The sequence below is a fragment of the Ursus americanus genome, chromosome 6 (assembly GCF_024610735.1).
Source record: "Ursus americanus isolate L20-20 chromosome 6, mUrsAme1.1.p, whole genome shotgun sequence".
In the NCBI taxonomy this organism is placed as follows: Eukaryota; Metazoa; Chordata; class Mammalia; order Carnivora; family Ursidae; genus Ursus; species Ursus americanus.
Genome location: NC_142132.1, coordinates 58,018 through 199,943, shown reverse-complemented (window position 1 = coordinate 199,943; position 141,926 = coordinate 58,018). Strand labels below are relative to the sequence as shown.

At 45.2% G+C, this 141,926-nt stretch overlaps 4 protein-coding genes and 1 long non-coding RNA gene across 18 annotated transcripts; 4 read left to right on the top strand and 1 right to left on the bottom strand.

Annotated features, from left to right (window-relative positions):
* The first annotated feature begins 30,828 nt into the window (after positions 1–30,828).
* Positions 30,829–40,944, top strand: CYP2E1 (cytochrome P450 family 2 subfamily E member 1). Its single transcript, XM_045809549.2, has 9 exons — positions 30,829–31,040; positions 31,950–32,109; positions 35,026–35,175; positions 35,479–35,639; positions 36,049–36,225; positions 37,308–37,449; positions 39,116–39,303; positions 39,733–39,874; positions 40,610–40,944. Exons 1-9 carry the CDS (start codon positions 30,864–30,866, stop codon positions 40,795–40,797), a joined length of 1,485 nt encoding a protein of 494 aa, XP_045665505.1. The 5' UTR covers positions 30,829–30,863; the 3' UTR covers positions 40,798–40,944.
* Positions 40,945–46,091: 5,147 nt separating this feature from the next.
* On the top strand, positions 46,092–73,530 carry LOC123800006 (cytochrome P450 2C23-like). Of its 4 annotated transcripts, none has more exons than XM_087862511.1 (10): positions 46,092–46,304; positions 46,883–47,123; positions 49,250–49,412; positions 57,117–57,266; positions 57,436–57,596; positions 57,990–58,166; positions 58,909–59,050; positions 61,457–61,644; positions 65,303–65,444; positions 71,590–73,530. In XM_087862511.1, the coding sequence occupies exons 2-10, from the start codon at positions 46,944–46,946 to the stop codon at positions 71,775–71,777; spliced, it is 1,491 nt and encodes a 496-aa protein (XP_087718637.1). In that variant the 5' UTR covers positions 46,092–46,304; positions 46,883–46,943; the 3' UTR covers positions 71,778–73,530. The 4 variants fall into 4 exon arrangements, with proteins under 4 accessions (XP_087718637.1, XP_045665319.1, XP_045665320.1 ...); XM_045809363.2 differs by having other exon boundaries at positions 46,092–46,309; XM_045809364.2 differs by having other exon boundaries at positions 46,092–46,321; positions 46,886–47,123.
* An 11,334-nt stretch (positions 73,531–84,864) lies between these two features.
* LOC123800004 (uncharacterized) lies at positions 84,865–97,787 on the top strand. Of its 7 annotated transcripts, none has more exons than XM_045809358.2 (5): positions 84,865–84,939; positions 87,587–87,754; positions 93,092–93,218; positions 93,465–93,557; positions 95,448–97,787. In XM_045809358.2, exons 2-5 carry the CDS (start codon positions 87,665–87,667, stop codon positions 97,253–97,255), a joined length of 2,118 nt encoding a protein of 705 aa, XP_045665314.2. In that variant the 5' UTR covers positions 84,865–84,939; positions 87,587–87,664; the 3' UTR covers positions 97,256–97,787. The 7 variants fall into 7 exon arrangements, with proteins under 7 accessions (XP_045665314.2, XP_087718635.1, XP_045665313.2 ...); XM_087862509.1 differs by lacking the exon at positions 84,865–84,939 and adding an exon at positions 84,946–85,797 and having other exon boundaries at positions 87,696–87,754; XM_045809357.2 differs by lacking the exon at positions 84,865–84,939 and adding an exon at positions 84,946–85,797.
* A 2,685-nt stretch (positions 97,788–100,472) lies between these two features.
* Positions 100,473–107,500, bottom strand: SYCE1 (synaptonemal complex central element protein 1). 3 transcript variants are annotated; one of them, XM_045809359.2, is made up of 13 exons: positions 107,379–107,500; positions 105,511–105,573; positions 104,833–104,892; positions 104,443–104,517; positions 103,757–103,804; positions 103,459–103,513; positions 102,667–102,756; positions 102,348–102,411; positions 101,493–101,559; positions 101,297–101,420; positions 101,113–101,223; positions 100,869–100,956; positions 100,474–100,624 (listed from the first exon to the last, which is right to left on the bottom strand). In XM_045809359.2, the coding sequence occupies exons 1-13, from the start codon at positions 107,446–107,448 to the stop codon at positions 100,547–100,549; spliced, it is 993 nt and encodes a 330-aa protein (XP_045665315.1). In that variant the 5' UTR covers positions 107,449–107,500; the 3' UTR covers positions 100,474–100,546. The 3 variants fall into 3 exon arrangements, with proteins under 3 accessions (XP_045665316.1, XP_045665315.1, XP_087718636.1); XM_087862510.1 differs by having other exon boundaries at positions 100,475–100,624; positions 101,297–101,317; XM_045809360.2 differs by lacking the exon at positions 104,833–104,892 and having other exon boundaries at positions 100,473–100,624.
* Positions 107,501–107,617: 117 nt separating this feature from the next.
* LOC123800067 (uncharacterized) lies at positions 107,618–133,337 on the top strand. Of its 3 annotated transcripts, none has more exons than XR_006781809.2 (3): positions 107,618–107,751; positions 129,292–129,388; positions 129,482–133,337. It is a non-coding gene; the product is annotated as an uncharacterized LOC123800067 (long non-coding RNA). The 3 variants fall into 3 exon arrangements; XR_006781810.2 differs by lacking the exon at positions 107,618–107,751 and adding an exon at positions 108,764–109,144; XR_006781811.2 differs by lacking the exon at positions 107,618–107,751 and adding an exon at positions 108,765–108,919.
* The last annotated feature ends 8,589 nt before the right edge of the window (positions 133,338–141,926 follow it).

The following is a 141,926-nucleotide window of genomic DNA, read 5'->3' as shown; positions in this document are numbered from 1 at the left end:
ACAGCCAAGAGGTGGAAACACAAATGCCCATCAACTAGCGAGTCGATAGATGAAATGTGGTGTATCAGCAAGGAGACAGAACTTGTGCACTCAAAAACCTGTACAGAACCGTGTTGAGAAAATGAAAGACTTAGAAGAATATCAAGACATCTCATGAAATATTCCTGGGTCGTAAACAGGAAGGAAGTCTTGACACAGGCACTGCAAGGATAGACCTTGATGATTTATGCTAAGTGGAAAAACCCAGGCACGACACACCAAGTATTACATGATTCCACTTCTATGAAATGTCCAGAAAAGTCCACGCACAGTGCCCTGGGTGAAGCTCCAAAGGTTTCCTCCCCTCTCTGAAGGTGCAAGGTCTAGAGTAACCTTTATGAACCTCACTCAGGATCCTCTTCAAGTAATAAAAACAATAATAATAATAATATGTGATTGCCCCTGGGGATGCTGGAAACCCTAAATATACTGCTTCTCCAGGCCAGGTGGCCAGGGGTTGTGCTCCATCCCGAGTCCACTCCCTCACTCCTCTCTTCGTTGGTGCCTCCTTCACCATCTTCTCCCTGGACAGCAGTTGGCCTACATTAGTTCAGCCCAACCTCCCAGGGAGCCCTGAGCCTTGGGCCTTTCTCACTGGTCCCCTCCGCCCTGGGACAACAGGGACCTGGAGCCCCGACATCTGCTAGCCACAAAGGAGAGTGCTTGAGGCTTGAGCTCCCTGCCTTAACACGATTTTAACCCCAGAGCCCCACAGGCTCACAAGAATGGTTCCCAAGCTTGGCTGCACCCTGGAGCCACATAGGAAGGCCCAGGCCAGGTCCCAAACTCTGACATCAGAATGGCTGAGGTGGACCTGGGCACCCATATTGATTAAAGTTCCCCAGACGCATGTGAATATAGCACCAAGGCTCAGAACAACCACTCAAGCTTCTGCCTGATCAGTGCACTTCTGTCCGTGGAGAACCATCAACACCTCCTATGGCGTGAAATAGGTCCTTGCCGTTCGGAAGGTTTGCAGCCTTTTATGTAAGTGAATAACCAGAAAATGAGGAAATTCAGAGAAAGTAACTCCAGAGACAGCAGGACTCAAAGAGCCACTCCTCCCCCAACCCAAGAGGGGTCAGCAGGCCCAGCCCAGGATACAAGTGTGTTGGTCGGAGGCCTTTAAAAAGGGGACTGGCAGGTCCCAAGGTGTGACAGGCCCTTCCTCGGGTAAGCTGCTCAGGTAGAGACTTGCCCTCAAGCCAGACACCAGGGTAAACTCCCATGGAGGAACCAGGAAAATGCTCTCAACAGTATCCTGCACACCGTAGGAACTGAGGGCCACCAACCCTGGTGCTGTCGGTTTCCATGGGGTCCAAATGTCATCATTGCTTCCTCTTTGAGATCGATCATTTGAATGAAATGCTTTTAAATCTCCAAGTAGTTAATTATAAAAGTTATCCCTTTATTATTATTTTTGCAAAACACTCAGCTGGCAAGAGGTTAATATCCAAAGTATATAAAGAACTCCTACAATTCAATAGCAAAAGAAAATCATTTTAAAAATGGGCAGAGAATCTGAATAAACATTTTTCCCAAGAAGACATGCAGATGGCCAACAGACACATGAAAGGTGCTCAGCATCCCTCGTCATCAGCGAAACGCGAACCACAAAACCACAATGTGATATCACCTCACACCTGTCAGAATGGCTGGTGTCAAAAAGACAGTGAGCAACAAGTGTCGGCAAGGACGTGCTAAAAAAAGAACGCTCGTGCACTGTTGGTGGGAATGCACACTGGTGCAGTCACTGTGGAAAACAGTACGGAGGTTCCTCAAAAAACTAAAAATAGAGCTACCCTATGATTCAGCAATTGCACTTCTGGGCATCTGTCCGAAGGAAACGAGAACACTGATTGAGTAAGATGCGTGCACTGCGCTAATTGCGGCATTATTTGTAACAGCCAGGATATGGAAACAAGCTATGTGTCCATTAATGGGTGAATGAATAAAGAAAGTGTGGGATATAAACATATATATAATACAATTTAGCCATAAAAAAGAAGGAATATTGTCATGTAACAACATGGATGGAACTTGAAGGACGTTATGCCAAGTGAAATAAGTCAGACAGAGAAAGACAAATAACTTAGGATATCACTTATACGTGGAATCTAAAAAAAATTCCTAAAAACACAACAGATTGGTGGTTCCCAGGGTTTGGGGGTGAGGAGTGAGTGACATGGGTGAAGGGGATCAAAAAGGTACAAATTTCAATTCATAAAATAAGTCATGGGATGTAATGTACAGCATGGTGACTGTAATTAATAATACTGAATTGCATATTTATTTATTTATATTATGTTCAATTAGCCAACATATAATACCTCAGTAGACTTTGATGTGTGTTCAGTAACACCCAGTGCTCATCACCACACGTGACCTCCTTAATGCCCATCACCCTGTTACCCCAGCCCCACAGCCCCCTCCCTTCTGCAACCCTCAGTTTGTTTCCCAGAGTCCAGAGTCTCTCATGATTTGTCTCCATCTCTGATTTCTTCCCATTCGGTTTTCCCTCCCTTCCCCCATGATCCTCTGCACTGTTTCTTATGTTCCACATATGAGTGAAACCATATAATTGTCTTTCTCTGATTGGCTTATTTCACTCAGCATAATCCCCTCCAGTTCCATCCATTCAATGAAAATGGTAGGCATTCATTCTTTCTGCTCATACTTCCTTGCATATTGAAAGTTGTTAAAAGAGTAGATCTTAGAAGTTCTTATCATGAAAAAAATGCTTTTCGTAGCTATATAAGGTGATGGATATTAACTAGATTTATTGTGGGGATCATTTTGCAATGTACACATATACCAAATCATTATTGTGTACACCTGAAACTAATATAATGCTATTTGTCGATTATATCTCAATTTAAAAATTAATAATTAAATTAAAAATGTAAAAAAAATTGCAAACATTAAATGGATCATAGACCAAAGCAGTAAAGCTAAACTGAAGACTATTAGGAAAAAGGGGGGAAAAATCTTTGCAATTTGGGGGGGAGGGGATTTCTTAGGGTGCACAAACCATTAAAGAAAAAATTTATAAAGCAGGCTTTATCAAACTTTAAAACTACTTAAAAAAACATAGTTAAGTAAATGAAAAGGCAAACTATGAACTGGGAGAAAATATTTATAACATATGTGCCTGACAAAAGCTATGTGTCCATCTCATAGGAATAACTCCGTGCGCCCCGGGGCCCGGCGCGGTGCTCACCTCCGAGGCTCACTGCTGGGTGCAGCCGGCTGCCCCGCATGCGGTGGAAGGACTTGGACTGTGGGGCATGCCGGCTGCACGGGGGAGGCTGGGAGAGGAACCCCGGGCTAGTGAGGCTAGGGGCAGACAAGACCGAGTGTCAGCAGGGTAGCCAAGGAGGACCTTTTGACCTTGAACTCTGACGCACATCCAGAAGAGTTTTTTACAAAACTGGAAGAAATTGGAAAGGGCTCTTTCGGTGAGGTGTTCAAAGGCATTGGCCTTCACACTCAGAAAGCGTTGCTGTGAGGACGTTCAACAGGAAACCACAGTGCTGAGTCCGTGTGCCAGTCTGCGCGTACCCAAGGATGCTGGTTCCTCTCTGAAGGACACTACACTGTGGACAGTGATGCAACAACTTGGTGGGGGTCCGCACAAGAGCTACGACGTGAAGCTGAGAAATACTGACTTGATTATTTGCATTCGGAGCGGAAAATTCCCAGGGTTACTAAAGCTGCCAACGTTCTTTTTTTTTTTTTAATGATTTTTTTATAATGATTTTTTATTATATTATGTTAGTCACCATACAGCACATCCCCGGTTTCTGATGTAAGGCTCGATGATTCATTAGTTGTGTATAACACCCAGTGCACCATGCAATATGTGCCCTCCTTACTACCCATCACCGGCCTATCCCATTCCCCCACCCCCCTCCCCTCTGTAGCCCTCAGTTTGTTTCTCATAGTCCATAGTCTCTCATGCTTCATTCCCCCTTCTGATTACCCCCCCTTTCTTTATCCCTTTCTTCCCCTACCGATCATCCTAGTTCTTATGTTCCATAGATGAGAGAAATCATATGATAGTTGTCTTTCTCTGCTTGACTTATTTCACTTAGCGTTATCTCCTCCAGTGCCGTCCATGTTGTAGCAAATGTTGAGTATTCGTTCTTTCTGATAGCTGAGTAATATTCCATTGTATATATGGACCAAAACTTCTTAATCCAGTCATCTGTTGAAGGGCATCTCGGCTCCTTCCACGATTTAGCTATTGTGGACAATGCTGCTATGAACATTGGGGTGCATATGGCCCTTCTCTTCACTACGTCTGTATCTTTGGGGTAAACGCCCAGTAATACAATGGCTGGATCATAGGGTAGCTCAATTTTTAACTTTTTAAGGGACCTCCACACTGTTTTCCAAAGTGGCTGTACCAATTTGCATTCCCACCAACAATGTAGGAGGGATCCCCTTTCTCCACATCCTCTCCAACATTTGTTGTTTCCTGCCTTGTCAATTTCTGCCATTCTAACTGGTGTAAGGTGGTATCTCAGTGTGGTTTTGATTTGAATTTCCTTGATGGCTAATGATTTTGAACATTTTTTCATGTGTCTGTTAGCCATTTGTATGTCTTCATTGGAAAAGTGTCTGTTCATATCTTCTGCCCATTTTTTGATTTGTTTATTTGTTTCTCGTGTATTGAGTTTGAGAAGTTCTTTGTAGATCTTGGATACCAGTCTTTTATCTGTAGTGTCATTTGCAAATATCTTCTCCCATTCCGTGAGCTGCCTCTTAGTTTTTCTGACTGTTTCCTTGGCTGTGCAGAAACTTTTAATCTTGATGAAATCCCATAAATTCATTTTATCATTTGTTTCTCTTGCCTTTGGGGATGTATCATGAAAAAGGTTGCTTTGGCCGATGTCGTAGAGGTTGCTGCTTATGTTCTCCTCTAGAATTTTGATGGATTCCTGTCTCACATCGAGGTCTTTCATCCATTTGGAGTTTATTTTTGTGTATGGTGTGAGATAGTGGTCAAGTTTCATTCTCTTGCATGTAGCTGTCCAATTTTCCCAGCACCATTTATTGAAGAGACTGTCTTTTTCCCACCGGATGTTTTTTCCTGCTTTATCAAATATTAGTTGCCCAAAAAGCCGAGGGTCCATTTCTGGGTTCTCTATTCTGTTCCATTGGTCTATGTGTCTGTTTTTGTGCCAGTACCATGCTGTCTTTGTGATCACAGCTTTGTAGTACAGCTCGAAATCCGGCATTGTGATGCCCCCAGCTTTGTTTTTCCTTTTCAACAGTTCCTTGGAGATTCGGGGCCTTTTCTGTTTCCATACAAATTTAAGGACTATTTGTTCCAGTTCTTTGAAAAATGTCCTCGGTATTTTGATCGGGATAGCATTGAAAGTGTAGATTGGTCTGGGTAGCATGGACATTTTAACTATGTTAATTCTTCCGATCCATGAGCATGGAATATCTTTCCATCTTTTTATGTCTTCCTCAATGTCTTTCAAGAGTGATTTATAGTTTCTAGAATATAGGTCCTTTACGTCTCTGGTTAAGTTAATTCCAAGGTAGCGTATGGTTTTTGGTGCTATTGTAAATGGGATGGATTCCCTAATTTCTCTTTCTTCGGTCTCGTTATTCGTGTATAGAAATGCAACTGATTTCTGAGCATTGATTTTGTATCCTGCCACGTTACTGAATTGCTCCATAACTTCTAATAGTTTGGGAGTGGCTTCTTTTGGGTTTTCCATATAGAGTATCATGTCATCTGCGAAGAGAGACATTTTGACTTCTTCATTGCCGATTTGAATACATTTTATCCCTTTTTGTTGTCTGATTGCTGTTGCAAGGACTTCTAGTATTATGTTGAATAATAGTGACGAGAGTGGGCATCCTTGTTGAGTTCCTGATCTTAAGGGAAAGGCTTCCAGTTTTTCCCCGTTGAGAATAATTTTTTCTGTAGGCTTTTCATAGATGGCTTTTATGAGATTGAGAAATGTACCTTCTATTCCTACACTCTGAAGGGTTTTAATCAGGAAAGGATGCTGTATTTTGTCAAATGCTTTTTCGGCATCGATTGAGAGGATCATATGATTCCTGAGTCTTTTCTTGTTGATATGATGTATCACGCTGATTGATTTGCGAATATCGAACCACGCTTGCATCCCAGGTATGAATCCCACTTGATCGTGATGGATAATCCTTTTAATGTACTGTTGGATTCTATTAGCAAGTATCTTGTTGAAGATTTTGGCTTCCATATTCATTAGGGAAATCAGTCTGTAATTCTTTTTGAGGGGGTCTTTGCCTGGTTTGGGGATCAAGGTAATATTGGCCTCATAGAATGAGTTTGGTAGCTTTCCTTCTGTTTCTATTTTTTTGAAATAGCTTTAGGAGAATAGGTATTATTTCTTCTTTGGATGTTTGGTAGAATTCCCCAGGAAAACCACCCAGGCCTGGAGTTTTGTTATTCGGAAGGTTGTTTATCACTGACTCAATTTCTTCATAATTAATTGGCCTGTTTAAGAAATCAATTTCTTCCAGTTTCAATCTTGGTAGTTTATAGGTTTCCAGGAAGGATTCCATCTCTTCCAGATTGCTTAGTTTATTGGCATATAGCTGTTGATAAAAATTTCTAATAATCCTTCCAATTTCAATGGTGTTCGTCGTGACCTCTCCTTTTTCATTCATAATTTTAATAATCTGGGTCCTTTCTCTTTTCTTTTGGATAAGTCTTGCCAGTGGTCTGTCAATTTTATTGATTCTCTCCAAGAACCAGCTTCTAGTCCTGTTGATCTGCTCTACTGTACTTCTGGTTTCTGCTTGATTGATTTCAGCTCTAATTTTGGTCAACTGCTTCCTCGTGCGTGGATTAGGCCTGTCCCTCTGTTGCTGTTCCAGCTTCTTGAGGTGAGAATATAAAAACTGCATTTTAGATTTTTCTATTCTTTTGAGTGAGGCTTGGATGGCTATGTATTTCCCCCTTAGGACTGCCTTTGCAGTATCCCATAGGTTTTGGACTGTTGTATTTTCATTCTCATTGGTCTCCATAAATTGTTTAATTTGATTTTTGATTTCCTGGTTTATCGAGTCATTCCTGAGCAGGATGGTTCTTAGTCTCCAAGTGTTTGAGTTTCTTCCAAATTTTTCCTTGTGGTTGAGTTCCAATTTCAGAGCGTTGTGGTCTGAGAATATGCAGGGGGTAATTTCAATCTTTTGGTATCGGTGGAGACCTGTTTTGTGTCCCAGAACATGGTCTATTCTTGAGAATGTTCCATGGGCATTAGAATAGAATGAGTATTCTTTGGTTCTGGGGTGTAGTGTTCTATATATATCTATGAGGTCCAACTCGTCAAGTATGGCATTCAAAGCCTTTGATTCTTTGCTTAGTTTTTGCAAGGGTGTTCTGTCTATTTCTGATAGTGGAGTGTTGAGGTCCCCTACTATTAATGTATTTTTATTTATATGTCTCTTTATTCTGGTTAAGAGTTGGCTTGTGTATCTTGCTGCTCCCCTGTTGGGGACATATATATTTATAATTGTCATATCCACTTGTTGAATACTTCCTTTAAGAATAATATAGTGCCCTTCTGCATCTCTAACTATAGTCTGTAGTTTAAAATCCAATTTATCTGATATGAGAATTGCTACCCCAGCTTTCTTTTGAGGTCCATTTGCATGAAAGATTGTACTCCATCCCTTTACTTTCATTCTGAATGTACCTTTGGGTTCAAAATGAGTCTCTTGTAGACAGCAAATGGATGGGTCATTTCTTTTTATCCAATCTGCAACCCCGTGGCGCTTTATGGGAGCATTTAAGCCATTAACATTAAGACTGAGTACTGAGAGATATGATTTTAATGATGCCATGTTGCCAGTAAAGTTTTTGTTTGTATTGGCTGTGACTTTCTGTTCTGTATCACTCTTGGGGCCTTTTTACTTTTATAGAACCCCCCATAATATCTCCTGTAGGGCTGGTTTCGTGGTTACGAAATTGGTTAGTGACTGGTGATTCTGAAATGTCTTTATTTCTCCATCAATTCTGAATGACAGCCTTGCTGGATAAAGGATCCTTGGCTGCATGTTTTTCTCTGAAAGAGCTTTAAATATGCTCCCCCAACCCTTTCTCTCATTCCAGGTCTGTGTAGACAGGTCTGACGTAATTCCGATGCCTTTGCCTTGGTACGTGAGAAATTTCTTTGCCCTGGCCGCTTTCAATACTGTATCCTTGGATCTAATATTTGCGAATTGCACTATGACATGACGTGGCATAGGTTTGTCTTGGTTGAGCTTGGGAGGGGTCCTCTCTGCCTCTTGGACACGAATGTTTGTTTCCCTCGCTAGATTAGGGAAGTTTTCAGCTACAATTTGTTCAAATATCTCTTCTAGACCTCTGTTTTTCTCCACCCCCTCGGGGATGCCGATGATTCTAACATTGGATCGTTTCATTGAGTCAGTAATCTCCTGTAACCTACATTCGTGGGCTTGGATTTTTTTAAGAGCAGCTTCTATTTTGTTTTTTTCCTCTATTAACCCATCCTCCAATTCGCTAACCCGTTCCTCTGCTTCTGTGACCCTGGCCGTCAGAGCCTCTAGTTTTGCCTGCATTTGGCTCATAGAATTTTTAATTTCTGTCAGATTCGCTCTCATTTCTGTCCTTAGGGATTCTATATTCTCAGTAACCTTTTCGTTAATAGTTTTTTCAATTCTACTCATCATTTTGACCACCATTACTCTGAATTCCATTTCTGATACTTTGGTTACATCCATATCCGTTACTTCTGTGGCAGAGGCCACAGACTCACTGTCTTTTCTTTGCTGGGGGGGGCTTCTCCTTCTTGTCATTCTGATGAGGAGAGGTTGCGGGGTTGTCCAGAGTCCAAATTATTGACTGGGTCCCAGGCCGTGCCCCTTGTTTTATAGGGATCTTAGGGATGTGGGCTTCTTCTTTAAAGATTTTATTTATTTATTTATGTGGCAGCCAACCAGCGAGAGAGGGAACAGAAGCAAGGGAGTGGGAGAGGAAGAAGCAGGCTCCCAGCGGAGGAGCCCGATGAGGGACTCCTTTCCAGAACGCCGGGATCACACCCTAAGCAGAAGACAGGCGCTCAATGACTGCGCCACCCAAGCACCCGGGTTGTGGGCTTCTTGATTTTTCAGCATGCCTTCTGTGTTCTGGGGGAGGCGCCTGCTGCGCCCGATACTCAGGCAAACCTGTTTGGGTAGAGTCTCTGCGTCCCCTGCGAGGGGGGATGGGGATGGGCACTCTCTGAGCCGGTATTTCCAGGCTTTTGTTCTCTGGCGGCTTTCCCTGGCGGTTTGCTGTGCCTCTTCTGAGAGTCAGAGCAGCAGCGGCCGAATTTCAGCCTCTGTCACAGAACAGAGGGATTGCGGCCCGTTCTCCACTGATGTTCTGGCCACTTTAACTCTGTTTCTGTTGGTGCTGCTCAACCCTGCAGCGTCCCGGGATGTGTGCCCCACACCCGGTGTCCTAGCCCTCACTTCCAGGGCCGGCGCGTCTCTGTCCTTTGTGCTTCTAACGCCGCCAGCTGCCAGAGCTGTCAACGTTCTTCTCTCTGAACACGGGGAGGTGAAGCTGGCTGACTCTGGGGTGGCTGGCCAGCTCACAGAGGCCGGGAAAGGGAGAAGCACCTTTGTGGGCAGGACGGCTCACGAAGTCAGCGTAGGACTCAAAGTTGGCCATCTGGTCCCTGGGCGTAACAGCCAACGAGCTCCTCATGCCGGCCTGCATCCCAGGAAGGTTTTATTCCTCCCTCCAAACCCGCCCTCACGCTGGAAGCAAACCACCACAAAGCCCCCAGAGGAGTTTGTGGAAGCCTGTCTGAAGCAGGAGCCAAGCTTTAGACCCCTGCTAAGGAGTGCCCGAGCACAAGCTGTAACACGCGACGCAGAGAGAAGCAGCCTGCTTGACCGAGCTCACGACAGGTGCAAGAGATGGAAGAGATGGAAGAGATGGAAGCGCGAGAGATGGGAGGCCGACCAGAGCCTGGAGTTCTCCGGCTCCCAAGCTGCGCCAGCCCGGCAAACAGGAGGGGCAGTGACTGGGACACTCTGAGAGGAAGATCCCGGGAGCTGAGGATGAGTTTAAGCGGTAAGGTGAAAGACATCCCAAGAGGCCTTTGTTTCAGGGTTCATCTGCAATGATTTTTCCTCTGTTTGCAGGGCTGGGGGAGGGGAGCCAGGCGCGCGGAGGGAGCATGCTGTCCCGGACCTCGGACACCACGGTGGCCCGGCTTGCGCAGCAGCTGCAGGCCAGGCTCCAGGTGGCGGACGGACTTCATCCCCCTGAAATGCCTTGGGCATTTGGGGTTTCGTTTTTTGTTTTTCTTTGTCGTCCTCCTCCGTTTCAAAAGTCGATGAGAGATTTGCGGCCTCCGCTGAAGCCGCGCGCGGCTGGGTGCCGGCCCCGGGCGCAGGGACTGGTCCCGCGGCCTGCAGCCCTTGCTCGTCGGCCTCAGCCAGATGAAGGCTCTAGAAGGGTGGGAACGGCCAGCTCCTTTATTGTTCTTGTTTTCAGTTTTGGCCATAGTACACATATCAAGGAAAGTGTCTTTAAAACACAAACAAACCCTGAAATGTGTATTTGGGATCATGACAAGGCAACCAAACGAATGAAACCTCAAGTGTCCTGCTTTAAGTGGACGACCCCTCCGCTGGGGGTGGAGAATCGCTCTGGTGACTCAGTGTACAGAGCTGTATATAGTGTCATGTTTACGGAGACCCTTTGGCATGCGTAAGGAATCACTGTGGACAGACTGGCCAAGTGCTTCTGTAGTTAATGGTAGTGGAGTAATCATTTGACAGACTGCAAGTGAAGCTATTGCCTTCAGTTATGTGACCAGTGGCTTGGGTTTTATTTGCAGGGTTTGCCATTAATAATAATTAATGCCTCTATTAGGGAATACCTGACAAATGCAGATTTTCCTCTTGTTTGCCCTGTAACCCTTTTGGTACACTTAGAAGTTGATTTCCTTTTTCACTTGATAGTACTATTTCATAGTGTTTTAAATTGGAACATGTTGGGGCGCCTGGGTGGCTCAGTCGTCAAGCGTCTGCCTTCGGCCCAGAGCCTGATCCCAGGATCCTGGGATCGGGCCCCACATTGGGCTCCCTGCTCCACCGGGAGCCTGCTTCTTCCTCTCCCACTCCTCCTGCTAGTGTTCCCTCTCTCGCTGTGTCTCTCTCTCTGTCAAATAAATAAATAAATTCTTTTTTAAAAAATTGGAACATGTCTTGCCTCATGAAACTTTATGTCATTATTTTAAGTTTTTCCCAATGAAGCTGTCATCTTCACATTTGTTTGAAATTGGACCACTGCCAACCCCGTGCCAGGTGTACCATCCCTTCCAGAAGGGCTTTCCATCGCTCCTTGTAGTGAAATCCACATATCCCCTTGCCCACCTAAAAATATCTGAGTGCTAACATGAATAAACTTTATAAGACACTTAAAAAAAAAGAAATTAGTCTTAAAACCCAGCAATAGGGAGACAATTCAAATTTTTCTTTAAAAAGGACTCTGGGAAACAATCTGAGGGTTTCAGAGGGGAGGGGGGAGGGGAAGGGGTAACAGGGTGATGGGTATTAAGGAGGCCATGTGTTGCAATGATCACTGTATGTTATAAGCAAACAATGAATCATGGAACACTACATCAAAAACCAGTGGTGTACTGTATGGTGACTAACTGAACATAATAAAAAAAATAAAATAAGACTATGAAAAAAAGATCAATTTTTCACACACACAATTTTTCACACATACAGACATTGCATAAAAGAACATGTATGCATGGTCAATAAACACACAAAAGGGTGCTCCACATCATTAGTCATCAAAGAAAGACAAATTAGAAAAACAGTGAGGTATCACTAGACACCCAGAGACTGACAATGCCAAGTACTGGCAACAATGTAGAGCCCTGGGACATCCACCAGCTCCTGGTGGAGATGTAAAGTGACACGACCACTAGGGAAAACATGGACTGTTAAAGATACACTGAGCACATGATCCGACCATTTCCCTCCTATGAATTTACATAGGGGAAATAAAAACATATCCACATAGACTGTACGCTTATGTTTATTGCAACTTTATTTAAAATAGTTAAAACCTGGAATTAAAACAAATATACACTAACAGATGATGGGTGAAATAATTGTGATGCATCTGTACAATGGAATAGTACTCAGCAATAAGAGAAACATATGTATTTGTGCAATAACACTGATATATCTCAAAAGTGATAAGATCTTAAAAATAAAAGGAGACAGACACAAAATAAGTCCCTGTAGTGTGATTCCATTTGTGGGGGAAGAATTTGTTTTAAAGGGTTACCAAGGAACGTTCTAGGGTAATTCAGATGTTTTGTACCACGACCTTGGTGGTGTTGACATGGGTGTGTGCGTCAGAGCCCGTCAAAACGCACACGCACGCGAGCGCGGTTCAGTGTTCATACGTGATACTGACTCAAGGTGGTTCAAAAACGACCCTGCACTTCCTGTTTTGATACTTGGTAGATGTCATTGTAGACATGGTCCCCTCTCTCTGCATATACGGGTAGGTTCAAGGAGGTGTGGTTGGAGAACTGTTTAAATTAGATCGAAAGATAAAATTTGGCCTCATGGAATGAATTTGGAAGTTTTCCTTCCTCTTCTATGTTTTGAAATAGTTTGAAGATTTTGGCACAATTTACCTGTGAAACCATCTGGTCCTGAATTTGCTGGGAGTTCTTTGAGTACTGATTTGATTTCATTGCTGGTAATCAGTCTGTTCAAATTTTCTATTTCTTCCTGCTTCAGGTTTAGAGGGTTTTATGTTTCTGGGAATTAACCCATTTCTTGTATATTGTCCAATTTGTTGCCATGTAGTTTTTCATAATATTCTACTATAATTCTTTGTATTTCTGTGATGTTGGTTGTTTCTCCTCTCTTGTTTCTGGTTTTATTTATTTGAGTCTTCTCTCTCTCTCTCTCTCTTTTGGTTTTTGTTGAGTCTGGCTAAAGGTTTATCAATTCTGTTGATCTTTTCAAAGAACCATGTCCTGGTTTCCCCAATCTGTTCTATTGTCCTTTTTTGTTAGCCTGTATTTCATTTATTTCTGCTCTAACTTTATTATTTCCTTCCTTCTACCAGCTTAGACCTTTGTTTGTTCTTTTTCTAGCTCTCTTAGGTGTAAGGTTAGGTTGTTTATTTGAGATTTTTCTTGCTTCTTAAGAAGCTATATTGTACTGCAATAATATTCTCTTCTAGAACAGATTTTGCTGTGTCCCAAAGATTTTGGACTATGGTGTTTTCATTTTCATTTGTCTCCACATGTCTTTTTAAAATTATTTTTCCATCGTGTTCAGTTAGCCAACGTAGAGTACACCATAAGTTTTTGTTGTAGTGTTCAACAATTCATGAGTTGCTAATAATTCCACGTATCTTTTAATTTCCTCTCTGATTTCTTGGTTGGCCCTTCACTGTTTAGTAGCATGTTATGAGAATATTATATATGTTTTAAAATGGAATATATAAAACTGAATTTTAGCTATAGTTAATAATAAAAACAAAGAAACTGAAAGAAATCTGAAAAGGTTAAAGAAACTGAGGAAAATATTTCTTCACCATAAAGGAAATTAGTACCCAAGGAACCTTATTACAGTCTCGTTTCTCAGGAAACCCCCTCAGGAGCCCTCCTCATAGCGGTCTTTCCTTCTGGGGGGTTGGTCTCTTGTCCTCAAATCAGGGGCTCACCTGGGACTCTGCACCCACTTTCAGGGACAGGGACAGGGTGGCATCTGCATCAAGAAGGATAATGCACGGGGCGCCTGGGTGGCACAGCGGTTAAGCGTCTGCCTTCGGCTCAGGGCGTGATCCCGGCGTTGTGGGATCGAGCCCCACGTCAGGCTCCTCCGCTAGGAGCCTGCTTCTTCCTCTCCCACTCCCCCTGCTTGTGTTCCCTCTCTCGCTGGCTGTCTCTATCTCTGTCAAATAAATAAATAAAAATCTTTTTTTTTTTAAAAAAAAAAGGATAATGCACAGTTTCTCCAAATCCCCAGGGAGCATTTTTTTCTTTGGACACTTTGGTTCTAGGTGTCATGGGGGCAGCCGTGATGATCACTGGGTGTTGTGGGTAAACGATGAATCACTAAATTTTACTCCTGAAACCAATACTGCACTATATGTCAACTAACTAGAATTTAAATAAAAATTTGGAAAAAAAAAGACACCATGATTGCTGCCTTTTTCTTTTTCAAGAAAGAAAGAACAAAAGAGGGTGGAAGGAGGGTTACAAACAGAGACAGAGATGCAGATAGAGGTTGAGAGAGAGTGGAAAAAACATGTTTCTGAGTCAGATAAGAGAGTTTTGATTGGATGTCATTCTGACCCACAATTTTTCCCTAAGAAAAACAGTGAAATGCCACAGCATCTCCTCCTTCCTCCCAGAGCACATACCCAGTTGAGATGGCTCCCTCAGTCGTGTGGCCCACCCTTCCCCGGGCATGTTGAGCCAACTCTGCTCCCAGGATGATGCCACCTGATGTCCCACCTTCCAGCAGAGGCCAGGAGAAATGAGGCGGCGCTCGTTGTTGCTTACAGGGCATTTGGGAGGTTCTGGGGGAAGCAAAACCTCTGCACTCACCTCTGCTTCCTACTGATTAGAATTATCTCACTGAGCCTGAGGAGGTAGCGTGTGGCCATTCAGATGGCAGGGGAGCCCCCACATGTCGGTGTGCCCTAGAACATGCACTGAGGTAAAGGGATTATAAACAACATTAAAAAACATTAAAGGGTAGGACTTGTTTTTTTTTTAAACGAATTTCAATTTTTGACAACATGGGGGGATTTTTTGCCAGGAAGGTGAGGAGGTTACTGCTTATGTTACACTGCCCCAACGCACCTCATTCACATTCTGTGTTGTGATATGTGCAAGACTATCCAAATTAAAAACTTTCATTGTGTTAAAACACTGTAAGAAAATGAAAAGACAAACACGGTCTAGGAGAAAATACTTGCAAATCACATAAAGGACTTAGGTCCAGGATATGTAAAGTGCTCTCAAAAATCGACAGTAACACAACAAAGTACCTAATTTTTTTTAAGGCAAAATATTTAAACAAATCCTTCACTATAGAGCATATAAATATGGCAAATAAATACATAGATAAAAAGGTTCACTATTATTTAGCCATTAGAGAAATGAAAATTAAAACCATATCAGATACCACCACATCTAGAAGGGTAAAAATAATGACCATACCATGTGCTGGTGAAGTGCTGGTGAAAACACCAGCTAGCTAGGGCTTTCACACTTTGCAGGAGGGAGTAAAGTGGCACAGTCACTCTGCAAAATGGTCTAGTAATTTCTAAGACCCAGTTACTTCACTCAGCAATCACACAAAAGCATGTACAGAAATATTTGTAGCAACTCTATCCAAAGTTTCCAAAACATGAAGACAACCCAAATATCTCTGAATGGGTAAGCAACACACTGTGGTAAACCCATAGAGTGAGACAGCACTCATGATAAAAAAGAATGAACTACTAAGTGAAACAAGTCAAGCAGAGAAAGACAATTATCATATGATTTCTCTCATCTATGGAACATAAGAACTAGGAAGATTGGTAGGGGAAGAAAGGGATAAAGAAAGAGGGGGTAATCAGAAGGGATAATGAAGCATGAGAGACTATGGACTCTGAGAAACAAACTGAGGGCTTCAGAGGGGAGGAGGGTGGAGGAATGGGATAGACCGGTGATGGGTAGTAAGGAGGGCACATATTGCATGGTGCACTGGGTGTTATGTGCAACTAATGAATCATTGAACTTTACATCAGAAACCAGGGATGTACTGTATGGTGACTAACATAATATAATAAAAAAAATTAAAAAAAAAAGAATGAACTACTGATACATAAACAACTTGCAAGGATCTCAAAAGCATTTTGATAAGTAATCCAGTCCCAAAAGATTACATTCTGTATGAGCCCATTTATATGACATCCATCAAAAGAAAAACTATAGTGGTGGGGAGCAGATCAGCAGCTGTCCAGAGTTAGGAATGATGTGGGAGGGGAGGTTGTGGGACCACAAGCAGATATCATGATGCAGTTTTTTGGGATGATAGAACTGCTTTGTACCTGCTTGTAGTAGAGATGGTCACACAAACCTGCACATCGTCCTGTATGCCAAGAGAAAGAGAGGTCTATTGGATATGGGATAATTTTGAAAAATAAGAGGAGCAGTTTCCAAACTTCTGTTTAAAGACGGTGGATGTATGGAATTTCAGTATACTCTTTTCACTTGAAACTAGCCAAGAATAACAATAGAACAAAGAAATAAAGAGAATTTCAAAATAAATGCAACAAGGAAATTGCTACAAGCACCATCCACAATCTGGAGTATAACTTGATAATTATCGAGGCTGCATGAAGCAAAATAGGGTGCAAAGATCCAAGACACACATTCTGAGGCCTCTAGCAGGTAACCAATGTCTCCAAATTCAATAGACTCAACAGTGCCTGATTGAAACAATGAGCACCCAGGCAGGAAGGTGTCTGAGAATGTACCCCTGTCATCACCATGACAAGCACATGCTCCAGCTCCCTCACCACTATTCCACAGCGAACAAGAGACACAGAGCAGAGCCACACGAGACCTGCAGGCATACCAGACCTCTTTGCAGAGCTACCTGATTACCTAGCCAACTCCACCTGAGCCTACATGAGCCCGCTGGACCAAGAAAGAGCTCTGAGTTTTGTTTTGTTTTGTTTTGTTTTGTTTTCACAGAAACCACTAATTAATGCTATGTTTATGAATTGGGGCACTCAGTGTTGTAACATACCAATTCTTTGCAAATCGATGTATGAATTCAATGCAATTCCAACCCTAATCCCAGGAGGTAGACAAGATGACTTTAAAACGTAAATAGGAATGCAAAGGGCCAAGAATAACCCCTTGGGAAAGAACAAAGCTGAAAAACTTACACTGTCAGATATCAAAACATATTTAAACTACAGTAAAGAAGATAGTGTGAAACTAGTGCAAGAAGAGACAGATAAACCAAGAGACACACAAAGAAACAGAAATAGACCTACACATATATGAACTCTTGGTTATGGTGTGTGCTTATTTTATGCTCCATCAATTTCACTTTTAGATACATAAACAACAGAAATGTGCATACAAGTGCACGTAAAGACAACTACTAGAATGTTCATAGCAGCATGATTTCCAGTAGCTAACGAATGGAAACAAATCAAATTTCAATTGGGGTAGGAAGGATGTATCGTGCCAGAGTCACTGTCAATGTACAGCAGTGGGAAAGAATGAGCTCCGGGTACAAATAACATGAGTGAATTGCTCAAACATAATGTTGAGTAAAAGAAGAAAGGCACAAAAAAATACATGGTGTGTAATTTTATTACTGTTACAAAAAGTAAAAAAAAAAAAATAGACAAAATTAATCTAATCTGTGGTACTGGAAATTAGGATAAAGTTTCCTTTGCCTGGGGGAGGGGTTAGCAGCTGAAGAAGGACAGGGACTTCTCTGACATGCGGGCGACACTCGTTTCTTGGTCTTGATGCCCTTCAACACAGTATGCTAACCTTGGAATAATCCATCAAGCTACACACTTAGGGTACTTTCCTGTATGCATTTGGTAATATTAGTATCACAACAAGATGTGATGTTTATGGTTAAATATACTAAACAGAACAAAAAGAGACACGAGATGATTATAAAAGGCATACGTTACGAAGAAGGTATAACAACCATAAATTCATGTGCAGACAACACAGTCCTAAGTGTGTGAACTGAGGTCTACTAAAACCAGAAAGAGGACTATTATAGTGGAAGGCTTTAGAACACTATTTCAGAATTGGAAAAGCTTAGTACAAAAAACTGGTAAGGACAGAAAATAATTGAATAATGTAGCCATTAAGCCTACTTTTAAACACAAACTAAGTATTTTGTTTGTGAATTCATGTGCCATGACAAAATCATTATGTACTTGGGAATGAAGTGAATCTCTGCAAATTATAAAATATAAACATTTTACACTACACATTCTTTGATAATAAGTCAGTAGAGTTAGAGGTAGTTAAAAGATAATTCCTCCAATCTTCATTAATTAAAAATTGATATCAAATTATTGAAAAAATAGGAACTTTCAAAACTGGTTACCATTCATGTCATCCCCATATATACTTTCAGGACCTATTACTAGCTCTTCACATTATGCTGTCATCATCATTTTAATGTGGACTTTGGCAGGCTATCCTAGCTCTTGCAACAATGTCATTCAATTTCATCCAAAGGTTATCTCCTGACACGCATGCCAAAAGTCTGGACTTTGCAGGGTTGTTTCTTGGCAACTGTTCAGCTACACAGTGTATGACAGAGAAGATTGTCCTCATAAGTAACAACAGTTTTGAAGAAAAAGCAAGATGTAAACTCTGGAAATTTATTCATTCATTCATTCATTCATTCATTCTGGAGTTTTAGATAGAGCTTTGTTTCTGAGGCTGCTAACAAAACTGACAGCCTTTCTGCTTATAAATCTTCCCAATACATTAAATATATTGAAAGCCTCACAACTTGCACATGATTTAAATCCAGAAAATAATGCCCCAGTTTTCTAAGATGGATGTCTTAGTGAACATCATCACCACCACCATCACCACCACCACCAGCACCACCACCACCACCACCACCATCACCACCACCACCACCATCACCACCACCACCACCACCATCACCACCATCACCACCATCACCACCACCATCACCACCACCACCACCACCACCACCACCACCATCACCACCACCACCACCACCACCACCACCACCACCACCATCACCATTACCACCACCACCAGCACCACCACCACCACCATCACCACCACCACCACCATCACCACCACCACCACCACCACCATCACCACCATCACCACCATCATCATCGTCATTATCACCATCATCATGGCAGGGGTTTCTTATGAGATGTGTTAGTCTCTTTCAAACACCTGCCATCCCTGAATCTGGCTTCAGGCATCCATAAGCCCACCCATGACCCTTTGGTCTCATAAGTTACTATCAACCAAGCTGGATTTAATACCGTATACAGGAAGCCAGGGTAGTTACATTAACACCAAAGAAAAAAAAATTAGATTGTAAGAGAGAAGGTGTTATCAGGCACGTTAATTTCAACGCATCCAATAAAATAGTCTCAAAATCCATAAAATAATAACCGATGGGCCTACAGGTGAGATGTGGAAGATTTTAACAGTCCTCTGTCCATCACGAAGTCAAGTAAGCATCGAAAACATTTTTAAAGGCAGGAAAGACATTTGAATAACACTACCATTATCGAACGTGCAGCTTTTCAAGCTTAGCTGAACATTTACATAGACGGTCCTCATCTAGGTCAGTGCTTCTCATACTGTCTGTAGTAAAGACTTGGCTTATTTTATGGTTTTTGTTCCTTTCCAATCCAATATGAGGCAATATTTCTAAAATCAAAATAAAGTGAATTACTAGAAAAAGGATCATGTGGTGTTAATGTGCATGAGTCTCCGCTTCCTCTGTTTCTGTGGGTCCCCGTTGTAGACAGCACTGGTCTGTGCACCACATGGTAAGCAGCCCTGTACCAAGCTGTGAGGCCTAGTTATCCGTCCTGGGACGATTTATATCTCTATCAGAAAAACAAATTTTATCCTTAGCCCTTACCATACACAAAGATCAATTTCACATGGATTTAAGATGTAATTGTGAAAGGCAACTTCTTTTAAATGAGCAAGTATCTTTCTGATATTTCTGGGATAAGGAGACATTTTTTTAAACTCAAAAGAGTGTTAACCTTAAAATAAAAGATCAATAATTTAAAAGTGTTTGTTCATAAAAAAATGCTATATAGTGTGAAAACGTAGCCCAAAGAGTGGAAAATCATAGCAACACATAAAGCTGAAAAAGGATCATTAACCAGAAGATATAAAATATTCCTACTGTGAGAGAAAGGCAGAAAGCCCAAGGAGAAAGTTAAGCACATGAGTAGGCACTTTATAGAAGAGGACACGACTGTGATGAATAAACATATATAGATTCTTTGCTTTATTCATAATCTGGGAAATGCAAATTGGAACCACAATTAAATACCAGCTTGTACCCACCAGATGAGCAAAAATTAAGAAACCTATCTATATTCAATGTTGGAGGGGTAGTGAATCACCGGACACTTGGACGCACTGGTAAGAGTGTAAATGGGTTCAAATACCTGAGAAATAACGTGGTACCATCTATTATGTTGGTCACGTACATAACTGGCTTAGATATTCTTGCAAGGTGTTCCTGGAAGCATGCATGAGAGTGTTCTGAGTAACACCCTTTGCAATAGCAAAAACTTGAGAATGAGACGATAGGATGGTGGGTAAGTCATGCACAACCATATCTGACAATGGGCACGTGGAGGTAAAGATGAGTAAAAAATTCAGGCCTCAGAGAATAGAAATGTTATGAAATATCTTTTAGAAATTTAAAAGTAAGAAAAATTAACAGTATAAAAACCTAAGAAAAATCACAGAGAATATTAGAAGCAAAGTCAGGACAGTGGCTGCCTCTGGAGGGAGGCAGTCAGGTGTGAGAGAAGCAGGTAGACCCCAATGTTCATAGCAGCATTGTCCACAATAACTAAATCGTGGAAGGAGCCGAGATGCCCTTCAACAGATGACTGGATTAAGAAGTTGTGGTCCATAACATCGGAAACCGGGGATGTACTGTATGGTGACTAACATAATATAATAAAAAATCATTAAAAAAAAAAAAAGAATTGTGGTCCATATATACAATGGAATATTACTCAGCAATCAGAAAGAATGAGTTCTCAACATTTGCTGCAACATGGATGGCACTGGAGGAGATAATGCTAAGTGAAATAAGTCAAGCAGAGAAAGACAACTATCATATGATTTCTCTCATCTATGGAACATAAGAACTAGGATGATCGGTAGGGGAAGAAAGGGATAAAGAAAGGGGGGGGTAATCAGAAGGGGGAATGAACCATGAGAGACTATGGACTATGAGAAACAAACTGAGGGCTTCAGAGGGGAGGGGGGTGGGGGAATGGGATAGACTGGTGATGGGTAGTAAGGAGGGCACGTATTGCATGGTGCACTGGGTGTTATACGCAACTAATGAATCATCGAGCCTTACATCGGAAACCGGGGATGTACTGTACGGTGACTAACGTAACATAATAAAAAGTTATTTTAAAAAAAAGAAGCAGGTAGATGACGTTTGGAAGACAGGGTTTGGTTTTTGGATTTGGGGTGGCTCTTGCTCGGTGTTCATACTGTTATTACACCGTATATTTTACAGAAGAGATACCTCACACATTTTAAAAAAGATTTTATTTATTTATATGTCAGAGAGAACGAGAGAGAGAGAGAGAGAGAGAGCGCGCGCGCACAAGCAGGGGGAGGGGCAGAGGAAGAAGCCGACTCCCCGCGGAGCAGGGACCTGATGCGGGGCTTGTCCAGGACCCTGGGACCACGACCTGAGCGGAAGGCGGTCTTGCACCGACCGCGCACGCGTCCCTGCTCAGCTTCTCTCCCACGAAGGGCTCTCCTCCTCTGCCGCCCTCTGGTGGTTACACGCCGCTCGTCTCCACGGGCAGCACGCCCTTCGCGGACCCTTCTGCGGCCAAGCTCCCGACCCCCGTGTGCGGCACCCTTTGGGGTCTTGGTGAGTTGAAGCTACACAGGAAGCTCAAGAGGGCTGCTTCTTGCACCCAGAGGGGCAAATGCTTCCGCGTGTCGGAAAACGGGGTTCGTGGCTCCCCGGACGTTCAACAGCAGCTCGCGGACGGAGGCGGAGCCCACGGACAGGTGCAGTCCGCAGTCCCGCCATGTGGAAAGCAACCCTGGTTCAAGCTGGCTTGCTCTTTGGACTAGTGATAGCGTGTGTTCTCTGCTTTTGTTTCACTTGGAAACGATTTTTGGCTTTTGTCAAGGTCAGAGTTCATTAAACATTACATACTTATCTGCCCAAATTTCTATTTTGGTGTTCTCATACAAAATGAGAGGAAATTTCCAGGGAGGTTTCTCTCTCTCTTTTTTTTTTTTTTGTTTTGTTTGCTTGATGTTTTTAAGACGTTTAATTTTTAGTTAGCGTTTCTCTACCCAGCGTAGGGCTTGCCCACGCAACCCTGAGATCAAGACTCACATGCTCCACCAAAGAGCCAGCTGGGTGTCCCTTCAGGAGAGATTTCTGAAATCGACACTTTCAAGCACATTTTCACCTCCATTCCTACTGCATTCACTTCTACTTATCCAGAGCCTTCTGGGTGCCAGAGAAATCACGTTCTTCTACTTTTCTCCTCTGTGATCTAAGATTTATGGCTACCGAGTTGCCTCTCAACAAGCTTCTGAGATGGGGCACCTGGGTGGCTCAGTCAGTTAAGTGACCAGCTCTTGATTTTCGCTCAGGGCATGGTCTCAAGGTTGTGAGGCCGAGCCCTGCATGGGGCCCCGTATTGGGGTCCATGCTCAGTGGGCAGTGTGCTTGGGAGTCTCTCTCTCCTTTTCCCTCTGCCCTTCTCCCTCTTGACATTGAGTCAGCCTGACAGAAGCTATTTTCCCCACCGGATTCGCAAATGAAGAGAACGACGTAATGGGAAGCAGTCTAGGAGCACTGTGGCCTGACAGCTATCGTGAGAGGAAGGACTCAGTGGGTAGTCACACGTGCCCCCTCGTGGAGCCCACCCTCCCCACATAAAGCCTGGCTGAGCATAGGAGACTTTATATCACATGAACTAAAGTGGGGGTGACGAAGAACAGAGAGACCCCAGGGCTGCCTGTGAGCATAGGAGAGGCCATGTGAAGGGGCAGCAAGAGGGCGGCGGTCTGGAAACCGAAGAGAAACACCTGCAGACACTGTGGTCCTGGACGTGTAGCCTCCAGAACTGTGAGAAATAAATGTCTATTGCTGTGCCACCCGTCTGTAGTGCTTTGTTTCAGTGGCCACAGAAAACTAATACACATGGCAATCCTCCCCAAACTGACGTACAGATTTATTTCAGTTCCTACCAACATTAGTTGTCTTTTTTTGCAGAAACTGACAAGCTGAAAATTCATGCAGAAATGCAAGGGACTGAGAACAGCCAAAAAAAAAAAACTTTAAGAAGTGAAAAGAAGGGGCACATGCACCCCAGTGTTCATAGCAGCAATGTCCACAATAGCCAAACTGTGGAAGGAGCCGAGACGCCCTTCAACAGACGAATGGATAAAGAAGATGTGGTTCATATATACACAATGGGATATTCCTCAGCCATCAGAAAGGATGAATAAAACCATTTGCATCTACATGGATGGAACTAGAGGGGATTATGCTGAATGAAATAAGTCAAGCAGAGAAAGACAATTATCATATGGTTTCACTCATATGTGGAACAGAAGGAATAGCATGGAGGACATTAGGAGAAGGAAGGGAAAAATGAAAAGGGGGAAACCAGAGGGGGAGATCAACCATGAGAGACTATGGACTCCAGTAAAAAAACTGAGGGTTTCAGAGGGGAGGGCAGTGGAGGGATGGAGTAGCCGCGGGATGGGTACTAAGGAGGGCATGTGATGTGATGAGCACTGGGTGTTACACACAACTAATGAACCATTGAACACGACATCAGAAACCAATGATGTACTAGACAGTGGCTAACTGAACATAATAAAAACATTTTTTAAATGAGTCACACAAGAAAAAAAATAAAAAGAACTAATTTGGAGGACTTACTTCTTGACCCAAAAACTTATGGCAAAGCTACAGTAAACAAGACAGTGTGGCACTGGCATAAGGACAGACGCATAGATGAATGGAAAAGAATTTAGAGTTCAGAAATAAACCCTCACATCTATGGCCAATTGATTGTTGACAAGACAAATGGCACGTTCAGGGTTCTCTCCACCGCTGAACCAGTCTTTTCAACAACTGGTGTTGAGGCAAAAGAATGAAATTGGAGTCGTATCTCATACCATGAAAAACCACCTCAAAGTAGACCATAGACTTCAAAGAAAACCTGACAGCAAGTCTGTGGGACTAGATTCGGGAGTGGTTGCTTAGATACAACCCAATAGCACACATGACAAAAGGGAAAATGGATTCATTGGACTTCATCAAAATTTACACCTTTTGTGCTCGGAGAACATCAACAAGGAAGTAAACAGGCAGCCCAGAGAATGGGAGAGAATACTCGCAAAGTGCGTATCTGACGAGGGATTTGCATCCAGGACACGTGGTTCAGGTGCAGCTCCTCGGAAGCACGTCTCCATCTGAGCTGCCGACGTCCGTGGTGGTTTTCCTGCATTTTTCCTCTGTGCTATTAGGAGCCTTGTGGGCAGCATCTGCTTGTTTATAATTTATATTTATATGTTATTTTAACTCCAGTATAGTTGACATAGCGTTATGGTTGTTTCAGGCGTACAACATAGCGAGTCAACACTTGCACACGTGACCCGAGCGCAGCACAAGTGCATACCTTCATCCCGTCACCTATCTCCCCCTCCCCACCCACCTCCCCCGGTGACCATCGGCGCGTTCTCTGGAGTTAACAGTCTGTTCCTTGCTTGTCTTTTTCCCTTTGTTCACTTTGTTTCTTAAATTCCACGTGAGTGAGATCATAGGGTATTTGCCCTTCTCTGAGTTACTTCGCTTAGCATAATACTTTCTAGCTGTATCCACATCGTTGCAAATGGCAAGATCTCACTCTTTCTGATGGCTGAGTAACACTCCATTGTATACAGGCCACCTCTTCTTTATCCATTCTTCAGTCAGTGGACGCTTGGGCCGCTTCCGTAGCTTGTCTGCTGTAAATGCTGCTGCGTCAACATCGGCGTTCATGTATCCCTTTGAATTAACGTTTTTGTATTTCTTGGGTAAATACCCAGTAGTGCAACTGCTGGATCATATGGCAGTGCATTTTTAATTTTTTTGAGGAACCTCCATACTGTTTTCCAGACTCACCGCCCCAGTTTGCACTCCCACCAACAGTGTAAGAGGGCTCCCCTTTCTCTGCATCCTCGCCAACACCTGTTGTTTCCTATGTTGTTGATTTTAGGCAGGCAGCCTTTTTAAAAAGAAGGCTCTGCTATTCTCCTAGGACTTTATTTCAATTCCCTACTGCTAATTCTGCAAGTGTTGAAGGTGTGGCTCCTACGGGGAGTGAGAGGCCATGCCAGCACACAGGAAGTTGTTTTAAGTTAACTGAAATCAAGGCACTGGTTCCATTTCCCTTTTAAGTGTATGCATGAGGTTGATACACAGAATTAAGTACGTGTAAAAGAAGTCTTTCTTTCTTTTTTTAAAAGATTTTATTTGGTCCATAGATACAATGGAATATTACTCAGCCATCAGAAAGAACGAATACTCAACATTTGCTACAACATGGACGGCACTGGAGGAGATAACGCTAAGTGAAATAAGTCAAGCAGAGAAAGACAACTATCATATGATTTCTCTCATCTATGGAACATAAGAACTAGGATGATCGGTAGGGGAAGAAAGGGATAAAGAAAGGGGGGGGTAATCAGAAGGGGGAATGAAACATGAGAGACTATGGACTATGAGAAACAAACTGAGGACTTCAGAGGGGAGGAGGGTGGGGGAATGGGATAGACCGGTGATGGGTAGTAAGGAGGGCACGCATTGCATGGTGCACTGGGTGTTATACACAACTAATGAGTCATCGAGCCTTACATCGAAAACCAGGGATGTACTGTATGGTGACTAACATAATATAATAAAAAAAACATTAAAAAAAAACTATAAAAAAAAGGAAATAACAAAAAAGATTTGGTGCAATTTTTCTTTCTTAATGAGTCTTAAGGTAGGGGCTCCCACTGTTTGCTTTATCCAGTTCTGTATTGTTTGAATTTGTTACAAAGAACATGTTTTACTTTCCTAAGTAAGATGGTCTTTTAATCCTTATTTATAAACAGTTGTTTAACTTCAATAAAGCCTCTCCATGCTGTTTTATTAGTGAGTTCTAACAACATTTCGAAGTCCAGATAATTTCCTGCCGGTTTAAAGTATCTCAGACATAGAAGAATGATGGAGGGCATTTCAATTGTTTCTTGAGTTAGCACAATTCTTGTGCAAGAACCTAATAAAACATAAGAATCTGCAGCCCAATTTTATTTATGGATATAGATACAGAACTACTAAAAATACTATTGATAAGTGGAGTCCATCAGCATGTGAAAAGAGAGCCACCCCATGAAAACACCGGCCGTGATGTAGAGAGCTGTGAGTGCTGTCCCGTGGGACCACGTCTTCACCCAACACCATCCAGCAGACCAAGGAGAGAAATGTCAGGATCATCTCAGTTACAGAACTATCTTGTCATCTCAACACTCATCCTGTGTACTCTTAGTTAACTAGAAAAACAAGAAGGTGGCTCCAACCTTTGTCTTTGCCATGAACCACTAACAGCAGATGTGACGGAAAGCCTGCAGAAGGCCCTCATTCCTGCCACACCAGCCCTGTCATCACCATCTGTTAGCGTTGTCCTAGAAGGTCCAGGCGATTGAACAAGATGCAAGACGGATAAAAAGGCCTTGCGTCTGAAAAGAAGCACTCAAAACTGTCACTATTTTCACAAGATGTGTCCGTGTTTAGGGTTTGATGTTATTTGGGTGCTCAACAGCATTACAGCCATAGGACCTAGAACTGCGGGACCTAGCCCCAGGGCACAGCTGCACCTCTGTGAGGTCCAGGTTCACCAGCACCTGCCCTCGGGCTCCCTCCCCGGCACGTACAGCCTCAGGAAGGTGTACAGGCACAGCTGTTCTCAGCCAACGGGAGCCATGAGGCCTGCTCTGCCTCACACACGCTGTCCTCAGGAGAAATGGTGCGTAGACCCAATGGGTGTCTCACCCAGGTGGGCCTGGAGGGCAGATGAAGAGGGTAGAGGGTCCAGACAGCTCAGTTTCCATCCCAAGGAGTGGGCCCTGCCACCCCACACTAGCTCCTGAAAGGAAATCAAGGTCAAGAGCAACTCACACAGGGCGTACAACCCAACCAACCGTGTCAGTTCCCGCACGGGGACCGGACCGCAGCCCAGCAGCTTTGTCAGTTCCCCCACGGGGACCGCAGCCCAGCAGCCTTGTCAGGTCCCGCACGGGGACCGCAGCCCAGCAGCCTTGTCAGGTCCCGCACGGGGTCCGCAGCACACCAGATAGGAGCCAAGACCCCCAGAACTGCTGCCAGAGCTCAACCCCCTTCACAACGTGGGACAGTTAGCCAGTAAAACACGGTAACACGGCTGCACTTCCAAGTGCAGAACCGATAGATTGTCCTTGTTGCTAATAATTTGAGAGAAAAAATGGGTTATAATTAGGTATATGGGATACAGCCTTGTTTTCACGTAAATAAAAATATGGAAGGTGGTTTTTATTTTTTTCATGTTTCATCCTATTTTTCATTATACACAAAAATGCATTACTTACATAAAGGTATAAAATTACAACCTAAAATTAAGATCTTCCCTAATATCACCAATTAAAAGACAGAATGAAAAACATCGTCTTCCTTCTAAACACAAGCACACAAAAGCTCTGCGAAATACCTAGAAGCAGCCCTGACAGCTAGGTGGAAGTTTCCGTGTGAAGGACTAACAGTGAGCAGAGGTGAAGGCTGCGGAATCTGTGGCACTGATGGGTGAATGAAGGCAAGACACTGAGAGTGGTGTGGTTGTGGGATCTCAGTGCGCTGAGGTGGGGTGGAGTCCGGAGCTGACCACCAAGAGAGAATTCTTGAGACGTCTTTGGTGCAAAATGGTGGTTTATAAATCACCGGGCCGGACCTGGGGGCAGGAAGAACTGCTGCCCTGGGTTGTGAGGGGTGGCTGATTATATACTGTGGGGTTGGGGGAGGTAAGGAAATAGGGAGGTTGAGAAAGTACTTTCATATGTTAAAGACCCACAGGACACCGGAGGCCTCGCTATTGTCAAGTTAAGGCTGTTTTTCCCTCTAGCAAGGCATTAACATGAAGATTCCTGGAGGCTGCAGATTTTAAGAACATTTAATTGTATCCACATTTCCTTCTAGAAGCTAAGCTAAGAAGAAATGCTTTCTTCTATTGGACAGCTACATGCAAAAGAATGAAACTTGACCACTCTCTCACACCATACACAAAAATAAACTCCAAATGGATGAAAGACCTCGATGTGAGATAGGAATCCATCAAAATCCTAGAGGAGAACATAGGCAGCAACCTCTACGACATTGGCCAAAGCAACATTTTCATGACACATCTCCAAAGGCAAGAGAAACAAAAGATAAATTGAACTTGTGGGACTTCATCAAGATAAAAACCTTCTGCACAGGGGCGCCTGGGTGGCTCAGTCGTTAAGCGTCTGCCTTCGGCTCAGGGGGTGATCCCAGGGTCCTGGGATCGAGCCCCACATCAGGCTCCTCTGCTGGGAGCCTGCTTCTTCCTCTTGCACTCCCCCTGCCTGTGTTCCCTCTCTCGCTGACTGTCTCTCTCTCTGTCAAATAAATAAATAAAATCTTAAAAAAAAAAAAAAGCCTTCTGCACAGCAAAGGAAACAGTCAAAAAAACTAAGAGGCAGCCCACGGAATGGGAGAAGATATTTGCAAATGATGCTACAGATAAAAGACTGGTATCCAAGATCTACAAAGAACTTCTCAAAGTCAATACGTGAGAAACAAATAAACAAATCATAAAATGGGCAGAAGATATGAACAGACACTTTTCCAATGATGACATACAAATGGCTAAGAGACACACGAAAAAATGTTCAAAATCATTAGCCATCAGGGAAATGCAAATCAAAACCACACTGAGATACCACCTTATGCCAGTTAGAATGGCAAAAATTGACAAGGCAAGAAACAATTGCTGGAGAGGATGTGGAGAAAGGGGATCCCTCCTACATTGTTGGTGGGAATGCAAGTTGGTACAGCCACTCTGGAAAACAGTGTGGAGGTCCCTTAAAAAGTTAAAAATTGAGCTACCCTATGATCCAGCCTTTGCACTACTGGGTATTTACCCCAAAGATACAGACGTAGTGAAGAGAAGGGCCATATGCACCCCAATGTTCATAGCAGCATTGTCCACGATAGCTAAATCGTGGAAGGAGCCGAGATGCCCTTCAACAGATGACTGGATTAAGAAGTTGTGGTCCATATATACAATGGAATATTACTCAGCTATCAGAAAGAACGAGTTCTCAACATTTGCTGCAGCATGGACGGCACTGGAGGAGATAATGCTAAGTGAAATAAGTCAAGCAGAGAAAGACAACTATCATATGATTTCTCTCATCTATGGAACATAAGAACTAGGATGATCGGTAGGGGAAGAAAGGGATAAAGAAAGAGGGGGTAATCAGAGGGGGAATGAACCATGAGAGACTATGGACTATGAGAAACAAACTGAGGGCTTCAGAGGGGAGGGGGTGGGGGCATGGGATAGACTGGTGATGGGTAGTAAGGAGGGCACGTATTGCATGGTGCACTGGGTGTTATACACAACTAATGAATCATTGAACTTTACATCGGAAACCGGGAATGTACTGTATGGTGACTAACATAATATAATAAAAAAACATTAAAAAAAAAAAAAGGAAATGCTTTCTTCTGGGGCTTCTGGGTGGCTCAGTCGTTAAGTGCCTCCTTCAGCTCAGGGCCTGATCCCAGGGTCCTGGGATCGAGCCCCACATCAGGCTCCTCCGCTAGGAGCCTGCTTCTTCCTCTCCCACTCCCCCTGCTCGTGTTCCCTCTCTCACTGGCTGTCTCTCTCTCTGTCAAATAAATAAATAAAATCTTAAAAAAGAAAAGACATGCTTTGTTCCTGTAAACTGCTAAGACATTTGTAAACTGAGGGAGACTCAAGTCTTGCAGGATTGTGGCCTCTATAGATTAACTATTTCTTTTTCCTGTAGGGCAGCCAGGAGTGCCTGAGGAATTGAGGAATGTCACATACATTTCAGGGGGGGGGGGTTGCAGGGTGTCAGTGTCTGCTTTGTCCTCAGCTAGCCTTCTGTTCCCTCATCAAGAGTGTAAGTCTGCTCAAGTTAACTCACTGAAAGAAATCCAGTAAAAATGCTCATGTAATTTTTTTAGAATTTGACAAAAATGATTCTAAGAATAATTATCCCCTAATTTTCTACAATAAAATATACCTTTTTATAATAGATAGTAACTTTTTCAAAATTGGTCAACTGTCATTCTTTTTTTTCCTCCTCCGAATTTGCCAACTGCTTTGACAAAGTAGAGAAGAATTCAAATTTGAATTTCCCCGTTCTGGCCCCACGAGTTTGGCTGCTGGTGATTGAGGGATCCCTGGGGGCTGCTCAGACAAACCCGATCAGATGTAAAGAGACTTGCCCTGTGGGATCCAGCTCTCTGCCATGGAGACGCTCATTAGCACATAATCAATGTTGCCTTAGGTAGATCCCACCCCCAAGCTTCACATATACACAGAACCTGAATTCTCCTGTCCAAACCAGTGTGATCTTCTGACCCAAGCATTGGTGTGGTATTTCCTTGCTTCGGTGTTTGCTGACTGTGATGCTAGTAGCAGCGTTCAGTGTTGACAGATCCTGAGTGTCGAAGGTGGGTGCCAGGATGGAGTTTCTTGGACGTAACCACTACAGAAATCAGCTTTTGAAATGATGGCAAACAGTAGCTAATAATAAACTAATACCTTGGGCCAGAGGAAAAGGAAAATGGCATTGGTTGGCTAGTTACCCTCCTTCCCGAGGGTGCACTGTAAAAGCTTCTCTTTCTTGGGAGCATTCCCACAAGGCAGCAGTGACCCCACAGGCACCATGGCTGCCTTGGGCATCGCAGTTGCCCTGCTGGTGTGGGCGGCCACCCTGACGCTGATCTCCGTCTGGAAGCAGGTCTACAGCAGCTGGAAACTGCCTCCTGGCCCTTTTCCACTGCCCATTATTGGGAATCTTCTTCAGTTGGATTTCAAGAATTTTCCCAAGTCTTTCACCAAGGTAAGAGCAATATTATTGGTTAGGGGAGGAGAACTCAGGGATTAGACTTAGTATATGTGCATTCAATTCATCGTCAGACAAGTTGTTATTCAATACCAGCCTGTTATGAGTGAACTGACTTAACAGTAGCATCCAGGAGTGACATTAAAGATATTCAGTTAGTGTACAGCGTGGGCGTGGAGCCCTGGAGTGGGCATTGGCCGTGGCTGGCCCCAGAAACTCTGCTTGAGCCATGGGTTAAATGCCATGTAACTGGACAGCCTGGGGAGGCCAGTGTATCTGGGGCTGCTGCTGGTCACCATTGCAATGCAAGGAGGGCCATGCGTTCACACCAGATGCACACTAAATGCCAAAGAATAGGGTGAAAAGTGGTGTCGGCCACCCTGTGTGGTACGTCTGTCTACAGTTGTTGTGAACAGTGAATGAGCTAACAAATCTGGAAACTGAATGAGTTGCTACATCTATTACATGAGTTAATAAAGGGTGCCATAGGGCACCCAACATGCGTGGGAAGCATTTGAGGTAAGGGAGATGGTGACAGTGCTCTGTGCACCATGGAGGATGGGCTTGTGCAGGTCAGGACAGTGCTGGCCCAGGGTCCTCCTGCAGCACTCTGGGGTCTGGGACTTTGGGGACAGCAGACAGTGGTGGTGATGAGGCAGATGTTGGCAAAGTGTCCTCAGGGGAGGGACAGGAGTCAGCCCACAAAGTTAATTGTGTCCAGGAGCCCAGGTATGAGGAAGAAAGTCTCCATGGGAAGGGTCTTCCCGAGTTGGGCCGGACAAAGACTTGTCTTTCCCAAGATCCATCTCTGTTCTCTTGATCAACAACAATTTTGGGTTTAAAGCTTGGCCCACCTCCTCCCTGAGTTCCCAGTGGTCTCACTTGGCTCCTTGCTGGTCTCTGCAGCTGGCAGAGCGGTATGGACCAGTGTTCACCTTGTACCTGGGCTCCCAGCGCACCGTGGTCCTGCATGGCTACAAGGCGGTGAAGGAAGCCCTGCTTGACCACAAGAACAACCTTTCTGGCAGAGGAGAAATCTTTGCATTCCAGTTTCACAAGGACAGAGGTGAGCCCCACTTTTCAGAGCACCCGCCATGGGGGGGTGGGAGCCAGGTCCTTAAATACCAGGGATGATGACCACAGAGAGAGAGAGTTCAACAAAACCGAAGGGTGAAGAGACCCTCACCAATTCAGGTGGTCAGTACACCTTACTGAAAACTACCACGACAGACGTGTAGCCAAAAAAACAGGACCTCCAGCACCCGCACTCTGACCAGCAGCCCTTCCAGCCTCCTGGGGCCTCAGTTTGGGGAGCTCTTCCCACTCCCCCTCACCTGCTTCTGTGGGTTGCTGCTCCATGCTCGAGGCCCCTCACCTAAGACCAGTCTCTGAGGCCCGCTGGGCCTCGTGCTTGTCTGTGGGGCTTAGGTCAGCTGCAGTTCACATCCTAACCCTGGAGACCTCTGATACCTCACCTGTGCTTCTGAGCACAGCAGCCCCAGCTCACAAAGGGGCTTCCACAAGATCCCATCTTGCCAGCCCCACCTCTCTTTCTTCTTCAGAGCCCCAGGTTCTCATCTCTAGAATGTGCACTGTTACCTCGGACTGGGGTCCGGTGGTCTGAGTGTTTATCTGAGCGTTGTCCAGACTCCTGATTTCAGTGCCCGCCTCCTGTGTCTCCTGGCACACCCTGGAGCCCGTGGGGCCACCTGCTCACAGCTCCGTCAGCTCACAGCCCTCTGAGCTTGCACCCGCCACTGTCTGTATGACCCCCGACCTTGTATGGTGATTCTTTTCCCCTTGCTCACTGTCGTTTTAGTGAGATTCTAAAGCACATTAGAAATAAAGCAGTGTCCCATCTACCCTATAAAACCCAGAAGCCTCTAGTTTTTCCTGTGTTAACCTTGGTGACAAATCTCTAGAAAACCTGTATCCATTTTATGCAGAAATTTCAAATTGATGTGCTTACAGTTGCAGCCGCTGTTCTAATGGTTCTGTCCCCTTATTCCCATCTACATTAACAAGATCATACCCTGTCACTGTCAATGGCATTTGATTTTCTCTCTTGGGCATTGTGGGTTTGTTTTACTTTTTTGGGGTTGCCGAAAGCAGAGTCAGCTTCCTCAGTCTTTGTCATTAACACAAGAGAAGCTTTGCTGCCCCCCAAGAGCAGGAGTTGTGGGGTCAAGGAGCTCCATCCTGGTTCCAGGGAGCCCTTATCTGCCACCCCTGGTCCAAGTCATGGGCCCCTGAATGCAGCCAGCAGGGGCCATATTCACATTCTATGCTTTGGACTCAAGGGGGCTTGTCCTGTCCTGCCTGTAGCTCCCAAGTCCTATTTTCATATGTCCCATGTGACCCAGACCCTGTGCATGGGATACCTCTGATCCCCCAGGCATAATGATGCAAAAGTTAATTACCAGCATAATAGTGAGCACAGGGCCCCTGTTAATTTCAATAAATTTCATTTCAGGGAATGTTTATGAGCTCTGACCCAGAAGCATTACTGTCTCCATTTCAGCCTGTTTTGGGTTCCAAAGTCTTGGTTCCTCTGGGATCTCCTTCTCTGTCTCTCTGTCTCTCTTTGTCTCTTTGTCTCTGTCTCTCTGTCTCTGTGTTTGTCTTTCTGTCTCTGTCTTTGTTTCTCCATCTCTCTGTCTCTGTCTCTTTGACTCTGTCTCAGTCTCTTTGTCTCTCTGTCTCTATCTTTGTCACTCTGTCTCTGTCTTTGTCTCTCTGTCTCTGTCTTGTCTCTCTGTCTCAGTCTCTGTTTCTCTGTCTCTGTCTCAGTCTCTGTCTCTGTCTCTCTGTCTCCCCCTTTATCCCTCTGTCTTTCTCTGTCTCTGTCTTGTCTCTCTGTCTGAGTCTCTGTCTCTCTGTCTTCTCCTCACATTTTCTGGCATCTTCTACCTTCCCCTTGCTACACAATTCTTCCCAATACCATTTTAAAATTGTCTGCCTCCTTGTCCATGCCCCCAGTCCTCATGTGACAGCCATTTGGGAAGGTCCTCTGGGCACTCCCTCTTCCTGCTGTCCCTGCCAGCTTCTTGGGTCGGACCCCAAACACCATCCCTAGCTGTGTTTTTTTGTTTTTGTTTTCTTAAAGATTTTATTTATTTGACAGAGAGAGAGAGACAGCAAGAGAGGGAACACAAGCAGGGGGAGTGGGAGAGGGAGAAGCAGGCTCATAGCAGAGGAGCCTGATGCGGGGCTCGATCCCAGAACGCCGGGATGACGCCCTGAGCCGAAGGCAGACGCTTAACGACTGAGCCACACAGGCACCCCGCTAGCTGTGTTTTTAACACGGCGAATGGCACCTCTAAGTAGGGTCCAGGGTGCCGTGTACCCTCCGAGCAGTCACACCCAGTCAGGGGCCATGCTGTCCGTCCACCTGCTTGTCTCCACCTCATGATCCCTTCAGGGTGGAACTAGACCCTACTCTGGCCTGTGCTGCCGCCCTCCTCCCTGCCTCATCTCACACCCCCCCAACCCTGGTCCCTCTCAGGCCCGCCAGACTTCCTTCTAGAATGTGCCGACCTCGGCCTTCCCAGACCTCTGCTTACACCTCTGAGGGAATGTGCCTGAGGTCTTCCCAAATCTGATGGTTGGCAGAGTCTGGGAGCCAAGTGACAGCTCAGGTTCCAGTAACGGCCCTTTTTTATTTGTAGTGTGGAGGTTACAAACCAGTGGAAACAGCACAGCTTCTGGGAAAGGGGCAGGGGCCTTCTCTTGGTGGGAAGGCTCAGGCAAAGTGGGAAAAGGCAGTAAACTGATGGTGTGAAGAACGCCAGGGGAGGTGAAATGTCAGGTGGAAGGCCAGCCTCTGGGGGACCAGCCAGGCTTTGGGACACTGGGCAGTCCCAGTGCTTGGGTGCCCCGGCCAGTCAGTTCGCCACTTGGGCCCCCCCCACCTGGAGCGCTCGCCTTGTCACTCTGCCCCAGGGAGTCTGCAGTAACTCCTCTGATGTCCCCTCTCCCCTAGGGATTACTTTCAACAATGGACCGGGCTGGAAGGACACCCGGCGGCTCTCCCTGACCACCCTCCGGGACTACGGCATGGGGAAGCGTGGCAATGAGGAGCGGATCCAGAGGGAGATCCCCTTCCTGCTGGAGGCGCTCAAGGGCACCCAGGGTGCGTGTGGCTGCCGGGTCCTTGCACACATGGCCTGGGAGGCAGCCCTGGAGGGCCCGCGAGACCCCGGAACGATCCGAAGCTGCTGGCACTGAGAGGGTTGCCTTAATCTACAGACACCGTCTGCAGCTCGGGGTCCTCTCCATGTCCAGTGTGTTTATCCGGGATCACTGGGAAGTAAAGCGACCCCCAGTAGGCTCCCACAAGCCTTGTAGAATTACGGGGGTGCTTAGGGCAACGGCTCACAGGCGCTGGAAAGTGCTAGTGGGTGGGAGCTGCCCTGACCGCTCCCCTGTCTTCCAGGCCAGCCCTTCGACCCCACATTTCTCCTGGGCTTCGCCCCCTGCAACGTCATCGCTGACATCCTCTTCTGCAAGCACTTCGACTACACGGATGAGACGGGTCTGAGGATACAGAGGCTTTTCAACGAGAACTTCCACCTGCTCAGCACAGGCTGGCTCCAAGTGAGGCCCCCCCCCCTTTAGTCTGCACCTGCCCATGGTTGCTCCACTGAGGTTAGGAAAAGGACAAGGTTGGGAACTGGGGGATGGGCAGACAGGCCCCCAAAAGCCAGAGAATGGTCAGGCCTTGTGTAACTCAAGAGCCTGGATGTTGCTTCTGGAGACATCCATGGGGCCCGATGTTTGCCTTGCTGACCGCGGGAGGCTGTCGTACCCTTTAAAACAGGACCCTGCTAACACGTGACCTCACACACCCCACAACGTGGTGCTGAAAAGATACTGTGAGCCACAATGTTCTAAATATTACAATATGATGTCTATAAGTTCAAGTTGGAGAAAATAATAGCCCAGTACACAAAACCATGTTGCATCTGGAAAAAAAAATAGAAATTCTCCCTCTCTCTCTTTCTAGCTTTATAACATTTTCCCAAGCTATCTGCACTACCTGCCTGGAAGCCATCGAAAAGTATTAAAAAACGTGTCTGAAATAAAAGATTACACTTCAGAAAGAGTGAAGGAGCACCAGCAGTCACTGGACCCCAACTGCCTCCGGGACTTCACTGACTGCCTGCTCCTGGAGTTGCAGAAGGTACCGTGTAGACACTGGCTGCACCGACTCCACGAAACGAGATGCGTTTGCTAGGAGGGGGTGCGCACGTGCACGCTTCAGACTGACAGTGTGACACTGCTGGGGCCCACAGGGGCACGTTCTGATGCTCCTGGTCCTATGTCACACTGGCCTTACATGACCATTACACCTGCTCTCACAGGTGTGGGGACACAGCCAGCCTACCTGGCCGGCCTCAGACACCACGCATTGCCCACAGTGCTGGCCAACAAGACAGCTTTCTTGGGGAAGCCCTCAGTGGTTGTGGGGCCGGGTGAGTGGGCCCTTCATGTTGGTTCCCTCCAGGCTGTACTTCCTAACCGTTTCTGACTTCGATGACCATGTCTCATTTGGGGGGAAGCCCTCCACACTCCTCATCAGCATGTAAACCCCAAATTGTACATGACTTCAAGGGTTTCCAGGCTGTCCGGCATCATCTCCCTGACAGCGCTCCAGGACCCCACCCAAATGGTGAAGCTTCTCCTCTCTCCTTTGACATCTCTTGTGTCCCTAGAACAGTGTGTGAATTCCGGATAAGTGCCAGGGGCTGTCTGAGAAGCTCTTCCATCAGTTGGGTTCCTCCCTGCCCCTCCCAGGTGTCTGGCTTCCTGGTGACTTTCCTGCCTCCTGGGACACAGTGGTGCTGACTGTGGGTGTGGAGGAGGCCAAGGGCAGCCTGTGACTCTTGGGTTGTTAGCAGAGGCCCCACAGCTCAGCCTTGGGCTGCTGGAGGTCACGGCTCAGGACCAGGGAGAGCCTTACGGCAGCCGCCCGCCCCCCCCCCCCGCCGCCCAGCACAGCGCCCAGTTCTACAGAAGGAACACAAGGCTCCACAGCCTGGGGAGGGGCACAGTCCTGCCCGTGGCCAGTTTTCTGAGATCCTTGGTTTCCCTAACTGTGCCATGGAGGCGATCATGGATACCCTCGTGTGCACCTGCCCTCTCCTCCCTGTGGAACTGGCTGGGCTGTTGGGTTCTTTTGAGGCTGAGGGAGACAGAGGTCTCTTTCTCACCCACGTGAAGACATCTTCTTATGGAGTCCCTGTCTGTCTCGAATATCTGCAGGAAAGGTACAGTTCAGAGCCTTGGTACACCTTGGACAATATTGCTGTGACCGTGGCTGACCTGTTCTTTGCTGGTACAGAAACCACAAGCACCACTCTGAGATATGGGCTCCTGATTCTCATGAAATACCCAGAGATCGAAGGTAGGCCAAGTAGCAGGCAAGGATTCGGGGTCATGGAGCTGTCAGGCTGGACCATTTAGGGTGTAGCTGTCTGCTTGCAAAGCGGAAGCTGGCATTGCTTGTTAACCCTCATGGCAGTGACAGGGGGTCCCTGCATGAATTCAGTGGAAGCGTTCTTGTATATGACGGGTACCCGGCACTCCTGAATACCAGTTTCCCCACACCCCACTGACACACACCTGATTTCAGAAAAGAAGAGCCAACGTCAGCGTGGAGCAGTGCGATGCGTCTGCATCCCACTCCACAAGATAACCTATGTCTGGCAGTGAAAACAACGTCGCCCTTGCCCCTGAACAAGACCTGGCTTGCCAGGCAGAACAGAGAGAGGGCAGGATGGGGTGAGGGTGTCCTCATGGCCAGCGGCCAGCCCTAGTGTCCCCCTGCCCCTGGGCTCTGTTCCAGGGAGCCCCCTCACCCCGAGGCATGCTTGGTGTGCTGCCAACGGTACTTTGGCTCCTGCTATGTGCCAGGCACGGGTATAAGCCCTGGAATGCACTGTGTTCTTAAGGGTATGAGGTCATTTCCCCCAGGGATGTGGAATGTGACCTGTTCAGGGTCCGATCTGACCCCAAAGCCACTGCTTTTTCTGTCTCACAGAAGGGTGAGGGATGAAGGAGCCGGAAGTCTCTGGAGCAAAGCCTTTCACGGATCTGGGAGAACTTCTGACCAGTGTGTACTGGGGGAGCTATAGACTGAAAAACTGTTTGACATGATTAATTATGACTAACCTCCAATATAGAGAAAAAGACAGAAAATAAGTATGACTGAGGCCCGTACTCCATTGCCAAATGCAACCTGTGTTAGCAGTTTGCAGTGCCTGCCTCAGGGCTCTTGAAAACAGGTTGCTGAAGCCCCTCCTTAGCCCCCTGCCTGCCCACCCCCAGACTTGTCCCAGGACAGTGTAGCCATACTGGATGTGTTGTACATTTTTACCTGGGAACCACATGGCACATAAATTTGTCATTCACTCAACATATTGAAAGGCCCCAGCAACTTGTCAAAGAGAGGGATGCCCAGACCCTGGACCCTCTTTCTTCATGCAGAAGGCCACGTGGATCTGTTTCCATTCTGCCTTTCGCCTCCACACTTCCTGAAGTGTGCAATAAACCAGCCTGGGGTAATAATTAATACAGAGATTTTCCTCCAATGGAAATTGTTTTTTAAGGTTTTATTTATTTGACAGAGAGAGAGAGAGACAGCCAGCGAGAGAGGGAACACAAGCAGGGGGAGTGGGAGAGGAAGAAGCAGGCTCATAGCGGAGGAGCCTGATGTGGGGCTCGATCCCATAATGCCGGGATCACGCCCTGAGCCGAAGGCAGACGCTCAACGACTGCGCCACCCAGGCGCCCCACCTCCAACGGAAATTTCTAAGACCTGTTTGTTGCTCTCCGCTTGCGGCATAACGTCAAGAACTGGATTAGCCACAATTAGCTAGAGGCTAACACATGCTGGGGTCTCACAGAGCGGGGCTCTCACTGGCATTTGTGGAGGAATTACCCAAGGGTCCAAAGGATCCAGGACACCCCAAAGCACTGCTGAGATTGCTCCATAAGCATGTGCTGGGTGGATGGGTGCCCAGCCAGCCTGGACTTGACCCTTTACATCTATTCCATTCATGTCTTGGCAGAGAAACTTCATGAAGAAATCGACAGGGTGATTGGGCCAAGCCGAATCCCCGCCATCAAGGACAGGCTAGAGATGCCCTATATGGACGCCGTGGTGCACGAGATTCAGCGATTCATCGACCTCCTGCCCTCCAACCTGCCCCACGAAGCCAACCAGGACACCGTGTTCAGAGGCTATGTCATCCCCAAGGTCAGATGTGAGCCTGGAGCACCCACCATGAGCACCACCTGCTAGCCCATCAACTAACCCACCCACGGCAGGACCCTTGGGCAGATGTGGTTGAACGGTGGCTGCCAGGCCAGCGTTCCACCCCACACAGTGCTGCTTCCCCAGCAGTCCTCACATGGACTGGTGACCAAGGAATGGAGAAAATCTGGAAGGGGACCCCTGGGCCAGTGCCTGGGGTTTGTGGTACTTCCCAACCCCAGAAACCAACAACAGTAGCATCTAGCCCGTGAGCTCCTCCTCTAATGAGATTAGAGCTCTTGTCACCGTGTAGACCTGACCCCTGACTGCCTCCCATGTAGTCCTTAAGCAAACGACTTCCCCACTAGGGGCCCAGTGGAAAGCCCGTGTTCTGTTAGCTTGACTGATGGACACGGCCTTTGTTCCTTCCAGGGCACAGTTGTAATTCCAACACTGGACTCCCTCCTGTTTGACAAACAAGAATTCCCTGACCCAGAGAAGTTTAAGCCAGAGCACTTTCTGAATGAAAATGGAAAGTTCAAATACAGTGACTATTTCAAGGCGTTTTCCACAGGTAAGAAGCATGAAGATGGGGGGACTTCCCTGGGGAACTGTCCCCAGTTCCTGCTCTCTGCCATGGTCAAGCACCTGTACGGGGGACCCAAATGTGTTCTTCCCTGTTCAGAGAGGTTGGATGGCATCTTCTCACCAGAGGTCCTGGGAATGAGATGAATTATTCTTTCTGCATAGCAGATACTTCTCTTCATTCAGTGATAAAACTTCATTTCATAGGGCTTAGTGAAAATCTTTCCAAACTGTATTACCTAATTCTCCATAATTTTAAACAAGGGTTAATAAACGAAACCTAACTTTTGGTTACCTGGACTCATCATGGGACCATCTGGCCTTCCCTAGGCCGTGTCCTAGTGCCCTCTTTCGGGCTCTTGGTCTCCTCCAGGGCCTTTCCTCAGTGGTTGGTGGGAGAGAAGTCCATGTAACAGACTCGGTAACACTCGAAGTTAGCGCGTTGGCTTCCGCTGTGGCCCCACATCCCTATAGGATGTCAGGGGGAGCACTGGGCAGAGATCAGTCTCCCAACCCCATGTAGGTTTATGCTGCTGAGTCCTGGTCCCTGAACATGTCTATCGTGGATATTCTTATACTGAAAGGTATTATGTGCGTCCTTCCAAGGGTCAGAGAGGGGTCAGTTCTGCTTTAGGGTGACAGTTTACCCACAGCCCTCTCCCACCCAGCCCCCCCAGCTGCCTCACCGTCCTCAGAGTCTCAGCAGCACTATTGTCACTTCCAGGAAAGCGGGTGTGTGTTGGAGAAGGCCTGGCTCGCATGGAATTGTTCCTGTTCTTGTCTGCTGTCCTGCAGCATTTTAACCTGAAGTCTCTCGTTGACCCCAAGGATATTGACCTCAGTCCCATCACAATCGGGTTTGCCAAGATCCCACCCCATTACAAACTCCGTGTCATTCCCCGCTCGGGCTGAAGAACCCCCACCCCAGCCCCCAGTCAGGGCGTCACGGGGAATAAGTTGGGCTAGAGGTGCTGCTTTCCAGGGTTAGTGCATCAGATGAAATCTGACAGCAAAGTCCAAAAAAGATTGTGTAAAACTAATTAAACAAATTGAAACAAACCATGACCTAGTTGAGTCTATACTGGGTTCCTGGGAACAGGGGTGAGTGAGACCATAATAACATAAACACACCTCTTCCAGGAAAGTGGAAGTGCCCCGTCACCAGGGTTCCCAAAGAAGAAGACAGATGCTAGTTTGTAGTTTGGAAAAGGGGAAAATAACATACCTCTGAAGGCTTGTTAGCCATGTCAAAGACGTATCCGCCACATGTGTCCCTAGGGTACGGAGCTGTTCCTTTGGGCTCACTTCTCAGCATCATGCGCTGTATTTTAGGAGTAAAATGTGTCTGAAAAGTCAACATAGATATTTGTTATTATCTCTTAACATTAAATGTGACTTTGTACCCGGAACAAACACCCCAGGCTGTTTACAGAGTGCGCATTCACCAGGACAGAGGAAGCCCCCCCCCCCCCCCCCCCCCGCCGTCCTCCAGAGAGGCCTCACCAAGTGCACCGGTCCCAGACAGAAGCACAGAACTCTTTGAAGTGTCTTCGTGAGGTCCCTGAATCATGCCAATGTTTTTCTAAGCACAAAAAAGACTAAAAGGGGTGAATTTGCTTCGTGGGATGAAAAGTACACTTGTTCTGGGGTCTGCTGGGTGGGGCAGTTGGTTAAGCTCTCAGTTTCAGCTCAGATTCTGATTTCAGGACCCTCAGATCCAGCTGCATCAGGACTCCCTACTCAGCGCTGAGTTTGCTTAAAACTCTCTCCCTCTCCCTCTTCTCCTCCCTCCCTCTCTCAAATAAGTAAATAAGTCTTTAAAAAAAAACTTGTTCCAGAGACCCTGGGTGGCTCAGTCAGTGAAGCATCTGCCTTTGGCTCAGGTCATGATCCCAGGGTCTTGGGATTGAGTCTGCGTTGGGCTCCCTGCTCTTCGGGGAGCCTGCTTCTCCCTCTGCTTGTGCTCTCTCTCTGTGTCTCTCTCTGACAAATAAATAAATTAAATATTAAAAAAAAAACTTTTTCCAAAAAAAGATGTATTTGAGTTATTTTACAAGGCAAGGAATAGGATACCATCACATGAACTAAGGTGGGGTGAAGAACTGAGAATTGAGGGCCAGACCATGTGGTGACCTCCACATAGCATGTGAGGCCTCTCTGGGCTGGATGCTTCTCCTGTGGCCAGAGTCCCCAACAAGTCCCACCAAAGGGCAGCAGTGAAGGTCACTGCAGTTCCCTCTGTGTGGTCCCAGTGTATTCCAGCTGCGTGGGGAAGGAAAGAAGGAAGTACACCACTCTCTCATCTCTCCGAACTTGCGGCCGGTGTTCACCTAAGCAGTGGTCAGAGGGCTTCAGAGCCCAGCCCTCGCAGGTGCTCGAGGCCACTGAAGCCCTCCTGCTGCTGCCCAGTGTGTCAGGGAGAAGTCAAGCATCAAGAGCAGCCCCTGCATCTGCCCTGACTTGGGAAGGAGAGCTGGGCCCAGGTTTCCTGAAAGACATATTTGGTTCTGCTTGTTGGGATGGAGGAATAGGAGGCCTGAGGCCCACGGTCCAGTCTTCCCAGCACCGAGGCAACCTTCCAGAGGGGAACTTCCATTAGCTCTCCAGCTGCCTCAGTCCGCGCTCCCAGATTTACTACCGGTGCAGTCCTGAGCAAGGCACTCCATCACTCTCTGCCTCTGTTGGACATCTGTGAAAGGACAGTATTAGCCGCCGGCCAGGATTATTGTGTGATCAAAGGAGAGAATTGAGAAAAACTCTTTAACTCAGTCCCCGAAGTCAACATGCAGATTCCTGGGTGCCACACTCTGTCTGCTTGGTGCCCTGAAGATCTCCCTTTTGGCTACAATGGTATTTGGCACAAAGTAGGCGCCTGATAAGCCTGCTGAATAAATGATTAGTATTCTTATTTTTGTCTGGTTCAAGCAGCTGCCTGCTTCAGCTGAAGTCAGAGCACCCATAGACAGCCTGGGCTGGAGAAACTCCTCTTGCTGGTGCATGCCACACAGTAAGGAACTGCCGTAAGATATTCCAGCACACAGACTTCCTTCGATGAGCGAGTCCAAGGTTGGAGAGCACCTTTCAAAGACAAAGCCTTTGTTCTGAACACTCACGTCGTACCAAGGCCCTGCGTGTGTCCTCACACCGCGGGCTCTGCGGCTCCACATGCAGGGGCAGTATTCACACCAGACACCCTGTTATTTTGAAAGCATTTCATATACCATCATTGCTTGGATTCCAGAAGTGGACAGGTTTTCAGTAGAAAAGGGAAGGGCTTCAGGACGCCCTCTGATGTTACCCCATAACACAAGCTGTATGACGGGAGCCAGCTCCTTTTGACTCCGACTCAGCATCACACCCTGTCTGTGTGTCAATGGTCAACAGCAAGTGCTGGGCTGCTGCAGGAGACCCAAGCCAGCCCGTGATGCATTACCAAAGGGCAGGCAGGAGCCGAGTCCCCGTGGTTTCTTCGCAAGATGCTGGAGCAGGTCTGTTGAAAGCATATTTTAAAAGAATATCTATTCATTTATCTATCCGTGAAGAAAACCCAGAAAGCTATTCCAACAAATCTGTGTAGCAATACAGAAAATGCAGAAGCCATTCAAAAAGACCGACACATCTGAGTGCATTACAGCCAGCATAACGAGACCACACGGGAAGGTCGTCCATACAGCTCACATGATAGGAAAGTACTTAATCCCCTTACAAGTGAAGAACACATGCAATTTGGGAAAACCGAATAAACAACCTAGAGAAAGATGGACAAAGGAAATGGACAGGTAATTAATGGTTAAGGGAATTCAAATAGTTAATTATATTTTAAAGATACATAACCCTTCCGAACTAGCAATCTCAGGTTGGGAGCGTGTCCTGTGGAAGTAAGAACAATGAACACTTGGGTTTGAGTGCAAGGGCTGGAAATCACAAACTTGACTCTAGTGGGCACATGGAAGGTGTTTACACTTGTCAGTGGGAACGTGCAGACTGAGACAATGTAGGGACTGATGCATGGCTCTCATCCAGGCCAATCCCCTGAGACCCACTGAGGCAGGAAGGTGGGCAAGTGGGGAGCACATGCAGGGTGGGATGAGAGGGGACTGCTCCAGCCTTCTTGAAAGTAATCTGGAAGAGCCTCCTCCAAGGACAATGATACACACCCTTTAACCCAATTATTTCTGTTTTGGGAACCATAGAAATAGCAACAACAGAAAACTAAAATTATGTGAGAGAATCCTCAAGATGGCATCCTTTACTGTGGGCAAAAAGCAAACAAGAAAACTGCAAACAACACGAATGTACGTTCTCAAGGGAACGAGCTATTGATTGCGGTGTACGTCGGAGCAAAAATGAACGAATCTTTTAGAATCTCTAAAAAGAAGAGAGGACAGCTGCCTGGGGACCGTGATCTTCACAGAGAAGAGGATGGTCCAGGGAAGAACATTTGGCACAGGGTTGTATATGTTTGCGTAAAAAGTTACGTCATCAGACAAAGGGCATTTCAGAAAAAGTTGCAGATGTCATCTTCAGCTTCTGGTGCTCAGGACTGTGCAACCTTAATTTTGTGGGAACAAGAGAGCTTTCTTCCTTTTGCTTATCTTTGTGTTTGGAACTCCCCTTTTTGGTTATATTTTAAACAAATCAGATGTACAAAGTGTGCTGACGCAGAAATAGAGCCATGTTTTGAAACTTTGCAGAGTCATTTTGTCCTTGGTAAATGGTCAAGTATGGCTTCCCTGGGAACCCAGGAGCAGGGCCCCTAGACATTAAAAGTTGAAAATTTCCTTTATTTTATCATGTATCACACCATGGAATATTATGCGGCATTTAAAGAAGTGATCAGAATCTATATCTATTGATCTCAAAGAGGATGCCCAAGAAATACTTGTTGAGGGAATAAAAAACAAGTAGGCAAGGGGCTCCTGAGTGACTCAGTCTGTTGAGTGTCTGCCTTCGGCTCAGGTCACGATCGCAGGATCCTGGGCTCTAACCCACAGCGGGCTCCCTGCTCAGTGGGGAGTCTGCTTCTGCTTCTCACTTTCCCTCTCCCTCTGTGTGTGCACACACACTCTCTCTCTCTCTCCAATAAATAAATAAAATCTTAAAAAAAAAAACAGGTAGGAGAGTGGAAGAGAGAGCCCTGTTTTTTGTTTTAAAGATTTTATATTGTTAGTCGGTTATACACAACTAATGAATCACTGAACACTACAACAAAAACTTATGATGTACTACATGTTGCTAACTGAATGTAATGAAAAATTTAAAAAAAAAGTAAATATTTTATTTATTTATTTGAGAGAGAGCATGATCACGAGCGGGGGGGGGGGGGGCAGAGGGAAAGGAAGGAGCAGGCTCCCCGCTAAGCAAAGAGTCCTGTGTTGGGCTCGATCCCAGGATGCTGGGATCACGACCTGAGCTGAAGGCAGACTCTTAACCAACTGAGCCAGCCAGGCGTCCCAGCAAGGCCCTGTTTGTTATAATCCAGCAGCACTGGCTCCCCCACCCCTCCTCCATGCACCTACACGTGTGGCCAAAAGGAGCAATGTGTGGCTGGCTGCTGACCCCAGGGACTTTGCAGGGGTGAGTCTGGAGGAGAGGTGGGAGAGGTAGTAACTTTCTTCACATACCTTTGTATTGTTTCCCAGTTAAAATGAGGATTTAGATTGAAAAAATGAACTTTAATTTATAATGCCAGAAAAGGAGTAAGCGGTCATTATTTCTCACGTAAAGCATTGTCTTGAGTATCCTGACATGAAACTTGACAAACTGATACATAATTTGGGGAACATGTCTAGTAAGTTACTGTGTGTATTGGTCGGATGGGTGAAGGTGTTTTTGCCTTTTTTGGAAATTGACTATATCATAAAGATCTTGAAAAATCAATAAGGTAAATATCTCATTAGAAAAATGAGCAAATAACAGTTCAAATATTACAAATGGCCCATAAACTTAAACATACTAATTGTTTAATCTTGTTGATAACCAAGTAAATGCCATTTGAAACGAGGAAGCAGCCTGCTGTGGGATGGAAAGAAGGAAGAGCTAGGGAAGCATGGAAGGTGCCTGAGATGGAGGATGCCGTGGGTTGTGAAATGCACCTGCCCGGTAGCGTAAGCGTCTGGACCCCATCCCAGGGTCCAAAGTGAAGTGGACGCCAGGCCACTGTTCTGAATTCCTGTCTCTTTCCAAACGCAGTGAATCATTAAGGTTAATGTACAATCACCACTTAAAACTCGAGAGAAGGCAAAGTTGATGTGGCGAGCATGTAGGAGAGGCTGGGGACCGAAGTGCAGGTGAGTCAGCAGATGAAGCAGAAACGGCATCATCACAAGCAGAGGAAAGGGCAGAGGAGGTGCCCTGGAGGCCGCATTGCATGGACTGATCTTGGAGCTGAGCGCTGGGAGGCCCCACAGGACAAGAAGGCAAGGTGCAAGCTAGGGTGGGTCTTGGAGGTCTTTCTAAGGCTTTTGGGTTTTACCCTAGGTAAATTCCTGGGAATCCACTGAGGGTTTTTCAGCAGGTGAATGACCTGGCCTGATCTGTGTCTTTGTCCTAAATAGACTGAATGGGGCAGGGTGACATATGGGCCCATGGGAAGGGAGAAGAAGGTGCTACAGGGTGGAGGCACCATGGACGCCCCAGATGGAGAAGATCAGGCAGGATGTGGCTGGGGAGAAGAGGGGGTCAGGGGATCCAGTTAGAGACCCTCTTCCACCTGCCCACTCTGTGTCCGCTGGAGCAAGACTCAGTCTGGCAGCCACCAAGAGACACCCGAATTTTCCTTCTTGGGTTTTCTTCCTATTCTGGGAGAAGAGTCAAACTGATGACTAGGTGGGGGGACAAACAAAGGGACAAAGAGGAACCCTGTTGGGGACAGTGTAGAGTCTGAATGAAGTGCCTTTAAGGGTGCCAAGCCCATCACATTTCTAAACGTGGCTCCAGGAGCGCGTGGGTCTCCTGGGCCCCCTGATCTGCAACCACAACAAACTGTCTTCAACAGCAGGCACCAGCGGTGGTTGACATTCTAAGTGCCCGCTCCACGGCCCACACAAGGCAGTGACATGGCTCTACTCAGTCTGCCCATCCTCCTGGTGGCTTATGTGGCTTTCCTGCTGTTCATCTTTGCGTGGAGAAGAGGAAACACTCGTGGGCTTTTGCTCCCACCTGGCCCTCCTCCTCTTCCCATCATTGGCAATATCCTGCAGGTGAAACTTTGGGACCTGCCCACCTCTCTCTCCAGGGTAAGACCCCCTCAGGTATGGCCAGCTGCTCCCTGGGTTGGTATAAGTGCTTTACTCGGATTTCCCAGCTAACGTTGGGGGGGGTTGTGTTTCTTTCAGTTGTGCTAGAATACCCCACTTTTTGTTTATTTGATCCTTTTGAAGAGACTGGAGTTGTGACCCCTCAAAAATGGCTCCATTCTTAACTGATGGCTCTCTGAGGCCCCTCTAACAATCTCTGACATGAGAGGGCCCTTCCAGCTTTGATTCTGACTGACGTAAGACCGTAATATATGGGACACCTGGTGAGTGAGGAGTGTATCCACGGCACAGTGGGGTCATTGCCAAAACTGCACCCCATAGCCATGACCCATCTGACTTTCCAGCTGCACCTGTGGGATCTCAAGGTCAACTCCAGGGAGACCTGTCAGCATGTTGGTTCCACATCCCTGCCCTTTGGTCAGTCCAGCGCCTTGTAGACCCAGATGCGAGGATCAAGGGTATCCACTCGGAAAGGGCTATGAGGGGTGTAGGGGGATCAGAATCCTCAGACAGCGGTGGATTCTGACCTGAGTGAGGCAGAGAGGTGGGTGGATGTGTCCTAGACTGCCTTGTGGTCTAGAAGCTTCTGCAGGGCCCTCATGGAGTCCCTTGTCCCCACTCGTCGGTGGTGCCCACTGGAGTGTCTCCACTTTCCCGATGCCCCCCTGGGCACCTTCCTGTCCCAGCCTGGCTGGGATTCTACTGCCAGTCATGTGCTTCTCTCCCTGGCATCACTCAGCTCCCCTCTCTCCCTGCCTGGAGTCTGTGGCTCTGCCAGGCCAGGAATAGGTGGCCCTACTCATGGTCCCTAAACTCTTGGGGCCCCTTCACGCTCCTGCAGCCCCAGGATGTCCCCTCCTTCCCTCCTCCCACTCTCCTAGGGGACTTTTTCCTGCCTAGTGCTATTTCTTTAAACTGCTAGCAGCGTCTCCTCCCATCCCCATGTCGTTCTCACTCTCATTTCTCTGAGAAAACCTGGCTGTCAGAGAGCATGTCCTGCAGCTTCCATGCCAGCACCCCAGAGCGCCTCGGCACCTGCACCAGGAAGCTCACGGGCTCTTTGCACTGACAGGCATGGAGCTGTGCCCCTGCTGCCTCTCCCTGCCTCCCCCTGTCTAGAAGGGGTGGTCATGTTCTCATCCTGACTCCCCTCTCCCACCACGTCCCAGCCACCAGCAAACCCTCACTCTACCTAGAAAAGGCATTGGGAACCCGGCCTTCTCTCTGTACCTGGATCAATCCAGCACAGCTCCCTGCCCACAGATGCCCCTTCTTCCATTCTGTCCATGCTCCATACAGGGAGACTCTGGAGGGGGGAGCCACCCCCTCAGCAGCCAGTGCCCCTCTCTGACACACAGAAAAGGGCTCACAGGATCTGGACCTCCCACTCCCTCACCCCCCGATCCTCCCACCACCTAACCCTAACCACCTCTCACACTTTCCTGCCTTCCGCTGCCCACCATGGCCTCTTCACTCCTTCCCACCCCAGGCACCCTCAATTCTCAGGGCTTTGCTAGTCCCTCTGCAGAGGTTACTGTTCCTGCAGATATCCATCTGACTGGCATTCCCTCCTTCTTGGTGTTAAAATGCTGTGTTCCAAGGAGACCCTCCCCAGTGACCTTCTCTCAAGGATGAGACCACCCCCAGCCTTCCGCCCCTCCCCACTGGTGTTTCCCATCGGCACGTCTGCACGCAAGCATACTCTAGACTTGACTGTCATGTCTTGCCCACTAGAATGTGCATCAAAGAAGATAAATTTCCTGCCGTGCCCTGTCTTTCCCCTGTCCTGAGACACTGTGTAGCAACTAGTATTTGTCAAATGTTTGGTAAGTGGTTTGTTCTCTCCAGCAAAGGAAGGGATTAGGGAAAGGTACAAGAGGTTGAGAGGCCAGAGTGTGAGTCCCTGCACAGAGGCGTCCTGCCACCCCGCCCCCAGGTCAGCATGCCCCCCAGTCTGCAGCCCGGAGTCTTGGCTGGGGCGCGCCAATGGGGAGGGTGCTTGCCAGACACTGGGGCTGCTGGGACGGAATGTCTTCACGTCTAATTGCCCCTGTGCGTCCAGGAGCTGGGCCAGCTGTTCAGGTGTGCCTTGCCACTCTCCCCAGCTGGCTGAGCAGTACGGCCCTGTGTACTCGCTGCATCTGGGCCCCCATCCAATCATTGTGCTACATGGACACCAGGCCGTGAAGGATGCCCTGTGTGGTCAGGCGGTCAGCTTCGGAGGCAGAGGGAGGCTCCCCATCATGGATAATGCCCTCAGAGGATACGGTATGTCTCCGTCCAGAGCAGCTGCCAGACCACTTCTCTGTGGGCCTCAGTTCTGCCTATTTCTGTGGTCCATGACCTTCCTGCGGCTGGGGTGTTGGGGCTGTGGCAGGAAGCTCAGTTACTCCACCGTGGCTCCATCCAGCCCACGGCACCCAAACCTACCTGCTTTTTCTCTTCTCGCAGTCCCCTTCATGTCTTGCTCCATGATATGTGGCTTTTTGCAGGGGAGGGAGGTTGTAGGATGGTAGAGGGTCGCACAGGGGATTTGGGCAAGTTCCTCAAACTCTGAGGGACAGGTCTTCGTTTTCAGAAGGATTAAAATGTCCACTTTCTTGCAGAGTTCAATTAGCCAACGTATAGTACATCATTAGTTTCTGATGTAGTGTCCAATAATTCATTAGTTGCGTATAACACCCAGTGCTCATCACCACACGTGCCCTCCTTAATGCCCATCGCCCTGTTACCCCCCCCACCTCCCTCCCTTCCGTAACCCTCAGTTTGTTTCCTGGAGTCCAGAGTCTCTCACGGTCTGTCTCCCTCTCTGATTTCTTCCCCTTCAGTTTTCCCTCCTTTCCCCTGTGGTCCTCTGTGCTATTCCTTATGTTCCACAAATGACTGAAACCATATGATAATTGTCTTTCTCTGCTTGACTTATTTCACTTAACATAATCCCCTCCAGTTCCATCCATGTCGGTGCAAAAGCTAAGTATTCATCTTTTCTGGTGGCTGAGTAATATGTTATTGTATAAATGAACCACATCTTCTTTATCCATTCATCTGTTGAAGGGCATCTCGGCTCCTTCTACAGTTTGGATATTGTGGACATTGTTGCTATGAACATTGGAGTGCATGTGCCCCTTCTTTTCACTACATCTATATCTTTGGGGTAAATATCCAGTAGTGCAATTGCTGGATCATAGGGTAGCTCTATTTTTAACTTTTTCAGGGACCTCCACACTGTTTTCCAAAGTGACTGTATCAGCTTGCATTCCCACCAACAGTGTAAGAGGAGGGTTCCCCTTTCTCCACATCCTCAACATTTTTTTATTAATAATTTATGTTATGTTAGTCACCATACAGTATATCCTTAGTTTTTGATGTAGTGTTCCATGATTCATTATTTGCGTATAACACCCAATGCACCATGCAATACGTGCCCTCCTTAATACCCGTCACCGGCTTATTCCAGTTCCCCACGCCCTCCCCTCTGAAGCCCTCAGTTTTTTTCCCAGAGTCCATAGTATTTCATGGTTCATTCCGCCTTCTGTTTACCCCCCCTTCATTCTTCCCTTCCTTCTCCTACTGATCTTCCTGCTATTTCTTATGTTCTATAATGAGTGAAACCATATGACAATTGTATTTCTCTGCTTGACTTATTTCACTTAGCATAATCTCCTCCAGTCCCGTCCATGTTGCTGCAAATGTTGGGTAATCGTTCTTTCTGATAGCTGAGTAATATTCCATTGTATATATGGACCACAGCTTCTTAATCCAGTCATCTGTTGAAGGGCATCTCGGCTCCTTCCACGATTTAGCTATTGTGGACAATGCTGCTATGAACATTGGGGTGCATATGGCCCTTCTCTTCACTACGTCTGTATCTTTGGGGTAAATACCCAGTAGTGCAATGGCTGGATCATAGGGTAGCTCTATTTTTAACTTTTTCAGGGACCTCCACACTGTTTTCCAGAGTGGCTGTACCAACTTGCATTCCCACCAACAATGTAGGAGGGATCTCCTTTCTCCACATCCTCTCCAGCAATTATTGTTTCTTGCCTTGTCAATTTTTGCCATTCTAACTGGCATAAGGTCATATCTCAATGTGGTTTTGATTTGAATTTCCCTGATGGCTAATGATGTTGAACATTTTTTCATGTATCTGTTAGCCATTTGTACATCTTCATTGGAAAAGTGTCTGTTCATATCTTCTCCCCATTTTTTGATTTGATTATTTGTTTCTCATGTATTAAGTTTGAGAAGATCTTTGTAGATCTTGGATACCAGTCCTTTATCTGTAGTGTCATTGGCAAATATCTTCTCCCATTCCCTGGGCTGCCTCTTAGTTTTTTTGACTGTTTCATTGGCTGTGCATAAGCTTTTTATCTTGATGAAGTCCCACAAGTTCATTTTTTCTTTTGTTTCTCTTGCCTTTGGAGATGTGGCATGAAAAAAATTGCTGTGGCTGATGTCGTAGAGGTTGCTGCCTATCTTCTCCTCTAGGATTTTGATGGATTCCTGTCTCACATCGAGGTCTTTCATCCATTTGGAGTTTATCTTTGTGTATGGTGTGAGAGAGTGGTCAAGTTTCATTCTTTTGCATATAGCTGTCCAGTTTTCCCAGCACCATTTATTGAAGAGACTGTCTTTTTTCCACTGGATGTTTTCTCCTGCTTTATCAAAGATTAGTTGCCCAAAGAGCCGAGGGTCCATCTGGGTTCTCTATTCTGTTCCATTGGTCTATGTGTCTGTTTTTGTGCCAGTACCATGCTGTCCTTGTGATCACAGCTTTGTAGTACAGCTTGAAATCCGGCATTGTGATGCCCCCAGCTTTGTTTTTCCTTTTCAACAGTTCCTTGGCGATTCAGGGCCTTTTCTGGTTCCACACAAATTTAAGGGCTGTTCGTTCCAGTTCTTTGAAAAATGTCATTGGTATTTTGATTGGGATAGCATTGAAAGTGTAGATTGCTCTGGGTAGCATGGACATTTTAACTATGTTAATTCTTCCGATCCATGAGCATGGAATATCTTTCCATCTTTTTATGTCTTCCTCAATGTCTTTCAAGAGTGATTTGTAGTTTCTAGAATATAGATCCTTTATGTCTCTGGTTAAGTTAATTCCGAGATAACGTATGATTATTGGTGCTATTGTAAATGGAATGGATTCCCTAATTTCTCTTTCTTCAGTCTCATTGTTCGTGTATAGAAATGCAACTGATTTCTGAGCATTAATTTTGTATCCCGCCACATTACTGAATTGCTCTATAAGTTCTAGTAGTTTGGGGGTGGAGTCTTTTGGGTTTCGCACATGTGCGAAGAGAGACAGTTTGACTTCTTCTTTGCTGATTTGGATACCTTTTATCCCTTTTTGTTGTCTGATTGCTGTTGCAAGGACTTCTAGTACTATGTTGAATAATAATGGCAAGAGTGGACATCTTTGTCATGTTCCTGATCTTAAGGGAAAGGCTTTCAGCTTTTCCCAATTGAAAATGATATTTGCTATAGGCTTTTCATAGATGGTTTTTATGAAATTGAAGAATGTACCCTCTATCCCTACACTCTGAAGTGTTTTAATCAGGAAAGGATGCTGTATTTTGTCAAATGCTTTTTCTGCATCAATTGAGAGGATCATATGGTTCCTGACTCTTTTATTGTTCATATGATCTATCACACTGATCGATTTGTGAATGTTGTACCACCCTTGCATCCCAGGGATGAATCCCACTTGGTCATGATGGATAATCCTCTTAATGTATTGTTGGATCCTATTAGCTAGGATCTTGTTGAGAATTTTGGCGTCCATATTCATTAAGGAAATTGGTCTGTAATTCTCCTTTTTGATGGGGTCTTTGCCTGGTTTGGGGATCAAGGTAATATTGGCCTCATAGAATGAGTTTGGTAGTTTTCCTTCTGTTTCTATTTTTTAAAACAGCTTCAGGAGAATAGGTATTATTTCTTCTTTGAATGTTTGGTAGAATTCCCCGGGGAATCCGTCAGGCCCTGGACACTTGTTTTTGGGGAGGTTTCTGATCACTGCTTCAATCTCTTCATAATTAATTAGTCTGTTTAAATCATCAATTTCTTCCCGTTTCAGTCTTGGTAGTTTATAGATTTTCAGGAAGGCATCCGTTTATTGGCATAAACTTTTTGATAAGAGTTTCTAATGATCCTTCCTATTTCATTGGTGTTGGTCGTGATCTCTCCCCTCTCATTCATAATTTTATTAATTTGGGTCCTTTCTCTATTCTTTTGAATAAGTCTTGCCAGTGACTTATCAATCTTATTTATTCTTTCAAAGAACCAGCTTCTAGTTCTGTTGATCTGCTCTACTGTGCTCCTGGTTTCTAATTCATTGATCTCTGCTCTAATCTTGATCACCTGCCTTCTCGTGCGTGGGTTAGGCCTGTTCTTCTGTTCCAGCTCCAGCTTCTTGAGGTGAGAATATAAAAACTACATTTTAGATTTTTCTATTCTTTCGAGTGAGGCTTGGATGGCTATGTATTTTCCCCTTAGGACTGCCTTTGCAGTGTCCCATAGGTTTTGGACCGTTGTGTTTTCATTCTCATTGGTCTCCATAAATTGTTTTAATTGATTTTTGATTTCCTGGTTTTCTAATCGTTCTTGAGCAGGATGGTTCTTAGTTTCCAAGTGTTTGAGTTTCTTCCAAATTTTTCCTTGTGATTGAGTTCCAATTTCAGAGCGTTGTGGTCTGAGAATATGCAGGGAATAATCTCAGTCTTTTGGTATCAGTTGAGACCTGTTTTGTGACCCAGTATATGGTCTATTCTGGAGAAAGTTCCATGTGCATTCGAAAAGAATGAGTATTCTGTTGTTCTGGGGTGTATTGTTCTGTATATATCTGTGAGGTCCATCTGGTCCAGTATGTCATTCAAAGTTCTTATTTCTTTGTTGATTTTCTGCTTAGGTGGTCTATTGCTGAGAGTGGAGTGTTGAGGTGCCCTACTATTAACGTATTATTATCTATATGTCTCTTTATTCTGGTTAAGAGTTGGCCTGTGTATCTTGTTGCTCCCCTGTTGGGGGCATAGATATTTATAATTGTCATAATGACTTGTTGTATACATCCTTTAAAAATAATATAGTGTCTGTCTGTATCTCTAACTACAGTCTTTAGTTTAAAATCCAATCTGTCTGATATGAGAATTGCTACCCCAGCTTTCTTTTGAGGTCCATTGGCATGAAAAATTGTTTTCCATCCCTTCACTTTCAGTCTGGATGTATCTTTAGGTTCAAAATGAGTCTCTTGTAGACAGCAAATGGATGTGTCATGTCTTTTTATCTAATCTGCAACCCTATGGTGTTTTATGGGAGCATTTAGGCCATTCACATTGAGAGAGATTATTGAGAGATATGATTTTAATGATATCATGTTGCCTGTGAGGTCTTTGTTTCTATAGATTGTAAATTTCTGTTCTGTATCACTCTTGGGGCCTTTTTACTTTTATAGAACCCCCCTTAATATCTCCTGTAGGGCTGGTTTCATGGTTACGAATTCCTTCAGTTTCTGCCGATCCTGGAAGGTCCTTATCTCTCCATCAATTCTGAATGACAGCCTTGCTGGATAAAGGATCCTTGGCTGCATGTTCTTCTCAGATAGAGCTTTGAAAATACCCTGCCAACCCTTCCTGGCCTGCCAGGTCTCTGTAGACAGGTCTGACATTATTCTGATATTTTTTCCTCTGTACATAAGGATTTTCTTCCCCCGGCCGCTTTCAATACTGTATCCTTGGATCTAATATTCGTGAATTGCACTATGACGTGACGTGGTGTAGGCCTGTTCTCATTGATCTTGGGTAGGGTCCTCTCTGCCTCTTGGATATGAATGCTTGTTTCCTTTACCAGATTAGGGAAGTTCTCAGCTACAATTTGTTCAAATATCTCTTCTAGACCTCTCTCTTTCTCCACCCCCTTGGGAATGCTGATGATTCTGACATTGAAACATTTCACTGAGTCAGTAATCTCCCGTAATCTACATTCTTGAGATTGGATTTTTTTGAGCCAAGTTTCCATTTTAACTTTCTCTTCTACCATCCTATCTTCCAATTCACTAATTCGTTCTGCCTCATTTACCCTGGCTGTCAGAGCGTCTAGTTAAGACTGCATTTGTTTCACAGCATTTTTAATTTCTGCCAGATTCACTCTCATTTCCACTCTTAGAGATTCTATATTCTCGTTAATATTTTCGTTAATATTTTTTTCAAGCCTACACATCATCTTGACCATTGTTACTCTGAACTCCATTTCTGACAATTTGGTTATATCCATATCCATCATTTCTGTGGCAGAGGCCACAGTCTGTCTCCTTTCTTTGCTGAGGGTTTCTCCTCCTCATCATTCTGATGAGGAGAGGTTGTGGGGATGCACAGAGCCCATATTATTGACCAGGACCCAGGCAGTGTGTACTTATTTTATAGGGACCTTAGGGATGTGAGCTTCTTGATTTTTCAGCCTGCCTTCTGAGGGAGGGGTCTGCCGTGCTGATGTTCAGGCAACCCTGTTTGGGTAGAGTCTCCCTGTTCCCTGAGATGGGGCATGGGGATGGGCACAATGTGAGCTGGTATTTCCGGGCTTTTGTTCGCTGGCGGCTTTCCCTGGCAGTTTTCTGTGACTCTTCTGAGGGTCAGAGCAGCAGTGGCCGTATCCTAGCCTCTGTCTTGGAACAGAGAGATCACAGTCTGTTCTCCACTGAGCTCTCTGGCCACTTTAACTCTGTTTCTGTCGGTGCTGTTAAAAACCATGCAGCAGCCCAGGTTGCGCGCCCCACAGCCACTCTCCCAGCCCTCGCTTCCAGGGCTGGCACGTTTCTGTCCTTTGTGCTTCTAACACCGCCAGCCGCCCCCAGTTCCCACACGCTCTCCTGAGCTCCCTGTTTCAGTGTGGTTCACGCGCACTCTGGAGCGCCGGTTTTCAGTCTGGTCGCGCGCATTCCCGGGCTCTTGGTCTCAGTCTGCATTCTCACAGGTGCTGGTCCGGGAGTCTGGCCCGGGAGTCCGGCGTGCTCCCCAGTGCAGGTGGCTACCGCTTCCTGGTGCTTGAACGTGGCAGGTCCCTCCCCCTTCCGTTTATCTTCTGATATCTGTGCGCGGATTCACGGCTCCCCACTTTGTACCTCAATACTCAGTGCTGGAGATGTTTGTTTATAGAGACCCAGATGTATCTTCCTGCGTCTCAGGCTGATTCTGTGGGTGTTCAGGATGGTCCGGTAGATATCCAGCTCGACTCAGGGGACCAGCTGAAGGAGGGGTCCCCTACTCCTCCGCCATCTTTTTCCTTCCTCCTCAACAACATTTGTTGTTTCCTGTCTTATTAATTTTTGCCATTCTAACTGGTGCATACTTTTTTTTTCTGTTTTTGGCTTATTTATTTATTTTTATTATATTCAGTTAGCCAACATATAGTATATCATTTGTTTTCAATGTAGTGTTCAACAATTCATTAGTTGCATATAACACCCAGTGCTCATCACCACACGTGCCCTCCTTAATGCCCATCACCCAGTGACCCCATACCTCCACCCCCTCCCTTCTGTAACCCTCAGTTTTTAAATTATCAGAATTATCTTTGTTTCCCCGTTGATGGATACAGGCTGCTCTCATGCTGGTGTTTTCCGACAGCCCTGTGGGGGAGGGTTAGAACCTGCTTCAGATCTGTGCAGCTGGATGTGGGCTGTCTCCTAATGGTGCTTTCCTGTAGGACAAAAGGAGAGAAGCAGCCAATTAGGTTTTTGGCAGGATCCAAATTGGGATGGGTCTGAGAGCAAAGCCCTTCAGATGAGCTGCCTCCAGGGAAGAACGGACATTCTGTGGACTTTTAAAAATCTACTTTGTAGCATTAGCCTGAGGCTGCTGTTTGTAGAAGAGGAAAAGTTTATGACACTCTGATCCTCCGAAAGCAGTTCTCAAGGAAGCCCATCGTGCGCCAGGGCCCTTCTGGTGACCAGACTCCTGTCCTTGGTTCTTCCCTCAGGAATTTCATTCAGCCACGGCAGGCGGTGGGAGCAAATGCGCCGGTTTACTCTCATGACGCTGCGGAACTTTGCGATGGGGAAGAGAGGCATGGAGGAGCGCATCCAGAAGGAAGCCCAGCACCTGGTGCGGGCCCTTGCACAGACAGAGGGTTGGTTGACAAGTGCCCCTGGACATCTGGTGGGACGTTAAGGTTACCTCCCCATGCTTCCCTGAGCCCAGCACCACCCCGCTGGGACCATCTTCCCTCTTTTCTATCTGGAAAGTGTAGACCATTCATGGAAGTTTTCCTTAATTTTTGTAACCTTCCCTCTAACCAGCTCAGCCCACGGACCCTGCCTTCATCCTCGCGTGTGCTCCCTGCAACATTATCTGCTCCATCCTCTTTAACGAGCACTTCGACTACCACGACCAGGAATTCCTGAAGCTGATTAGGTTACTGAATGAAAACTTTTCCATATTGAGCTCTTTCTGGGCGCAGGTAAAGCCAATTGTCTCTGGTTGTGAGATTACCCACAGCTGGTCCCAGGGTTGAGCCGGAGTGCAGAGGCGCAGCCTGGGCAGCAGGGGAGGCAGCCGGGCAGGGTGTGCGGGGTGGGGGGGGGGAGGGGCGATGGAAGGCAAGTGTCACTTACAGAGCACAGCTGAGGGCCCGTGGAGGGGCAATCGGGCTTCCCTCTGCCAGCACATCTCCTCTGAGGTCCCCACATGCTTCCCCGGCTCTTTGTAACACTGGCGGCAGTCCACACTGAGATCCCGCACCCAGTAATGGGAAGGGGGTGGGGTCCCCTGGAACAGAGGCTTCAAGACCACACAGCCCTCTCTTGACTTTTGAATCCTGGTGATGGAATGGGGGTGTGACTTTTCCCTACAGCTCTACAGTTTGTGGCCATCGTTCATTCACTATCTTCCTGGGAGACACCAGAAAGTTTTTAAAAACATTCAGAATATAATGGATTTCATTTTGGAGAGAGTAGCACAGCACCAAAGGACTCCGAAGCCTGTGCAGCCCCGGGACTACACCGACTGCTTCCTCGAAAGGATGGAGGAGGTAGGTGGGGAGGCTGCCCTTGGAGCCGAGGTGTCGCCAGGCCCCTCGCGCTTCTGGGCTCCGCGCGCTCCGGTCCAAGCCTGAAAACCCCTGTCTGGAAGCCCCTGGGCCTCCACAGTGTGTTTTTCCACCACGGGGCTCACATGTGGCGTGCGCACCTTTCTCGCATGAACTGACTGGTGGCTGAGCGTGCGCGCCTGCTAGCGAAGTGACCGGAGTGCGACTGTTTGCGGCGCGGCGTTCCCCGGCTAGTCCTCCAACTGTGGATAAGCTGGCTGATACGCACGGTGACATTTGGCCCCATCGCTGCTTTGGGAGCCCAGATCACCTTACTCTAATGCCTGGACAGAGCCCGCCATGGGACATAAGCGCATTGGGGACGCTGACCATGGTTACCTATCTGTGTGTGAGTCCATGCACGCGAACCAGTGCTCGTGTCACGTTTATACACAAGCAGGTCTTGTTTTTTTATCTTTTCTTCAAGACTATGTCAAAAGTGAAATATCTCAAAGTGTATTTTCCACTATGCAAAATGTTAGAAATAATTTCTTTGCTGATTACAAATTAGCTATCAAATGAAAATCACTTAAGCAAAAAAAAAAAAGACATAAAAATAATCATTCATATACACAGTAAGTATTCAACCTCCTAAAGACTTATTACTGTTTCTAACCTGTATCTGTCTGTATTTAATAGAGGACCTATTATGAAATCATGTATCTGATTACTCCATTATCTACAGGAAAAACATGATCCATATTCTGAATTTAATTCGGAGAACCTAGCAGCTGTTAGCTTAAATCTGTTCAGCGCTGGCACTGAGACAGTCAGCAGGACACTGTGGCTGGCACTGCTGACCCTGCTGAAACACCCGGAGGTGGAAAGTGAGTGGGGTGCTTCCTGCTGGGGGGCCGACACGGGGGGAAGAAGATAGCATCCCAGTTCTTCAACACAGTTATTTCTTCCATGTCCCTTGTTCATGTATTAGCTTTCCTTGATTAAAAGTTAATTAACACAGGTCCATCTTGTAAAAATTGGAAAATACAGAAAATTATGTAGACAAATTTTTAAAAATTCAGTAAGTACTCATATTCAGATAAAATTTATTCTTACATTTGGACAGCCTCCTGACTAAACCTCTTTTTGTGTGCATATGCACATTTTGCAAGTAATTGGAATTTTACTGCATTGAACCTTTTTTTTCCACTTAGTAATATATCATGGGTTTGTTTACACATTATTAGGTTTTCTTTACTTTTTCTTCTTCTTTTTTTTTAGGAAGAGTTTTTTTTTTTTAACTTAAATTCAATTAGCCAAGGTATAGTACGTTGTTGGTTTTTGATATAACGTTCAATGATTCATCAGTTCAGCATAACACCCAGTGCTCATCACATCACCTGCCCTCCTTAATACCCATCACCCAGTTACCCCATCTCCTACCCACCTCCCTTTCCACAACCCTGTTTGTTTCCTGGAGTCAAGAGACTCAGATGGTTTGTCTTCCTCTCTGAATTCTTCCCATTCGGTTTTCCCTCCCTTCCCCTGAGGTCCTCTGTGCTATTCCTTAAGTTCCACATATTGAGTGAAACCATATGATAATTGTCTTTCTCTGCTTGACTTATTTCACTTAGCATAATCCCCTCCAGTTCCCTCCATGTCGATGCAAATGGTGGGTATTCATCGTTTCTGATGGCTGAGTAATATTCCATTGCATATATGAACCGCGTCTTCTTTATCCATTTGTCTGTTGAAGGGCATCTTGGCTCTTTCCACAGTTTGGCTATTGTGGACATTGCTGTTATGAACATTGGGTATTCTTATAAAATATTATTTTAAATTAGTATGTAATTTTTCATACTGAGGCATACCATAATTTATTTAACTATTTGTGAAAATTTTAATTGTTTTATATTTTTTGCTATGTCACACATAATTTGCAAAAAGTCATTGTACAAAAATTTTATATGCACTTGATATGGCCTTAGGATAAATTTTTAGAAATTGAACTGCTATGTTAAGAGGAATGAAAAACTGAAATAACTTTTGGTCATCATTTCCAGATTTTGATGTGTACTTTGGAAATCCCTGTGTATACATGCTGCCCTATAAAAGTAGGCAATAAATAAACTGGAATATTTAATCATGATGAAGATGAAATGAAATGGCATAAATAATTTTTTGAGCAGTGAAAGAGGAAGGAATTAGTTTCTGAATCTCAAACCTCATTTCTCACTTGAGGGTAGGCGTGTGACACACCTGTCCCACCCGTGTTGTCCATCGGCTCTGTGGCTCAGGACAGGCATGTGCATTCTCAATCCAGTCTCCCGCTTGGTACAAAGCAGCACAAAGTGAGAGCTTAGGGCCCATCTCCAGTGCTTCTGTGTTCTCTGGAGCTATTTCATAAAATTAGAATAGCTGTCTCTTGAAAGCTTTAAGGAAATCAGCACTTTCTTGGCTTAGGAAGTTTTGTTCCAAAAGCAGTGTGTGGTTATAATGAAACAGTCTTGGTTTCAATCCTGGCTCCAAAGTAGGATAGAGCCTCCATGAGGTTATTTGATGTCCCTGAATTGTAGTTGTTTCCTCTTCGAAACAAGAATATTGGGGCACTTGGGTGGCTCAGTTGGTTAAACATCTGTCTTCGGCTCAATTCATGATCCCGGGTCCTGGAATCGAGCCCCGTGTGGGGCTCCCCACTCAGCAGGGAGTCTGCTTCTCTCTCTCCCTCTGCCCCTCCCCACTCCCCCATTCCCCGCTTGTGTTCTCTTGAGTGTGTGCTCTCTCTCAAATAAATAAAATCTTAAAAAAAACCCAAGAATATTAAAACCTACCCTAGAGTGTTGTTGAGAGGAACAGGTTTCTAGCTGATTGTCTCTAAAGAGGTACTTAGTCAGAATTTTCCCCACCACTTCTCATAAATTTTCAGAATAATGGTTGCTGGTGACATCTTAGTCTTCTGGAGACAGCATTTTCTGCATTCTCAGCTTGCAAAGATCCGTGTGGAACTGAATGGTTGTAACCCTGCCCTCTTAATTCTCGCAAACAACACGTGAACAATTCAGGCACGAACAGGATCACCCTGCAGAGGGTCCTGAGCACATCCTGCTTTACAGGCAATTTCAGTCAAACCAAACACGTTCTTACCACAGCTTCACACAGCATGACTTACAGAAGGGAATGCTTTGCTTTGTGAGTTTGTAGGTTTGAGTTTCTATACCCCTGTAGCCCAGTTTCGGATGACATTTCAGGCTGTCATCAGGATGGCTTATGAGTGACACTATTGTTTCATGTAGGCAGAGTTCACGAGGAAATTGACAGAGTGGTGGGCCGGGACCGGGTCCCCTGCATGAAGGACAGAGCCCAGATGCCCTACACAGATGCCGTGGTGCATGAGATCCAGAGATACATCAATCTCATCCCCTCCAGTCTGCCTCATGTTGTGATTCAGGACACCAAATTCAGACAGTTCTTCATTCCTAAGGTCAGTCATCTTCCTCCTTTAATTTTTTTAAATTATGACAATTAAGTGCCTGATTTTTTAATTTTATGGGAAGTAGATTTCTATTAGCCCCATTGGCTGACCCTGTGTAAGTAAAAACTTTACAAAAAATTACTTTTTACTTAAGAGGCATTTTAGTAATTATGGTCAGAATTGGTTTATATCTTAAAAGATAGGAGAAAAAATATTTGGGGCCATTTTTATTCCAGAAATTTCATAATTTCCATTATAATTTGCACCTAAACAGTACTTAAATAAAACTCTAGAATGCTCATGAGATAGACCTAAGGAAGAGAAAAGGAATATTGGAAAAGAGAAAGGAAAGACTGAAGTCTAATAAGTAAATGATGAAATTAGAAGGTAGAGAAAGAATAACAGTGCAGACACTAAGAGAGCACAAATGAAGTCATAATACCAAAAAGAAAATAATGATTAAAAAAATAAATAAGATCTAGATTCGGGGGAAGATTGTTAAAATAATAAACCTTTAGAGAGACTGATTAAGAACAAAAGAGTTGAGGGAATAAATCAAATAATCAACTAAAAAAACAGAAATTCTTATAAAAATTGGAATATATTTAGATTTAAACAACAGTAAGACATAAAAGGAAAATTACATGGGCAGCAAGAAGGGAATTGAAAAAAATGCATGCTGCAGAACTCTTTTATTTAGGAACAAATATAATATTTTCTGATAAAAATTTATGATCTTAAATTCATATGATAGAAAAGATGGGTTAGGTACATCAGCAATGGTGAAACACAAATTATTTTGTATTTATTTAAAGAATATCCATTTAAAATGGAGTCAAAAATTATAAGAAATAAAGTTATAGAATTAATCTAACAAAATCTGTGCAGGACATTTGTGGAGAAAATTAACAAGCTATTGAAGGGCATTAAGAATACCTAAATAAATAGAGAAATTTTTAATATGTTAGTAGAGAAAAACCAACACCAAGATGACATTTTTCCCATATTAATCTATAAATTCATTTCAATTCAAATAAAATTTTGAACGTGTTTTCCATGGAACACAACAAGAATATAGTAGAGTCATATAGAATGAAAACATGCCAAGAAAAGCCACACAGATTTTTAAAAAGATAACAACGATAATATTAAGTTAATGTCAGTGTTGGATATTGTGATTGTTTCAAATACTGGGGTTTCCCCCATGGAACAGAGTAGGGAGCCTAGAAGGAGACCCACACCAGCGTGTGTTATGAGGGGATATTATAAATTAGGGAAGGAAAATCCTGTTTAGTAAATGATGGTAGAAAAAAATATCAAGTCCCTACCTCACAGAAAAAGTATTTCTGGAAATATTAAGTACTTTCATGTAAAAAGTAGATTTAATTCATTTATAATTATAGATGGGAGAATATTTTTTATGATATTGGGGCAGGAAAAGCCTTCTTAAACACAGTGGAAATGGCATGATCTTGAAGAAAACATGGCCAAATGTGATTCCATTAAAAGGGAAAGGCAACACAAGACCTGAGCTGAGCTAAAGACCATGGAAAATAACTGTAGTGCGTATAATTGACAAATAAATAACTTCTTAATTGTGTGAAGACCTCCCAAAGTCATAAGGAAATAAAACACAGAACAAGGAACAGAGGAACGAAACATAAAACTAAGAAATTCACAGACTAGAATACCTATAGGGTCAGCATGTGTATGGAAAGATATTCAAGCTTACTAGTAAGTGCAAATTAAAACTGTAAGTATGGTCTATAACACCCCAATTGGCTTTTAAAATTTTTATTCCAATAAAACCAACTTTGGTAAAAATGTGGGTGATTCACATGGATACAGGCTTTGAGAGATCCTAGCAGCTAGGAGCCAGAGATTTGACCCCCATGGGCAATAATGATGTGGCGGTCCATGTGAGGCAGGGGCTAGACCTGACCCCAGAATGAAGATGGTGGGCTCTATGAGACTCAGAATTCCTCTCACAAGCCAACAAGCAAAAAGGAGAATCATCACTGCCAAGGATTCTGGGTAAGGAAAAAGCCCAGTCCTATGCCATGCCTAGGCTTGGAAACAAACATTTCACTGATATTAGGGTGCAGAACTCACAGACAGTGGATATGTGCACACACACACACACACACACACACACACAAACCCTGTACATAAGTGTCTACAGCAGCATTCTTCGTGGTAGCCAAAAAATGGAAACAGCCCAAATGTCCACAACTCACGAATAGATTAAAAAGAAGTGGTCTATCCATACAATGGAATATTGTTCAGTCATAAAAGGACTGATGTACTGATTCATGTTACAACACATATAAACCTTAAAAATAATACGCTAAGTGAGAGAAGCAAGACCACAGGATGCATATCGTATGATTTCATTTATATGAAATGTCTGGATTAGGAAATCCATAGAGCCAGATATTAGACTAGTGTTTCCTAGGTTTGGAAGTCAAGAGGAATGGGGAACAGGGGTTTCTTTGGGGTGAATAAAATGTTTAAAATTAGGCGATGTTTATACAACTCTGTGGATATGCTAAAAACCAGTGAACTGTATGCTTTAAAAGGTTAAATTTTATATGTAACTCATATCCCAATAATGCTGTTATTTAAATACATATGTAATTATTTTAAATTTTAAAGGGTAATAGTTGGTCTAAACAGCATAATGATTCTATTATACACAGCTGAGGTGAGAAATAATGTCCTGACAGATCCGGGGAAGACTATTCAGGATGCACTGCAGGGAAATAAAGGGAAATACGATATGAGAGGAGGCTCTGAGACATGGAGATGGGAAGGGCAAATTGCAATATTATTGTGAGATTTACAAAATAAAGAGAATGTAGAAGAGACAATATTTTAAAAAGAGAGCGTATTTTGTGACTTAATTTTTTTCAAAAAAAAAACAAGCCTGTACCCAATTTTCGCTTGCATAACCCTCCAATTTACACCGTTCTCATCACTTTGTGTTTCCTCGAGCACAGCCTTCTCCTAAAGCAGTGTCTTTTGCAGCTGCGTATTTACATATACAATATGTACCAGCATCATAGTTCACATCTTTGCTCAGAAAAAGAGAAGTATCATCTACTCGACTATAATGGTTTGTTTATAAACAACATCTGTCTTCTCTTTCAGTTCTGTACTAACTGTTGCGGCTCCATTTGTAACCCTTAATAAATAATTTTGCTTTTCATTAAAAAGTATCAAACAAAATTTCTTGAATTTAGTTCTGCTGTAAATAGGTTCACAAAATTTCCCTCTCTCAGTAATATTTTCTGTTATTATCTTTCAAGGTTTGCCTTGGCTCTGGGAACTGGCTCTTGTGTGGGGGGAAGGCAGATCCAAGGATGTGTGTTTTAGAGTCTGTGTTTACACAGTGGAAACGCCAGGGAAGCCTTAGGGTCTATTTCACATCCATGGCCTGGACCAGTGTCCTATCCATTTGCTTGGAAACTTCAGCAGCAGTTGCCACCTGACTACCCCAAATGTGTCATTTGCCCCTGACCTGTTCCTCCCACAGATGCAGGCAATGCTGTGGACACAGCATCGTGACATAGCCGTTGCCTTCAGAGTCATCCCATCTTCCAGCAATTGACACTGGGCTCTCTGGAAAGAAGTTTCTCATTTAACTATTAGATGTTCTTGGTTTTAGGGCACAACTGTGTTCCCATTGCTCTCCTCTGTCTTGTACGACAGTAAAGAGTTTGTGAACCCACAAAGGTTTGACCCGAACCATTTTCTGGATAAAAATGGAAACTTTCGGAAGAGTGACTTCTTCATCCCCTTCTCTATTGGTAAATAAAACTCCACATTTCTGACCATCTATCAATTTAATCCATTAAAATGGAATCACAGATAAATCAATTCAGTATATTTTAAAATATATTTTATAACAAAATGATTGTGGAAATGATTATGAAATGATTTTCATTTGTCCCTGTAATATATGGCAATCTAGAAAAACAGTAAAGCAAAAATCAAATTATTTCTCTTTTTAATAAAATTCCTTAATTTATTTTTTTAATGTTTTTTTATTACATTATGTTAGTCACCATACAGTACATCCCTGGTTTCTGATGCAAGGTTTGATGATTCATTAGTTGCATATAACACCCAGTGCACCATGCAGTACATGCCCTCCTTACTACCCATCACCAGTCTATCCCATTCCCCCACCCCCTCCCCTCTGAAGCCCTCAGTTTGTTTTTCAGAGTCCATAGTCTCCCATGCTTCATTCCCCCTTCTGATCACCCCCCTTTCTTTATCCCTTTCTTCCCCTACCAATCTTCCTAGTTCTTATGTTCCATAGATGAGAGAAATCATATGATAATTGTCTTTCTCTGCTTGACTTATTTCACTTAGCATTATCTCCTCCAGTGCCATCCATGTTGCAGCAAATGTTGAGAACTCGTTCTTTCTGATAGCTGAGTAATATTCCATTGTATATATGGACCATAGCTTCTTAATCCAATCATCTGTTGAAGGGCATCTCGTTCCTTCCATGATTTAGCTATTGTGGACAATGCTGCTGTGAACATTGGGGTGCATATGGCCCTTCTCTTCACTACGTCTGTATCTTTGGGGTAAATACCCAGTATTGCAATGGCTGGGTCATAAGGTAGCTCAATTTTTAACTTTTTAAGGGACCTCCACACTGTTTTCCAGAGTGGCTACACCAACCTGCATTCCCACCAACAATGTAGGAGGGATCCTACAGCAATTGCTGTTTCTTGCCTTGTTGATTTTTGCCATTCTAACTGGTGTAAGGTGGTATCTTAGTGTGGTTTTGATTTGAATTTCCCTGATGGCTAATGATTTTGAACATTTTTTCATGTGTCTGTTAGCCATTTGTATGTCCTTATTGGAAAAGTGTCTGTTCATATCTTCTGCCCATTTTATGATTTGTTTATTTGTTTCTCGCGTATTGAGTTTGAGAAGTTCTTTGTAGATCTTGGATACCAGTCTTTTATCTGTAGTATCATTTGCAAATATATTCTCCCATTCCTTGGGCTGCCTCTTAGTTTTTTTTATTGTTTCCTTGGCTGTGCAGAAGCTTTTTATTTTGATGAAGTCCCACATGTTCATTTTATCTTTTGTTTCTCTTGCCTTTGGGGATGTGTCATGAAAAAGGGTTGCTTTGGCCGATGTCGTAGAGGTTGTTGCCTATGTTGTCCTCCAGGATTTTGATGGATTCCTGTCTCACATCGCGGTCTTTCATCCATTTGGAGTTTATCTTTGTGTATGGTGTGAGAGAGTGGTCAAGTTTCATTCTTTTGCATGTAGCTGTCCAATTTTCCCAGCACCATTTATTGAAGAGACTGTCTTTTTTCCACCGGATGTTTTTTCCTGCTTTATCAAAGATTAGTTGCCCAAAAAGCCGATGGTCCATTTCTGGGTTCTGTATTCTGTTCCATTGGTCTATGTGTCTGTTTTTGTGCCAGTACCATGCTGTCTTTGTGATCACAGCTTTGTAGTACAGCTCGAAATCCGGCATTGTGATGCCCCCAGCTTTGTTTTTCCTTTTCAACAGTTCCTTGGCGATTCAGGGCCTTTTCCGGTTCCATACAAATTTAAGGACTATTTGTTCCAGTTCCTTAAAAAATGTACTCGGTATTTTGATCGGGATAGCATTGAAATTGTAGATTGCTCTGGGTAGCATGGACATTTTAACTATGTTAATTCTTCTGATCCATGAGTATGGAATATTTTTCCATCTTTTTGTGTCTTCCTCAATGTCTTTCAAGAGTGATTTATAGTTTCTAGAATATAGGTCCTTTACGTCTCTGGTTAAGTTAATTCCAAGGTAATGTATGGTTTTTGGTGCTATTGTAAATGGGATGGATTCCCTAATTTCTCTTTCTTCGGTCTCGTTATTCGTGTGTGGAAATGCAACTGATTTCTGAGCCTTGATTTTGTATCTCGCCACATTACTGACTTGCTCTATAACTTCCTTTTTTTTTAAAGATTTTATTTATTTATTCGACAGAGATAGAGACAGCCAGCGAGAGAGGGAACACAAGCAGGGGGAGTGGGAGAGGAAGAAGCAGGCTCATAGCGGAAGAGCCTGAAGTGGGGCTTGATCCCATAACGCCAGGGTCATTCCCTGAGCCAAAGGCAGGCGCTTAACCTCTGTGCCACCCAGGCGCCCCCGCTCTATAACTTCTAATAGTTTGGGCGTGGATTCTTTTGGGTTTTCCATATAGAGTATCATGTCATCTGCGAAGAGAGACAGTTTGACTTCTTCTTTGCCAATGTGGATACCTTTTATCCCTTTTTGTTGCCTGATTGCTGTTGCAAGGACTTCTAGTACTATGTTGAATAATAGTGGCGAGAGTGGGCATCCTTGTCGTGTTCCTGATCTTAAGGGAAAGGGTTCCAGGTTTTCCCTGTTGAGAATAATATTTGCTGTAGGCTTTTCATAGATGGCTTTTATGAGCTTGAGAAATGAACCCTCTATTCCTACACTCTGAAGGGTTTTAATCAGAAAAGGATGCTGTATTTTGTCAAATGCTTTTTCTGCATCTATTGAGAGAATCATATGATTTCTGAATTTTTGTTTCTGGATAAAATCTAAGACACTGATAGATTTGCGAATATTGTACCACCCCTGCATCCCAGGGATGAATCCCACTTGGTCATGATGGATAATCCTTTTAATGTACAGTTGGATTCTATTAGCCAGGATCTTGTTGAGGATTTTGGCATCCATATTCATTAGGGAAATCGGTCTGTAATTCTCCTTTTTGTTGGGGTCTTTGCCTGCTTTGGGGATCAAGGTAATATTGGCCTCATAGAATGAGTTTGGTAGCTTTCCTTCTGTTTTTATTTTTTGAAATAGCTTTAGGAGAATAGGTATTATTTCTTCTTTGAATGTTTGGTAGAATTCCCCAGGAAAACCGTCTGGGCCTGGGGTTTTGTTATTTGGAAGATTGTTTATCACTGACTCAATCTCTTCATAATTAATTGGCCTGTTTAAAAAATCAATTTCTTCCTGTTTCAGTCTTGGTAGTTTATGGGTTTCCAGGAAGGATTCCATCTCTTCCAGATTGCTTAGTTTATTGGCATATAGCTGTGGATAAAAGTTTCTAATAATCCTTCCAATTTCATTTTTGTTGGCTGTGACCTCTCCTTTTTTATTCATAATTTTATTAATTTGGGTCCTTTCTCTATTCTTTTGGATAAGTCTTGCCAGAGGTCTGTCAATTTTATTGATTCTCTCAAAGAACCAGCTTCTAGCTCTGTTGATCTACTCTACTGTACTCCTGGTTTCTAATTCATTGATTTCTGCTCTAATCTTGGTCAACTGCTTCCTCGTGCGTGGATTAGGCCTGTCCCTCTGTTGCTGTTCCAGCTTCTTGAGGTGAGAATATAAAAACTGCATTTTAGATTTTTCTATTCTTTTGAGTGAGGCTTGGATGGCTATGTATTTCCCACTTAGGACTGCTTTTGCTGTGTCCCATAGGTTTTGGACTGTTGTGTTTTCATTCTCGTTGGTCTCCATAAATTGTTTAATTTGATTTTTGATTTCCTGGTTTATTGAATCATTCCTGAGCAGGATGGTTCTTAGTCTCCAAGTGTTTGAGTTTCTTCCAAATTTTTCCTTGTGGTTGAGTTCCACTTTCAAAGTGTTGTGGTCTGAGAATATGCAGGGAATAATTTCAGTCTTTTGGTATTGGTTGATACCTGTTTTGTGTCCCAGAACATGGTCTATTCTTGAGAATGTTCCATGGGCATTAGAATAGAATGAGTATTCTTTGGTGCTGGGGTGTAGTGTTCTATATATATCTATGAGGTCCAACTCATCGAGTATGGCATTCAAAGCCTTTGATTCTTTGCTTAGTTTTTGCAAGGGTGCTCTATTTCTGATAGTGGGGTGTTGAGGTCCCCTACTATTAATGTATTTTTATCTATATGTCTCTTTATTCTGGTTAAGAGTTGGCTTGTGTATCTTGCTGCTCCCCTGTTGGGGGCATATATATTTATAATTGTCATATCCACTTGTTGGATACATCCTTTAAGAATAATATAGTGCCCTTCTGTGTCTCTAACTATAGTCTTTAGTTTAAAATCCAATCTATCTGATATGAGAATTGCTACCCCAGCTTTCTTTTGAGGTCCATTTGCATGAAAGATTGTACTCCATCCCTTTACTTTCATTCTGAATGTACCTTTGGGTTCAAAATGAGTCTCTTGTAGACAGCAAATGGATGGGTCATTTCTTTTTATCCAATCTGCAAGCCTGTGGCATTTATGGGAGCATTTAGGCCATTTACATTGAGACCGAATACTGAGAGATATGATTTTAATGATGCCATGTTGCCAGTAAAGTCTTTGCTTGTATCGGCTGTGATTTTCTGTTCTGTATCACTCTTGGGGCCTTTTTACCTTTATAGAACCCCCCTTAATATCTCCTGTAGGGCTGGTTTCATGGTTACAAAGTTGGTTAATGACTGGTGATTCTGGAAGGTCTTTATTTCTCCATCAATTCTGAATGACAGCCTTGCTGGATAAAGGATCCTTGGCTGCATGTTTTTCTCTGAAAGAGCTTTAAAAATGCCCCCCCAACCCTTTCTCTCATTCCAGGTCTGTGTAGACAGGTCTGACGTAATTCTGATGCCTTTGCCTTGGTATGTGAGAAATTTCTTTGCCCTGGCCGCTTTCAATACTGTATCCTTGGATCTAATATTTGCGAAATGCACTATGACGTGACGTGGTGTAGGTTTGTCGTGGTTGAACTTGGGAGGGGTCCTCTCTGCATCTTGGACACGAATGTTTGTTTCCCTTGCTAGATTAGGTTAGTTTTCAGCTACAGTTTGTTCAAATATCTCTTCTAGACCTCTGTTTTTCTCCACCCCCTCGGGGATGCCGATGATTCTGACATTGGATCGTTTCATTGAGGCAGTTATCTCCCATAACCTACATTCGTGGGTGTGGTTTTTTTAAACTCCAGCTTCTATTTTAGCTTTTTCTTCTACTAACCCATCCTCCAATTCGCCGATTCGTTCTTCTGCCTCATTCACCCTGGCGGTCAGAGCCTCTAGTTTTGACTGCATTTGGCTCATAGAATTTTTAATATCTGCCAGATTCGCTCTCATTTCCACCCTTAGAGATTCTATATTCTCATTAACATTTTTGTTAATACTTTTTTCAAGTCTACACATCATCTTGACCATTGTTACTCTGAATTCCATTTCTGATAATTTGGTTACATCCATATCCATTAGTTCTGTGGCAGAGGCCACAGACTCATTGTCTTTTCTTTGCTGGGGGGGATTTCTCCTTCTCGTCATTCTGATGAGGAGAGGTTGCGGGGTTGTCCAGAGCCCAAATTATTGACCAGGACCCAGGCGGTGCACCCTTGTTTTATAGGGATCTTAGGGATGTGGGCTTCTTGATTTTTCAGCCTGCCTTCTTGGGGAGGGGCCTGCTGCGCCAATACTCAGGCAACCCTGTTTGGGTAGGGTCTCCATGTCTCCTCAATACTCAGCGCTGGGGATGTTCATTTGTAGAGATCCAGATGTATCTTCCTGCGTCTCAGGCTGATTCTGTGGATGTTCAGTCTGGTCTGGTACCTATCCAACTCGACTGAGAGGACCAGCTGAAAAAGGGGTCCCCTACTCCTCCACCATCTTAACCCCTCTCCTCAAATTATTTCTAAACACACATGACATTAATCTCCAGAATGTGAAGGAGGTTGCCCCTCCAGCTCAATGTGAACTTTTCTGAAAACAATACTCATGTCACTTCCCTCTGGTACCTGGAGATGATCACCCAGGGGAGCTTCCTGTCCTGTCATTCTGATGGGTAACCTGCAGACAGCAGGCTCCAGGTCTCAACCATCCTTGGTGGGCAAAGAACAGAACTCTGTATGATAAAAATTTCCATTTTCCTTTGTCAATCTTCACACAAGTCAATTAATAAAATGATTTTTGCTTCCAGGAAAACGGGCATGTCTTGGAGAAGGTCTTGCTCGAATGGAGATATTTTTATTCCTGACCACCACTCTGCAAAATTTTACCTTAAAGCCTGTTGTTGATCAAAGGGAACTGAGCACTGACTCAGTCTATAATGGGTTATTGAGAATTCATCCATCTTTCAAACTCTGCTTCTTACCCAGACCAAAATAAAAAACAAGAGGAAAGGAGGAGTGTCAATCAAACAAAAATCTCTTTCTACACATGGGCGTTAGCATCACTGGTTAAAAAACCCTACAAGATATATTTCCTTAATGCAATCAGAGCTCACATAGAATAGATGTTCATTGTATATTAAGTAATTGCTGGTGTAAACAACTTCAGTCCTATTTACGACAAATCACGATTGGGCGTGAACCTCCTCCACAAGTCTCTTTATAACATGGAAGATATTTCCTGGCATGAGTGCACTTCACCAAGGGAAAGCTATTAGGAAAATGTGATTTCTGCTTCCACCAAGGATGTAGAAACTAATGAGTGTTACCCTAATGACAAAAAAGAGCCAGACAAACCACAGGTCAAACTTTCCTTACCCTCACAGAGCTATGAAGCAGCCTAAAATCCTTGGAGGGACAGAGCCCTCTAAAGGGGAGCAGGGAGGAAGCCATAGTGTGGACAGGAAGAAGTCTGCCCAAATGCTAATGAATTGTCAGAGCCCAAGTTTGGGCTAGAATAGCTGGGTGGCTTGGACAGGAAAGGGAGGGGGCTTTCATTCTCTTTCCAGAAGCTTACAAGAAAGATGAGGTGAGGCAAAGCTAAGGGAGAGTGCTCTAAGTGATGCAGATATGCAAGAGGGACTGAGCTGTGTGGATCTGGCATGAAACCACCACCTACCTAACCCTTCTTCCTCAAGATGCCAAAGTTGTGAGGAAAGGTGCAGGCAATGACTCAGTGCTCCTGGAGACAGATAGAAGCAAAAGCCCTGTGCCCTTGAGGGCAGGGCAGGAAGACTTACTGGGCCCAGGATGCTATACTGAAACCAAGCCCTGAGGGAGAGGGAGTTAGTTGTGAGGCAGGCATCTTACCCCCCGAGCAGCATGGGCACCAGAGGGAAGAGGGACAGGAACACCCTGCCCAGGTGCAAAAGTGTGCACAGGGCTCAGATGGGTCAGAGCACAGAGGATTGTCTGCCCCTCACTATGAGCCCAGAACCTGTAACAAGCAGCCATCCACTACAGGAGGGACTCAAGAACAATGGAGAAGGTTGGACCTGGCACAAGCAAGCTGCAGTGGCTGAAAGCTAAGTATGGACACTAACCCTGAACTAAAGGCATCCCAACACCCCAGCCTTGTGCCCTATGCCCAAGGTGCTGAAATGACTCTCCTGCAGGAATTTGAAGTCTTGGCACAAAAGAAGTAATGCTAACAACAAATACCAAATTTAGCTCAACTCTTGTCTGGACTGTTTCAAATTTCCACATCAATGGCTTGACAGAGTAAGAGTCATGCCCATTTCCAGGATAATTACTATTTACCTCAGTTTTTCCTGTACCACACGTGATGTTGAGCATTGAATTTAAAGAAACTATACACACAAAATAGCAAGGGAAAAACTACGACACTCAAAAGACACATCAATAGGACCGGTTCAGAAATGACAGAGATGTTGGAACTCTTAGACAAGGACCTTAAAACCAAAGATCTAGTGGAAAGTGGAAAGCATGCATGAGAAGATGGAAGAGCAGTGATGGGAAATATAAAAACAGAATCAAGTGGAAATGCTAGAAATAAACATCCTGACATCAGCAATGAAAATCCTTGATGGTCTCATCAGTTGCCTCAGTGGGGGAGAGACTTGTGGTTAGTGCTAGGTATGCTCTTTCTAAGAATACCATATCATTATCCAAGTCCCCATACTTAATTAATGTCTTCATCCTATAATAAAGTCTGATAATGTTGAAGTTAATTTACTAGGAGAATATTTTTTTAAACAGATTATTTTGTGCCTTTAAAAGCATATTGGGGGAGTGAGGAGTCCAGGGTGGCTGAAGAGTAGGAACTTTAGTTTCATCTGGTCCAAGGAATTCACCTAGATAACTATCAAATCATTCTGAACACCTGCGAACTCAACCAGGGATCTAAGAAAAGAATAGCTGCAACTCTACAAATAGAAAAGCGACCACTTTCTGCAAGGTAGGATGTGTGGAGAAGTGAATCCCAGGTGATACATGGGAAGCTAAACCATGGGGGCAGGAGCCTGTATAAGCTGGCTACTGGCAAATGATATAGCAGTGGAGCACAATATTGGAACTTTTAGAAGTTTGCTCCAGTGAAGCACATCACTCAGGTGGCTAAGCAGGGGTGGAACTTTAGCTAGGACAGTGTGGTCTCAGGATCCTCAGGGTCACAGGAAGACCAGATGTGCCTGAGTGCAGCAGAATTCCCAAGCATCAGAGCTGGGAAGCTGGTGGCAAACAGTGAGCCCAGGAATGGGCTCTCAGCTCGGGGTTGCCATAAACTGTGAACTGCAGCACAGTTGGGCAACTGCTCTCTGAACAGGGGCCAGGTAAGCAGCAGAACCAGTGAGACCCCCTTCCTCCCCTAGGAGGAGCAGCGCGGGAGTGCGCCCCAGGAGTCTGCAGGGTTTGGAGACTCTAAATAGGGTCATGTGCCAGAGATAGAAATGCTCCATAACAGGCTTGGTGAGCACAGAGTGTGGCTGGAGACCAGGGAGACAGGAGTGATTGACTGCTTTTCTCTGAGGGCACATTGAGGAGTGAGGCCCTGAGCTTTTGGCTCCTAGGCTGGAGGTTTGGAGGCTGCCACTTTCATTCTCACCCTCTAAAGCTGTGTGGAAAGCCTTCAGGGAACAAAAGCCACAAAGATCAAACTGGAGCAGATTACTTAGCCAGGCCCTCTGGCAAGGGCAGTACAATTCTGCCTGGGGCAAAGACACTTGAGAATCAAAGCAACAGACCCTACCCCAGAAAATCAGCAAGAACATCCAGCCAACATCAAGTTTACCAACCAATGAGAACTGCAAAACTCCAGTGCCAGGGGACTAGAGCACATAGAATTTATGGCTTTTTCCCACAATTCTTTAGTCTTTCAACTTAAATTAAAAAAAATTTTTTTTTCCTTTCTCAACCGATTTCTTATTTTATCAATTCCTTTTTAAAATATTTTTTTATTTCCATTTTTACAGTTACATTCTATCCTTTCATTGTATTTAATTTTATTTTTGTACATATATAAGTTTTTCTTTCTTTACAGTTTTGAGATGTAGTTTCTTCTAACTGATCAAAATACACTCCAAAGATAGTGTATGCCTCTTCTCTGTTCACTTGTCAGTTTATATCCCTTCCTTTTTGTTGTTGTTGGTTTTTTCTCTTTTGTTTTTTCTTCTTTTAATTTTCATTTTTAGTTACATTCTATCCTTTCGTTGAATTTAATTTTATTATTGTACATATATAAGTTTTTCTTTCTTTGTAATTTTGTGATCTAGTTTTTAAAAAACAGACCAAAATACATACAGACTCCAGTGTATTACTCTATTCTTCTTACCTGTCTGATTATATTCTTTTTTCCTTTCCTTCTTTTTATTTTTTCTTTTCTATTCTTTATTTAAATAATTCTTCTCCTTCTTCCTCCTCTTCTTCTTCTTCTTCTTCTTCTTCTTCTTGTTCTTGTTCTTCCAGTATCAGGTCTCTTCTGATTTCCTTAGGGTATATTTCTCTGGGGTCGTTGTTCCCATTTTAGAATTTTGTTCTCTCATTCATCTATTTTTCCCTGGACAGAATGATAAGATGGAAAAACTCACCTCAAAAAAGAGAACAAGAGGCAGTAGTGACTGCCAGGGACCTAATCAGTATGGACATAAATAAGATGTCAGAACTAGAGTTAAGAATAATGATTATAAAGATATTAGCTGGGCTTGGTAAAGCATAGAAGACACTAGAAAATACCTTTCTGGAGACATAAAAGAACTAATATCTAATGAAATCAAAATCAAAAAGGCTATTAATGAGACACAATATAAAAATGGAGGCCCTAACTGATAAAATCAATGAGGCAGAAGAGAGAATTAGTGATACAGAAGACCAAATGATGGAGAATAAAGAAGCTGAGAAAAAGAGAGATGAACAACTACTGGATCACAAGGGGAGAATTTGAGAGATAAGTGATACCATAAAGCAAAATAGTATTAGAGTAATTGGGATCCCAGAATAAGAGGAAAGAGAGAGAGGGCTGAAGGTATATTGGAGCAAATCATAGCAGAGAATTCCCTAACCTGGGGAAGAAAACAAGCATCCAAGTCCAGGAGGCACAGAGAACCCCCCTCAAAATCAATAAAAATAGGTAAACACCCTGATATATAATAGTGAAACTTGCAAATCTCAGAGACAAAGAGAACATCTTAAAAGCAGCTCAGGACAAGAGGTCTGTAACCTACAAGGGTAGAAACATTAGATTGGCAGCAGACCTCTCCACAGAGACCTGACAGGCCAGAAAGGATGGGCACGATATATTCAGGGTGCTGAATGAAGAAAATATGCAGCCAAGAATACTTTATCCTGCTAGGATGTTATTCAAAATAGAAGGAGTGATAAAAAGCTTCCAGGACAAACAGAAACTAAAAGAATCTGTGATCACCAAATGAGCCCTACAAGAAATATTACCCATCACCTGGGTAAATTCATATCTTTCTTAATACCCAACGCCAGGCTAACCCATCCCCTCACCCCCACCCTTCTGAAACCCTCAGTTTGTGATGGGTATTAAGGAGGGCACATATTGCAATGAGCACTGGGTGTTATATGCAAATAATGAATCGTGGAACACTATATCAAAAACTATGAAGTACAGTATGGTGACTAAAATAAGAAAATTTAAAAAAAGGAAAAAATTTATATCTTTCAGTAGTTACTCTGAAGGTAAATGGGCTAAATGCCCCAATCAAAAGACGCAGTGTATCAGATGGGATTAAAAAAAAAAAAAGCTAGAATCATCCATATGTTGTCTGCAAGAGATTCATTTTAGACCCAAAGACACCTCCAGATTTAAAGTGAGGGGGTGGAAAACTATTTATCATGCTAATGGACATCTAAAGAAAGCTGGAGTGGCAATCCTTATATTAGACAAATTAGATTTTAAACCAAAGACTGTAACAAGAGTTGAGGAAGGACACTATATCATATTTGAAGGGTCTATCCAACAAGAAGATCTAACAATTGCAAATACTTATGCCCCTAACACGTGAGCAGCCAATTATATAAGCCAACTATTAACAAAATTAAAGAAACACACTGATAATAATAGTAGGGGACTTTAACACTGCACTCACAGCAATGGACAGATCATCTAAGCAGAAGATCAACAAGAAAACAAGGGCTTTGAATGACACACTGGACCAGATGGACTTTACAGATATATTCAGAACATTCCATCCAAAAGCAAGATAATACACATTCTTCTTGAGTGCACGTGGAACATCCACCAGACTAGATCACATACTGGGTCACAACACAGGTCTCAACTGGTACCAAAACATTGGGATCATTCCCTGCATATTTTTGGACCACAATGCTCTGTAACTGGAACTCAATCACAAAAGGAAATTTGGAAAGAACTCAAACACATGGAGGCTAAAGAGCATCCTACAAAGAATGAATAGGTCAACCAGGAAATTAAAGAAGAATTTTAAAAATTCATGGTAACAAATGAAAATGAAAGTGCAACTGTTCAAAATCTTTGGGATGCAGCAAAGGAGGTACTGAGAGGGAAGTACATAGCAATGCAAGCCTTTCTCAAGAAACAAGAAAGGTCTCAAATACACAACCTAACATTATACCTAAAGGAGCTAGAGAAATAATAGCAAATGAAGTCTAAACCCAGCAGGAGAAGAGAAATAATAAAGACTAGAGCAGAAATCAATGACATGGAAACCAAAAGAACAGTAGAACACATCATCAAAACTAGGAAATGGTTCTTTGGAAGAATTAATAAAATCAATAAATCCCTGGCCAGACTTATGAAAAAGAAAAGAGAAAGGACCCAAATAAATAAAATCATGAATGGAAGAGGAGAAATCATAATCAACACCAAAGGTATACAAACAATTATAAGACATATTATGAGCAAGTATATGCCAACTAATTAGGCAATCTGGCAGAAATGGATGCATTTCTAGGGATGTATAAACTACCAAAACTGAAACAGGAAGAAACAGAAAATCTAAACAGACCCATAACCAACAAGGAAATTGAATCACTAGTAAAAAATCTCCCAACAAAGGACAGTCCAGGGCCAGCTGTCTTCCCAGGGGAATTCTTTTTTTTTTTTTAAAGCTTTTATTTATTTATTCGACAGAGATAGAGACAGCCAGCGAGAGAGGGAACACAAGCAGGGGGAGTGGGAGAGGAAGAAGCAGGCTCACAGTGGAAGAGCCTGATGTGGGGCTCGATCCCATAACGCCGGGATCACGCCCTGAGCCAAAGGCAGACGCTTAACCGCTGTGCCACCCAGGCGCCCCTTCCTAGGGGAATTCTATCAAGCATTTAAGATGAAATAATACCTATTTTTTGAAGGTGTTTCAAAAAATTGATATGGAAGGAAAACACAAACTCATTCTATCAGGCCAGCATTACCTTGGTCCCAATCTCAGACAAAGACCCCAGCAAAAAGAAGAATTACAGACCAATATCCCTGAAGAACACAGATGCCAAAATTCTCACCAAGGTACTAGCCAATAGGATCCAACAGTACATTAAAAGGATTATTCACCACCATCAAGTGGGATTTATTCCTGGGATGCAAGTTTGGTTCAACATCTACAAATCAATCAATGTGATACACTACATAAATAAAAGACAAGAACCTTATGATCCTTTCAATTGATGCAGAAAAAGCATTTGATAAAGTACAGCATCGTTCTCTTGATTAAAACTCTCCACAGTGTAGGGATAGAAGGAACATACCCCAACATCATAAAAGCCACCTACAAAAAGCCCACAGTGAATATCATTCTCAATGGGGAAAAACTGAGAGCTTTTCCCCTAAGGTCAGGAACACAGCAGGGATGCCCACTCTCACCACTGTTGTTCAACATAGCACTGGAAATCTTAGCCTCAGCAATCAGACAACAAAAAGAAATAAAAGGCATCTGAATCTGCACAGAAGAAATTAAACTCTCTCTCTTCACAGATGACATGATACTTTATGTGGAAAACCAAAACACTCCAGGAAAAAAATGCTAAAACTGATACAGGAATTCATTGAAGTGGCAGGATATAAAATCAATGCACAGAAATCAGTTGCATTTCTATACACCAACACTGAGACAGAAGAAAGAGAAATTAAGGAGTCGATTGCATTTACAATTGCACCCAAAACCATAAGATACCCAGGAATAAACCCAACCAAAGAGGCAAGGATCTATACTCAGAAAACTATAGAATATTCATGAAAGAAATTGAGGAAAATGCAAAAAAATGGAAAAACTTTCCATGCTCGTGTATTAGAAGAACAAATATTGTTAAAATGCCTATGCTACCCAGAGCAATCTACACATTCAACGTAATCCCTATCAAAATGCCATCAACTTTTTCCACAGAGCTGGAACAAATAGTTCTAAAATTTGTATGGAACCATAAAAGACCCCAAATAGCCAGAGGAATGTTGAAAAGAAAACCCTAACTGGTGGCATCACAATTCCAGACTTCAAGCTGTATTACAAAGCAGTAATCATCAAGATAGCATGATACCGGCACAAAAACAGACACATAGATCAATGGAACAGAATAGAGACTCCAGAAATGGACCCTCAACTCTATGGTCAACTAATCTTTGACAAATCAGGAAAGAATATCCAATGGAAAAAAGACAATCTCTTCAACAAATGGTGTTGGGATAATTGGACAGCCACATGCAGAAAAGTGAAAACGGACCATTCTCTTACGCCATACACAAAAATAGACTGAAAATGGATGAAAGAGCTCAGTGTGAGACAGGAATCCATCAAAATCCTAGAAGAGAACACAGGCAGGAACTTCTGTGACCTCAGACAAGCAACTTCTTGCTAGACACATCTCCAAAGGCAAGTGAAAGAAAAGCAAAAATGAACTTTTGGGACTTCATCAAGATAAAAAGCTTCTGCACAGCAAAGGAAACAATTAACAAAACCAAAAGACAACCGACAGAATGGGAGAAGATATTTGCAAATGACATATCAGATAAGGGGCTAGTATCTAAGATCTACAAAGAACTTATCAAATTCAACACCCAAAGAACAAATAATCCAGTCAAGAAATGGCAGAAAACAAGAAGAGACACTTCTCCAAAGAAGACATCCAAATGGACAACAGACACATGAAAAACATTCAACATTAGTAGGCATCAGGGAAATTCAAATCAAAACCACAATGAGATACCACCTCACACAAGTCAGAATGGCTAAAATGAACAACTCAGGAAACAACAGCTGTTTTTGAGGATGCAGGGAAAGGGGTATCCTCTTACACCTTGGTGGGAATGCAAGCTGGTGAAGCCACTCTGAAAAACAGTACGGAGGTTCCTCATAAAGTTGAAAATAGAGTTACCCTATGACCCAGTAATTGCACTACAGTGTATGTACACCAAAGATACAAATATAGAGATCCGAAGGGGTCCCTGCACCCCAAGGTTTATAGCAACAATGTCCGTGATAGCCAAACTATGGAAAAGGTCCAGATGTCCATCAATAGATGAATGGATAAAGAAGGTGTGGTACATATATACAATGGAATATTACTCAGCCATCAAAAAAATGAAATATTGCCATTTGCAATAACATGGATGGAACTAGAGGGTATTATGCTAAGCGAAATAATTCAGTCAGAGAAAGAGAACTATCATATGACCTCACTGATATGTGGAATTTAAGAAACAAAACAAAGGATCATAGGGGAAGAGAGGAAAAAATAAAAGAAGACAAAACCAAAGAGGGAAACAAACCATATGAGACTCTTAATCATAGGAAACAAACTGAGGGTTGATGGAGGGGAAGTGGGTGGAGGGGTGGGGTAACTGGGTGATAGGCATTGGGGAAGGCATGTGATGTAATGAGTACTGGGTATTACATAAGACTGATGAATCACAGACCTGTACCTTTGAAACCAATAATACATTATACGTTAATTAATTGAATTTAAATAAAAAAAAAAGGATATGGGGGAGGTGCCTGGGTGGCTCAATTGGTTGAATACCTGGCTGTTGGTTTTGGCTCAGGTCATGACCTCAGGGTTGTGGGATGGAGCCTCATGTCAGGCTCTGCGCTCAGGGAGGAGTCTGTTTCTCCCTCCCCCTCTGGCCTTCCCAACACTCATGCTCTCTCTCTCTGTCTCTCAAAATAAATAAAATATGTTATTTATTCATTTACTTATTTATTTTTTATTATGTTCAGTTAGCCAACATATAGTACATTATTGGTTTTTGATGTAGTGTTCAATGATTCATTAGTTGCATATAACACCCGGTGCTCATCATAAAAACATTTTGGTGAAGGAAATGGGTGAAGTGGATATAAGGTCAAACTTCCAGATGTAACATCAATTCATTTTGGGACATAATGGTGACTATAGTTAATAACACCATGTTGCATATTAGAAAGTTGCTAAGACAGTAGATCTCAAAAGTTCTTGTTACAAGAAATATGAAGTATATTGTTATAATACTAGAAACTCAAAAGGATGAAAAAAGAAAGAAACCTAATTTGTTAAACATGAGTATATTCACCCTCTACAGGGAACCTGAGAACTTATATTTTCCATATATTGTCCTGGATGCCACCAGCATCATTGTAGCTTGTCCTTATTAGCGCTATGACACTGGGTTCATACATATGCCCAGAACCAGAGCCAGAATCAGAGTTGAAAGGTAAGGACAGGATTTTGAGTTCAGGGTCAGGGTTAAAGTAAGGGTCATAGATGAGAGTCAAAATATAAGGTTGATGATAAGATAAGGTCCAGTTTCAAGGATCCAGAGTTAACATAAAGAGTTTGGTTTCCCTCCCACCCTTGCTCTCAAGAGGTGCTCTTTGATGCCATGTCTCTCCAGGACCCAGCCTCCTCCCTGTGCAGCCAAGTTAGGAAACTCTCATTGACAGCACACCACAGTGTAGACTGAGCATAGCCCTCTTCCCTCACCCACATACACTGGTTTATCAGGACAAACCAAGAAAAATCCCTTATATGTGATGAGTGTATGACTTCAACTTTGTCATTCCTCCCTCCCATCCATGACTCTCCATGTGAAATGTGCAAAAATGCTCAACTGCTGCTTTGGCACCATCTTGTGACTTCTGTTCTCACTGGGGCCAGCACAAGGAAGGAAAGAGGCATATTTTCTGCTTGTCAAAAGAGTCTCAGAGAGTGAAAACCAATTGCCCAGTTATACAGTTACCAGTGCCAAGCCTATAGAAGAACCAGAATGTTCTTCCCTGTCCATGTGCCCAGAGCTCTTCTGTACCACCTCACATGCGCACCAACTACCCCACATCCAGTCTCAACACATTATTCCCATACTCACTTGAATCAAGCTAGCAGATGAGAAAGTGGTGTTGAGAACCACAGGGGTTAGCAGCCATGCCTTCACTTCTTCCCTTCACTGTAACTGGACACATCACACCCCAGGGAAGCTGCTGGAAAATATCCACTGTAATCCAAGAAAAAAGAGCAAACATATTTGGTGAACAACTGGCTAGTCTCTGCCTCCTATATGCTCAAAGAGAAGCCTGCCATTCCTGCCTCCCTGTGGAAATGCCCTCTGTACAAGCTGCTTCCCTACTGCTCTATGCAGACGGGGATACTTGGTGTAGGTCACCAGCTTTGCACAGCACAGCAGATGCTAGCTCTGTGTGCTGGCATTGCAGCAGGAAGTCTTCCCCATGTGTTAGCCTTGGTCACCAGACCCTGGTGCAGCAGTGCTCCTGTTCTGACTCTCAGCTTCTGCCCTAACCCCTCTCTCCTCTGGGGCCAAAGATACTCTTTAGGGCACGACTGGGCAGGGACTTGACACATGCCCCCTGCTGTCCTCACTTCCCTGCTCCTCTCTGGTGTTCCTCACAGACACAGGAGCACCTTTCTTCCCACCCAGGATCTCACAGGTAATGAGAGGTCTCACCCAGAGGCGAGCAGAGGAAGGAGTGTCAGCAACAAAAATGGAAAGGTGGGGCAGACTGGGAGAGCAAGGATAGGAGTGTTCCCACCAACAGTGTCAGGTGCAGCAGTCATGCCAAAGTAGATGAGAGCAGCTAAGAGGAGGCTGTGTGCTGCACATGGTTAACAGTGATGCATCTTTGCCAGAGAGGGCTCCATGGAGCAGATTGGTGACAGTCAGCCCACAGCAGCCCAAGGACGGTGTGGCTTGCCTAAGTTCAGTCTGGACTGCTCTTCCAGGAATGTTGGGAACAACGGAGAATGTGCTTAACTGTGTCGAGTATGGTAGATGAGGAGTACGGCAGCCAGCTACTGTGTCCATGTCCATGTTGGGAGAAGGGCCTCACTGACATGTGTAATCAAAACATTCACCACCTCTTTCACCAGTAGGTGAGCAGTGTAACAAAGAAAAGGACACTCACAGACATGCTTGTGTTACCATGCTTCATTTTGTTGCACTCCACAGATACTGCATTTTTTTATGTTTGGAAGGTCTGTGGCAACCCCGCATTGAGGAAGCCTAGTGGCCCCACTTTTCCAGTAGCATTTGCTCACTCTGTGTCTCTGTGTCACATTTTGGTAATTCTCATATTTCAAACTTTTTCATTATTATTGTATCTCCTATGGTGATTTGTGATCATGTGATCTTCGATGTTACTATTGTCATTGTTTTTTGGCCCCATGAACTATGCCCATGTAAGATGGTGACCTTAATGGATAAATGTGTATTCTGACTGCTCCACCTACCCATCTCTGACTGTTCCCCCATCTCTCTATGCCTTCTTGGGCCTCCCTATTCCCTGAGACAAACAGTATTGCTATTAGGCCAGTTAATATCCCTATAGTGGCCTCTAGGTGTTCAAGTAGGAGTCACATGTCTTTCACTTTATCACAAGCTAGAAATGATTAAGCTTAGTGAGGAAAGGGAGTTGAAAGCTGAGGCAGGCTGAAAGCTGGGCCAAAGAGCCAAGCTGTGAACACAAAGGAAAAGTTCTTGAAGGACGTTAAAATTGCTATCCCAGGGAACACGTGGATGATCAGAAAGAGAAACATCCTTACTGCTGACATGGAGAAAGCATTAGCGGAAAGACTCTAGTGCTCTGGTTCCAGACTTCAGGGGAGGAAGTCACTGCAGATGTGGCAGAAACAGCAAGAGAACTCGAATCAGAAGTAGGGCCTGAAGATGGGACTGAATTGCTGTGATCTCATGATAAAACTTCAACAGATGAGGATTTGCTTCTTAGGGATGAACAAAAAAAGTGATTTCTTGAGATGGAATCTACTCCTAGTGGTGATGCCATGAAGACTGCTGAAATGAGGGGCGCCTGGGTGTCTCAGTCGGTTAAGCATCTGCCTTCGGCTCAGGTCATAATCCCAGGGTTCTGGGATTGAGCCCCATGTCAGGCTCTCTGCTCAGTGGGAGCCTGCTTCTCCTTCTCCCTGCCGCTTCCCCCCTTGTACTCTCTCTGTCAAATAAATATATAAAATCTTAAAAGAAAAGAAGATTGTTGAAATCACAACGAAGGATTAGAATATTAGATAAACCTAGTTGATAAAGCAGCGGAGGGGCTTGAAAGGACTGACACCAATTTTAAAAGAAGTTCTGTGTGTAAAATGCTCTCAAATAGCATCACACGCTACAGAGAAATCGTTCATGAAAGGAAGAATCAATCAATGCTGCAAACTTCATTGTTGTCTTATTTTAAGAAATTGCCATGAGCTCCCTGGCCTTCAGAAACCACCACCCTGATGAATATTCTGCGCTTGTCATCCTAGGATTTCATAATGAACCAGAAAGCCCCGTTATTGTCCCGTGGGTAGAGACCGACCCTCACCCATCACAGCCCACTCCAAGGCAGCTGGACACATCACTTCCCAAGGTTCCTAAAGCCCAGAGCGCACAGGCTTGTGGGAAACGTAGTCTCCCGCCACGACGATGTCTTCCCCAACTGGACTCGGGGAGTCTTCCGGGTTCCTTCTGCGCGCGTGCGGACCCGCCCCCTCTTCCGCCCAGAAGTTCCGCTCCCTACCGCAGTGCCTACGCTGCTGCAGCGGGCTCTAGCGGCTTGGGTTACGTGTCCCTGAAGGTTGCTGCGAGGGGGAGAGGGGAACTGTGGGGCCCACGGGCACTCGGCGGGGGCGGGGGTGTCGTCGGCTTGGCCGCAGCGGGACCTGACGTGCAGGTGCGACCCCCGGCCCCGGGGAGGGGGGGTCCTGGTGCCCGGGGCGAGGGTGGCTCTGGGACCCGTGGGTCCGGGGCTGGGCTCGAGCTGTGCTCGCAGGGGTTGCTTCGTCCGGAGCAGGCGAGCTGTGGAAGGCCCGGCGTGTGCTTCGGGGAGCTTGGCGACGTGGGCGGCGGAGTGCAAGGTGACAGCGGGGGCGGGGGTGGGTCTGCAGACGGTCCGCGTCCACGTCCACGTTCCAGCTCTGCCCCTGAAGCGTCCTGGGCCGCGTCAGCAAGTTTTAGGACGTTCCCTTTTCTCCGCTGTGACGCGAGCGTCTTGGTGAATAGTGGAGTGACCCCGATTCCCGGAGAAATCATTGTGAAGGGCGTGGGCGCCCGGCTCATACTGTGAGGCAGTTCTGTTTGCGGGGTTTCCTGGAGTCTCATCAGCAGGCCAGGTGTCAGGTCCCCCTGCGCTGGGCAGCCTGCCGAGCTCTTGCGTTTTCAGAAGTTTATGCAAGACTTAGTTTCCAGGGACCGCTGGTTCTAGGAGAGATGGTTCGGCCCCGGATGACAGTCCTGTCTTCTTTGGAAGAAGGTAGCTGTTAGGAAGCACGAAGGGGAGGCGCCCCGTGAACAGAAAGGCGACCTGAAAGACACCCCTGTGACCTGAACCCTTCCACTAGCGCCTCAGAGCGGAGGCGGAAGAATCCCAGAGAGGAGAAGACCCCAGCTTTGCATGGCCGAGCAGTTATTGATGCTTCTGCCCAGAGTGAACAAGATTTGGGGGATACCGCCTCCTCCAGAAGTTGTCAGAGACTGCGTGTTATTGGAAGGTTGGACCTGCTTTCAGGAGACCTGAGCCAGGCTGAGACGGGTAGGCAAAGGCCCGGGAAGTGTTCTTCATGGGAGGGGTCTGAGGCGGAGGGATAACCTGCTGCAGCTGAGAGAAGCCATCTGCCCGTGCTTGCGAAACACTCCCATGGCTTGCTTCTCCCCTCATTTGTTCCTGTGATCTGAACTCTCTCCACGTACGTAGCTAGAGATGTGCTGATGCTCCCTCTGTCTTGAATTTGCTTCCTGATGCTCAGGAAGGGTTTGCCAGGGCATCTCTGCCTTACAAGAAGGATGGGGGGAAATGGATTGGAGGATGTAAGTGGTCTGCCAGGTTCACAGGATTTGCATACATCAGGCATCCTGACTTTTGGATAGTGTTATCTCTTTTGCCACAATTAAGCCACAACACATGTTTGTTTCTGACATCATTTTTGATAAATGAGGTCAACTTAGAACAACCATTTCTTAGAAGAACTGAAATATGCCTATCCCATTTTCCCTGGTGCTTTTCCTGGCTTACGTGTGCTCAAGGCATTTATAATACAGGTGTTTCCCGCTGAATGCCAGTAATCTGTCAGTGAAAATCAAAAATTCTGCAGTACCACGCCAGGAGCCTGTTTTTCCATTTTTCATTGTGTAAAATGGGAAAATTAGACTGCATCACATTTCTTCTCTAAACTGTTTTGTTTTGTTTTGTTTTTGGAATGTAAGTAAAACACCACATGTGCCCAGCGGTAATCACCAGACTCCTGTAATGAAGTAACAGTGTTAAGACGTAGTCTTCTGAAAGGCAGACAGTTGTTTTGTGTGGTTCTCATAGTCTCTCGTCCAGCAGCCTCACTAAAGTCCATCGAGTGCGCATTCTTTATGCTCCTCAGAAGTTCTGTATGTGGTTGTCAAGTTCTGTTGGTGGTACTTGGTGTGTAATTCAAGACTTTCTCCCCCATGTGATTTTGTTAAAAACATCCTGGGTTTGGGGCTTTAAAGTATCACTTTAGCATTTTCTGGGTAACAGGCCAACCACATTTAATGACTTTAAACAACAGTCATTTTATTTTTTTGAAGTCCTGTGGCTCAGCCCTTGGGGCTAGGTTTGCTTGATCCATCCCTGTGCTAGTGTTGCCTGGTTCACAGTAGAGGCCATGATCACCTGCTGCCATGACTAAGGTTGGTGGGTTGGAGAGGACTTCGTTTACTGTTTTGGTTGGTGCTGGCTGTTGGCTAAGCCATGTGTCTCTATCAGCTAGCCCTAGGCCTCTTCACAAGGTGTTAGTGGAAAAGTGCTCCTCATCCCGTGTCCGGGTTGCATGTGCTGAGCTCCTTTTGACGAAAGCAGGTCAGATGGCAAAGCCCACGTCAGTGTTGGAGGAAGTGAATTTATAGAGAAGCAAGTCATTGAGAACCATTACTGGAATAGTGCACCACAACAAAATGTACCACGTACCTTACATGTGTCTTCTGTAAAGTCATGGGCCAGCAATGTTGTTTTGCCGGGTGTTTCCTTTCTGTGAAGATGCCCTATTTAAACTGCAGGTGTCCTCATGGAGACACGGCTGTGAAGCCCTGAGTGTGTGTCTCTATTAATAGGAACGTAGTTAAACAATCATTATTTAAGTAAGCATCTTTAAAATCTTAAATCGATTATTACTATTAACTGTTGATAAGTCAGTAGGAAATATGTGTTTCGATTAACTAAAGGTAAACGGTATGTGTAAATTAATGGGCTTGTGGGTACTCCTTCAATACGGTCTTTGCTGCCCTTTCTCAAGGTAATAGAATATTCTTGTCCCACAGGAGGTGCTCTCTCTCTGTCTCTCTGTCTCTCTCAGTTGTCTTTTCTAGCTAATGTGTAGAGAGCTTCAGACGAGAGAATCCGGGATCTGGGAGCAAGCCACAGCAGTCCTGTCATGACCCTAGTCCATTCGCCTTCTCTCCCAGCTATCTTTCCAGAGTCCTCTGTGCATTTCCAAGAGCAGCGGAAGATGAATACATCTCTGGTGAGTTTGTTTCTTTATCCCTCAGCTTGTTTTACATGGTGCTTCATGAGCTTGATGAGGAAGGGCTCATACTTTATTATTTTTTAAATTATTTTTTAATTATTTTTTATTTTTTATTATGTTATGTTAGTTACCATACAGTGCATCATTAGTTTTTGATGTAGTGTTCCATGATTCGTTGTTTGCTTATAACACTTAGTGCTCCATGCAATATGTGCCCTCCTTAATACCCATCACCGGGCTGACCCATCCCCCCACCCCCCTCCCCTCTAAAACTCTCAGTTTGTTTCCCCAGAGTCCATAGTCTCCCCCTCTGTTTCCCCGCCCCCTTTCTTTTTCGCTTCCTTCTCCTAATGTTCTCCCTGCTATTCCTTATGTTCCACAAATGAGTGAAACCATATGATAATGGTCTTTCTCTGCTTGACTTATTTCACTTAGTATAATCTCCTCCAGTCCCATCCATGTCGATGAAAATGTTGGGTAATCATTCTTTCTGATGGCTGAGTAATATTCCATTGTATATACGGACCACAACTTCTTAATCCATTCATCTGTTGAAGGGCATCTCGGCTCCTTCCACAGTTTGGCTATTGTGGACATTGCTGCTATGAACATTGGGGTACATATGGCCCTTCTCTTCACTACGTCTGTATCTTCGGGGTAAATACCCAGTAATGCAATGGCTGGATCATAGGGTAGCTCAATTTTTAACGTCTTGAGGAACCTCCACACTGTTTTCCAGAGTCACTGCACCAGCTTGCATTCCCACCAACAGTGTAAGAGGATTCCCCTTTCTCTACATCCTCTCCAAAGTTTGTTGTTTCCTGCCTTGTCCATTTTTGCCATTCTAACTGGTGTAAGGTGGTATCTCAATGTGGTTTTGATTTGAATTTCCCTGATGGCTAATGATGTTGAAAATTTTTTTATGTGTCTGTTAGCCATTTCTATGTCTTCATTGGAAAAGTGTCTGTTCATATCTTCAGCCCATTTTTTGATTTGATTATTTGTTTTTTGGTTATTGAGTTTGAGAAGTTCCTTATAGATCATGGATATCAGCTCTTTATCTGTAGTGTCATTTGCATATATCTTTTCCCATTCTGTACGTTGCCTCTTTTTTTTTTTTTTTTTTTTTGACTGTTTCCTTTGCTGTGAAGAAGCTTTTTATCTTGATGAAGTCCCAATAGTTCATTTTTGCTTTTGTTTCCCTTGCCTTTGGAGATGTGTCATGAAAGAAGTTGCTGTGGCTGATGTCGAAGAGGTTACTACCTCTGTTCTCCTCTAGGATTTTGATGAATTCCTGTCTCACATCGAGGTCTTTCATCCATTTGGAGTTTATCTTTGTGTATGGTGTGAGACAGTGGTCAAGTTTCATTCTTTTGCATGTAGCTGTCCAATTTTCCCAGCACCATTTATTGAAGAGACTGTCTTTTTTCCATTCGATGTTTTTTCCTGCTTTGTAGAAGATTAGTTGGCCATAGAGTTGAGGGTCCATGTCTGGGTTCTCTATTCTGTTCCATTGATCTATGTGTCTGTTTTTGTGCCAGTACCATGCTGTCTTGGTGATCACAGCTTTGTAGTATAGCTTGAAATCAGGCAATGTGATACCCCCAGCTTTTTCTTTTTCAACATTTCCTTGGCAATTCAGGGTCTTTTCTGGTTCCACATGAATTTTAGGATTGTTTGTTCCAGCACTTTGAAAAATGGCATTGGTATTTTGATCGGGATGGTGTTGAAAGTGTAGATTGCTCTGGGTAGCATAAACATTTTAACCATGTTTATTCTTCTGATCCATGAGCATGGAATGTTTTTCCATCTTTTTGTGTCTTCCTCAATTTCTTTCATGAGTGTTCTGTAGTTTCTCGAGTATAGATCCTTTACTTCTTTGGTTAGGTGTATTCCAAGATATCTTACGGTTTTTGGTGCTGTTGTAAATGGAATTGATTCCCTAATTTCTCTTTCTTCAGTCTCATTGTCAGTGTATAGGAAAGCAACTGATTTCTGTGCACTGATTTTGTGTCCTGTCACCTTACTGAATTCCTGTATGAGTTCTAGTAATTTGGGGGTGGAGTTTTTTGGGTTTTCCACATAAAGTATCATGTCATCTGCGACGAGAGAGAGTTTGACTTCTTCTTTTCCAGTTTGAATACCTTTTATTTCTTTTTGTCGTCTGATTGCTGTTGCAAGGACTTCTAGTACTATGTTGAACAATAGTGGTGAGAGTGGGCATCCTTGTCATGTTCCTGATCTTCAGGGAAAGGCTCTCAGCTTTTTCCCATTAAGGCTTATACTTTAAAAGAGAAAAGTAGAAAGAAGTAAAATACAGCTTCAGAGAGATATACATAAACATGATAAAGGTGGCATGTGGATGTGGACAGGTTATATGACCTTAGAGTCACCCAAGGTGAGTGCAGATTGGTCTCTGGTGTTTCTGATGGCAAAAAGACACACACGATTGCTACCTGTTCAACAAGGACCCTTAGAAGAGGCGTGCCACATTCTCATGGGACATGAGAATTGCAGGCACGGAAGTCTGAAATGGTGCCTTTGTTGGTCACACGGATGATGTAGTGGACAGTGTTTCGATACCCATCTGGAAATCAGCACTTTCAGCACTCTGCAGTGGTGATGGTTACCTGGTGCTAAAACACAACATGCTTAATAAGCTTTGCTGAAATAGTGTCCCAGACAGCTTTTGGAGGGCCCTGCTTGGTCCACGGCCCTACTCGTTTCAAACCTTGGGATATCTGCAGGACTGAATCGGCTTCAGGTCTTATGCTCCACATGTTTCTGTCAGCCAGTCTGTCTGTATAGGCGGTGCTTCTGACTGTTCAAAGTTGTATTTTCTGACAGATAGTTCCACGGCTCATTTACACCTTAACCTCCTCAGTGTCGTCTTAATTCATCTAAGTGAAGAAATAACCTACAACCTACGTGTCAACCCAGATTATAGTTCGATTCAGTGACTGTGCTGTTGGCCTTGCCTTACTTGAATCTTCTCCCATAGTAAAACTACTGTGCAGGGTCTCTTCCTGGACATTCTTGTCCGTTAGCTTCTGTGGCGGCCTCCCTGGTCACTTGTTTGTTTCCTCTCCTGAACGTAGCTTATCCAGGTGTGCAAGTCTTTGCCCTGTGTTCACGCCCCCTGTGGTTTGACAGCCCTGACAATTCCTCTCTCCAGCTTGGACCGCTTCACTAGCCTTTCGATCACTAGTTCAACTCCCTGGGGAATGGTTTTTCTGTAGCCATCCAGAAGACACCCCAAACTGAGCGAGCCCTATGTGAAAAGCCATCTTCCTTTCATCTCTCATGTATACTTCGTCCATTTAGCCAATGACTGAAACGACCAAAATGGAGTTTCTGTATTCCTTCTTCTCTCTCCCACCAAATCTCATCTGGCATCAAGATCTGGATGTATAATGAGATGTCTCCACCATTTTAGTCATACAGAGTAGCATCGTTGTCCTAGGAATTCTCTGTGCTTCTTCCATTCATTCTTCCCTGCCTCATAGCCCTTGGCAACCGGTGATGTTTTTACTGTCTCTGTAGTTTTGCCTTTTACAGAAAGTCAGGTAGTTGGAATCATACAGTATGTAGGCTTTCAAATTTGCTCATTTCACTTACTAAGGTGCATTTACGTTTTTTTCTTGCCTTGATACCTCATTCGTCTTTAGCACTGCATAATATTCTTTTTTTTTATTTTTCAGATTTTATTTATTTATTTGACAGGGAGAGACAGCCAGCGAGAGAGGGAACACAAGCAGGGGGAGTGGGAGAGGAAGCAGGCTCCTAGCAAAGGAGCCTGATGTGGGGCTCGATCCCAGAACGCTAGGATCACGCCCTGAGCCGCAGGCAGATGCTTAACGACTGAGCCACCCAGGCGCCCCAAGCACTGCAAAATATTCTGTTCTCGGAGTGTACCACAGTTTATTCACGCATCCATTGAAGAACATTTTGGTTACGTCCTAGTTTTGGCCGTTATGAATAAAGCTGCAGTAAGCATCTACGTGCTGGGTTTTATATGGTCATAAGTTTTCAGCTCCTTTAGATGAATACCAGAAATGCAATTACTGGATTGTGGGTTGAAAGTTTGTGTTTACTCTTGAAGACAATACCAAACTGTCTTCCAAATGGCTGGACCATTTTGGTACTTTGATGTGGCAGGCATAGCAAATTAAAACACTATACTTCATTCCATTACTTTTTTATTCATTTCTCTAAGGGTTTACCATATGAATCTTTATCAGACATACTAGAGTAGTGGTGCCCTACTTCATATAAGATATGGGAACTTTGGAATAGTATGTATCCATTTGCAACCCCTAACAGTTGTACTAGCGATAATACACATATGTATGTACATATTGAGTCTACATACATTATGAGTCCCTTGTACATTGTTATAATGTTTTCTTTAAAGGATCATGTATTTTTTAGACATTGGAAGAAGAAAAATTATATATATATATATATATATAATTCTTTATATTTATCTACACATTTGCCATTTCCCATGATCTTGATTCTGTCTTAGGGATCCAAATTATCATCTGGGGTCATTTTTTTTTTCAACCATGGACAATGTCCTTTAGCATTGTAATGCCATCTTCTGATGATGAATTATCTTAGTTTTTGTTTATTTGAAAATGTTCCTGTTTCACCTCAATTTTGTAGTGTAAGTTTTCAGTGGATGTGGAATCTAGGATTGAAGGATGTTTACTTTCACCACTTTAAATATATTTTCCCATTGTTTCTGATAAGTTGCCCATCATTCATATGTGTTTGTACCTGAATGTGCTTTTTCTTCTCTGGATGCTTTCAAGATTTCTCTTTATTTTTGGATATTGGCAGTTTGGCTGTGATGTGCCTGGAGTAGTTTTGTTTTGCTTTTTTTTTTTCTTTCTAAATCTAACTTAATTATGGGTCATTGAAGTTAATCTGTAAATTCATATCATAAAATGTGTGAAGGTTGTAACCTTTGTTTCTGAAAATACGTAAATGCTCTAGTCTTTCTCCTTTCCTTATGGAACTTCATTTACGTGTTGTTAGACTGTTTTTAAATTGTTTCTGGGCCCCTTTTCATTTTTCTTCATTTTTTTTTTCTCTCTCTCATAAAGATTAGAAAATATCTGTTGATCCATCTTCAAGTTCAGTGGCTTTCTTTTGTTGTTGTTTCTAGTCTGAGGTAGGAAATTTCTACCGTGGTATCTCTTTACCCCACAGTACAGAGTACAAACCATGGTGTATTTTGTACAAGACAAAACACACAAAAAAGAATGAACTCCCAGACTCTGTTCTGATTCAGCCTGATACCTTGAACTGAGGCATGTGTCATTATAGGAGTTGGTGTCATTTGAGGATGTGGCTGTGAACTTCTCCTGGGAGGAGTGGCAGGACCTGGATGATGCTCAGCGGACCCTGTACAGGGTCGTGATGCTGGAGACCTACAGTAGCCTGGTGTCATTGGGTGAGTGAAAGTGTCCTAGTAGGTGTAAGCACTTCTTTCTTCATTGGTTAATGTGCAGCTGTTTATGAAGTCAAATGCCACTGTTTAAGACTCAAGGCCCAGAAGGATGTGAGCGTTCACCCCTTTAATCAGAGGTTCACATTGGCCCTTCATTGTACGGTTCTTGCAGCTGTGCCCTTGTCATTCTTCAAAGGCCCTGAAACTTCAGCGGTTTGTTAAAGGTCCCACTTTACTTCTGATCAACAGGGCACTGCATTATGAAACCTGAGGTGATTGTCAAGTTGGAGCAAGGAGCAGAGCCATGGACTGTAGAGGAAGCCCCAACCCAGAGCCTCCCAGGTCAGTCAGTGCATACTGGGCAGGGGTTTGGGAAGAGGAGACCACAGCAGATGTTGGCCATGCTGGGCTGTTTTTCCCAGTGCTTTTTCCAGGTCCAGACCTTAGGACAGTGAGTCTGTATGTATCAGACTCATGCATTCTTCACTTTCAGGGTATGGCTCTCACACACAAATGTCCCCTTCTTTTTTTAATCGCCTGGTATTTTCTTAGACTTACCCAAAATCCATTCCTTGCCTGCCTTCTCTTAGAATTTCTTTCTTCATTAGCCACTATCTCTAGGTTCAAAGATGCCCTCCTTTCCTCCATTCTCCTGCACTGTTTTCTTTCAAGTATTATTCTTTCAACGCATGTTAAGCATTGGTCATTTTGTAGTTGTGGGGATTGTGACAGTAATCAAACACATGCCCTCCTTTCTAGGAGGTTACTGTCTGTCCAGTCAGAGTGAAACAAACACACAGAATATTAAGTGTAGTGGGTAACAACTACAAATAATATTTCACCACTATGAAAGAAAAAGTGGGGTGTGTTATTTATTAAGGAAGCCCAGAGAAAGTAGTTTTGGGGGAGTTATTAAGACTCTACTTTGGGATAGTTTAAATTTGAGGTGATGATTTTCCAATTTTGATAATATAGACTACAGTAGGGTATAATGTCTGGAGTAGAGATTGGGTATCACTATTATAAGATGCAAACTAGAACAGTCTTTAGCCTAACTGGTATTAAAGGCACAGGATTAGAGGAGGTTGCCCAGGTGGTTGTTAAGAAAATGAGGGAGCGCAGGACCAAGCCTTGTCAACCATGGCATTACAGGTGTCACAAAGGGGTGGGGAACCATGCACAGGTTTCAGTGTGGAAAGGGGCGGTCCATGGCATGGTAGGAGAATCTGGAGATGATGTGTTCTCAAGGCCAAAGGAGCCAGGGGTTTCAGTTGCTCCTGCTAAGTAATTCCAATGTAACAAAGAGAATCCAGTCTCTACACGGACTCCATTTTTCACTGAAGCTAGGACACAGCTGATACTCCAAAGTGCAAAACACAAGCCTTTTGAAACAGCAAATTGTCAAGTAGGGATGCACATAACAAGAAGCAAAGCACAGCAAAACAGGTGAGACTTTTTCTAAGGAGGAGCCAGAAAAAGACTTTTCAGAGCTGGTGGGCACAGCCTGGGTTGCAGAACCTAAATTGTTTAGACCAGCAGGGAGGGGTAGCCCAGTGTGGAGAATTGGAGCTTGGTTATAAGAAGCCAAGGATGTAGCGTTTCATTAGGAGTTAGCAGAAAGCTGTCTTTGGCTAGCATGGAGAAGGAGAGAGGATGCCTTTGAGAAATCCCACAGGTGCCCATAGCCACCACCCAGGGAGGAGTAAAAAAATAAAGAATCGTGGGTGTGAATCCTTGTCCCTAAGCAGTATCCCCACGTAGGTGACAGACAAACGGCCCTCCACTGCATCCTAAAGTAGCCGACCCAGGAAGATCTTGCCATCTTCAAAGCTGAGTGATGAGAAAAGGCCAAGCACAGGGAGTTCACAGTTATTATGAGAGAAGGCAGGAACACAAATGGCAGATGAAAGAACTGACCCAAAAACGTGGCTAGGGAATAGGTGACTATTATGACCAAATATTTCCTTGTGGATCCAAAAAGGAAAAAAGAAACTTAAAAAAGCAAAACCGACAAATAAAACCATAATTTGATGTTAGAGAATCTATTAGTGTAACTTGTTACATTAATTCATTAGGGAGAAAAATCATACGCTCAGCATAATCATACCCATTATTGATTCTTCAAAATTTGTATCCTGCTGTGATGGAAAGAAATGCTTTATTCTTACACAAACATTCCATAAGAAATGCTTTGTTCTGGTTCACAGATATAATTAATTTGTCTCATTTTAGATGTTCAGACTTCAGGTGACCTGATTGAGACCTGCCAGGAGCATCAGAGCAGACATGTGTGGCAAGCTGGAGTTGCCAACAACGAAACATCAACTAAGGAGAGAACTGACTTGGGAAAACCATTTAATTTGAGTGCAATCCACATTTCAAACCTGATTATAAATAATGGAAACTGTTCAGGAATGAAGCCAGAGGAGTTTAACGTGTGTCAGAACATGTTTCTTCCTGGTGAGCCTGATGAGATGCGTGCTGGAGAGAAGCCCGAGGACCGTAACACAACTGGGCGATCCCTCAGGGATGGCGAGCATCATAGTTTTCACCAGAAGGATCCAGTTTTGCAGCCAGCTTTTGAATTTGGTGGGCAAGGAAAAGGCTTCAGCAAGGAGGCAAACTTCTTTACACATAGCAGTGCTCACGTGGGAGAGACTGCCTATAACTATGACAAATATTGGAGAGCCTGTGACAAGTCAGCTGTCATTGCCCAAGAGAGCACTCACATAGGGGAGGATCACTGTAGATGTAACGAATGGGGGAACACCTTTTGTGCAAAACCAACACAATCAAATCTTCATAGAGCTGTTTTTGAGGAGCAACACCGTAAGCGTAATCAAAGTGGGGATAATTTCAGCAAGAAATTACACCTCACATCGCTTTTAAGAACTCCATTAGGAGAGAAAACTTTCGAATGTGATGTATGTGACAAAACTTCCCACAAAAAGTCTAATCTCAGTAAGCATCAGAAAATACACACAGGAGAGAAACCCTATAAGTGTAGTGAGTGTGAGAAAACCTTCATCAGTAAAACAGTTCTTACAATACATCGGAGAACTCATACAGGGGAGAAACCCTATGCATGTGTTGAATGTGAGAAATCTTTCTGCCGTAAGTCACACCTAACTGTTCATCAGAGAACCCATACAGGAGAAAAACCATATGAATGTTATGAATGTGGGAAATCCTTCTCTGTGAAAACGAAACTCACTGTACATCTGGGAACACACACGGGGGAGAAACCCTATGAATGTAATGAGTGTAGGAAATCCTTTTACCAGAACCCCGCCCTCACTGTACATCAAAGGGTTCACAATAGAGAGACACATCATGAATGCAATGATTGTGGTAAAACCTTTCATAAGAAGTCAGTTCTCACTGCACATCAGAGAACTCACACTGGAGAGAGACCTTATGAATGTAAAGAATGTGGGAAATCCTTTGGCCATCGCCCAGCTCTTACCGTACATCAGAGAACTCACACAAGAGACAAACCTTATAAATGTAATGAATGTGGGAAATCATTCTGTGTAAAGCCTAAGCTCACGGTGCACCTGAGACTCCACACAGGTGAGAAACCCTATGAATGTAAGGAATGTGGGAAAACTTTCTACCAGAAATCAAAACTCACTGTACACCAGAGAACTCACACAGGTGAGAAACCTTACAAATGTAATGATTGTTGGAAAACCTTTTGTGAGAAGTCAACTCTCAATAGACATCAGAGAACTCACACAGAAGAGAAGCCCTATGGATGTAAAGAATGTAGGAAAACTTTCTACCAGAAGTCAGCCCTGACTGTACACCAGAGAACTCACACAGGAGAGAAACCCTATGAATGTAATGAATGTGGGAAAACCTTCTGTCAGAAATCACACCTCAGCAAACATCAGAGAACTCACACTGGGGAGAAGTCATGTGTGGCAGAGACTGGCTATATATATACCAAGACTTTCGAAACTCACTTTCTCTTTGTGTTGGGCACACAGTTAGCCTGCATTTCTCAGCCTCCCTTTGCTGTGGGTGGAAGCGTGTAATTGAGCTCTGGCCAAGGAATCATCAACACATTATGAACATTACTTCCATGTCTGGCTACCAAAAAACTTGTGTTTGTTAATTTTTCATTCCTTGTGCTTCTGAAGTGTAGATTGCCCACAGGTTTGTCTTTGGAGCCATAGGGTTAAGATGGCAACCATGACTTAAGGCATAAAAGATTGATTGGGGAGGGCAGAGATCTTCCCAACTCTACCTCAAAAGTCTTCATTTGTACTTACCTGAGTGAGAAACATTCACTGTTGAACCCTTCTATGTGTGACCTATTTACAATGCTGTGAGTCCATTGTAGCCAGTTCACTTTATGAATTTGTGTTAGGCTTCTGTGAGAAGTTACCAGTCCTTGTGTAGGAGATTCACAGAGGAAAGAATCTGTGTTGTCACTTTTCATCCCCAAGTCAGTGGATGGAAAAATCAAACCATAGGAAGAAAGAAATTCAGTAAATGCAGGAATGCCTTTATTGGGCAGAGACAGCTCATTGAACACTGAGAATAAAGTAAAACGTTATAAATATCTTTAATGTGTCCTAATTTTCAACAACAGAATGTCCAATTATATCAGTGAATGTCTCATGAAGGGAAAACTATCAATGTAGGTAACGTGGAAAAAAAATTCAGATAGAAATGATAGTTACTGTATTGAATAAAAAAGTTTTAAAGGCTATAAGCCATTTCTTCTCTACTTGGGGTGATTTTGCCTCTAAGGGGACATTTGGCAATACTACTCCTGGTAAGTAGCACATTGTCAATTCTGAACTTTTCTATTCAGGGTAGTTACAGGGCCCATGAAGATTCTAAGGGGTGGAGAAACAAGACTCCACCTCTTGATATAAAGGCTTCTTACAAAAGAGTATGTGGGATGGGATATAGTAGTGTGGCCATCTTTGGAAAATACAGTAGGGACACTGTCCACTTTCTGGCCACAGAGTTCACATCACTTACACATGCAAATTATACTGACAGTCAAAGGATTTCAATTTATAAAGCTGTTGGGCTGAAAATCTAGGACCTCATCATCTATATTAGGACTAGGTGCACATAGTCTCTTTGGTCATGGTCCCTTCTGTGTGGTTGCTCTTAAGCTGTGTGACCTGAAGTGACCACTCAGGTGCCCTGCGCACAACACACAGTGTGGCATGGAGATGGGAGACTCAGCCCACTCAAAGGGGAGGGGAATTGGGAGGCACTTAGTCATCTGTGGTGCACAGAAACTCTGACATCTAGCAGGGCACACCTTGATTAGGGTGCAGTGGTTCTGGGAATGACTTCCAAAGCTCTGGATTCTGCACTCAGTCGTCTCTCTTCTTCAAGACATACCCTGATTTTTTACTAACTAGTGTCTCCCCAGAGGGCTCTTTTCATTTGAACTCTTTCTAAACCTTTTATTTCAAATTGATTTAATTCCCTTTAAAAAGTTGGATTTTTGATATATTAAATTATAATCCACTCCATTAGATGAAAGCCATCCCCATACTTCTTCTGGAACAGGATCCACTCTGCCTCAAACTTAGAGTGATGTGGGGACAATGCCCCTAAGATCTGTAAAAGCCCTATTTATCATCTATGTGAGGATTTACAAGGCACACTCGTAAGAGTCTCAGGGAAGGATCTTACAGCAACATCCTTGGTCTGAGATTTACTCTGAGGCTCCACTGAAAGTGATCTTTAGCCTGAAGTCATTTCATACCTTAGGGATCCTTTTTTCTGCCTGGAGAAGCTGGGAAGGAGGAACAGTTTTATTTTCAAAACTAGGTAGTCCTGGCTCCTTGGTATTTTGTCTAGATTAATCTTTAAGACTGAACAATTTCTTTTAGCTCATCTGTCTCTACCTGTACCTTATGGTAAGTGACTCTACCAGCTATGGTTTTGTTTTTGCCTCAGCTAGGAACCCACCCTATGTTGCCCGACTTTGTGATGATGGGGCTACATTTCTCCTTTTCCAGCTGACACAATCTTTGGGTTTCCAAGGAAAGGGCCTGGAGGGAGATTGCAAGGCTGAGCAGGAAGAAGGATTTTCTTTCTTCTTTGGCAGGTCCATGTGGTTGTGAGCAGGGGTGGAAGAAGGTTCCTATCTCTCTGGCCCTGTTTTACTATCTGGAGCTTCAGTATGGTGAATTGTATTTGAATATACCCGAGATGCTTCAAATACTTTACCACTAAGCATAAATGAAGTTACCTTCTATTCCTAGATTTTTTTTTTTACACAAACAGGTGGATTTTGCTGAAGGCCTTTTATTCATCTGTTGGAAGTAATCATGTGTCCTGTTTGTTTAGTGTGAACTGAAGCTACAAAATCATTTCTAATCATGGGCTTAGCTGAAGCGCAGTTCTTAAAGGTGATGTTTCCATTGTCATGCAGGGGAATTTACCAACTTCCAGGAGATACAGGAGTTATTTTGATGTTACCAGTTCATTTACGACACAGATCTGATTAACCCCATCTCAGAAAACTGGGAGGTTGATGCCTAGTGTGTCTAATTTTCCACATATTTTTCCATTCTTCCATAGAAACACTGCTCCTGAGACTGGGGGCCTGTTTGGACCTCTCTCCATCCCACCATGTTACTGTCCTACCTGGATGTGGGAGCCTTTCAAGAGAAGGAATCTCTTCTTCAATCGCTGTATTGTGGCTTAGGGTCACAGACTCTGACTACCCTTGCGGTCCTTAATTGGGCAAATGTATTTATGTGCTCTGAAACATACTTCAAAAGCGCACAACAGTCTTCGGTGATTGACTCCCAGGACACTGAGGAATTCTAACGTACTGTGTTGTAGTGACAGGCGTCTCAGTTATATATTTTGTGCCCACAAGAGCACAAATTACACTTGGCCTCCAATTATTTCTTTTTCTCAGCTAATTGGTGGGGACTGTGGGCAAGGGATTGACTGGCTGAGAACCCCAGCACCTTGCTCTTCATTTTGGGGATTTCTGGAATTCTGTATAGTCCAGGCCTGAATAAGGAATTGAAACAATCACAGGGTGGGTTTGCAGAACATGAATCTTTCTGCCTGGAGACCCAGAACCGTGTTAAGTCCTAGATAGGAGCAGAGCAGAGACTGTGAGGCCAGGGAAGTGCTTACTGAGTGCTGCTGCAGAACTCTGGCTGAGACCAAGAGGGGATGTGACCAGGGCTTTACCAAGTCTCGAGGGTCGAGTCTTGGGTCAGACAAACCCTTCCACCCCTGCGCAAACTCAACTGAGGCAGTTGTACTGAAATAGTGCTTTTATTTCTTGAAGTTCATGGAATATGCTCCAGGGCAGGGAGAGTCCTTGCCTAGGAGGGCGCAGGGCCTTGCTTGGTGGGCGGCTCTGGGTCTTCCTCCTCAATGACTCCTAGGAGCTTGGGATTGGCCTGTGGGAGGTCAGGGTCTGAGGAGGGAGATTTCCATGCACCCCTGTGCCCACACCCTCACTGGGACCAGCCTCTTTCCACCCCACCACTGCCAGTCTCTGCACTTTTGTCTTGGTTGTGCCCTGTGAGAACACCCTTCCCAAAAGACCATCCTTTGAGAACTCTGTGGTTCCCCTTCCTTGCCTTCCTGTACCCTACTTTCATGAGCTATCTCTGCTCCCTGCCACCTAATTCCAGGACTCACAGGCTCTCCTGGGCCAGCCCCTTCCTCCTGTTTGCTTTGGGCTCGAGCAGGGATCTGCATCCCAAGCTTTTCCAGCTCCTCCTTAAGCCTGAACAGAGAAGGGTGAGGTAGGAGTGTGGGGAGGGGTAAGGGGAGGAGAAGGAACAAGAGGGTGTGAAGAGACCAGGAGATAAGCTGAAAGGGGAGCAGAGATGCCTTCAGCCACCTTCCCCTTGGGGGCTGGGGGCAGGGCCTCCACGCCCACCTCTGCCTCTTCTGCTGCAGCTGCTGGCACTTCTGCTGTAGCTGCTCGTGGTGATGTGAGGCAGCTTCCAGGAGTTCCTGGGCCTTCCTGTTCTCCTCTTCAAACAGATGCCTGAGGGTGGGGCCATCAGCAGTGGCAGCTCCCTCCATCACCCCATTCCCTGTCCCTGTCATCCTTATCTTACACTGCGGCTGCTGCCTCCTGGCTGCGGAGAAAGAGCCCCTCAGCAATGGTTGAGCACCCATCAGCCCCAAACTGGGAACACAGACGATGCTTCACATCCTCCAGCTTCGCCTCCACAAGCTTCTCTGCAGCAGGAAGGGACAGATGAGCAGGGCAGGGCAGGGCAAATCAGGGCCTCCCCATTCTCCAGGCCTCACCTTCCTTGAGCAGTTGCTCCTTGCTGCTGTCCAGGGTGCCAATCTCCCGGGCCATCTGCTCCGGCCTCTGAGTAGGTGGAGAGGAGGCCTGTCCATGTGTCCCAGCCTCCTCCCATGCACCTCAGAGAAGCCTACCTGGATCTGGTCTCTACTCAGCCTGCCTCACTTCCTACTACTCTGGGCCTCTGGGCACACAAGGCACGTTCCAGCTTCAGGGCCTCTGTACCGGCCATTTTCTCTCCACCTGGAACTGTCTCATCCCAGATACCTGTGATGCTGCACTTGAGGGGCTCACGGGGTGGTTAGCATTCAGGAATTTTGCAAGCTTTGAAATCAGGTCTGAGGCAAGTATTTCTTATAGGGAATCCTGAAAACATTACAAATCAGAACTGTTCCCTGGAGAATCGGTCACCAGACCTGAACTACAGCTCTTCTTCCCTTTGTGGGGCCTCCTCACTGAGCTCCTCCATCCTAACATTGATCCTTTCTGCCCCTTTTATTTGGCACTAGGAATCCTTGGTTTCCCACTGTCTGCTCTGTGCCAGTCATGGCTGCAAACACATCCACGGATCTTCCTTATGGATAACCTCTCCTTGTTTCATCAGGGTTGCTCCTGGCCACTGAAGGGCCCAGGGGAGCAGCAGGGATGGATGGGCAGGACCAGTGAAGTGGATGACACTGGGTGGTGCCAAGGGACTGAGCTGAGGGCCATTTTGATGTATGACCACCAGGTCTGGCTCAGGAGCTGGGGGTGGCAGGTGAGAGGAAGGAGGCCTGCAATGTGACCCTGAATTTTGGGTCTGGGACTTCCAGTGAAGATGTGGAAGGTGGGAGGAATGGCTTTGAGTGACTCACGTGGAACTTCCAGAGGTCCTTGTGCTGGCCCATGAGATCCTCCAGCTGTTCTTCAAAATCCAACCTGCAGACCAACCACGAGGGGCCATGGGATGAGACATTCCTCCCCACCTTGGCCCAGGCCAGGGGTCTTCATGCACAGACCTTGGGAGGTTTGCCCATGTTCTTTGCTCTGTAGGAAGCACCTTCACCACCTTGTCCCTCCAAGCCTCAACTCAGCCAGCTCCTCTTCTAACTCCCATCCCTGATATTACCTGCATCCACAAACCATCCCAGCATATTGCCCCCACCCTACCTGGCATTGGGCACTGGGCTTTACCTCAGTTGCCTCTGTTTGTTCTTCTCTTCCTCAATCTGGGAGTTCAGAGCAGAAATTCGCTCCTTGCACTCCTGCAGCATGGTCTGCTTCCTGGGAACAGGCAAGGCAGCTCTCAGTCATATTCTCTGAATGTCTCCCCAGGACAGGGCTGGGGGTGGGGCTTCTGCTTCCTCTTGGGGTCTGTTCTGGCTTTCCAGATTGAGGTCCTTCTCTAATAACTTCATGGGGGGGATGTGCATGTGTCCCCTGGAAATACTGTTGTGAAATCAGGGAGATCAACATGGACACAAGTCAGGTGCACAAGCACACATACATATTTATCTCATCCAAATTTCCCACATAGTTCCAATGTTGGTATGTGAGGGCTTGGGGACTCTGGTCACAGAATGAGCTAAATCAAGGTTCAGGAATTGGAGACATGGATTCACAAATATTGAGGTGGATGGAAGGATAGTGAATGAATGGAGAGACACTTGTGGCTTGATGCCTAAATGAAGGGACAGAAGAGTGAACAGAGAGCCAAGAAGCCAATTTTAGGAAGAGTAACAGGCATAGAGTAAAAAACAGCTGAACACATTTGATACTCTAGCAAATGAATGATTATCCCAGTGAGTCAGAGTACCCTTAACACTACTGTGTACCGTTGGGGCCAAGGTGGGAAGACATGCATTTGGCCTCTCCTTTTTACAGAGGGACACAACGTGACCTGTGAGTCCAGGACTGATTTTCCCTCTCTCCTTTCCACCACAATGAAGGGGGAGGGCAGAGCAAGTCCCAGATGGAAGGTCTTACCTCTGTGCCTCACTTTCCTTCTCCTGGCAGTGGAGCCTGAGGATCCGTAGGGTCTCTGCAGGGAGAGAAGCCAAGGGCCCCAGGACAACCCATCAAAGCATCAGGATTGGGCATAGATAATAGGATCAGATCACATGTGGACACCTGATAGGACTCTGTCATTTACTGCAAGTGTGGTGGAAGCCATGGAGGGATGCAAACTAATTCAGGTTTCAAAGGGCCTCAGCTGTTATGGAGATTGGCCTCTGCAGGGTGACAAGTGCAAAAGCCTGGATGGAGATAGAGTAGCTGCAGTTACCTTGCTTTTTGTTCAAGATCTCTTTCAGGCGTACTTTCTCTCCACTCACTGGAAAATACAGTAACACATTCAGGCATCAGGGTGCATCACTGCACCCTCAGGGAGTGCATTTGCCCCTTGTCACACAGGCAGTTTGGGACAGCTCTACTCCAATCCTAAATGTGGACCCCTTGAGTTGAGCCCCCTCCCCTCTTGAGCCCACACTCCCTGTAAGCAGCAAAGGGCCCCGGGGATGATAAAGGGTGACTGTGAGGATCCTGTGGAAGGCCAGTGTTTACACGGAGGGGAGAGAAAGAACACATCACATGAACTGGGATATGGGCTATGAAGAAACACATCAAGCAGTAAGAGGAATGTGATCAGGTGGGGACAAGGTGCTGCTTTACATGGGATGACTTGGGGGAGGTTTATCTGAGAAGGGGACATTCAAGGTGAGAGCTGATGATGTGTGGCAATAGGAACCTGTACTACATGGGGCAGTACAGCCTATCAAAGGCCATGAGGTGGAAGTATGCTTGGAGAGTACTTTGAGAACACTCCTACCCACAGAGTGGGAGATTGGCAGGGCCTGATGTTGGAGAAGGGGGTAGAAGCCCTTGGCCACAGCAAGAATGCTAAGTGTCCAGAATATTGAGCTCAGGAAGGCATAACACTGAAGTCCTCTGGGTGACCCCCAGTATGCTTACATGAGTCCATTTCCCTCTGCAGGGCTTCCCAAACAGTCCGGGCCTCTCCCAGCTCCTCACTGGCTTTCTTTTTTGCTGTCCCAAAAAGCAGAACAATATGTAAATGCAGCCTCCAACTGCATTATTCCTTGCAAACGATGACATTTCTCATTTGTCTTCCAAGAAATCTGGGTTGGGGGGCAGATTTTAAAGCAAGAAATGAGGCTTCCAGAGCACAAGCCTTTCTTGTTGGGCTCAGTTGACAGCAGCACCAGGTTCATGGACATGTGACTACAGCAGTTGCATTTAGATGGACCCATCCTTGGTTTAATGACCTGCTGCTATCATGACCTAGTCAGTAATCTTTTAACAAGGAGCCCTGTAAATCATGTAGCTGGTCCCTGAGCTCACCTTGCTGAACCTCATTAATCCGATTAATCAAGACTTCAACCCTGGGCTCTAGGCTTCCAGCTGCAGGAAGGAAAGGAAGTTGAGTGGAGTTGACAGGGCAGGCAGAAGGAGTTGGGGGCCCTACAGGGACTCTCATTCTGGGTAGGGGAGACAAGGAAAAAATAGTTACTAAGTCAGGTTGTAGTAATTGCAGCCAAGAAACATAGAGGGGCAAGGAATTAAAGAGTGAAGGAACGGGGCATGCTCTTCAGACTTGGGAAGACCTCCTAAGGGCCCAAATCACAGGGAGGGCAGTTCCTGGGTGGGGTGGGAGGTAGTCAGTGCAAAGGCTTGCCCTGAGGTGGGAACATGGCTGGAAGGAGGCTGGTAAGCAAGCAGAGAGCAGCAGAACTAAGGTGGAGGGAAGGGAGGTGAAAGTGAAAATCTGGATTTAACTGAATGCAGTTGGGGCCAACTGGGTGGCTAGCAAGGGAGTTTGGGAAAATTCTCGCCTTCCCTCTCCTCACACTTTAATTCTGAATTATGGGGCTATATTTTTACTTCAGAGAATTAAGTTTTAAAAGAGAGAGTAAATGAGTTAATTTTCCAAGGCTGTGAACTGTTGGGCCTGGAACTGAATCCACTTCTGCCTTATCTCAAAGGTCAGGCTGTGCCTCAGTTACAGAGGGGACATGGGACCTTTCTGCAACTTCTTCACCATTTCCAGCAAGTCTTCAATTTTCTGTGAGGATTTGGCTTGCTCTGTGGAGACAAAACCAAACATTTTAGAATCCCGAAGGAGAGGCCTGAGGAAGGGTCCACCAACTTTAGTCTGGGACTGAGGGGGCTCAGGTCTCCAGCCACAGTGGCGCCCCTGCTCCTTGTCCTGAGGTGGATGTGAGGGGTGAACTTTCACTGCCTGTAGTACTCAAGACTGGGTCAAATTTGTGATTCATCTCCGTAACAAAATACTGTGCAGCCACTGAAAAGGAGGTAGATTTGTCTGTATTAACATGGAAAGACATCCTAGACAGTAAAATAAAGTGAAAGATGGTGTGTAGAGAATCCCATATGGCTACGAAAAGAGGTGAAATATATACCTGTCAGTCTACAAATATATGTATACCATCTCTAGATAACTGCTGGCCGGAATCACACAAAAAAATTCAATAGTAGTTACCGCTGGAGGGTAGGACTGGAAGGACAAGAAAGAGGATGTTTACCTTTCACTATACACACTTCTGCATATGGCTATATTTTTTAAAGTTAATAAATTTCTCTGAGTGACCCCCAAACTATTTTTTTTTGTTTGGGCAACCATTTTCCCAGGCATTATTATTATAGACCAGGCAGTGAGCTGCACTGTTTTTATTCTGTATTGCACGTCTAGTGCTCGCCACAAGGTAAGGGACACACTGGCACTAAATATCTGTTGAATGAGGCAACTAATGTCTTGTTAACAAAAAATCCAGGGCACAAAATAGCCTGTGTAGTATGAGCCCCCTAGCTTTACTTTTTATTTCAAAATAATTTCAATTTACTAAAAAGTTGTGGAAATAGGACACATAGCTCCTATCCCCCATTTGCTAACATTTCTGAACCTGGAGAATGAGTTGCCGACAGGGCTTCATTACCCCATCATGTACACAAGGACAAGGACACCCTCCTAGGCTGGAACCACCGTACAACAGGTGTAGAAATAGTGTGGTCTGGGGGCGCCTGGCTGGCTCAGTCGGTGAAGCGTCTGCTTCGGCTCAGGTCATGATCCCGGGGTCCTGGGACCCAGTCCCAAGTCAGGCTCCCTGCTTAGCGGGGAGTCTGCTTCTGCCTCTGCCCTCCCCCGCCCCTGCTCGCTCTCTCACAAATAAATAAATGAAATCTTAAAAAAAAAGAAGAGACGCCATGGCCTGATGTGACCGTGTTAGGAGACGGGCTTGGGGAGCGACTGGGTCCTGACGGTGGATGGAGTGCCTTTACAAGAGAGCGCAGAACCGCCGGCGCCTTCCGCCCTGCGAGGGCCCCGCGCAGACCAGGAGCTGGTCTTCGCCAGACACGCGCGTGCTGCTGCCTGCGTCTCCGAAGCCTGGCCTCCAGAGCCACGACAAAGAGCGCTCGGTGGTCTCCAGGGCCGTGTGGGCTCCGGGGTTTCCGTTAGAGCGGCCCGCTACCGCTCTGCTGGCGCCCACTCGGCCCCTGGTCGGCGGGAGGCACCCACACGGCCCCGCCGAAAGCCCCTTCAGTGCAGCCCTGGCCACGGGGGTGTTTCATTCAAGGGACGTGCCCAGCCGGGTCCCCCGTCCCCTGAGCCGGGGGCGTCTGGAGAAAAACCCGCGGGACGCTGCGCGGAGCCCGTCGGTCTGGGCCGCCTGAGGACTCGTCTGGGGCCGCGGGGCCATCGAGAGAGCCGAGCGACGACGGGGGCTTCCGGAGGGGCCTCGCCGCCGGGGGACAAACGGCCGGGGGGGGGGGGCGGCCGGCTGCCCGACCTTCACTCGGCAGCGCGCTCCCCGTCCCACCTGCCTCGACCCGGCCCCCCACGGCCGCCCCTGCCGAGACCCCTGCACTACCTCCGGCCTTCTCAGCCCGCTCCGTGGCTCCCGCCCGCTCCGCGTCCGAAGGTCCGGGCCGCCCCGCCATTTCCTCCGCTCGCAGACGCCCGGCGCGTGGCGCTCGGGTGGGGATTGAACGAAACTCGCGCCCGGGGCGGGGCTTCCTGCGGCACGCCTGCGCACCGCGCTTCCGAGCGCAACGGCCGCGGACAGACGCTAGTGCGCATGCTTCAAGCCTCTGGGGGCCGCACATTCAGAGTAGAGGAGGTGGGGGCTGGGTGCATGTGGTCTTCCAGGCTTGCGACCGGCCAGTTGGGGAGTCAGTAACCTGCCCTTACATAGACCGCTCTCGAAGAGCCGCCCCCACTTTACTCAGCCTGTGGAGGTTGGGGTAAGTGCACCTGTGCCCTGCGGTGGATCCAGGGTTTGATTCTTGTCTCCGCCGATGTTCCTCACGGCACACGTGGGGGTTAAGCCCTGGAATGTAACCTTTAACTACGCAACCTGGAACTTCCTGGAGAAAGGAAATTTAGGGTTAGGAAATTTACTCAGAGACCCTTGGGTGAGCAATCTTACCTAAACACTGCATTTGTCAATATATTTTTTGTTTTTCTTCCTGTTCCTTCCTTGAGCTTGCTTTCCTTTGTTTAGTTCAGCGGAACTGTCCTCTGTTTGCTACATGGGATGCTGCTTGCGTTAAGAATCAGTTATAAAGCTAATTAGATTTTTAAATTTACTCATTTGAAATTTCTTTTAACACCTCCCTGTAATAGAGGACAGATGAAGTAGAGAAGAAACAGAAGTTTAATAACGCGGATTCCTCGTATACACATGGGAGAAACCGAGGGAAATTGAGGAATTCCCTGAAATGGTTAAAGCCACCACCTTACATGCTATTATGGGCTAGAGATGAAGATATTGGTGGGAGCAGGAGTCATCAGGCAGCCAGAGTAAACAGGGTATGATTTTAAGGTTCCTTTCCCATGGATAAAAGTTTCTAACAATTTAGAGTCTTGCCTTTCTTCCTAGTACAAATGGAGATTTCCTTTTAAATGTAAATGTTTCTCACCAAAGCACAACTTCTGTTCAGTTTTCAGAGGTTCTGTTGTGTTTGTTGTCCCTTAGAGTTAATCATGCCTCTTAACCTTAAAAATAAAAGTGCCATTTATTACCAGAAAAAGATGGATTTTTGGGGGTAGAGAATTACAACTGGGTACCGCAAAACCACAGGTGAATCTTGAGAACTAGCAAGAGGAGGCTCTTTTATAGAGGAGGCGGGGTTGGGAGGGGCTGTTGTAAACTAAAAACCCTTTGGAGTAAACTGGGGCGGGGGGGCGGGGACTGGAAGAATACTGGCTTTTCATTGGCTGGGAGCTTACCGGTTCTCATTGGCTGGGCCCTGACCGGCTCTCATTGCTGGACGCTGACGGGCTCTCATTGGCTGGGCGCTTATCGGTTCTCATTGGCTGGGCCCTGACGGGCTCTCATTGGCTGGGCTGTGGCAGGGGAGGAAGAAGCCTTCTTTCCTCCTGGGATCGTGAAGTGTACCCAGCTGCGAGGTATCTCTTCTCCTGTCGGTGGGGGTTAGAGTGGCTCCTTCCAAACCTTGGGACTTAACATTTGAGTCAGGTTTCCCGATATCTTCACGGGCTCAAACAATGCTGGTGCCAGAGGTCGGTGCTCACTCCTGTGCAGTAGGCTCTGCACGCTCCTGGACAGGACCCGTCGGCAAGGTGCCGCCGAGTCCTCAGCTTCACGGAGACTGGCGGCTGTGGGAGGGCAAAGTGAGTAACGTGGAGCGGAGGCTTGTGTCGTGAATAGTAAGGAGGGGTCGTCGTCAGAGGACCCAGTGGAGGAAAGGCCTGAGGTGGAAACCTGTCTTTGTAGTTACTTTCGTGTACGGCGGGACCTGTGTGTTCCGCAGGCTGTGGCTCGCTTTCCCAGCAGTATTGAATGAGGAGGCTGTCCTGTGTGGGGTGCTCGTGGCTCCCGTGCAAAGTAATTGAACATATGTGCTTGTGTTTATTTCATTCTGCTACACTGGTCCTTGTGCCTGTTTGAATCTCAACACTTTCAAGACTGATTTGTTTACCATAGCTTTGCAAAGCCTTATTCTTTCTCAAGGTGGGTTTGGCTGTTCAAGGCCCTTTCTGGTTTCATAGACGCTTCAGGATTGTTTATGTTGTTTTGTGAAAAATGCCTTTGGAATTTTGTTCGTGATTACATTGAATCTGTGGAATGCTTTGGGCTGAGTGAACAATGTGACAATATTTTACAATCTACGAGTATGAAATATCCTTCCATTTACTGGTCTCTTCTTCAATTTCTTTATCAGCATCCTACAGTTTAGATGTTACAGGATTTTCACATGTTGGTTAAATATTTTCCTAGGTATTTTATTATTTTTTGATGAAATTGTTAGTGGTACTATTTTCTTCCTTGTGATGGTTTGTTATGAATATGTAGGGAATGAGACTGTCATGCTCCTTCAAGGTCCTACTCGGTGGACTAACAATCAAATTGACATGAGACAGAGTAACAGGAGAAAATAAAATTTAATTTTGTACATTTGGGGAATCCAGAGAGACATGGAAACTACAAAGACACTCAGGCAAAATGAGGTATATATATCATCCTGAACTAAGGATAAGGGGCTAGGGGTCAGGAACCTCAAAGGGAAGGTTTACACTTCACAAGAAAAAGAAAGAGTAAATGTTTGGTAGACAGATGTTTTGATGTCTTCTGAGACACAGTGAGAAACAGAAGACTTTGTTCAAACAGTCCTTGAGAGGTTCCTCCCGTTCTGTCATAATTTAGTTGTCTGTGCTGATAGCACTCTTCCTGGAGCCAGGCCTCTGGGAATGGAACTCTTCGACCCAACAGGGGTTATGGTTAGAGCCTAGGGGCTTGGCAGGTCCAATCAGCTGCATTTGTGGTGACCTTCCTGGGGGGCTGAGTTGAGGGTGTGGGTTAAGGTGACTGGCAGGCTCAGGGTTTGTGGTCAGGGGGCTGCTCAAAGTGGGGGTTTGCTGGGATGGGCTCAGGTGGGTCTTCAGATTTCTCCTGCTCTGAATCCTTTCTGGAGTTCCAAATGGCGCAGTTTCCTTCTGTGGGGCAGGCTGAGTCCCCGGTCTGGCTCAGGTGTCCCCAATCCTTGGGGCTTTGGAACCAGGCTTCGGGGATGGACTTCTCAGAACTCCACCTAGGGTTAGGGTTAGGCCCCAGGAGCCTGGCAGGTCCATTCTGCTGGCTGTGCAGTGAGCTCCCCGGTGGGCTGAGTTGAGGGTGTGGGTTAGGGTGAGTGTCAGGCTTAGGGTTTGTGGCCAGGGCGCCGCTGAAAGTGGGTGTTCACTGGGATGAGCTCAGGTGGGCCTTTAGATTTCTCCTGCTCTTAATTCTTTCTGGAGTCCCAAATGGCACGATTTCCTTCTGTGTGGCAGGCTGAGTCCTCTGGTATTGCTCAGGTGTCCCCAGTCCCTGGGGCTTTGGAGCCAGGCCTCTGGGGTTGCATCTCTCATAACCCAACCTAGGGTTAAGGTTAGGGCCTAGGGGCATGGCAGGTCCATTCTGCCAGCTGTGCTGCAAGCTACCTGGAAGGTTGAGTTGAGGGCATGGGTTAGGGTGAGTGTCAGGCTCAGGGTATGTGCCCAGGGGGCCGCTGAAAGTGGGGGTTCACTGGTGTGGGCTCGGGGGCTTTCAGATTTCTCCTGCCCTAAATTCTTTCTGGAGTCATAAATGGTACAGTTCTCTGGCCTTGTGTTGTGAGCAGTGGTTTTGCCCTTTGTGGTGTGTCTTCCAGGTTTCCGCATTTCCCTGATTTCTGTGTAGGTCACAGGTGGAAGCAGCTGTGTCCTGTCTGGGGTCAGGCTGTGGTGTCCCAGCAGGAACAGGGGCATCGGCCGCGAGATTGTACCCATAATTCCTAAAGGAGCCTCTATGATTACATCTGATCTGTAATCCATCGGGGATTTCAATATCAAATAAGGGAAACGCTATGTCAAATACACACAGAACAAAATGAGTCCTCTTTGGAAATAGGTGGGCAGATACAAAGGCACCTATTGTATGATTCCACTTACAGAAACATCCAGAACAGATAAAGGAACAGAGATATAAAGCAGCTTAGGTGTTCTCAGGGTCTGGGCTGGGGGAGAAATGGACAGGGTTGGTTTCTGGTTCAGGGACTCCTTTGGGGAAGGAATATTCTGCAGCCGTGTTCTCTGGTGTGGTGGCACAGCGTCGGGAATATATTTAATGTGCATGACATATTCTATTGAAAACAAGTAATTTTATTTAAAATAAATAAACAATATACAGAACATGAAAAGATAAAATAGCAGTCAATATGTACCAGAGAGAAAGAACATAAGGGGAGGGGATGAAACATTCTGGCGGGACATCAGGTTCGGGTGAAGGAACTAGGGGTAATTGTACAAGGAGCTCTCCCTGCAGGGCTGTGGGCTCTGGATATGGCTCTGGGAGCCCTGCAGGAGCAGGGGGAGGGGCAGGGACAGGAGCAGGGACAGATGCAAGAGCAGGGACAGGGGCAGGAGCAAGGGGAGGGACAGGGTCAGCAGCAGTGGCAGCTGCAGGATCCAGGGCAGGAGCTGGGTCAGGAGCAAGAACAGGAGCACAGGCAGGGGAAGGGGAAAGGGGTAGCGGCTCAGGCAGGGGAAGGAGCAGGAACAGGGGCAGGCGTTGGGTCAGGAGCAAGAACAGGAGCATAGGCAGGGGCAGAGCAAGGGGCAGGGGCAGGGGAAGTGGGATCAACAGGGGTAGGAGCAGGGATGGGGGCAGGAGCAAGGGCAGGTGTTGGGGCAGGGGCAAGAACAGGAGCACAGGCAGGGGCAGGGGAAGGGGCAGGAGCTGGGTCCGGGGCAGGAACAGGAGCACAGGCAGGTGCAGAGGAAGGGGCAGCGGCTCTGGCAGGAGAAGGGGCAGGATCCAGGGTGGGAGCTGGGGCAGGAGCTGGGGCAGGGATAAGAACAGGAGCATAGGCAAGGGCAGGGGAAGGGGGAGCGGCAGGGGCAGGAACAGGAACAGCAGTAGTGGCAGGGGCAGGAGTAGGCTCTCCGTGGGCAGGTTCTCCAGCAGGCTCTTCCTGGACAGCTTCAGGCTGTCCGTGGGCAGGTGCCAGGTCACCTTCTGGCTCCTGGTCTCCTGCTGAAGTCGCTGCAGGCACCACCCCTCCCTCTGGAGCTGCCCATGAACTTGGAGCCGGCTCTAGTTCCTCAGATGGTGGAGCAGCTGTGAGAGGAGAAAAGCTCACCCATGTGCCTGCCTCTCCGTGGCCTTTGCAGAGACAGAGCACAGCCCAGGGGCGCCCAGAGAAGCCGCAGCCAGGAAGGAACCCTCATTGGGGCATCTCCCCAACTGCAGTCCGCCCACTGGGTGCTCTGAGCCCAGTCCTTGCTCCTGGACCCACACCAGCCTCTGGGGGCTCCTCCCTGTGGGGCCAGCACTGACCCATCCCCACACACCACACACACCCAGCCCCAGCCTTCTCACCCTCGGGCTCGGCCTCCGTGGGCTCTGGCTCATGGACCACAGTCCAATGAAAGACCACCAGGGACAGTGGCCTGGGTGGTGTCAAAGGCCATCCCGGGTAGTCCTCAGTCCCTGCTTCTGGAGACCACTGTGAGGTGACTCCTTCTGCCAGGGACATGGAGCAGGTGTCTGCCAGCCTCCTCTCAATCTCATCTGCGGCCTTCTGCAAAGACAGGGACAGGTAGCCGGCCCAGAAGCATCATATCCCTGCCCAGCCATCCCCACTGTCCGCCTGCCCAGGCCCCTGCTGCTCCCAGATCAGACACAGACCTGTGCATGCACAGCCCTGCACCTGGGATGCAGTGACCCATCCCTGCAGGGCTTGGCATAAACCTTGGGCAGAAGGGTGCAGCCCCCGCACACCCCGTCCCACACAGCCAGCCTTGACCTGGGGTGTGAACATGACCTGCCCACTGGACATTGACCCCTCATCAGCCTGCTCCTGCTCGGAGTGGCCACACCCTATATGACCCCTCTTTCCACACACAGACACACACACAGACACACACACACACACAGGGAGGGGACCTGGGGCTGCACAGTCGGATCAGAGCGTGTGGGGCTGGGCTGGCCAGCTCTGGGCCTCCTGGTGTCACCTTTCTGTCCTTCTGGCCAAATGGCCAGAGGTGTCGGGGAGCCCTGACACGACATCCCCAGCAAGGGGAAGTGTTTGCAGGGCGCGCTTTCCTCTGCCTGCAGCCTCTGGACTTGGGGATGCAACACGCAAACATGTTCTTCGTTCGAGGATCTCCAACGAAATGAGCTGAGCAGGGGGCTGGCTCTGGAATGTGGGTGCCTGGTTCCCTGGGTTCCAAATTCTGTTGGGCTCTGTTGTCAGGGAAGTGAGGTCACCACTGCCTGGGGTCCCCTTGCCAGACTTCCTCCTCACACAAGAGCCCCCTGAGGGCCCCCCTCCCCCAGCTGCTCAGTGCTCACCCTGCCCCCCCATGGCCCGTCCATACAGTGACACCCACACAGTCCACCCACAGCCCCCGGGAGGCCTGGGTGCAGCTGGTGTCCCCGCTGTGAGGACGCAGAGCTGGGTTCAGACCGGGCTTCTGCTCGTGACCAGGGCCGTGACCCTGGACAGACCCTGTGCCTCTCAGGGACTCCCCAGGCTTCCCATCTGCACAGTGGAGTGTTCTGGCTTCTACTTCTAGGGACACCATCATGGGGTAAGACCTCTACATACATTCCGTACCTGCTATCACAGGAGGCTGGGGCACGCACTTGGCAATGTGAGGATGAGCCAGGGGCTGGGCGGGAACACAGCTCAGAGGGGCTGGGTCTGCTCTGGGGTCCAGGCAAAGCCACCCCCCTCCTGCCTGTGTCCCAGTCCCCATGGGAAGGTTGCAATGAATGGATTCTGACCTTGTCCTCTCGCAACACAGACTTCCAGGGGCTCCCATAAGGTTGAGGCTCAGGTCCCCGGGCCTCGTCTGTGCCCATGTGTGGGGCAGTCTCCACAATGGTTCCCGGGCATTCCCGAATCCTGGTCGCACATCCCTGTGGATTCCCCTTCCCTCCAGGATGGAAGACCTGTGTCTTCCTTCCGCTCTAAGGAAGAGAATGGAGGAAAAAGTCTGTGACTTCTCCTGTGTTCAGTCTCTGTCTCTGTCTCTGAGTGTCTCACAGGAGCAGGATCTGAGGGCTCCGGGGGCGATGTGAGAAACCTCAGAAGTCTCCCTCGTCCCTGTTTCCCTCTCCTGTCCTGGTGCTCAGTTCCTTCCTAAGGCCTCCTCACCATGCCCAGAGCACTGACTCTGGAACCTCTTCCAAATGGGAACCCTGAGGCTGCACCAAGGAGGGTCCTGACCTTGGTCCCCCGAGCAGTGGTCAGTGCTCTGCCACATTCTGCATACCCAGGTCCTCAGCCCCCCAAGCCCCCAGGCTGCCCTCTGCTCAGAAGGACCTCGAGGGAGTACAAAGCATTTTCCCAGGACTGGGAGCACAGTGGGTCAGGGACGGAGATCCAAGGCCAGCAGGCTCTTCTACAAGCCTGTGGAATCCTGGAGACACCCATCTCTACAGCCCAACTGACAGTAGAGTAAGCTGAGGCCTTTTGTGCTGTAGCCCCCTCTGCACTGGGGGGGGGGGGTGTCTCTTCCTACTTCCAGGTGCCCAGGTTGGTGATGGACACTGGACCCCAGACCCTGTCCTCTCCCAGTGCCCTGGCAACACCCCTGGGCCCCTTGGGGACCCCCTGATCATCAGCCTGACGTGTCTCCCCTCCCTATGCTATGGGTCTGGGGTATGGCCAGGAGTCCTGATGCTCCTGCCCCATGGCCCAGCTGTCTCCGACCTCTTTCTTCTTTCCCCCTTGTCACCCACCTCGCTCCCAGGGTGTCCTCCCCGTTGACCCCCAGCTGGGCAGTCAGAGTGTGTGTGTGTGTGTGTGTGTGTGTGTGTGTGTGTGTGTGTGTCTGCGCACACAGGTACACATGCTTCTACCTGCCTGGGGATGCCCAGGGTCATGTCCCTGCATGGGACGGAGTGGGGAGCTATCCCCAAGGATCTGAGGGGCTCTCACCCCCAAAGCAAACCTCATGGAAGGGTTGATGCTGGCCTAGGACTGGAGAGCAGCCCTGCTTCTGGACTCTGCACCCCTCATTTGTCTTGGGCCAGTCCCTGCCTCTCTGGACCCCAGGTTCCCAACTGTCCCTGAGGGTTGGACACATGACTGCTCCCCCAAGGTAGGTGGAGGACAAGTGCACCAGGCACACAGGCCTCCCCACTGAGAGGGTTAGGTGTTCACAGAGGACCTGCACACAGCACATGTATCATGACCCAGCCCTGTGACGGACGTGCACGAGACCCGTGGCTCCACCCCGTGGTCCCTCACCACCGCCAAGTGCTCTGTGGCCCCAAAATCCGCTAAGCCCCGGAACCATGCCCACCCCAGCCAGCAAACCTCAGGGTGCAAGGCCAGGTGGGTTGGACATCTGGGGACACAAAGGTCACTGAATACCCCCCGCCCCCCCCAGCTGGCCTGGAATACAGACTCCCTACCAGGGTCTAGCTAAGTGCATAGGTGGGCCAGGGGACCTGGAGACAGCAATGGAGGCTGACTCAGGGCAAGGAGAAGATTGGTCTGTCCATTCCCCTTCTCCTCTCCTCATTCTGCCTCATCTTCCTGGCAGGACCTGGGACAGAGGTTCAGCCTGACCCTGGCTGCAGCCCTGGCCAGAGTCGGGGGTGGGAAGGAGGCCAGGGAGGAGGGGCCCACCACCAGGATGCCCAAGTGTGAGGGTGTTGTTGATGTAATGAGGGACCCCATGGGCATTGAGGGATTTCAGCTGTTTTTGGACATGAGCAGGGCCCCCAGGACTGAGCCCCTGCCCCATCCTGACCCCCCACGAGGCCCCGCATCCTCCCCAGCCCAGTCCTGGACGGCAGCCAGTCCTCTCTCCAGCCCCAGGAAATCCAGCTACTCAGGGGCTGCAAAATCTTTACAAGCTGGAGCCCGAGCAGCCCTGTGGGGCCTGGTTCTGGGCCCTGGAGCCCCACGGTGAGGAGAGGTGAGGCCAGGCAGGAGTGGGGAGAGGGCAGAGTGGATTCTCCTTGAGGACCATGGCTCCCTGGTCAGCACAGACCCTGTTGCGTGCTGGCCCCTAGGGCACCCAGATTCCAGCTCCCGGGCAGGCTCTGGAAGGGAGACCAGAGTGTGGCTCCTGCTAGCTCAGACGTGTCACTCTGTCCTGTAGCTACAGCCTGTCCCGCCAGCTGGACTCCCCCTCCTAGTTGACCAGCAACACCTTCAGAGCCAAGAAGAACAGGCTGTCATCAAACTCAGGGACCAGTGAGTGGCTGGGCAGGCAAGGGAGGGCTCACTCTGGGCTCAGGGAGTCTCTGGCTGGGCTAGCGGGGGCTTGGGAGGGCTGGCTTTCCAGCTTCTCTGCTTAGTTTTTTTGATTGTTTCCTTGGCTGTGCAGAAGCTTTTAATCTTGATGAAGTCCCATAAGTTCATTTTATCTTTTGTTTCTCTTGCCTTTGGGGATGTGTCATGAAAAAGGTTGCTTTGGCCGATGTCGTAGAGGTTGCAGCCTATGTTCTCCTCTAGAATTTTGATGGATTCCTGTCTCACATCGAGGTCTTTCATCCATTTGGAGTTTATTTTTGTGTATGGTGTGAGAGAGTGGTCAAATTTCATTCTTTTGCATGTAGCTGTCCAATTTTCCCAGCACCATTTATTGAAGAGACTGTCTTTTTTCCACCGGATGTTTTTTCCTGCTTTATCAAAGATTAGTTGACCAAAGAGCCGAGGGTCCATTTCTGGGTTGTCTATTCTGTTCCTTGGGCAGACCACACTTCTGACATGAGGTCCATGGGTGACTCTTCTTCAGGAGTGGGGACTCAGTGGGAGCCCTGGGAGCACGAGGAAGACTTTCCCTGGGGTCCCCCAAGGCCACATAAGAGGGGAGGAGGCTGTCCCCATGCCCAGACAGCCCTTCCCCAGCACCCACTTACCTAGTGGGGAGGGGCAGGTGTCCTTGCTGCACACAGTAAATCTGGACTTGAAGAGTACATGGAAATTCTGCTTTGGTTAGAACCTGAGCATTGGGGTTTGGTTCTTTCACTTCCTGGGCTGACAAGACACACACACTTTCTAGGATTCCTCCTCGAATGAAGAGCTTTTGCAGGGTCCCAGGGGTCCTGGACCTGGGGAGGGGAGAGGGGCATGTCCTCCCAAAGACAGGATGGTTTCGGGTCATGATCCTGGGCCAGGGCCAGAGACAGCCTCTCACTGCTCCGGACTCTAAGGCTGAGGGGACCTTTCGCAGGCACAATGATGCCCACTGAACACAGGGACTTCAGAAAGGACACACACCTGAACCAGGTCCTGCCCCAGGACAGTGGCTGCCTTCCCCAGCTCCGGAGGAAGAGGGACATCCTCTGTTTCTGTGGGCAGGAGTCCTCTGTCCCACTAGCAGGCACTGGACGGTTTCTAGTCTGCCTCTGGAAATGCACCAGCACTGAGTGGGCCAATCACTGTCCACACACGAATGTGGACAACGTGCTAAGAAACTGCCAGAGGTGATCCTGTGCAAATGGCCTGTGGGCTGGTGGGGCTGGAGGCTTCAGTGACCTGCAGGGGCTATGGGCCTCCTTTCCCTGGATGGGAACCCTCCTGGAGTCTTGTCTCCACCCTCGGGGTTCCCTCTTGCTGGCTTCAGGACCGAGGGAGAGACTGTGGTGTGGCTGGGAAGGCTCCCCCCCCCCAGCCTCCTTCCTTCCACACACATCACTGCTCCCCAAGAAGCAGGAGGGCACGTGCTGTGATGAACACTGGGTATTATACATAACTAACGAATCATTGAACACTGCATCAAAAACTATATACTATACACTGGCTAACTGCACATAATAAAAAAATGAAAATAGAATCATACAGAATGTACTTTTAAAAAATTGTAAGAAATCATAACATTAATTTTGCCATTTTAAACATTTTCAGTATAAAGTTCAGTAGTGTTAAGTATATTTACACTGCTGTGAACACACCTCCAGAACGTTTCGTCTTGCAAATCTGAAATTCTGTACTCATTCGTATTTTTTTATATTTTATTTAAATTCAATTAGCCAACATAGAGTGCATCATTAGTTTTTGATGTAGTGTTCAATGACTCATTAGTTGCATGCTCATCAGATCAGCATCTTTATTTTTCTAATTTAAATTTTAGTTAACATACTGTGCAATATTGGTTTCTGGGGTGCAATTCTGTGATTCATCACTTAATAGGACACCCAGTGCTTACACAGTAAGTGCCCTCCTTAATCCCCATCACCGACTAGCCCCTCCCCACCCCCTCTCTCCAGGGACCATCAGTTTGTTCTCTATCATGAAGATTCTCTCATGGTTTGTTTCTTTCTCTCTCTTTTTTTCTTTTCCCTGTTCCCACATGTTCATCTATTTTCTTTCTTAAATTCCACATATGAGTGGGATCATATGGTATTTGTCTTTCTCTGACGGGCCTTTGAATGTCTGCACCCACTAAATCACAGCTTCCCCCTTTTCCCCCTTCCCTGAATCTCCTGGTTACTACCAGTCTAGCTTCTATTTCTGGAAATATGGCTACTTTGGAGAGCTCCCAGCTGTGGATTCCTACAGTATTTGTCTTTTTGTGAGGGCTTATTTCACGGAGCCTCGTGTCCTCAAGGTTCATGCATGTTGTAGCAGGTGTCAGGACTTCCTTCCTCGGTAAGACTCAATGATATTTCATTGATGGATAGACCACATTTGGTTTATCCATTTATCCATTGGTGGACATTTGAGTTCCTTCTGCCATTTGGCCGTTTGTCTATTGTGAAGAGTGCTGCTGTCACATGGGTGTGCAAATATCTCTTCCAGAACTTGCTTTCTAATTCTTTTGAATATATACCCTGAGGGGGGATTGCTGGATCATACTGTACCTGCATTTTTAGTTTTTGAGATGCTTCGATACTGTTTTCCATAGTGGTACACCATTTTACAATCACACCAGCAGTGCACAAAAGTTCCAGTTTCTCCACATCTTTGCCAACATTTGGAGTTTTCTGTTTCTGGTTGTCTTTTTTTTTCTCCAGTAGCCATCAGAATGAAGGTAGATGATATCTCTGTGGTTTTGGTTTAGATTTCTCTGCTTATTAATCATATTGAGCATATTTTCTTATGCTTGTCAATTAGATATGTCAATTCAAGTCCTTTGTCCATTTTTTTAAATCAAGTCATTTGTTTTGTTATTGTGCTGTGCAAGTTCTTTATTTATTCTGAATATTAACTCATCATCAGATATATGATTTGCAAATGTTTTCTCCCATTCTGTAGGTTGTTTTTTCACCTGTTGTGTCCTGTGATTCACAATAGTTTTTTACTTTGATGTAGTCCTATTTGCCTTTTATTGTTGTTGTTGCTGTGGATTTGTGTTCTAGCTAAGAAATCATTGTCCTATCCAGTGTCATGAAGCTTTTACCCTATGTTTTCTTATGGGAGATGGACAGTTGTAGGACTTTCATTGAGGTGTTTGATTCATTTTTTAGTCATTTCTGTAAGAGGTGAAATGGAAGGGTCCATCTTTGTTCTTTTACATGGGGATATCCAGTTTCTCAGCACAATTTTTTTTACATTTAATTTAATTTTATTTAAATCCAACTAATTAACATAAATAATATATTATTTTCAGAGGTAGAGTTCAGTGATTCATCAGATGTGTATAACACCCAGTGCTCATTACATCACGTGCCCTCCTTAATGCCCATCACCCATTACTCCATCTCCCCCTCCCTTCAGCAACCTTCAGTTTGTTTCCTATGATTAAGAGTCTCTTATGGTTTGTCTCCATCTCTGATTTTGTCTTGTTTTCTTTTTCCCTCCCTTCCTCAACGATCCTCCATTTTGTTTCTTAAATTCTGTATATGAGTGAAATCATACGATAATTGTCTTCCTCTGATTGACTTATTTCACTTGGCATAATCCCCTCCAGTTCCATCCATGTCGATGCAAATGGTAGTATTCGTCCTTTCTTATGGCTGAGTAATATTCCATTGTATAGATGAACCACATCTTTATCCAGTCATCTGTTGAAGGACATCTCGGTTCCTTCTACAGTTTGGCTATTGTGGACATTGCTGCTATGAACATTGGGGTGCATGTGCCCCTTCTTTTCACTACATCTGTATCTTTGGGATAAATACCTGATAGTGCAATTGCTGGGTCATAGGGTAGCTCTATTTTTAACTTCTCGAGTAACCTCCGCACTGTTTTCCAGAGTGGCTATACCAGCTTGCATTCCTACCTTGCGTACCAGCGTAAGAGGAGGGCTCCCGTTTCTCCACATCTTCTCCAACATTTGCTCTTCCCTGCCTTGTTTATTTTGGCCATTCTAACTGGTGCAAGGTGGTATCTCATGTGGTTTTGATTTGTATTTCCCTGACGGCTAGTGATGTTGAACATTTTTTCATGTGTCTGTTAGCCATTTGTATGTCTTCTTTGGAGAAGTGTCTGTGTATGTCTTCTGTCCAATTTTTTTTTACAGATTTATTTATTTGAGAGAGAGAGAGAGAGAGAGAGAGAGAGAGAGAAGGGGCAGAAGGAGGGGAGAGAATCCTCAAGAAGACTCCTCGCTTGATTGTGGAGGCTGTCACAGGGTGGCGGTCAATCTCAGGAACCTGAGATCATGACCTCAGTGGAAATCAAGAGTTGGGCACCTGACCGACTGAGCCACCCAGGCACCCCACGAATAGATTTTTAAGTAATCTCTACACCCACATGGGGCTGGAAAACCTTGAGATTAAGAGTCACAGGCTCTACTGACTGAGCCAGCTGAGCGCTCTTAGGAAGCATGAATTAAGATGGATAGATCGGGCATGGAGCTCTGCTATGAGTTTGTCACTGGCATGATATAAGACACCTTTAGTATTTTATTGCTTTGTGCTCAAGGGTTTCTCTCTCAGGACTTAGGCATTCTGGGACAACTTGGGGCATGCGGAAATTAATACTGCCATCCTGCTGTCCTGCACTATGCTATAACTGAATCCAGAACATCCCAACATGGGCCATGATATCTTCCTTCTAATTTTGCAGTGTGCCTGTAACAAAAATATATACATGACAGAGAAGACATGAAGACCTATCATAGGTTCGTGTTGATTTGATTACAAGAGGATTCACCAAAACCCCTATTTTGGTGTCTTTTTTGTTTGAGGCCACCAAGCTTTTCCACTCTAAGCATTATGTCTTAATAAAAGTCAGGAGGGATGAGAAGCTGAGGCTGACCTCTTTGACAATGGCGTGGATTATTTTTGAACACCTTTCTCCTCTTTTAGACAAAATTATTTTCCACAGTAATTGTGAAATGAAACGATTCCATTTCATGCCTACTCTTACTAAACAAAAATAGTACCACTTGGAATCTTCCCTCCTTTTCACTGTTTTAAATTTTAAACACAAATAAATAGTCCAAGTAGATGGAGGTAAAATAACTCAATTTACGTCTTGTCTTCACATCCTCAGTGCTGTCATTGCTTCCTTTGTCTCCTGTTTCGATGCAGAGATAAGTAGTTTGCCCATGAAGGGGCCTTATAATTGGGAAGGGGCACACTTGGCTGAGTCAGGAGTTGAGGGGCCTGCTGTATCACTGGAATTTCCAGAATTGAAATTATCTGTAGAATATGATGTTTCTTAAAAACAAGTTATAAAAAAATGCTAATTTGCTAATATCTATGTTGAAAGCCAATGGTAACCATAGCATTTGTTTAGATTTAGAAATTAAACAAACAAAATATTTTTTTCTGGAAAGGAATATTTTATCACTGATGTTTAGAGTTGCTGGTTGAGTGATTAATAAAGAGAAGTTGGCTTTTGGTTGATCACTTTTTAATTTAATTTAATTTAATTTAATTTAATTTAATTTAATTTAATTTAATTTAATTTGTTTTTGATGTAGTTTTCAGTGGTTCATTAGTTGCGTATAACACCCAGTGCTCATCTCAAGATGTGCCCAACTTAATACCCATCACCCGGTTACCCCATCTTCCCAACCCCTCCCTTCTGTAATCCTTAGTTTGTTTCCCAGAGTCCAGGGTCTCTCATGGTTTGTATCCCTCTTCTGTCCCTTTCTTGACTGGATTATTTGTTCTTTGGGTGTTGAGTTTGATAAGTTCTTTATAGATCTTGGATACTAGCCCTTTGTCTGTTATATCATTTACAACTATCTTCTCCCATTCCGTGGGTTGCCTCTTAGTTTTGTTGACTGTTTCCTTTGCCAAGCAGAAGCTTTTTGTCTTGATGAAGTCCCAAGAGTCCATTTTTGCTCTTGTATCCCTTGCCTTAAGAGACGTGTGTTGCAAGAAGTTGCTGCAACCGATGTCGAAGAGGTTACTGCCTGTGCTCTCTAGGATTTTGATGGATTCCTGTCTCACATTTAGATCTTTCGTCCATTTTGAGTTTATCTTTGTGTATGGTGTAAGAGAATGGTCCAGTTTCATTCTGCATGTGGCTGTCCAATTTTCCCAGCACCATTTATTGAAGAGACCGTCTTTCTTCCATTGGATGTTCTTTCCAGCTTTGTCAAAGATTAGTTTGACCATAGAGTTGAGGGTCCATTTCTGGGTTCTCTATTCTGTTCCATTGATTTATGTGTCTATTTTTGTGCCAGTACCATACTGTCTTGATGCTCACAGCTTTGTAATATAGCTTGAAGTCAGGCATTGTGATGCCTCCAGCTTTGGTTTTCTTTTTCAACATTCCCCTGGAGATTCGGGGTCTTTTCTGATTCCATACAAATATTAGGATTGTTTGTTTCAGCTCTGTGAAAAATGTTGATGGTATCTTGATAGGGATTGCATTGAATGTGTAGTTTGCTCTGGGCAGCATAGATATTTTAACAATGTTTATTCTTCCAATCCATGAGCATGGAATGTTTTTCCATCTCTTTGTGTCTTCCTCAATTTCTTTCATAAGTGTTCTGTAGTTTCTAGAGCACAGATTCTTTACCTCTTTGGTTAGGTTTATTCTTAGGTATCTTATGATTTATGATGCTATTGTAAATGGAATCAATTCCCTAATTTCTCTTTCTTCAGTCTCATTGTTAGTGTATAGAAATGCAACTGATTTCTGTGCATTGATTTTGTATCCTGCCACATTACTGAATTCCTAAATGAGGTCTAGCAATTTTGGGGTGGAGTCTTTTGGGTTTTCCACATAAAGTATCATGTCATCTGTGAAGAGAGTTTGAATTCTTTGCCAATTTGAATGCCTTTTATTTCTTTTTGTTGTCTGATTGCTGAGGCTAGGACTTCTTTTTTTTTTTTTTTTTTTAATGATTTTTTATTATATTATGTTAGTCACCATACAGTACATCCCCGGTTTCCGATGTAAGGCTCGATGATTCATTAGTTGTGTATAACACCCAGTGCACCATGCAATACGTGCCCTCCTTACTACCCATCACCGGTCTATCCCATTCCCCCACCCCCCTCCCCTCTGAAGTCCTCAGTTTGTTTCTCATAGTCCATAGTCTCTCATGTTTCATTCCCCCTTCTGATTACCCCCCCTTTCTTTATCCCTTTCTTCCCCTACCGATCATCCTAGTTCTTATGTTCCATAGATGAGAGAAATCATATGATAGTTGTCTTTCTCTGCTTGACTTATTTCACTTAGCATTATCTCCTCCAGTGCCGTCCATGTTGTAGCAAATGTTGAGAACTCGTTCTTTCTGATAGCTGAGTAATATTCCATTGTATATATGGACCACAACTTCTTAATCCAGTCATCTGTTGAAGGGCATCTCGGCTCCTTCCACGATTTAGCTATTGTGGACATTGCTGCTATGAACATTGGGGTGCATATGGCCCTTCTCTTCACTACGTCTGTATCTTTGGGGTAAATACCCAGTAGTGCAATGGCTGGATCATAGGGTAGCTCAATTTTTAACTTTTTAAGGGACCTCCACACTGTTTTCCAGAGTGGCTGTACCAACTTGCATTCCCACCAACAATGTAGGAGGGATCCCCTTTCTCCACATTGAGGCTAGGACTTCTAATACTATGTTGAACAATAGTCGTGAGAGTGGGCACCCCTGTCATGTTCCTGACCTTATGGGAAAAGCTCTCAGTTTTTCCCCATTGAGAATGATATTTGCTGTGGGCTTTTCAGAGATGGATTTTATGATGTTGAGGTGTGTTCTTTCTATCCCTATACTTTAAGAGTTTTAATCAAGAAAGGATGCTGCATTTTGTCAAATGCTTTTCAGCATTGAGAGGATCATATGGTTCTTTTCTTTTATTAATGTGCTCTATCACGTTGATTGATTTGTGAATGTTGAAACACCCTTGCATCCCGGGAATAAATCCCACCTGGTCGTGGTGAATAATTCTTTTTGGATTATTGGATCCTATTGGCTAGGATCTTGTTGAGAATTTTGGCATCCATTTCATCAAGGATATTGGTCTGTAATTCTCCTTTTTAAATTTTTTTTTAAAGATTTTATTTATTTATTTGACAGAGATAGAGACAGCCAGCCAGAGAGGGAACACAAGCAGGGGGAGTGGGAGAGGAAGAAGCAGGCTCATAGCGGAAGAGCCTGATGTGGGGCTCGATCCCAGATCGCCGGGATCACGCCCTGAGCCGAAGGCAGACGCTTAACCGCTGTGCCACCCAGGCGCCCCATGTAATTCTCCTTTTTGATGGAATCTTTGCCTGGTTTTGGGATAAAGGTAATGCTGCCTCATAGATCAAGTTTGGAAGTTTTCCTTCTGTTTCTATTTTTTGAAACAGCTTCAGGAGAATAGGTATTAATTCTTCTGTAAATGTTTGGTAGAATTCCCCTGGAAAGCTATCTGTCCCTGGACTCTTTTTTTTGTGGGGGGGGGAGGGAGGTTTTTGGTTACTGCTTCAAATTTCCTTGCTGGTTATTTGTCTGTTAAGATTTTCAATCTCTTCCTGTTTCAGTCTTGTTAGTTTTTAAGTTTCCAGGAATGCACCCATTTCTTCCAGATTGCCTAATTTGTTGGCATATACTTGCTAATAATACATTCTAACAATTGTCTGTATTTCCTTGGTATTGTTTGTGATCTCTCCCCTTTCATTCATGATTTTTTAATTTGGGTCCTTGCCCTTTCTTTTGGATAAGTCGGGCCAGAGGTTTATCGATCTTATTAATTCTTTCAAAGAACCAGCTTCTAGTTTCGTTGATCTGTTCCACTGTTCTGGTTTATATTCAATTGATTTCTGCTCTGATATTTATTATTTCTCTTCTCCTGCTTGGTTTAGACTATATTTGCTGTTCTTTCTCCAGGTCCTTTAGGTATATGGTTAGCTTGTGTATTGGGGATTTTTCTACTTTTTTGAGAGTATTGCTATATACTTCTCTCTTAGGACCGCCTTTGCTGTATCCCATAGGTTTTGAACTGATGTGTTTTCATCCTCTTTAGTTTGCATGAATTGTTTAAGTTCTTTAATGTCCTGGTTGCCCCATTCATTCTTTAGCAGGATGCTCTTTAACCTCCAAGTGTTCGAGTTTCTTCCAAATTTCTTCTTGTGTTTGAGTTCCAGTTTCAAAGCATTGTGGTCTGAAAGTATGCAGAGAATAATCTCAATCTTTTGGTATCGGTTGAGACCTGATTTGTGACCCAGTATCTGATCTATTCTGGAGAAAGTTCCATGTGCATTCGAGAAGAATGAGTATTCTGTTGATTTAGGATGGAATGTTCTGTATATATCTGTGAAGTCCATCTGGTCTAGTGTGTCATTCAAAGCCCTTGTTTCTTTATTGATCTTCTGTGTAGATGATCTGTTCAGCTGTGAGAGGGGTGTTGAAGTCTCCTACTATTAATGTATAGTTATCAATATGTTTCTTTACTTTGGTATTAATTGGTTTATATAATTGGCTGCTCCCATGTCCAGGGCATAGATATTTACCCCTTTGTTAGATCATCTTGTTGGATAGACCCTTTATGATATAATGTCCATCTTCATTCCTTACTACAGTATTTGGTTTAAAATCTAATTTGTCTGATAGGATTGTTACTCCAGCTTTCTTTTGAGGTCCATTAGCATGATAAATTGTTCTTCACCCCCTCACTTTCAATCTAGAAGTGTCTTTAGGTGTAAAATGAGTCTGTTATAGACAGCATATGGACGGGTCTTGCTTTTTTATCCAACCTGATACCCTGTGTCTTTTGGTTTAAGCATTTAGCCCATTTGCATTCAGAGTAACTATCGAAAGATATTAATTTAATGCCATTGTATTGCCCATAAAGTCCTTGTTTCTGTAGATTGTCTCTGTTACTTTCTGGTCTATATTACTCTTGGGGTATCTCTTCGCTTACAGAATCCCCCTTAAAATTCCTTGGAGGTCTGGCTTGGTGGTCACATAATCTTTCAGTTTCTGTCTGTCCTGGAGGCTCTTTATCTCTCCTTCCATTCTGAATGACAGCCTTGCTGGATATACTATTCTTGGCTGCATGTTCTTCTCATTTAGTACCCTGAATATACCTTGCCAGCCCTCTCTTGCCTGACAGGTTTCTGTGGATAGGTCTGATGTTATTCTGATGTTCCTCCCTCCATACATAAGGATCCTCCTCTCCCTAGCTGCTCTCAGGACAGCTTCTTTGGCTGTAAGATTTGCAAGCTTCACTGTTATATGTTGGGGTGTTGATCTATTGTTATTGATTTTGGGAGGGGTCCTCTTTGGCTCTCTGACTTGAATGCTTGTTTCCTTCCCCAGATTAGAAAAATTCTCAGCTATGATTTGCTCAAATATACCTTCTAGTTCTCTTTCTCTCCACCCTCTCTGGGATCCCAGCAATTCTGACATTGGTTTGTTTCAAGGTGTCATTAAATTCTTGAAGCCTTTCTTCATGGGCTATTAGTTGTCGTTCTCTCTTTTCCTCAACTTCCTTCCTTTCCATCAGTCTGTCCTCTAGATAACTTACTCTCTCTTTTGCCTCATTGACACTAGCTCTTAGAGCATCCAATTTAGAATGCATTTCATTCATAACATTTTTAAGTTCAGCCTGATTAGATCTCATTTCCACCCTTTGAGATTTTGTATTGTCATTTATGCTCTTTTCAAGCTTAGCTATTAACTTTAAAATTGCTATCCTGAATGCTATCTCTGACATCTTGTATCCATATCCATTAGCTCTGTGGCAGAGAACATTGCCTCTGGTTCTTTCCTTTGTTGTGAATTCTTCCTTTTAGTCATTCTGCCCAGGGAAGGTTGGGTGAGCGAATGAACAGAGTCCAAAATATCATCCACAACCCAAGCAGAATGCACCCTAGAAAAAAATCTGAATTGGTTGGAAGCCACCACAGAAAAGCAAACAGCCAAAGTGAAAGAAAACTATAAAAAAAAGGTGGAGGAGGAGAGACTATAATCTCACTGGGTAGACAAAGCAGGGTGATCCACTTGTTCCTGATTGAATTTTGGTCTCTGTGTTAGAAGACACTACATCCCAAAATTGCAAAGAAAGCAAAACATATATATAATTGAATAGAGTGAAAAAAGAACTAGAACGAAGCATATATCTATAAAATATAGATGTGAAATAATAAAAGTTAGAAAGGGACTTAAAAACATAAGTTGGCAAAATAAGAATATAATCGAAATGGGGAAAAGGTAAAAAAAAAAAAAAAGAAGAAGACATGGAAAATTTTAGACTGAAGGATAAACGAGTTGTGAAGAAGCACCTGGACCTCAATATAATATTTTCCCCTGGTGCTGGAGTTTTACAGTGTTGTGGAATCCATAAGCTTGTCTTTCACCTGTTCATCCAGTCCACCTTCTGGGGGAGGGGCCTGCTGTGCTGCTTTTTGGGTGTCTTTGCCTGGGTGGAGTTGCCCCACCCTTGTCACGTGGATGGGCTGAAGGTGAGCTGGTTGTGTGTGTGGATTTTGTTCCCTGGAAGCTTTCCACCATTTTCTGAGTGCCAGGGCAAAAATGGCTGTGTCTGGATCTCTGGCCCAGAGCCACAAGATCATTGTTCCCCCCCCCTTCAATAAACCCTCCAGGTGAAAGGGTCTCCACTTCTATGTGCACCAAAGTTTGCAGACTCCCATGGTTTGTGTCCACTGCAGTCTTCCCTGGGGGAGTCCCAGGGACCATCACTGCACTTTGTGTCTTTGGAACTGTGAGTGGTCGTGGGCTCATGTGCGCACCCTGCTCCGCAGCTGTTTTGCCCCTCCCAGAGGATGGTAAACAGCCCACAAGTTCCAGTCCTTTTCAGAGTGGTCAGGCAGAGAGTGGTCTCCCTACTGGCCCATCTTGCAGTTTATGGTGACCAGAGCTTAGCATCCCTTCTGGACTCACTGACCATAACCAGTTCCTTTGCTCCACTTCTTGGGCTTGTATTGGTTCAGGCACCCCTGTTCTTTCTGTGTCTTCTGGGATCCTGAGACTACAATGGCCCACCTAGAATTCTGTCCTTTTCATCCCCTGAGCCCCTTTCAGAAAGGGATATTTCTCACCAGAGCAGATATCTAAGGGTTCTGATTTGTGCTCTGTTGTTATATCATTTAATGGTAGCCAGCTTATGGAGCCTCCCTTCCCCTTCTGTTTATCTTCCAATATCTCCCACAGATTCATGCCTGTGCACATCCTACCTTGCAAAAAAACACAGTGGTTTTTCTGCTTGTAGAGATCCAGACATATTTCTTACATCTCAGGCTGATTTTGTGGGTATTCAGTATGATTTGATCGATATCAAGCTAAAGTCAAGTGACCAGATGAAACGAGGTCCCCTTCTCTTCAGCCATCCTGCCTCCCTCTTTACTGTTATGTTTAGAGTCCCTTTTACCATGTGAGGTCACAGTCATTGAATTTTTGTGTTAGGATGTGCACACTTTGGGAGACCATTATTCTGCTACCACATGTCTAATTTTCTTTATTTATGCCTTCTCTCACAGCTGTGCCCTGAGAGACATGCACAAAGAGAAGAGGTCGTCTGTTTGGGCCACCAGGTTCTGAGAATCCAAACGAGAGACCACTTGACCTGTGTTGTTGGTACAAGAGCCCCACTATTAGTCATCTACCTTCTATTCCTTTTCAGACCTCGTATTCTAAATGGCCTTATCTGACTTGTCTCTTCTCGTTTAGAGTCCATCAGGCTACAGATGGTCCTGTCTATGCAGCCACAAATGGAGACAGCCCCTACCGAACCGACTTCTACCGAGGACCTTTGGACAGACCTCTGGGGATGAAACCCTGACTACGAATCTTCAACAACGCCCCCGACCAGCAGGAGCAGTTAGACTAGTCATGGCCCCCTTTCCCTACCGGCAGTTAGGGTTACTTCTTCAGAGGGGGGGAAGTTAGGAGTTAGTTGGACAGGTAGTCAGGGTCAGGGTCCCCAACAAGAAAATATGGAGTCAGGACAGTTAAAATAAAATAGCACTGACATCCTGTTCTGCAGCTTAGACAGGACAACACGGACATTCTGCTCTGCAGCCTTTGCAGGAATGACTTCTGCAAAACATCCCAAAATAAGACTATTAACCACAAAAGCAGTTGTCAATATCATGGACAAGGGACAGTTAAGATCTAAGCCCCCAGATGTTAGGGGAAAAAAAAAGACCATCAGCAAGTGGACATGAACCTACTAGGGAGACAGATGTGACCAAAGCCCTGGTTGGCACAACTCAGCACACCCTGCTTAAGAAAGTTCCACAAAAAGAGCTTATAAAAACCCCTAAATGTAGAAACTCCGGGTGCAACCCACTTGGGTCCCCTCCCTCTCTGGGAGCTTTGTACTCTTGCTCAATAGACTTTGCTTTGATGCCCACCACTCTTCATCTGGTCTACCTCTTCATTCTTGGAAGCAGCATGACCAAGAACCCGGGCACTGAGGGGACACAGATCCTGTAACACCACGATGGTGAACATTCAACATCATGAAGGGATCTGTAGATTTATCAGAGATTGCAGGTTTAAATATGGACTAGACAATCATTTGGCAGTGCTGTTATTTCACTTAACAAGCTTTCACTGAGGACCTAAGCTGGACTGTCTACTAAGACTATGTAAAACCAATGTACTGGGTTTTTTCCACGTGCAGACACATAAATGACAGTGATGTGATGTATAATACGATATGCATTAGACATATTCATATCTGTGTGTGACCAAGGAATCTAAATAAATGTATTTCTTGAGAAAAAAAAAGAATAATAAAAAAGTGAAGGGTCAATGTATTGACACCCTTGTTAAGGAACCTGGATAGAACCTCAGATGGCCTCTATCCAACTCCATATCTTTCTCTTCCTTTTGATGGTGACTTTGTTATAATCTGCGTTTTGATGTCATTTTTAGTTGTGACTATAATTTTTTAAAAGATTTTATTTATTCATTTGACAAAGAGAGACAGCTAGTGAGAGAGGGAACACAAGCAGGGGGCGTGGGAGAGGAAGATGCAGGCTCATAGCAGAAGAGCCTGATGTGGGGCTCGATCCCATAACACCGGGATCACGCCCTGAGCCGAAGGCAGACGCTTAATGACTGAGCCACCCAGGCGCCCCGTGACTACAATTTTTGACTAACTCTAGCCTTATCACCCATATGTGAGTTCATAAACAACCGTTTGTTTGACTTGTGTTTGAACTTACGTAGGGAGATCTAGTCCTTCGTAACTTGCATCATTTCCTCAGCACTTCCGTGTGAGAAATATTGTTTCAGTGTAAGGCGACAGCAGGGCATATGGCCTGGGGTGCAAAGTGTTAATAGCAAGTCATTCCCTCCCTCTTCAGGAGACCCAGAGTCCAGTGTCTTTGCCAGTTCTCCCTGTAACTCTCAGGATGGAATCTAACTGGTATGGGAATAACTGAGAAAATTCAAATGGAAGAAGGTCTGTAGCAGGAAGTAGGTGATCTCTTCAGGCTAAATATGATAAATGAAGCTGGAACTTACCGATCTATGAGAAACGACTACAACCACCCAACAACTTCCTTCCATTTTTCTGTGGTGATGATTTTAACTATTCCGGTAAAGACAAAACCATTTGGAACTTAAATGCAAAGGCTAGTTGACTTTAAGTAAACCATGTATGTTTTATTAAAAAGAGATAACTTTTTTAAATTGAGCACATCGTTAAAACTGTGGATATAATCTGAGGAGTGTTTTAGAGGATTTGAGATTTTTGTCACCCTTCACCACATTAGAAGTTTGGTAGAATTTGGTTGTCCTCCTCTATATTCATACTAAAGATGAGAATGTGCCTAATTATTAGCTCCATGACCCCATAGCAGTTGGTTGTGGATGAAATTAAAGTAAGAATTTATTAAGTCAACTGGGTGGTGTAGTTGGTTAAGTATCCCACTCCTGGTTTCACCTCAGGTCATGATCTCAGGGTCGTGAGATGGAGCCCTGCTTAGGTCTGGGTGCTCAGTGCAGAGTCAGCTTGAGACTCCCTCCCTCTTCCTGCCTTTCGTGCTTGTGCTCTCTCTCTGTCTCTCTCTTTCTCAAATAAATAAATAAATAAATCTTTTTAAAAAATAAGAATTTATTCACATACTTACATTTAAGATTAAGGAACTGATTGCACTCTTACTTGTCTATATGTAAATATTTGTGCACCTGTGAGGACAAAATCTTAAGTGTTCTGTAAAACCTCTGGGTCATTCACAGAAGAGACTAAGGTAGCTGGGGACTTGTAGGCAGCTATTTGTCCACTGTCCACAATATGAAAAGATAAAAGAGACAGATGAGGTCTCCTCTGGCTTGTCCTTGATCGTCATCCTTCCTGAGGATGGCCATCTCTGGACAGCTCAGTGGCAGGGACTCATTCACAGTGTGGGGCATTTGTTCCCCAGCGACATCAGCCAGGGAAATGGATTTGGTTTTCTGTGCCAGCCCAGCCACAGCTGAGGTCACAGCCCCCTCTCGTGGGCTCATAAGGGTCTCACTGTCACCAGGCAGGTCACTGTATTTGGGAAACCACCGTGAGAGTTTGCAATTGCCTTCATCTCCAACCTCCTGGAGGCAAAGTGCAGGTCTCTGGTACCATGTGAAGTCATGTGAAGTCATCATGAGAAAGTGTCCTTTTGCTTAAGAAAAACATGGATAGGGCTTCTGGGTGGCTCAGCCAGTTAAGCGTCTGCCTTCTGTTCAGGTCATGATCCCAGGGTTCTGGCATCGAGCCCGGGCTCCCTGCTCAGCAGGAAAGGAGGTAGGGAAATAGCTTAGAACCCACAGAGAATGTGAATAAAGGGGAGTGAAATGGAATTCAGTCTGTGTGTTGCTTTAGGAATTGGAAGTTAATTTCTTCTCAATTGTGATTGTTCTTGAAATGGAAAAGCTGTATTTTTTTTAAACTTTATTTTTATTTTTTTCTAATAATAATTTTTTGTTATGTTAGTCACCATACAGTACATCCTTAGTTTTTGATGTAGTGTTCCATGATTCATTATTTGGGTATAACACCCAGTGCTCCATGCAATATGTGCCCTCCTTAATACTCATCACTGGCCTATCCCAATCCCCCACCCCTCCCCTCTGAAGCCCTCAGTTTGTTTCCCAGAGTCAATAGTCTCTCATGCTTCATTCCCCCTTCTGTTTAGGGTCCATTGTCTAAAGGGACAGACAGTGGAAGTTCACCAAATATAGAACGAAATTTAATTGTTCATTATAGATGCCGCCAAGTAGTTCCCAGACATTTCATTCTACTGTAGTAATTCATTATACCTGGGCAGGTGCACATGGAAGACAATTGATGCATGCATAGTGGTAATAAACACGCCCCACAGTAGTAGAATAATAGAGGATGCACGTGTGTAAAATTATTCGACTACAGCTTCCATGCTTTCCCTTTGGTTCCTTATTATCTATGAAATTGGACAATTTTTGTTCTCTAGGCTTAAAACTCATTGTCAGTATTTAGAGTTTTTCAATGCTGATCTTCTCCTGTATGAGTTACCAAAAACCTAAAATATGTATGAACTTTAAAAAATGCTATATTGAAAATTACAGCAGGGAAGTTCCATTTTGTGAATATTGTGTCAATGGATCTCTATTTTGACATCAGTGTTCGTTAGAAATGATGACATTTCATGTGAGTATAAATGTCAATGTGAAAAAGAAAAGGTAGGAAGAACCTTGAATGTTTAAGTAATTGGTGAAATGACAGGTGTGTGTGTGTGTGTGCGCTTGTGTGTGTGTAATTGATTTTCAGTGAATGGTTCGGCTTCTTGTAGGGCCTCCGAGAGAGCCCAGGTGAACCTTTCAATGAGTTGGTATCTGTTTTCAGAACATGGGAATCTCTTAGTCCAATAGTCAATCAGGCAAGCTTTGAGGTCTTGAAGAGTTTCAGTCCTCAGCGATGGTGTTGCAGACCCTTGTGAGCAAACCCTAGGGTATGCTCAGAGCCCTCATTAGCTGGTACCAACGTCTGACGATTTCAGACAGCATTTCCCAAAGAAGTACCTCTTGAGTCTCTGTCCTTGTCAGTTCCCTACACTTCCTTACACTAGTTATGTGATCAGTGTGTTTCAGGATAATCCCCACATGTGATTTTTGCTCTTTCCTACCAGTCCTATCTGTTTCTCATCTTCTTCTTTTATGGTAGGGGTTGGGAAGCAACCTGTGTGGTGTAGGAAGGGGTGTGGTAGTTGTCTGCCTTCAGAGGATGAAATTATGCCTAGAAATTGTACTGTAGTTTGAGGTCCTCAGCCCTAACTTAGGTCAATTGTCCATCCTCTGAGTGTCAGGAATTCCACCACTTCACTTGGATGCTCGTCTATTCTCCAAGCTGTCCTCAGTAATAAGGACGTCATCCATCTAGGGAATACTGGTTTGTGTGTATGTTTTTGTTTTAGGAAAGGCCTGGATGTTCCTGAAAATCATACTGTTCAGTACTCTTTCCTGTGCTTGTTGGCCCTCAGTAAATCTTTTGTGAAGTATTCATTTTTTAAATAGACGGTCTTTTTATGGTTGATGAGTAGGAATTCTGTATTGACAAGTCTTTGTCAGTGTGTGTACTGCAAATCTTTACTTCCCAGCCTGCGGCTCACCTTTTCATTTTCTTAATGGTCATGAGATAAGGAGAAATGTCACATTTTTATGAAGTCCCACTGAACTCTTTTAAATGGTTAGTGCCCCCTGTGTCCTACCCCAAGATTGACATGTTCTACTTTTTCTTTCAGAAACTGTCCAATGGGAAGCTACAATCCATCTCAAATTTCTAAATTCCATTTTTAATAATAGGGTATTTATAGACTATTTTGGATTTTCTATGTATACAATCATATTATTTGTGAATAGTCACAATTATCCCCTCAATTCTTATACTTTTTGTTTCTCTTGCCTTATAACACTGGTAGATTCTCCGATGCAATGTTGAATAGCGCAGCATTGTTTGAAGATTTAATATACCTTTCTCAATATCTGATAGAAAAAGCAGACAAAACATTGGTAACAAATGTGACCTAATTGACATATATGGAACATTCCATAATAAGTGCAGAATACATTATTTTTAAGTGGTCACAGACTATTTACCCAAATAGACGATATGTTGGGCCATGAATCAAGTCTACAAATTTTAAAACTGAAATTAACTAGATTATATTCTTAGACCACAGGGGAATTGAGCCACAGTCATAGTGAAAAGAAAACCAGGAAGTCCCTGCATGTTTACAAATTAAATGTAACTTTGCTACATATCCTAAGGGTCAGAGAGGGAATCTCAATGGAAATTCTGAACCTTTTCTACATCAGGACTCATGGACAATGCCACTTTATTTGTGAAGAGCATTATAATAACCTAGACAGGAGTTGAGCCTTAAGTCAGAGTTCTGCCTGCCCCAGCCACACCTGGCAGACTTTGCCTATGGTCCCCTCCCCAGCTGTCCTTTCTGGCGGCCCTGAGCTAAGGGGGTCAACATGGCCATATGGAAATGGGAAGCTCCCCACTCCCAGTGATGTGTTGTATTGTCCTCACCAGTCCAACAACATGATTTCTGAGTGAAATATGACACAATAGCGACTTTTTGACCTTCCTTCAGGTTTGAAAATCATCTTGTGAGTCATCTATTAGAAATATGGATTCAACATGTATTCTTTCTTCTGGAAAAGAAATAGACCCAATAGCAATTATGGCTTCCTGAGCACCTGTTCTTGAGAGACATCATACTGGCTCTTTGTAGCATTCTCCCTCTTCTCAACTAGGATGTAGATATTAGAGGCACATTTTCAGATGGTTAGACAGGGACTCAGACAATACGAGTCACAGAGGATTTTAGTGTCAGAAACCTAAGTGGGATCCCCAAATTGACTCCAAATCCATTGTTATTCCATACAGGGTACTATTTCCCTCTGGTCTTCTCGATCTGGAAACCTATCAAGTATCAGGATTTTCTCGTCGTGTGGCCAACTGGAATGAATTCAGCGGGCCTTTTAACCTCTGCCCATCATGATCATGAAGATAATTATCTCAGTGGAGGACCTCTAGGAATAGAGACCCCTAGGAATAGAGACAGTGTAATATTTTTCTGGTATTAAAGTTACTGAAACGATCTTTTTTAGTTGATTCAGGCTCTGGTATGTTCAGAGGGTGCTGTAAAACAGGTCTGAAATAGTTTTAAAAACACTCAGCTCAGCCTCTTCTACAAAGTGAGCCAATGCTTATAAACATGGCTAAAATATTCCCTTACCTACGATGACTTCCCAGCCATCCTAGTGTTTATATGGTATGACTGTGACTTACATTAGTCAACATTTGCAGAGAAAGAACTTAGTGCATCCAGGGGGTACTTCATGTTTAAGTTAGTTTGTGACAATGAGCTACTCTGTTTTACTCTGTAGTCCAAGGGAATGGTGCCAGACATCTCTAAGGTGTCTAGCAGTTCTACAATTCTGATTTTAAATGATCTGTGTGCTTCAGAGATTTGGGCAGGAGAAGGGCAGGAGTCCAGAGACTGTGAACACTTCTGTTACCTGTGCTGACCATGGAGCAGGTAGCCTTCTGTAGGCATCATTTTGATTTCTTGGTACTCTTGTGAAAGGTGGTTTTGTCTCAAATTCCTCCATTTAGGAGTAATTATAATGATAAAAGTAATTTTTATCTTATATCATCTGTGGGCCCTGATCCTGGGCTCCCAGGGTAGCTATCCTTTAACATTTTACCCAGTTCAAAATGACTGGGCAAAACCTCAAAGCATGGGCCCTATTTCTGCCCCAAGCACATGTTGTACATCTGCTTCGAGAAGAAAACAATAACCAAAAATGCCAACATAAAGATGAGAAAAAATAAAGAGCCTCTGTGGCTCCCATAAGATTAAAGTCATACTGACTTGCACATTCTGAAAACATAAGAACAAGTCTGTAACTTTCTGGAATCTTCTTCCTCATCATGGTGTGTAACTCTGTACGTAAAACAAAGCAGAACAAATATGTAACCCTGCCCCAAATGTTCCTTCCCCGGAGCAATCCCTTCTTGGTGAAGATTGTGTCTCCCAGGCAGCTGTCCTGACTTGGGTTTGAATAAAACTCTCTTCCTTTCTCTCTAAAATGTTTATTTAGTTCACTTAGTGTCGACAATAACAATACGCTTTCTTTTTAAGTGAAAAATAAATGTTCCTGGTTCACAACTCCAGCAGCACAGAAGGGCAGCTGTTCTCCATCCTGGACACTTTCCTGCAGAAGCAAGCATGTGTATATAGATTCCAGCACAAATGGGCTCATCCTAGAAGGATGCGTTGAAGGTCTGAGAAGCACTGTCCACTCCATGGGTGAGACCAGAAGGTGATGCTCTTCCCAGTTAGAGCATTACTTTTTAGGTCTTAAAGTTGCCTTGGAAATGCATGAAATCATTGCATTTCCTAAAGCCCAAGCCTTGGAGGGTCTGAGCAGCTGACCTTGCCTGGAACCAGGCACACGCCAGCAGGGAGGGCTGGTGCAGAAAGGGAAGGGGCAGGGCTCTGAGGGTCTTCTCCAGCTAGAGGGTTCCCCGGAAGGGGCCAGGTGTGTGTGTGGGGCCCGGCCCACGACCCCACCCATGCCGGTGTTGGGGCAGGGAGGCGCCTCCTGGACCCCCTGCACTCGCAGGGTTGCGGGGCGGGAGGGCGGGTTGCCCAGCATCCAAGGGGCTCAGGGCACCATCTTCCCCAACCAGTCATTGCGTGGGGGTGGACCTATGTCTCTGTGGGCGGTCCCGGAGTTGCAGCGGGTTGCAGACCTGGGGCAGAAGAAGGGACGCTGGGAGAGAGTTGTCCTGCGGAGTTCCTGGCTGGGTGAGTGCGGGATGTGTGCCGCGGTGGGGGTCCGGGGGGAGGGTGAGCCCCAGGTGGGAGGCGGTGTTCTGGAAGGGCGCGTGGAGAGGGTTCATCGCGGGTGAGTTTTCTTTTTCCCTTTAAAGTCTCCTCTGCCCGATGTCTGTCAACTGGCTGTATTCCCCAGACCCGTGAACTCCAGGGCGCCCGCTCACCTGAGCTTTTGTGGGATGGGTTGCAGAATTTCAGGGTTTCCCGTGTTCCCTAGGAAGAGTGAAGGTAAGGACCGCACACAGTCCCCATCTTCAGTGGAGTGTCCCCTGGTTCCCTGACACAGTGCAGGTGATGGACCTTGAGCAGTACCCTGAGTTCAGCAGGGTGTTCCCTGTTCCCCCAGGCACAGGTGTGGTAGTAACAAGTCCCAGAGCAGTCCCCCAACTTCAGCATTGTGCCCCGTGTCCCCTGGGTTGGTGCTAATGGGGTGTCAGGATCCTGCAGGAGGGTCCTCCAGGTTCCTGCTGCCCCAGGCACAGGTGTGGTGATAATAAGCCCCAGAACGTCCCCCAGCTTCAGCATTGTCCCCAGGGGTTGGTGGTAATGAGCTGTCAGGATTGTGCAGGAGGGTCCTCCAGGTTCCTGCTGCCCCAGGCACAGGTGTGGCGGTAACAAGCCCCAGCTCCATCCCCCAGCCTCAGCATTGTACCCCGTGCCCCGGAGTTGGTGGTATTTGGCTGTTAGAATCATGCTGGAAGGTCCTCCAGGTGGGGGCCTGGAGGCGGGCGTAAAGCAGACCCCACTCTGGTTGTATTTGGAACAGATGAGTTGAGGGTTTGGAAGAGTAATTCCGCTTTCCAGAAAAGGCAAGGTCATTGGTCTATTTAGAATGAAGATAATTACTAGTAAAAAACAAGTATGTGTTGCCCCTTCGCCCAGAAACCGAAGCAGGTGTGCAGGCTATAGGTTAGAGGTGCCTTCTTCTCCCCAGCTGACAGCACTTCTCTGCTCTGGCTCCACGAGACCCGAGGTTTTGAACGTCAGCATCTGAGTCAGCGAGGCAGCTTGTCACAGGACGCCAGTGTTCAGAGAAAGCACAGGTATGTTTGGCGAAATGTCCTATCTTGTCAGACTGGAGGTAAAACCTTTCATTTTCCCAAAACCTCCTGGGCTTTTCTCTTTTCTCTAGCTGAGCCACGAAGTAAAACGTAAGTAGCTGTCAGCATTCTGGGTTTGGTGCAAGAATTACTTAGTTTCCCTGCTGGTAGAACTTTGCAGGGATCACAATTTCTCTGTCCATTTATTGCTTATGAATGTATTTTGAACATCTGTTTCCTAGGAAATCCTCTTTTATTTGAAAGGGGAGGTGAGATTCACTCTGTGTTTGTAACATCTAATTTGTTCCTTCATCTAACTGTGTTATTCACTTGGGCCTAGGATATAGATGTGTGGCCAGCATCTAGAGTTAGGTGGCTTTTTGTCATCAGATACAGACTTGGATGATGTCATTTGTCAAAGGTGATGTTTCATCATTGGTTAGTCTTTTCATCGAAAGAGTTACAATTAGGGTCGAGGGAAAATTCTAAATTATTCAAGGCAGCCTTTTACTGTTTAAAAGTTGAGCTTGACTTTCTAGTTTTACTAAACGTATCATCTAGATATTTTGAGGAGCTGTTTTCTCTGTAGTTTCTTTGGTGGTGGAGTCAGAAGGAGAGTCTGGGAATTCTTTTAGATAGAGGCATGCTGGTGGCTTCAAGGGGCTTGGTGTCAGGAGCCTTGGGGTGCATTCTGCAACTGCTTGCCTGACCCTGGGTGCATCTCACAGAATTTTTGTTTCCTCTTATGAAATTGCTCGCAGATAATGTTCTGCTTAAAGGGGCACCCTCCCATCCTGTTGGTGGGAATGCAAAGTGGTGCAGCCAGTCTGGGAACCAGTGTGGGGGTTCCTCAAAAAGTTAAACATCGAACAACCACATGATCCAGCAATTGCTCTCCTAGGTATTTACCCAAAGCATACAAAAATGCAGATTCGAAGGGGGAACATGCACCATGATGTTTATAGCAGCAATGTCCACAGTAGCCAAACTATGGAGAGAATCCTGAAGTCCATGCACTGATGAATGGATAAAGCAGATGTGGGATACATATATATAATGGAATATGCCCCAGCTTCCAAAAGAATGAAATCTTACCATTTGCAAGGATATGGATGGATCTAGAGTGTATTGAGCTAAGCAAAATCAGTGAGGAAAGACATCCTATGATCTCACGCTTGTGGAATTTCAGAAAGAAAACAGATGAACAGAGTTGAGGGGTGATGAAAGAGGCAAACAAGGAAACAGACTCAACCTTAGAGAACAAACCGAGGGTTGCTGCAGGGCAGGGGCGTGGGGGGAAGGGTTAAATGGGTGAGGGGTATTAAGGAGGGCACTTGTGATGAGCACTGGGTATTGTATGCAGGTGAGGAATCACTAAATCCTACCCCTGAAGCGAATATTCCATGGCATGTGAACTAACTGGAATTTAAGTAAGAGAAGAAAGGAGAAAGTGTTCTGCTTCATGAAGAGTGAGGTAAAAATGTAGTGATTTGGGCTGTACTATTCTGCAGATGATAGTTGTAAAACACCCTGTTGTAGGATACGCTCGTTTCTTATCGCAGAAGGAGTCCTCGGAAAGCTGCGATGAAAGATCCAGATCTCAGAGCACGTTCATGCTCCACTGATATGTACCAGTTTGCACAGGTAGGAAGGAAGGTGGAAAGAAATGCAACAGAAGGGGAAAGTAGGTGTGAACCTTTCATTAGTTAGCTTTGTAGCTTTCTCATGAAAGCCTTGAGCCAGTGTGATTTTGGAAGAAGAGGGGGAATCCTGGAGCTTTGCAGGAGACGGGGGAGTTCCAGGTCTGGGTAAAGCTGACAGGGGTCCCGGAGGAGAGCTGAATGCATTCTGCAGCACAGTGTGGGCAGGCAGGGCTCCAGGGGTGGCTGTGGGTCTCCTGTGTGAGAGCTGTGACAGGTGAGGGCTGTGTGCAAGTTCCTGGCTGAGGACAAGTGAGGCACAGGTGGAGAGCTGGCAGAGAACCTTCTTCTGGGCCACCAGCCTCACCCAACACACACAGCCTCATCTTCTGTCCCTGTCACTCCAATTCAGACTTCTCAGAAGGTGAGTGAGAACACATCAAGAGCATTCTAAACAGAAGGGAAAGCATGTGCAAAGGCTCTGGGGCAGGAGAATTCCAGGTATGTCCAGGAGCAACAAGAAGGCCCTGTGGCCACAGGAGACAGCTTAGGACATGACCTCAGAGATGTGACAGAGGGTGACAGAAAGCCATTCCAGGGCTATAACCCCATGAGACCCTGTTTCACTGGGCCATCCTGGCTACAGTGTTGAGAACAGATGACAGAGGGTTGAGGATGGCAAGGCAGGTGAATGATGAAGCTTTTCCAGGAACTCAGCCAAGAGATGAGCTTCAGTGTGGACCAGACAGGTGGCCTTGGATGGAGTGGTTAGACCTATTCTGGGTACATTTTGAAGATGGAGCTCACAGGATTTGCCAGTGGGTTAGATATTGGGAACGGGAGAAAGGAGGAATTGGGGTGACTCCCAGCTGTTATGCGTTGTCCTGAGCGAAGGGAAGGAGAAGGTTTCTGGGGGTAGGAGGTAGTCCGTGTTCCCCATGCTGAAGAAGGGGCCTTTCCCGGTGGATCTGCTGAGGTTTGTGTCCGGGAGAACCTTTCACATGTCCTCCCTCAGCAAGGCTCCAGTGCAAGTATCCCCCACTTTTTAAACGTTCACAGTAAGACACTTGACTTTCTTGAGAGATCTACGTTATTACCCGGCTTCAGTAAGAGGAAGAGACCTGAAGAGGATTTCCCTCTTATCAAAAAAGTCGAACAGTGAGAAACGTGTTCAGCATCTGTTTTGGGGAGAAGCACGACAGAGGCGGCGTGCACCCCAACCAGCTCCTTCCGCTGGGAACCGCTCTCCACATCCAGCCACCAGCACTTTGAATTGTGTCTGTGAGCCTCTGCTGTGCTTTATCTTCATTTATGCTGGGCCTCCGTTAGGAAGTTGTGTCCCGAGGCCTAAGAAAAGCCAAAGAGAAGGGATTTTGGAGTCTGAGCACGCTCTCTTAAGTTTTCTGTATAAATTAATGGTCATTCCTTCTTTACACCATTTCTGCTGTGGAAGGTTTCCTAGGAACACTGTACTTTCCAAGAGCAGGGAAACCTACACCCCATGCTGCGGGGTTAGTTTTAGTCTCCATGCTGGACAGAACATTCCATGACTGTTGGATTTTATCACTCAAACATTGCGCCTTTGACCACCTTCACCCGTTTCTACCACCCC

What these genes read in the sequence shown, in the direction of transcription:
- CYP2E1 (XM_045809549.2), top strand. Translation starts at nt 30,864, where the DNA reads ATGGCTGCCTTGGGCATCGCAGTTGCCCTGCTGGTGTGGGCGGCCACC. An exon ending in CCAGTTTCACAAGGACAGAG is followed by an intron (nt 32,110 to 35,025) that starts GTGAGCCCCACT and finishes CCTCTCCCCTAG; the next exon opens with GGATTACTTTCAACAATGGA. An exon ending in TCAGCACAGGCTGGCTCCAA is followed by an intron (nt 35,640 to 36,048) that starts GTGAGGCCCCCC and finishes CTCTCTTTCTAG; the next exon opens with CTTTATAACATTTTCCCAAG.
- LOC123800006 (XM_087862511.1), top strand. Translation starts at nt 46,944, where the DNA reads ATGGCTCTACTCAGTCTGCCCATCCTCCTGGTGGCTTATGTGGCTTTC. An exon ending in TGCCCACCTCTCTCTCCAGG is followed by an intron (nt 47,124 to 49,249) that starts GTAAGACCCCCT and finishes CACTCTCCCCAG; the next exon opens with CTGGCTGAGCAGTACGGCCC. An exon ending in GACAGTTCTTCATTCCTAAG is followed by an intron (nt 61,645 to 65,302) that starts GTCAGTCATCTT and finishes TCTTGGTTTTAG; the next exon opens with GGCACAACTGTGTTCCCATT.
- LOC123800004 (XM_045809358.2), top strand. Translation starts at nt 87,665, where the DNA reads ATGACCCTAGTCCATTCGCCTTCTCTCCCAGCTATCTTTCCAGAGTCC. An exon ending in CAGTAGCCTGGTGTCATTGG is followed by an intron (nt 93,219 to 93,464) that starts GTGAGTGAAAGT and finishes TCTGATCAACAG; the next exon opens with GGCACTGCATTATGAAACCT. An exon ending in CCCAACCCAGAGCCTCCCAG is followed by an intron (nt 93,558 to 95,447) that starts GTCAGTCAGTGC and finishes GTCTCATTTTAG; the next exon opens with ATGTTCAGACTTCAGGTGAC.
- SYCE1 (XM_045809359.2), bottom strand. Translation starts at nt 107,448, where the DNA reads ATGGCGGGGCGGCCCGGACCTTCGGACGCGGAGCGGGCGGGAGCCACG. An exon ending in GCGGGCTGAGAAGGCCGGAG is followed by an intron (nt 105,574 to 107,378) that starts GTAGTGCAGGGG and finishes TTGTCTCCACAG; the next exon opens with AGCAAGCCAAATCCTCACAG. An exon ending in CAGGAGGCAGCAGCCGCAGT is followed by an intron (nt 101,224 to 101,296) that starts GTAAGATAAGGA and finishes CCCCACCCTCAG; the next exon opens with GCATCTGTTTGAAGAGGAGA.